Source organism: Mustela erminea, chromosome 10, assembly GCF_009829155.1.
Source record: "Mustela erminea isolate mMusErm1 chromosome 10, mMusErm1.Pri, whole genome shotgun sequence".
NCBI classification, from domain to species: domain Eukaryota; kingdom Metazoa; phylum Chordata; class Mammalia; order Carnivora; family Mustelidae; genus Mustela; species Mustela erminea.
The window spans coordinates 10,800,522-10,944,700 of record NC_045623.1 but is presented as its reverse complement, the minus strand read 5'-3'; positions in this window follow the sequence as shown (position 1 = coordinate 10,944,700).

The window sequence follows — 144,179 nt, the reverse complement described above, 5'->3', positions numbered from 1 at the left end:
AGCTTAATACATGCCAGATACCCATTTTAATTTTCATATTATTATATAAATACTATTGTGACCCACATTTTAGTTGAGGAAACTGGGGCACAGAGAGGTTAAGAAACTTGCCCAAACAATGAATGACAGAGTCAAGATTTGCACACGAATCAGAAAATGATGAATATAATATGTAATGGGACAAAAACATATTCATGACGCCAATATTAAGTGCATGATATTTTCCAGGTATTATACTAGGCCCTGTGGCCAAGATGAGAAGGCTACAGCCCCAAGGAAGGACTCTACCATCTTGCTGGGGAGGTAAGTCACATAAATACGAAAAAGTAGGTCAGTGAATTCGAGACAAATATTCAAGAGTATGTATGATATGGTCTTTTTCTTACTCAGAACCTACCATAGAATAGCTGTTTAATAGTCATTGGCTGAATGAGTAAATGAATAAATAGAATTTCAGAGCCTCTAATTTTAGTTTTTTTTTAAGATTTTATTTATTTATTTGACAGAGAGAGATCACAAGCAGGCAGACAGGCAGGAAGAGACAGAGAGGGAAGCAGGTTCCCTGCTGAGCAGAGAGCCCAACACGGGGCTCAATCCCAGGACCCTGAGACCACGACCTGAGCTGAAGGCAGAGGCTTCACCCACTGAGTCACCCAGGTGCCCCTCAGAGCCTCTAATTTTAATGGCAAGAAGATGAAAATCCAGAGAGGTTATCCAACTTACTAGAATCACACAGCTCTTCAGAGTGTGGAATGATACTGTCAGCCTCCACCTACTTCTTTCCCAGTGTATCACACCAGTTTCCACAGAGGGAAGACTAACTCAGGGACGGGGCAGGCTAAGCAAGTTTCTGCTTTGCCATGTCAGAGTTGGCACCCTGATTCATTCTGCACCACCAGGGCCTGAAACATCTCTCCTCAAGGCCACCCACAACTTCCATGTTGCTGCATCTTGAGGGCATTCTCCATCTCCATGTTACTTGACCTTTCAGCAGATTCAGTGCAGTTGACTACTTCCTCCTTCTTGAAATACTTTTTCCTTCAAGCTTCTGTGATGGCACAATGCTCTGTTTCTCTGTGACTTAATTGACCGCTTTGTCTGGTGTCCTTTGCTAAATTTTCCTTTTCTAGATGACATCTGAATGCTTGGGTTCTTCAGGGGTGAATCTCTTCTCTATCAATCTGCTCTCTTGACATAATCCCACCAAGTCATGTTGTTCAACTGCCATATGATGCAGATGACATGCAAATTTATATCTCCATTCCCAGTCTTCCCCTCAGTTCTAGGTTCTTATATCCAATGTTTACTTGACATTTCCATATGGACATCTACTATACACCTCAAACTCAGATCTAGTCCCCCCCCACCACCACCAACCTTTCCCCCATTTTGGTAAATGGCATTGGAAACCTGATGCATTAGTTGGTCAGATGATAATCTAGGACTCATTCTGAGTGCTTCTTTAGAATGGTCACATCCATTCTACCAGTAAGTCCTATTTTCTGCCTTAAAAATATATTCCCAAATATATCCACTTCTTTCATTTCTGTAGCTCTCATCCTCATTCTTGCTTGAACAACTTCAAATAACTCTTAACTGGCTACCTGCTTCTATTCTTATCGCTGTTCGAATTCATTCCCCACATAACAACAGGAGTGATCATTTTACAATGTAAATCAGATCTTGTCCCACTTCATTTAGAATGAGATCCAACTCCTTACTTGGAAACTCTGGCATCTACCAACCTCTCTGACTTCTCACACTCCTTCTTCCTCAGTTCCTGTCCCTAGTCACCCTGAGCTCCTTCTTGCTGCAATGCCTTTCCACAAACTCTTCTTCCTTCCAGAACATTCTTCCAGTGGTGTGCTAGAAATGCTTTCCCCTTCTTCCAGGCTGGTTGGAGCCAACCTTTCCTCCCAACTCTGAATTCAGTGACATCATGTTGACATCTGGAAATTGGCTAGGTGTATATACACCTAAATAAAACTATACAAGTTGGGGCATTTTAAAAATCTTTTTTTCTCTTTTGAGAGCCAGTTAATCAGAACATCACTACCCTCCCCCCAGCTCCAGGATTTAACTCAAATGCGACTTTTTCAGTGAAGTTTTCCCTGACCACTCTATATCTAAATAATATTCTCTTCCACCTCCTACTCAAATCTACCAAATTATCCTGCCAACTTCTTTCAGAACACTTAAGTTATCAAAATTGCCCATATTTGTTTGCTTATTGTCTTTTCCACTAAAATATAAGCTTTGTGAAAGTGGGGGAGAATGTCTATTTTGTTCTCTGCTATATATTCAGCACTTGGAACAGTGTCTAGCACATAGTCATTGCTCAATAAATGCTTGTTGAATTTTGAACAAGAAACTCCTGTCTTGCTTCCACAATTATCCTCATACTGATTCTGGCCTTTTCCCTCTAGATTCACCTTCAGCTGCTCCCTTCAAACTCCTTACTCAACCCTTAACGGTTCCCTCTGAGAAGATGATGTCATTGCCTATGCCATAGAAAATAGAGAGCTCATCAACTTGCTGCTCCTTACCTGCCAACCTCTATTCATGCCATCTTTTCTTCTTTTCCCACCCTAGGAAATGGTCTCAACATTTATTACCCACTTGATGTGCAAAAACAGGTACCATACTTCCTTTGTCATCAAGGATAGGGACAGACTGCTGAGGAACAGAGGTCCCTCTTTTTTTTCCTTTTGAGCCCCCTTCTACCTCCCATCTGTTCTTGGGTACTGTTCTTGCTTAGTTTGCCTCTTTTTCTTCTGTAATTCCAGATTTTTCTTCTCTCAAATGGCTCACTTCTCCCCAACCTGTAACCATGTCAAGTCAAGCCTATTCTACAAAACAAGCAAAGAAATCCCTTGATTTCATTCCTTGTCTAGGCTTTGTCCTCTCTCCTTCTTTCCATATTTTTCAGCGTTTGTGAGAACCACCAATACATGCTGTCTCCACTTGCTCACCTCCTTGCCTTTCCTCTGGTCACTAAAATCTGGCTTCCTCTGGTACATTTGGAGAGAGGGTTTTCCCCAAAAGAGGTCACTGATGCGCCTTTTGGATTGCTGATGAACACTTTCTTCTCAAAACTCTCCTTTGGTTTATATGACAAAATATCTCCTTAGTTTCTCTTCTACCTCTCTGATCATCTTTTATACAACTCATGGAGCATATGATGTAGGAATTATTATTGCATCCTTATCTTACAGACAAGGAAAATAAAGTCCATTATGTTATTACTTGTCAAAGAGAGTGGAAGAACTTGTATTCAGGTGGCTTGACTTTAGAGCCCCAGGGTCTTGATGGAAAACTGGTGCCATATTGCTTCCTTTTCTTCCTCACTCCATACCCTCTCCGCCTAAGCAACCCCGCGCATCTGGCCTTGGCTTTGATTTCACTTATTGTCCGGATTACTCAAGAATCTATTTTGTCTTGCATTCCTAACCTGTACATAAAATTTACTAATGTAGAAATCTATTGCACTGACCCACAGATACCTCATCCCATCATGTCCTCCAAACTGCTTCTATTATATTCTATTATGCCACTCTTCACTTAGTCAATAATTTAACCCCTATCTATTGGGTACTCGTCATCTGCCAGGCTCCACATGTAAGTACCAGGGATCAATGCTGAATAAAAAGAGGGAGTCCCTGCCATTAAAGAACCTACAATCTAATTGGGGCAAGAATACATATAAATAAGTGATTGTAACGAAGCATATTAATTGCTGTAACATGAATGAGCATAGTTTAGTTTGCTATTGAAGCTCTTAAGAGGGGCATCTAATACGCTCTTGGTTGGGTTATTAAATTGTAGGCCAGGAGAGTGCTGTTCAGACATAGGAGTTTGAATAAGGCATTTGACATTTCCTCATTGTATCTTTTTGAACAGGACAGAAATTAGGCCAGGGATTGCTGGCTGAAGAACCATTAACTAGGTGTTGTTGATTAACTAATGATATAAAATTGGGGAGGAAGAGGAGTCTTTAATTCCATATTAAGAAGTTCCATACTGAGCCTATCCCAAGCAATATTTTCATCAATGGTTTAAAATGTAGACAAAGGATATTTTTGTCAACTTTTCAGGGGAAAGCAAGCTTGAAGAGAGAACTATTATGTATGTTGACGGAACTGGCAAAAAACCAAACCAAACCAAACCAAATAAAACAAACAAACAAAAAACACTTCTGGAACAATGAATAGGAAGAATGAAACAAGATAGGACTTGAAAGCAAAGTCCTACATTTTAGTCCTAATGGTTAAATAAACAAGTACTAGACAGAATAGATGACTTAAGAAAATATAAAACTTTGAAGGCTAAGTTAATTATAAGACAAGAATGCAAGTTTGTTGCCAAAGTTGGCAAGTCACTAGTAAGACCAATTTAGAGGAAGGAAGAGAAAGGGGAAGGTGTGGGATCTTCCGTCAGACCATACTAGTCAGGCCACGTGAGGAGTTTTAAGAACTGCACGAAAGAGAAAAGTTGACAAACTGATGTGTGCTGACAAGCCATTATCACGTAAGTGAGGAACCGCTGAAAGAAATTAGAAATTTCCATTTGGAAAAGACATAAGGGAAAATGTAAGAGCTGCCTTTGAAAGACATCCTTGGGCTTGTTCTATGTGGGTCTAAGGGGCACTACAAATAGGGGGAAGTTACCTGAAGGAAAATCTTGACTCAATAAAAGGAAGAATTTTCTAGTACTTGGAAATGGGTGACAATGAAATGGGCTACCTTTTTGAAGTGCAGTCTTCTTGCTGAAAGTTACAAGGGGAGGCTACAGAATGGTGGGTGCCTGCTTTATTTGGGTTTTACTTGATAATACTTAAATGTCCTTCTAATGCCTCATATCTTTGATTCTTTGGGAAAGACCTGAGATGAAGACAGAGAGAGTCACAAGCAACACAGAGTGCAACCAGCAGAGAAAAGACTTTGTGTACATGTACCTTGGAAGATGTCTGTTCTTTTGCCCAACCATCTGTGCATACAATTAGCATTCACTATTAGCAGTCTTATCTTAAATGCAAAGCATATGGATAAAATGTGCACAAATACATTTCTGCCCAAGCAGTCAATCAATAAAATAAACGACAGTGGACTAGAATGCCTAAATATATATTTATATGTTTAAATAAGAGACCAGTCCAATTTCAGCTCAAGAGCACTTTTATAACCTACTGTGAAAGATGGGGTGATTTAAAAAAAAAAAAAAAAACTGTTTGGTCTTTGTGAAGAGAAAAGGGAAATTAAATATACAGAGCACTATTTAAACAACATCAAGGCTATGATTCAAGAAAACAAAAGGCAGGAAATTCAAAGTTGAGGTGTGATGTGTTATGCTTCATTCCAGCTGCTGTGTCCATTCATAGTGGCAGCTGAAAAGAAAACTGGAACACTATGTAGGCACAGTTTTAAAATATATTTACTTAAGGGAAAACATGGCAAAGATCTTTCATCTTATTTATGGAGAAGGGATTAAACACTGACTCATCAGAGTGTCTTAAAAACGTTTTACAAGTTCAGAAAATATTTGCTAATTCCCGTTTTACTTCCCATATGTAAATCAGCTATGTCATTCAGAGGCAGATTTTCTGAAATTGATTGAGTTAAGTAACCCTGTTAGGTTTCTCTTTGATTTTTTCAAAGGTCATGTCAAAATAAAGTATTTGTATCTAGGGGTGCCTGGGTGACTCAGTGGGTTAAAGACTCTTGCCTTCGGTTCAGGTCATGATCCCAGAGTCTTGGGATCGAGCCCCACCTCAGGCTCTCTGCTCAGCCTCTCTTTGCCTGCCTCTCTGCCTACTTGTGATCTCTGTCTGTCAAATAAATAAATAAAAAATTAAAAAAAAAAGTATTTGTATCTAGTCCTGTTGAAAGTGGCCACGCAGGTGGAACAGAAATCATAAGAGAAAAACAAGGGTGCACGAAACAGTGATGCTATCTCTTCTTTTTGGCCCTGATCATAAGAGAAGGAAGCACCCATGGCGTGGGCACATTGCCCTGCTGTCCAAGGGATAATGGTGTCTCCAGTATAGGAGTGACATCAGCTGCTCCTTCAGCTCAAGGTCTTGCTGCTACTGATGTGACCTCATCTCCCCATTCTGCTTAACCAAGAGATGGGAGGGCGTGTTTCTAGAAGTGGTAGTCAGAAATGACAGGGAAGAACAGAATATGATGGGTTTGAAAAGGAAACAAATTGAGAGTCCTGAAACACAGAAACAAAGCCTAAAGCAAAGACCAAAAGGATCCCAATAGCCCAGAAGGATACATACACTGAGTTGTCCAGGCAACAGAAATGGATTTTACCTCAGTCTACTCAGAGCCTTCGTGTGACTCCTCCAGCCTCCTTAGCATGGTGTTCAAGGCCCCTCATGATCCGTCCCAACCTGCCTGCATTCTGCCAGTCCTATCCTGTACAGTCTTCACACTGGAGCCCTCACACTTCTGACTTTGCTTCTGTTGCCAGTTCAGCTGGGGGTGTCCTTCTACTGTTTCCCATCCAGTTCTGACAGTTCGTCCTCGGGCTCGGCTCAGTTGTCCCAAAGCTTCTTCTCTGCCTGCTCTCCATAAAGCAGGCAGCACACTGTTTGCCATCACTGGATTCTCTACTGTCCTCGCATGCTAAATTTTAGGCTGCTGGAGAATAAGAAGCTCATCATTCCATCCATCCGTTCATTTATTTATTCTTACCCCATTGCATTTGTTTTCTTATCTTTAATAGTCAGCAGAGTGTGTGGTGCATAGAAGTGCACCATACACTTTAGATGAGTGAATGAATGCTACTGGTAATAAAACTGAATTTCTTATCTTTTAGTAGCCTCTAGTTACAAGTATAACATTGATACTATGTTAGGTGGTTTTGTTTTAAGTCATTAAATCCAGTTCTTCAAAATAACACTTTCTGGGTTTTGTTTACTTTTTAAAGTATCATTTTGTCCCTTGAAATGTGAACATGTCCTTAAAAAATAAGCATTTGGGGGGACTTGGGACTGCTTAGTAATATTGCAGTGCCATGGGGAAGGATTCTGAGGGCAGCACCAGGCCACAGACTCAGTGGTATAACACCCAGGGGCCCACTTCAAGGGAGGACTTGCTACTGAGCCACACGACATGGTCAGGAGGCAGCCTGGAGCGGGCAGCACCAAGGGCTGCCTCAGCTGCAAAGTCCCCTTGTTCAAGGTCACACTCTTCCTGAGGCAGCCCTGAGCCAGTGGGTGAGTGAGACAGGATTATGAAAGCATGACCACTGGAGCCCGGTGGGGCCATTCTGGGGGCAGTACTCACTCCAGAGCTCTCCAGTCAGTTGGCCAAGACACCTATGGTCTAAACAGTTGTGCGGCTGATCCCTTGACCCAGTCCTGCTTTTTCTCCTTCCTTTCATAGGAGGCACAGATTTTGCACCCCTCATTCTGTCATCAGCAGCTGCTTCCACAGAACACAGCCTGCAACACACAGGAAGACCTGATGTGTCTTTTCCTAGTTGGCCAGGGTAAAGCTTATTCAGGGAATCTCGGTTTAGGCTGAAATGCTCTAACCAGTGTGCCCGAGCCTCACAACCACACAAGCTTGTATTGCAAAGGGTCAGACTGGAATAAAAAATATCCATATTGTATCCTTGTGCAACACAATCACATAGAAATAAGTGTTAAAACACCATCTGTGCAGGTTGTGGGGTAAGGCCATCATTTAGAGCACAGACTTGGGGATCAGCCAGACCTCCTGACCAGGGAGTGACTCTAGACATGTAACTTGAGGTCTCTGGTTCAGTTCCCTCATCCATAACAAGGTGAAGCAAGAACACTCACCTCAAATGGTTATTTTGAATGGGATAAGGCACTGAAAAGGGCTAAATCCATGCTTGTCACAATGTAAGAATTCCAGGAAGGGTCCCTACAGCTCTTCTGTGGCTGCCCGTGCAACCACTACCTGCTCTGTCCCTCGGATCACAAGGATTCTGATTCCTGAAGTCACTTGGTGGAGCGAATTATACACTGTCACATAATAGAATGTTTTATCATCCCAGAAAGTTCACTTGTACATCTTGGCAATCAATCCCTTTTAGTCCCTGGCAACACTGACCTCATTTCTGTCCCTCTTATAACGGAAACCTAGAATTCATATAGAAGACTCCATCATCTGTAGTCTTTTGTGTTAGGTTTCCATCTTCAACAAAATCATTTTGAGATTCTTCCCCACCATTGCAGGTACCAGCAGCGTGTTTCTTTCTGGTGCTGAGCAGTATTTTATTGTATGGATATACCATAATCTGTTTATTCCCTCATCAGATGATACATTTAGCCTGTTTCTATTGTTCTTTTTTTTTTTGTGGCAATTATGATAAAGCTGTCATGAATATTTGCTTATAAGTCTTTATGGAACATGTTTTCATTTCTCTTGAAAAGACATGTAGGAGTGGAAATGCTGGGTTGTATGTGTCAGGAACTGTCAGCGGTTCTCAAAGGGCTGTACCATTTTCTAGACCTAGCCACAGTTTATGCGTGCTCCAGATGCGGCACAATATGGCAGCTTGGTGTTGTCAGGTATGTTTCTCGTTTGGTTTTGTTTAAAGAAATCATTAGCCATTTTGATGAGTACACAGCAGCAACTCATTTGGGTTTTAATTAAAATTTCCCTGATGACTAGTGATTTGGGGAATCTTTTTATGAGCTTTCATCTGCCATTTGTATAATCTTCTCTGGTGAGTTGACTGTGAAATCTTTTGCCCAAATTTTATTGGGCTGTTTTTCTTTGAATGAGTTGTCAGAGTTCTTTATATATTCTGGACACAAATTGTTTATTAGCTATATGGTTTGCTGATATTTTCTCTAAAGCTGTGGCTTGTTTTTCATTTTCTTAACAGTTTCTTTGAAGAACACAACTTCTTTCTTTTATTATGGTGATTTCCAATTTATTGTTATTTTTTGTGTGGCCTGGTCTTTATTCAAAAAATCTTTGCCTTTTCCATGGTCATAAAGATTTTCTCCTATATTTTCTTAGAGATAATTCTATAGTTTAAGCTCTTATGTTTTAGCAGATGATCCATTTAAAGTTCATTTCTTTTCTTTCTTTTTTTTTTTATTAACATACAATATATTATTTGTTTCGGGACACAGGTCTGTGATTCATCAGTCTTACACAATTCACAGCACTCACCTTAGCACATACCCTCCCCCCAATGTCCATCACCTAGCCACTCTATCCCTCCCCCTCAACTCCCCAGCAACCCTGTTTGTTTTGGGAGATTAAGAGTCTCTTAGGGCGCTTGGGTGGCTCAGTGGGTTGAAGCCTCTGCCTTCGGCTCGGGTCATGGTCCTGGGGTCCTGGGATCGAGCCCCACGTCAGGCTCTCTGCTCTGGGGAGAGACTACTTCCTCCTCTCCCTCCCTGCCTGCCTCTCTGACTACTTGTGATCTCTATCTGTCAAATAAATAAATAAAATCTTTAAAAAAAAAAAAAAGAGCCTCTTATGGTTTGTCTCCCTCCCAGGTCCCATCTTGTTTCATTTTTCCCTTCCCTACCCCCCACAACCTCCTGCCCTGCCTCTCAAATTCCTCATATCAGAGAGATCATATGATAATTGCGTTTCTCTGACTTATTTTACATAGCATAATATCCTCTAGTTCCATCAATGTCACTGCAAATGGCAAGTTTCAGGGGTTTTGATGGCTGCATAGTATTCCATTGTGTATATACAACACATCTCCTTTACACACTCATCTGTTGATGGACATCTGGGCTCCTTCCATAGTTTGGCTATTGTGGACATTGCTGTTATAAACATTGGGGTGCAGGTGCCCCTTTGGATCACTACATTTGTATCTTTAGGGTAAATACCCCATAGTACGATTGCTGGGTCATAGGGTAGGTCTATTTTCAACTTTTTGAGGAAACTCCGTACTGTTTTCCCGAGTAGCTGCAACAACTTACCTACCTACCAACAGTGTAAAAAATTCCCCTTTCTCTGCATCCTCGCCAAACCTGTCATTTCCTGACTTGTTAATTTTTGCCATTCTGACTGATGTGAGATAGTATCTCACTGCAGTTTTGATTTGTATTTCCCTGATGTCGTGAGATGTTGAGTACTTTTTCACGTGTCTGTTGGTTATTTGGATGTCTTCTTTGCAGAAATGTCTGTTCATGTCTTCTGCCCATTTCTTGATTGGATTATTTGTTCTTTGGGTGTTGAGTTTGATAAGTTCATTATAGACTTTGGATACTAGCCCTTTATCTGTTTTGTCATTTGCAAATATCTTCTCCCATTCTGTCAGTCGTCTTTCGGTTTTGTTGACTGTTTTCTTTGCTGTGCAAAAGCTTTTGATCTTGATAAAGTCCCAATAGTTCCTTTTTGCCCTTGCTTCCCTTATCTTTGGTGCTGTTTCTGGGAAGAAGTTGTTGCTGCTGAGGTCAAAGAGGTTGCTGCCTGTGTCTCCTCAAGGATTTTGATGGATTCCTTTCTCACGTTGAGGTCCTTCATCCATTTGAGTATACTTTTGTGTGTGGTGTAAGGAAGTGGTCCAGTTTCATTCTTCTGCATATAGCTGTCCAATTTTCCCAACACCATTTGTTGAAGAGATTATCTTTGTTCCATTGGAAATTTTTTCTTGCTTTGTCAAAGATTAACTGACCATAGAGTTGAGGGACCATTTCTGAGCTCTCTATTCTGTTCCATTGATCTTTGTGTCTCTTTTTGTGCCAGTACCATACTATCTTGATGATGACAGCTTTGTAATAGAGCTTGAAGTCTGCAATTGTGATGCTGCCAACTTTGGTTTTCTTTTTCAACATTCCTCTGGCTATTCAGGGTCTTTACTGGTTCCATATAAATTTTAGGATGATTCATTCCATTTCGTTGAAAAGATTGATGGTGTTTTGGTAGGAGTTGCATTAAATGTGTAGATTAGTGTAGGCAGCATAGACATTTTAACAATATTTGTTCTTCCAATCCATGAGTATGGAAAGTTTTTCCATTTCTTTGTGTCTTCCTCAATCTCTTTCATGAGTACTCTATAGTTTTCTGAGTACAGATTCTTTGTCTCCTTGGTTAGATTTATGCCTAGGTATCTTATGGTTTTGGGTGCAATTGTAAATGATTGACTCCTTAGTTTCTCTTTCTTCTTTCTTGTTCATGTATAAAACTGCAACTGATTTCTTTGCTTTGATTTTATATCCTGACACTCTACTGCATTCCTGTATGAGTTCTAGTGGTTTTGGAATAGAGTCTTTTGGGTTTTCCACATATAGTATCATATCATCTGCGAAGAGTGATAATTTGACTTCTTCTTTGCCGATTTGGATGCCTTTAATTTCCTTTTGTTGTCTGATTGCTGAGGCTAGGACCTCTAGTACTATGTTGAATAGCAGTGGTGATAGTGGCAGCCTTGCCATGTTCCTGACCTTAAGGGAAAAGCTCTCAGTTTTTCCCCATTGAGAATGACATTCACTGTGGGTTTTTCATAGATGGCTTTGATGATATTGAGGTATGTTTCCTCTATCCCTACATGGTAAAGAGTTTTTTTTTTTTTTCATGGTGACGAGTTTTGATTAAGAAAGGATGCTATACTTTGTCAGATGTTTTTTCTGCATCTATTGAGAGTATTATATGGTTCTTGTTCTTTCTTTTATCAATATATTGTATTGCATTGATTGATTTGCAGATGTTGAACCAACCTTGCAGCCCAGGAATAAATCCCACTTGGTCATGGTGAATAATCCTCTTAATGTACTGTTGGATCCTATTGGCTAGTATTTGGGTGAGAATTTTTGCATCCATGTTCATCAGGGATAATGGTCTGTAATTCTCCTTTTTGATGGCGTCTTTGGTTTTGGGATCAAGGTAATGCTGGCTTCAAAAAATGAGTTTGGAAGTTTTCCTTCCATTTCTGCTTTTTGGAACAGTTTCAGGGGAATAGGTAATAATTCTTCTTTAAATATTTGGTAGAATTCCCCTGGGAAGCCATCTGGCCCTGGGCTCTTGTTTATTGGAGACTTTTGATAACTGCTTTATTTTTTTTTTAATTTTTATTCATTTATTCATAGACAGAGATCCCGAGTAGGCAAAGAGGCAGGCAGAGAGAAAGAGGGGGAAGCAGGCTCCTCACTGAGCAGAGAGCCTGATATAGGGCTCGATCCCAGGACCCTAAGACCATGACCCAAGCCGAAGGCAGTGGCCTTAACCCACTGAGCCACCCAGGTGCCTCTTGATGACTGCTTTAATCTCCTTACTGGTTATGGGTCTATTCAGGTTTTCTATTTTCCTGGTTCAGTTTTGGTAGTTTATATGTCTCTAGGAATGCATCCATTTCTTCCAGATTGTTAAATTTGCTGGTATATGGTTTCTCATAATATGTTCTTAAAACTGTTTGTATTTCTTTGGTGTTGACTGTAATCTCTCATTCATGATTCATTCATGATTTTATTAATCTGGGTCCTTTCTCTTCTCTTTTTCTTAAGTCTGGCCAGGGGTTTATCAATCCTATTAATTCTTTTAAAGAAGCAGCTCCTACTTTCATTGCCCTGTTCTACTGTTCTTTTGGTTTCTATTTCATTGATTTATGCTTTGATCTTCATTATTTATCTTCTCCTGCTGGGTTTAGGCTTTCTTTGCTGTTCTTTCTCCAGCTCCTTTAGGTGTAGGGTTAGGTTGTGTACGACCTTTCTTGTTTCTTGAGAAAGGCTTGTATTGCTATATATTTTTCCTCTCAGGAACACCTTTGCTGTGTCCCAAAGATTTTGAACAGTTGTGTTTTCATTTTCATTTGTTTCCATGGATTTTTTCAATTCTTCTTTAATTTCCTGGTTGACCCATTAATTCTTTAATAGGATGCTCTTTAGTCTCCATGTATTTGAATTCTTTCCAACTTTCCTCTTGTGGTTGAGTTCTAGTTTTAAAGCATTGTGGTCTGAAAATAAGCAGGGAATGATCCCAATCTTTTGGTACTGGTTAAGACCTGATTTGTGACCCACAATGTGATCTATTCTGGAGAACCTATTCTGTTCCATGTGCGCTGGGGAAGAACGTGTATTCTGTTGCTTTGGGATGGAATATTCTGTGATGTCCATCTGGTCCAGTGTATCATTTAAAACCTTTATTTCCTTGTCAATCTTTTGCTTAGATGATCTGTCCATTTCAAAGAGGGGGGGTCTTAAATTCCCCTACTACTATTGTATTATTGTTGATGTGTTTCTTTGATTTTGTTATTAATTGGTTTATATAGTTGGCTGCTCCCATGTTAGGGGCATAAATATTTAAAATTGTTAGATCTTCTTGTCGGACAGACCCTTTAAGTATGATATAGTGTTCTTCCTCATTTCTTATTACAGTCTTTGGTTTGAAATCTAATTTGTCTGATATAAGGATTTTTCACCCCAGCTTTCTTTTTTCTTGTTTAGTGCTCTGAATATATCATGCTTTCTAGCCTTCTAGGTCTCTGTGGATAGGTCTGTTGCCAATCTCATATTTCTACCATTGTAGGTTACAGACCTCTTGTCCCGAACTGCTTTTGAGGATTTTCTCTTTGACTTTGAGACTTGTAAGTTTTACTATTAGATGACAGAGTGTTGACCTATATTTATTGATTTTGAGGGGGATTTTCCATGCCTTTTGGATTTTGATGCTTGTTCCCTTCCCCAAATTAGGGAACTTCTCTGGTATAATTTACTCCAATATACCTTGCCCCCTCTCTTTTCCTGTTTCTCCTGGGATCCCAATTATTCTAATATTGTTTCATCTTATGGTATCACTTATCTCTCGAATTCTCCCCTCATGATCCAGTACTTGTTTATTTCTATTTTTCTCAGCTTTTTTATTCTCCATCATTTGGTCTCCTATATCAGTAATTCTCTCTTCTGCTTCATTTATTCTAGCAATTAGAGACTCCATTTTTTATTGAACATCATTAACAGCTTTTTTAAATTTCAACTTGGTTAAATTTTAGTCATTTTATTTTTTTAAAGATTTTATTTATTTATTTGACAGAGAGAGAGATCTCAAGTAGGCAGAGAGGCAGGCAGAGGGGGAAGGGGAAGCAGGCTCCTTGCTGAGCAGAGAGCCCAATGTGGGGCTGCATTCCAGGACCCTGAGAACATAACCTGAGCCAAAGGCAGGGGCTTAACCCACTGAACTACTCAGGTGCCCCAGTTATTTTGTTTCTCCAGAAAGAGATTTTATTTCTCCAGAAAGGAATTCTCTGGTATCTTCTATGCTTTTTTCGAGCCCAGCTAGCATCTTTATAATTGTCATTCTGAGTTCTAGTTCTGACATCTTACTACTGTTGGTATTGATTAGGTCCCTAGCCATTGGTACTGCCTTTTTTTTTATGTGAGTTTTTCCACCTTGTCATTTTGTCCAGAGAAGAATAGATGGATGAGATAACAAAATGCCAAAATGGTAAAAACAACCCCAGAAGAATATACACTAACCAAATCAGAAGAGACCCAAAACTGGGGAGAGAAGAAAGGAAGAAAAAAAAGTTTGTATATATATATATATATATATATATATATATATATATATATATAATAGTTATATATAATATAATAATATAATATATAAATATATAAATATATTTATGTTTAAATTTTATGTATTATAAATATATATTCTATTTATATATTTATTTATATGATTATATATAATATATAATATATAATTATATATATACATACATATATATAATTAGACTAGTGAATAGAACAGAGCCACACACTTGATTTTGGGTGTATTTTGGTCTGTTTGAGGAAACTGTCTCCCAAAATTTTAAAGAAAGAAAAACTTACATATATACAAAAATAAGAGTAAACATGATGGAACATGACTGTAAAGATGAAAATTAAAAAATATTTTTTAAAAGATTTTATTTACTATTTGACAGACAGAGATCACAAGTAGAAAGAGAGGCAGGCAGAGAGAGGGGAGGGGAAGCACGCTCCCTACTGAGCAGAGAGCCTGATGCAGGACTCAATCCCAGGACCCTGAGACCATGACCTGGGCCGAAGGCAGATGCTTCAACCCACTGAGCCACCCAGGTGCCCCTAAAAAAGATTAAAAAAAAAAAAAAAAAAGAATTGCTAAGATAAGAAGTTGGTTGAAAAAAGAAAAAAAAAAAAGGAGAGAATGTGGTCAGGCTGGAGATTAGAACAAAGCCATATACTAGATTTAGGGTATATTTTTTTGTTAGAAGAAAGTGTATCCCAAAATTTTAAAGAAAGAAAAACATATGTAAACAAAAAATAAGGTTAAATACAATGAAGGATAGAATATGACTATAAAAATGAAAATTTAAAAAGATTTTTAAAAAGGTATTGATAAAATAAAACAGTTAAAATAGGAAAGAGGAAAAAATCAAGAAAAAAATAATTAAATTTTTAAGAATTTAACTTTAAAAGACTGAAGAATCATGGGGGGAAAGTCATGAATTCTATGGGCTGTATTCCCCTAACACTGATGTTTTGCAGTTCTCATTGATCAGTAAACTTTGTCTTGGCTGGATGTTCTTGCTGATCTTCTGCAGGAGGGGCCTGTTGTGGTGATTCTCAAAAGTCTTTGCCTGAGGTGGAATTGAATTGCCCTTGCCAAGGGCTGGGCTAAGTAATCTGCTCAGGTTTGCTCTTGGGAGCTTTAGTTCCCTGAATGCTTTCCATAGAGCTCTGGAGTATGGGTATGAAGATGGCAGCCTCCCAATCTCTGGCCCTGTAGGAGTGGAGAGTTTGGGGCCACACTCCTCAGTGCACCCTGGGAGAAAAGCAATCAATCCCTCCTGTCTCCCTGGCCTCTGGTCACATTCCCTGTTGACCTGGCTTGTGACCAGGTGTTTCTATCGCTGGCGCCTGGCCCCATTTGGAGTCTCCAGATCCGGCACATTCCTGCAGTGCACTTCTGTTGTGCAGTGGGAGGAAGGTGAGTCTCCCCGATCTGCCACTTGTGGGCTCCCTGTTCAGAGAGCAGTGGCCCATCTGTGCCATGGATTAGGGTTTAAGGTAACCCAGAGCTGAGAGCCCCTACCTTGGCTCCGTTCTGCAGCCAGCTTCCCTGCTCCGATACCTGGGAGCTCTGCCACACTTAGACACTCCTGGTCTTTCTGTTACCCCGTGGATGCTAAGACGACATTGTCCCTAAGATGACACTGTCCCTGCAAGGGCTCCACCCCCAGCTTAGCCTCTGGAGTGATGTCCTTCAGTGGAGCAGACTTCTAAAACTTCTGATTTTGTGCTCTGGTGCTCCACCATTTGCGGGAGCCAGCCCCTCCTCCCAACTAGGATTCACTTTTCCTCATGTCCTACCTTCCAGATGGTGGTCACTCTTCTGTTCCTAGAATTGCTGTTCTACTTCTCTTCAATCTCCTATTGAGTATGTAGGTATTCAGAATGGTTTGATAACTATCTAGCTGAACTCCTGGGATGAGGAATTCAGGTCTCCTACTTCTCCACCATCTTGCTCCTCCTCTAAAGTTATTTCTTATATAGTGGAAAGTTCTTTTTCTTTTCCACAAGGATAGCTGATCTTTTTTCCCAGCACCATTTATTGAAGAGCCTATGGATTTCTTTTCTTTTTTTTTTTTTTTTTAAAGATTTTATTGATTTATTTGACAGATCACAAGTAGGCAGAGAGGCAGGCAGGGGGTTGGGGGAAGCAGGCTCCCTGCTGAGCAGAGAACCCAATGCAGGGCTCGATCCCAGGATCCTGGGGTCATGACCTGAGCCGAAGACAGAAGCTTTAACCCACTGAGCCACCCAGGCACCCAAGAGTCTATGGATTTCTTTTGCTATCGAATTACCTTGGTACTATTCCTAATCCATTGACCTAATAGGTATTAGACCAGTGGTTCTCAACTGAGAACCATTTTGTCCACCCAGGGGACATTGGCAACATCTGGGACATTTTTGTTTGTCACAAGTATAGGAGGATACTGGCATTTAGTGGGTAGAGACCAGGGATGATGTTACACATTCTGCAATGCCTAGGTAAGGCCTCCATAAAGAATTATGCTGCCTAAAATGTCAGCAGTGCAGATGTTAAGAAATCCTGTGTTGGGCTATTTCTGGATTCTGTTCTCTTTTAATGCTCAGGAGTTGGAAGACTTTTACACAAAAGACCAAAGAATAAATATTTTAGGTTTGTGTCGTAACCTGTCAGCTTTGCTGTTATTGTGCAAAAGTGACCATAGACATTACATAAATGAATAGGTGGCAGTATTCTAATAATGTTTTATTTATAAAAACAGGAAATTAGTCTGTGGCCTAAGTTTTGCCAAATACTCGTGCCTTATTGCCTTATGCCAATATCATATTGTGTTATTTGCTGATTTATTTATAGTAAATCTGATAGTCAGGTAGTATAAGCCTTATTCTTTTTTTTTTTCTTTCCAAAATTGTTTTGACTATTCTAGACGCTTTGACTTTCCATGTAAATTTTAAAAACAAATATTAAACTCTACAAAAATATGCTGGGATTTTGGCTGGCGTTAACTTAAATTTTTAGGACTTTTGAGAAGTGTTATGGACTGAACTGTGTTCTCCTCAAATTCGTATGTTAAAGCTCTAATCCCTAGTGCCTCAGAATGTGATTGTATTTGGAGATGAGAACTTTAATGGAGTGACCAAGTTAAAATGAGGCTGTTTGGGGTCCTAGGCCAATATGCCTTATGTCCCTGTAAGAAGGGGAGCAGATCCCAGGGATACATGTACACAGAGAAAAGATCATGTGAGGACACAGAAGGCAGCTCTCTGCAAGTCAAGGAGAGAGGCCTCAGGAGACCCCAAACCTGCCAACACCTTGACCTTGGACTTCCAGCCTCCAGAACTGTGATAAGATGAATTTCTATTGATTAAACCATCTAGTCTGTGGCATTTTGTTATAGCAGCCTTAGCAAGCTAACACAAGGAGAATTAGACTTTTTTTTTTTTTTAAGATTTTATTTATTTATTTGACAGAGAGAGATCACAAGTAGGCAGGGGGTGGGGGGAAGAAGGCTCCCCTCTGAGCAGAGAGTCTGATGTGGGGCTCGATCCCAGGATCCTGAGATCATGACCTGAGCTGAAGGCAGAGGCTTAACCCATGGAGTCACCCAGGGGCCCCAAGAATTAGACTTCTTATCAATATCATCTTTTAATCCATAAACTCCATATCTAGTGTCACTTAAGAATTCCTAATCTTTTTCAACAATGTTTATAATTTTCACTGGACAAGTCTAACACCTATTTTATTAAATTTATCCTGAAGTACTCAATGCTTTAGATACTATCTTTAAAGATTTTAATTTCTAATTATTGTTTCTAATATATAGAAACACCATTGATTTTAGTATATTGACCTTGTGTCCTGCAATTTTGCTAAATTTACTTATTACTTCTGGTATTATTAGTTCTTTTCTGTAGATTTCTTAGAATTTTCTATTTAGATATTCATGTTGCTTGTGTGCAGATAAAGACCACTTCACTTTTTTTTGTTACTTGGATGCCTTTTTTCCTTTCCTGATTGGAGTAACTAGGATCTTAGGTAAACTGATGAACAGAAGTACAATTGACCCTTAAACAACAGGGGTTTGACCTGCATTGATTCATTTATATGTGACTTTTTTTTTTTTTCTTTCCAAAACTTTGTTGATTCCATTTGGTTCACAGTTTGGGAGAGAGTGCCAGGGTAGTTAAAAAGTTACTTGGTGGCTGTAGGGAGAGACTCAGAAGTCCTGACACTGGGGGATGCCAGGGGGGCTGGGCTCTAGAAACTCCTAGATGTGGTTGAGGGTGAGGCTTTTGAAGAGATACTCACCAGACCCAGCTGGGAGAAGGTGGGGGAGGGGAAGAGGGAGGGCAGCCTCCAGAGGTTAATCTGGTGTTTGCTACCTTCTTGATGAGTTTCCCCTCCTTATTCAGGAAGTGGCTCTTCAGAAATTCACTGAGTCTGCATCAGTAGAGCCTGGAGGGGGGGGGGTGGATCGCAGATCTAGAAGGCCCCGGATCAGGTCTTCTCCAATACCCTGGTGGCTTCCATGGCTTCAGGATCCACATCACTCATCCTGGGATGGCTTCTGCACATCCTGAGAGAGGGCACACCCCGGAATCACCTTGTTTGTCACGGTGGAAATAGCAGCCTAGATGGGGGTAGGTACAGGAGGCTGACAGATGCATGTTGACTAGGAGAATTAGAGGGGACTTTCTTTAGGGGGGCATAATTCTGAAGAATCTGGGAGCTTATGGTCATTGGGCAATAAGGAGCTAAAGTCCCAGAGCATCCAGATGCAAAGAATGTCTGAGAAGATGGTTCTGAAGATTGCAACTAGAAAAGAGGTTGGAGGGTGGTTGGAGACTGGAAGAAGGGGTGTTCCTGAGTGTGTTCCATCCAAACACTGTTGAAGCAAGGCACAGTTCCCGAGGACTGCCCCCCACTCCGCACATGCCTAAAGTGGAGCGTTAATAGTATAGCAGTGTAAGTCTGTCTATTTTCTCTTCCTTATGACTTTTTTAAGATTTTTAATTTCTGTATTTGGGGTGGGGGTCATGTGCACAGACCTTCATTAGTGGGAGGGGGGGTTGTACAGAGGAGGAAGTAGACTCCCCACAGAGCAGGGAGCGGGATGCTAGGCCAGATCCCAGGAACCCGGGATTATGACCCAAACCCAATGCAAATGCTTACCTAACTGAGCCACCCTGATCCTTCTGACTTTCTAAGTAACATTTTCTTTAGCATACTTGATTGTAAGAATATAGTATAGGGGCACCTGGGTGGCTCAGTGGGTTAGGGCCTCTGCCTTCGGCTCGGGTCATGATCCCAGGGACCTGGGATTGAGCCCCACATCGGGCTCTCTGCTCAGCCGGGAGTCTGCTTCCCTCTCTCTCTCTGCCTGCCTCTCTGTCTGCTTGTGATCTCCGTCTGTCAAATAAAAAAATAATAATAATTTAAAAAAAAGAATACAGTATAAAATACATATACAAAATATGTGTTAATCAACTAATTATGTTATTGGTAAGGCTTCTAGTCAACAATAGACTCTAATAGTTAAGTTTCGGGGGAGGCAAAAATTAAATGTGAATTTTCAACTATGGAGAGTGTGGGTTGGCATTCCTAACCCTAGAATTGTTCAGGGGTCAACTGTAGTCAGAGCAACTGTCAGTCCTTTCTCTTGATCTTGGTAGGAAAATATTCCATTTTTCACTGGTTAGCCTTTGATCAGATTAAGAAAGTTCCCTTCTATTCCCACTCTCCTAGAAGGTTTCTTTTTTTTTTTCTAATAATGAATAGGTGTGGAATATTATCAAAAAATTTTTTCTACATCTATTGAGCTGATTGTTTGGTTTTTCTATTGTTATTTTCTATTGTTTGTATTTCTGTTGTTTTTTTCTATTGTTAGTATGATGAACTACATTAATAATATCCAAATCCTAAATCAAACTGGCATTCCTGGGATAAAACTCACTTGGTTTATTAGTCATTTTATGTATCGCTGCATTGGGTTTTCTAAAATTTTGTTAAGAATCTTTAAATCTATGTTCAAAAGAGATACTGATCTATAGTTCTATTCTCTTATAATGTCTTTATCCCCTTTGGTATAGGATGATAATAGCCTCATAAAGTAAGAAGTCCTTTTTCTATTTTCTAGAAACATTTCTATAGAATTGGTTTTATTCTTCTTTCTTAAATGTTTGGCATACCTTACCAGGAAACTATCTGGGCCTGGAGTTTTCTTTGGGGAAAGACTTTTATCCATAAATATTTCTTTAATAGATAATGGGCAATTCAAATTATCTACTTCCTCTTGAGTAAGACTTGGTAGGGATTTTTTTCTTTCAAGAAATTTATACATTTCAATTTAAGCTATCAAATTTATTAGCATAGTGTTATTTATAATATTGTTATTATTTCTTTTAATGTCTTTAGGATCTACAATGATGTTTTTCTTTCATTCTTGATATTAGTAATTTGTGTCTCCTCTTTCTATTTCCTGATCAATCTGACTAAAGTGACCAACTGTTGGAATTTACCCAGGACTGAGTAGTTCCTGAAATGTGCAACCTTCAGGATTAGCACTGGGAAAGTTCCAGACAAACCAGGATAGTTGGTGAGCCTAAATGGACTACAGGCTTATCAATTATTTCTTAAAATTTTATTTTTTTATTTGACAGACAGAAATCACAAGTAGGCAGAGAGGCAGGCAGTGAGAGGGAGAGGAGGAAGCAGGCTCCCCGCTGAGCAGAGAGCCTGATGCGGGGCTTGATCCCAGGACCCCAAGATCATGACCTGAGCCAAAGGCAGGGGCTTAACCCACTGAGCCACCCAGGCGCCCCATGCTTATCAATTTTATTGATGTGTTCAAAGGACCAGCTTTGGTTTTATAGCTTTTTCTCTATTATTTGTCCATTTTTAATTACATTGGTTTTAAAACTTAACTTTATTATTTCTTCCCTTCAGCTTACTTCAAGTTTAGTTTGCTTTTTTCCTTCCTTCTTGCAGTGGAAGTTTAGGTAATTGATTTAAGAATTATTCCTTCATATCATTTAATGCCATAAATTTCCCTCTAACATTATTTCAGCAGCATCCCCCTAATTTTGATGTGTTGTGTTTTCATTTTCATTCAGCTCAAAATATTTTCTAATTTCCCTTGTGATTTCTTTTTTTGGCTCCTGCTGTATTTTTTTTTTTTAAGATATTTATTTATTTATTTATTTCACAGACAGAGATCACAAGTAGGCAGAGAGGCAGGCAGAGAGAGAGGAGGAAGCAGGCTCCCTGCTGAGCAGACAGCCTGATGCAGGGCTCAATCCTAGGACCCTGGGATCATGACCTGTGCCGAAGGCAGAGGCTTTAACCCAGTAAGCCACCCAGGTGCCTCTCATGCTATATTTTTAACTATGTGGTTTAATTTACCAGTATTTGGGTATTTCCCAGCTAATTTTCTATTAATTTATGGTTTGATTCTGCTGGAATGAAAGAATACACTTTTTATCATTTCAATCTTCTTGAAGTTATTGAGACCTATTTTAGGGCCCAGAATATGATCTAGGTGAATGTTCTATATGCACTTGAAAATAATGTTTATTTTGCTGTGGTTGGGTACTATGGTCTATAGTGGCAACTGAGTTGGCTGGTTGGCAGTATTTTTCGAGTCCTTATGTCTTCACTGGCTCTTGTGTCTACATATTCTGTTTCCAACTGTAATCATTGATGTATATTTCTACTTGCAGTTTTGTCAGGTTTCACTTCATGTTTTTTTTATAACTCCATTATTAGTTGTACCTATATTTAGTATGTGTGTCTTCTTTTCTGGATTAGTTCTTTTCAATAGAAACTGTACATGCCTAAGGTATACAACATGATGATTTGATATATGTATATATAAGAAAATGATTGCTACAGTTAGGATGTTTCTTGATATACTAATCCCTTTATCATTAGGAAATACTCCTCTTTATACCTGATGTTCTTTCCTTTTCTGAATCAAATTTTTGATATTATATCCAAATCAGTTTTCTTTTGTTTGATGTTTGCATAGTATAACTTTTCCTATCCTTTTGCTTTTAATGTATCAATGTCTTTATATGTAAAGTGAGTATTTTGTCAATAGTGGGCCTTTGAACAATACAGGGGTTGGGGATGCTGACCCCTCCACCCTGTCCAGCCATCAAAAATCCATGTTTACCTTTTGACTTCCCAAAAACCTAACTACCAATAGTCTATTGTTGACTGGAAGCCTTACCAATATCATAGATAGTCCATTAACATATATTTGTATGTTATATGTATCCGATGCTGTTTTCTTACAATTAAGTAAGTCAGAGAAAAGAAAATATTATTTTAAAAATCATGAGGAAGAGAAAATACAGTTACAGTGCTGTTCTGTATTCACTGAAAAAAAAAATCCATGTATAAGTGGACTCTGGCAGTTCAAACCTGTGTTGTTCAAATTAACTGTAGTTGGATTTTGCTTTTGTTTCAATCAAATCTGACAACCTATGCATTTTAATTGGAGTGCTTAGGCCATTAAGTATTAACTTAATCATTGATATAGAGGTGTTTAAGTCTACCATCTTGCTATTCAGTTTCTGTTTTTTCCTGCTAGTCCTTTAATCTTTTTTGCTGGTTTTTTAAAAAATTTAATAAAGTATTTTTATTTGTTCAAGTTTATTTCCATTATTGACTTATTCACTATACTTCTTGTTTCATTATTTTTGTGGTTGTTCCAGGGCTTATAATACATATCTGTAACCTATCACAATCTAACTTCAAAAAGTATTGTCTCTCTTCACATATATTTTAAAATCTTAGATCATGCACTTCCCTTCCTCCTCTTTCCTTTATACTATCATTGTTATATATCTTGTTTCTCCATGTGTTATAGCTACCACAATAAATGATTAATTTTGTTTTAAGTGATCTTATCTTTTGAGCAGATTTCTAAAATTAGAAAATGTACTGCATATTCTGGTGATCTTTATTCCTTGGTCCAAATTCAAATATCTTTATTATTATTTTCTTTTATCTGAAGAAATTTAAAAAACTTGATTGTGATACATATCTTCTGGCATTGAAATTTCTGAGTTTTTAAAAATTTTTTTTTAATCTTTATTTTTGAAGGATATTTTTGCTGGTTGTAGAATTCTAGATTGAATTATTCTTTAATATTTTAAGGATGTCATTCCATTGTTTTCTATTCTATTTGCTTTAATGAGAAGTCTATTTACTTGAAATATCATTCACATATTTGTTTTTTAGTGTATAATTGTCTTTGTGCCCCCCAGCTTCTTTCAGCATTTTCTCTTTATCATTGGTTCTCACCAATTTGCTTATTAGGTGACATAGTGTGATTTATTTTTGTTTCCTCTGCCTGGAATTTGTTGAGCTTCTTGAATCTATGGACTTATACCTTTCATCAAGTTGGGAAAAATGTTGGCTACAATTTATTCAAATATTCTTTCTATTAACTCATTTTCTTTTTCTGGGACTCCATTTATACTTATGTTAGACAATTTAATATCTACTGGTCACTGAGACTCTGCTTATTTTTTCCCCATCTTTTGTTCTTTGCACTTTTTTAATAGTTTCTATTGCAACATCTTCAAGTTCAGTGATGTTTTCTTCTAGAGTATCTCATCTTCTTCCAATGTCAACTCATACATTTTTCATTTTAGTTATTATATTTTTGCTTCTAAGTTCACTTAGGTCTTTTTTTGATATCTTTATTTTCTCATCATGGTGATGCCTTCCTTTAGATTCTTGAGCAGAAGGATTATATTATCTTGCTTGGGTCTGCCATAAAAAAAATACTTCAGATTGCATGGTTTAAACAACAGAAATTTATAAACAGAAACAAACAGAAAATTTTCACAGTTCTGGAGGCTAGGAAATCTAAGATTAAATTTATCTGTCAAGTTGGTTCCTGGTCAGAACTCCTTTTCTGGCTTGCAGAGAGCCACTTTCTCACTGTGTCCTCACAAAGGTGAGGGAGAGAGAGACAAAGACAGAGAGACAGGTTAGAGGAAGAGAGAGAGAGAGAAGTTAAACAAATTCACAGCTTCACATAAGTGTTATCTTATAAGGTACTTTCTTTCCCCTGTAGTGTCTCTTCTTATAAAATACTAATCCTATTGTATTAGAACACTACCCTTATGACCTCATTTAATCTTAATTACCTCCCTGTAGACTCTATTTTCAAATAAATCACATTGAGGGTTAGGGCTTTAACATATGAATATTTGGAGGTGACACAATTTAGTTCACAGCAAGCAGGATATTTGTAATATGTGATGTCTTGATATAATGTTTTGATATTCATTCCTGCTAATTTCATCAACACTGTATTTTCTTGTTCTCTTAATTTTGTTTTTGTTTTTGTATGTTAGCAGTATTACACTGAATGCCACATGCTGTGAATTTTATCTTGAGTGCTCTATTTTGTTGTATCACTTTAAAGAGTATCAAACTGTTATTGGTGGGCAGTTAGGTATCACACATTAGTTAGTATGATCTTCTTGTAGGTTTAATTTTTCTTATTTTTTAAAAGAGCTTATTTATTTGACAGAGAAGAGAGAAAGCAAAAGAAGGGGGAGTGGCAGAGGGAGAAGCAGGCCTTCTGCTGAGTGGGGAGCCTGATGAGGGGCTCAATCACAGGACCTTGTGATCATGACCTGAGCTGAAGGCAGACGCTTAACTGACTGAGCCACATAGGTGCCCCATTTCTTGTAGTTTAAAACAAAAACAAAAACAAAACAAAACAAACAAACAAAAAAACCCCACCAAAACTCTTTCAAACAGACTAAAGTTGTCATCATTCTAGGACTAATTCGGCCCTAATTCTAAGGTTTGGCCTTTTGGGATCTGTAGTTTATGTCCCTGTATTATACACCAAGATTTCTCTATTTTGTCCAAAAAGAATTTAAACAGTTCCTGGCTCTGTGCAAGCTCTTGAAATTGTTTGTCTTATAACTCCCTGTGATTGTCTTTTTCTCTGATGTTACTCCTGTTTTGCCTCATTAGATTTCCTCTACATGTGTACAGATGGGTATCTGGTCCCTCTGCAGATTTCTGGAGCTCTTTTTTGTTGTCACTCCCTTCTCTTAGATATTCTACCCTTGAAATTCTAGCTGCCTCTGTTTCCTGGAGCTCTGATGTTTGTCTTTTCAACAAAGCAAAATTGGTGGACTCTTTTTTGGTTACCTGTACCTATGCCACCACATCTTGGAGTTACCCTGGACAGAAAGCTTAGGCATTGGTAGACCTTACTTCATTTGTTTCCTTTTTATCAGCACTCCTATGCTGCCTACTGTCCAATGTCTGAAAACAGTTGTTTTCTGTATTTTTTTTAGTTTTTCAATTATCCTCAAACTTATGCCACATGTTTAGGGTTTTGTTTGTTTCTGTTTTTTTTTTTTTTTTTACCACAGCACCCACTTCCAGGACCAAATTATATATCACTTAATGTCTGATCAAAGAAACAAAACCACTATGAGTGATATGGAATATCTGATGTATTATAGGATTTTGACCTTATGTAAATTGACATAGCTAAAGAAGTTCGCACTTTTCATTTTTGCAAGTCACTTACAACTACTAAATAATAAGCCCGAGAATGACTTCAGTGTTTGGTGGCCTGTGCCTAGGACGGCCAGTTATCTCTCTGCTTTTATGTGAGCATTCTGCTCAGCTTATCTGTGCAAAATCTCCTGGTGCCCTTAGCAGCACCTTGCTAAGCAGAGAGTCTTTCTCATTGTTGCCTCAGTGACCTTGTTGGGTGTCAACTCCAAATTTGCTCACCTCTTTCAGTTGGTGGCCATTGGCTGGCTCCTGGCTCCAGCTTTGCCTCTGCCTGCAAAACTGGTCTTGATGTTTCAAAGGGACCATTGTTTTCTAGCTGGATTCTTATCCCAAGCTTAGACATCAGCCCCTCTACCAGTCTAACTTCCCAAGGCCAACCCAGGATTAGGTTCTCGGAACTCACACCAGAGGGGGTGCTGGAGAGGAAAAGCTATGTTTTGGGGACTCAGTACTAATGAGGGGAGAAAGTAACTTTCTGATTGGAATCCTAAGGAAAAACCAATTATTCCCACCTACTTTGCAATAAGAAATGGTCAACATGATTCTTCTTTATAATACTTTTAAACATTCTGATGTTGATAGCAGCTCAGAGATGTTCTTGTTTGACAGTTTAATCTCCATGGCTAAGACTGCAGTAGCACTGATATATTGTTTATTCAGCATTTTCTGTTAGTTTAATAATAGAAAGGAACACTTTGTATACACTGGCTCATTTAATCTTTATAATAACCCCAGGAGGTAGGAAAGAGCCCCATTTCGCAAACAACGCAAGGCAAACAGATGTTAAATAACTTGCTGAAGACCACATAGATAATAAGTATGGAAACTAGTGTTTGAGCATAGATCTATTCAGGGTCTGTTTTCTTAACCACTAATCCAGGCTGTCTAATACATGCAGACTAAGAACCGAAATATGAGGGCTGGTTCTAATTTCCCGAGAAGATGATGACATGTGTTTAAGCCCCTGACTGTGACCTACCAAGTGGGTAAAGACCCTCCTGACCTAGAGTACCATGTGCCACTGAGGTTTAGAACCACACCTGACATCAGAATTACATCACCCCCATCTAATCCAGACAAACAACATTAAATATGTGACAAGTTCTCTGTTACTTTAGACTGATTTTTTTTTTTCTATGAGTTCAAATGAGTAGAATGTTACTATAAAACAGAACTTTTGAAATCTATGTTATAAATGGTTAGAGGAGTGGAAAGGTTGGTTCATTTATTCATGGGATGGACTTTATACTTTCTCTAGTGAGCTCCCAAAAGACCCTTGAGGCTTAATTCAGAGAGGATCCCATAAGCTTTAAGATCCTCTTATCTTTTGGAGTTCTAGGGGAGGCATATTCCAGATGCCACAAAGAGGGACCTATTTCCATTGGAAGTCACAACTTTATTAACTGTAGTTGGTAACTATAGTTAGTAATGTCTTCTAATCTGAAACCATAGCTTAACTTTTTATCACTTCTTAGAGGCAATTTGTTTATGATTGTTTAGTCATTCCCTAGATTAGTGTTGGGTTTTTAGTTCCTGGCTAATATTGCACTGGAGATATTAATCAATGTAATTAAATAACAGAAAGCAACGAGAGACATAATAATTAGATTATGTACCTGGAAAACCTAAAAGAATCAATAGAAAAGTTATTAAAATAACAATTTCATAATGTAGCAAATTATAAAATTTACATAAAATCAATAATCTCTCCCTATATATGTAAATAAAAACCAATTAGAAGCTTAATGGAAGAGGAGACCCCATTTGTGACATCAAATAACAAAAAGAAATACTTACACATAAAATTAAGAAGAAATGTCCAGAACCTGTAAGAGAAAAGCTGTAAAACTCTCCTGGATGATATAGAAATAGATCTGAAGAAATGGGAGATATGGAAGAAATCTCATTCTTGGATAAAAAGGCTCAGAATTATAAAAATGTCAGTTCTAAGTTAATTTATATATGTAATGCAATCCCAAGAAAATGCCATTAGGTTATTTCTAGACCAAACCAATGTGGTTATAAAGTTCAGTTAAAAGAACAAATAAGCATGAATAGATAGGATAAGCCTGAGAAAGAAGAGTATTGAGTTGTGCTTGCCATGCTGGACACTAAAACACACTATATAGCTTTATAATTCAAATGGATTTGTGCTAAGGAATGAATTGACAAACCAAGAGATCAAGAAAAATGTCAAAAAATAGATCCAACAGCATATGGATGTTTAACATATGATAAAGGCAGCATCTCAAATCAGCAGAGAGATGATCAACTTTTTAAAAAGTAGTATTAGGATAATCAGATAATCATATAAAAAAATAAAATTGGATACATCCCTAACACTGTGCATCAGGATAAATTCCAAACAGATCATACAAATAGAAATACCAAAAGAAAAAATAATAGTTGAACTTCTCTATAATCTGAAACTAGTGAAACTTTAAATATGTTAGGGGAAAAGATTGATACATGTGATTACATAATTTTTAAAAGTCTAAATGGAAAAATACATCATAAGTAAAATGAAAGACAAGATAAAACTAGGAAAATACTTGTAACTTAAAGCACAGACTAATGGCTAATACTCATAATCTATTTAAAAATCTATAGAAATAAAGAAGTAAAAAGCCAAACCTATGGGGAAAAAATGGGCTAGAGATATAAACTGTTGACCAAAAAAGGTGGAAATAGCTCTTACATGTTATGAAAAATGCCTAACCCTACCCATGATAAGCAAAATGAAAAAGAAACCACACTGGGATATCATTTCTCATCTATCAGATTGGCAGAATTTCAAGTTTGAGAACAAAGTCTTTTGCACATCTGTGGGGAAATAGGCATCCTCAAAACTTGGTGGTGGAGATACAAAAGGTTGAACCCTATGGAGGGGCATGTGACAAGATCGAGCAAAATTGTTTATGCATTTGCACGTTATCTGTGCAATTTACTTCTAGGAATCTTTCCAAAGATACACTTGTAAAACATGAAAATATATATGCGCAAAGCAATTTATTGGAGCATTATGAGGGATAGCAAAAGACGGAAACAATCTAAATATCCATCACAAGGGGACTGGTTAAATAAACTATGCTGTGTCTGTAAATAGAGTCCTGTGCATCTGTATAAAGGAATGTATCCTCCAGCGATGTGGTCTCCAGGATATACTGATAGTGCATATAATGTTCCACTTTTTCCAGGAATGGTGGAGGATATACATACACACCTGCACACATGTATACATATACATAGATGTTTATATTTTAAAATTGGGAGAAGTCATACAATTTTTAAGTTTTGGTTGTTGGGAGGAAAGAAATAAGGAAGGGGGAGAGAAGATAGATTTTGTTGAATTTATTTTCCCATATAAACTTGACTTTGAAACCATGTAAATATTTTATAATTATAAGCCAATTTGATAAGCCAAAATTATAATTTGTAAGCCAAATTTAAGATTGTAATTATAAGCCAAAATTAAGATTTCAGAGGCAATCTCTAAAAACAGAAGTAAAACGAAGCAAATAAATCTAATGACGCATCTAGTTGATTGCAAGCGACTTTAAAGCACAGTAATTTGACTGTAGGTCCTCAAGGGTATATAATCGAAGGCAAACAACAACAACAAAACCTAAAAAATGTCCTAACCTATTTTCACTAATCTATTATGGTAGTCTTATTATTGTTATTTTAAGACTGTATATTGTGGAATAAAGAAAATTAATAATAATGTGGAGTCACTCTAACTGGTGTAATGTGGAGTCACTGGAAACAAGATTTTTGGTGTGGGAGAAAGGAAACACAGAAATAAGAGCCATGAGGGTAGGTGAAAGCCTGTAGTCCTGAATTTGAACTGGAAATTTCTCTATAAAGCCGTGATGTTTCTAGCTCACCAAAAAGACCTAGCAGCACAAGCAGTACAATACACTGAGCACCCCTAGGGCCTAAATTACTTCTTATAAACCCTATTTTCAACTAAAAGGAAGCAGGGCTTCTTGGAGAAATTGCTGATTCCAGGTCGGGGGCAGGAGATACATAAGCTGAGTGTAAACATCTTGTCATACCGAAATTAAAAATTGCTACCAGAAACTACGGGGGTCATGCCAAAGGGCTTGGAAGCTAATTACATAGTCTGTCTTTGGGTAAAGAGTGTGAACGTCAATAAGGCTAAAACCCAACAATAATAGAATGAAATGCATTGAATATGTTGAAATCCATGGGTTCAGAAGAATATTTTTAATTTTTTCCTTTATCACATCTGAAAATTATTAGAGAGCCACTGAAAAATTGAGAACTAAAGAAATCAAGTATTTATTCTTGATTTAAAAACAAACAAAACCCCATAGCTTAGAGCAAATAAATAGGTCAGAGAAAGTTTGCCTTCTTCAGGTATTACCTTTAGGACTTGAATTTCACTAGTTCATAAAACCTAATGAAATAATGGGTCTAAGCAACACCACCAGTGGCTACTAACATCATAAAAAGGAGACACGCAGGCATTTTGTCCCTCTTGATGGAAATATACAATACTTCTTCTGAGACAGTTTTGGGAAGAAAAAAAAATCAAATCTGAATCTCATTAAGCCTCTAGATCTAACAAACAATTCAAAGGATATACAGGGGCCAATAAACCATGTTGAAGAACATCATGAAGGTGCAGTCAGCAAAATCCCAGAGATGACAAGCTAAATAATGTGGTTTCTACAAGACCAACACAAAAGCTCAATTAAAAACAAAAAAAAGTGGAGGAGTCAAGATGGCGGAGAAGTAGCAGGCTGAGACTACTTCAGCTAGCCGGAGATCAGCTACATAGCTTATCTAAAGATTGCAAGCACCTGAAAATCCATCGGCAGATGGAAGAGAAGAAGAACAGCAATTCTGGAAACAGAAAAACAACCACTTTCTGAAAGGTAGGACCGGCGGAGAAGTGAATCCAAAGCGATGGGAAGATAGACCCCGGGGGGAGGGGCCGGCTCCCGGCAAGCGGCGGAGCAACGGCGCACAAAATCAGGACTTTTAAAAGTCTGTTCCGCTGAGGGACATCGCTCCAGAGGCTAAACCGGGGCGAAGCCCACGTGGGGTCAGCGTGGCCTCAGGTCCCGCAGGGTCACAGAAGGATCGGGGGTGTCTGAGTGTCGCAGAGCTTGCGGGTATTGGAACAGGAAAGCCGGCTACAGAGACAGAGCCGACAGTAAGCTCACAGCTCGGTGTTACCTTGAACCGGTCGCAGGCTCGATGAGCTCGGAGCCCGGCCGGAGGTCAGGCAGACGGGAATAACTGGGCACTGTTCTCTGAGGGCGCACTGAGGAGTGGGGCCCTGGGCTCTCGGCTCCTCCTGGCCGGAGACCAGGAGGCCGCCATTTGTATTCCCCGTCCTCCGGAACTCTACGGAAAGCGCTCAGGGAACAAAAGCTCCTGAAAGCAAACCCGAGCGGATTACTCACCCCGGCCCCTGATAAGGGCGGTGCAATTCCGCCTGGGGCAAAGACACTTGAGAATCACTACAACAGGCCCCTCCCCCAGAAGATCAACAAGAAATCCAGCCGAGACCAAGTTCACCTACCGAGGAGTGCGGTTTCAATACCAAGGAGAGCAGCAGAATTCCAGAGGAGGAGAAAGCAAAGCACGGAACTCATGGCTTTTTCCCTGTGATTTTTTTTAGTCTTGCAGTTAATTTAAATTTTTTCTTTTTCATTTTTTGTTTTTTTTTCTTGCCTTCTGGTTAAATTTTTTTTAAACTTTTACCTTTTTCTTTTTTAACGTTTTTTAACTAGTTTATCTAATATATATATTTTTTCTTTTTTGTATTTTTCTTATTTGTTTTCTTTTTTTTAATTCTTTTCATTTCTTTTTTTTTCTTTTTTCTTTTTTTTTTTTCTTTCTTCCTTTTTGAACCTCTTTTTATCCCCTTTCTCCCCCCTCACGATTTGGGATCTCTTCTAATTTGGTTAAAGCATATTTTCCTGGGGTTGTTGCCACCCTTTTAGTATTTTACTTGCTCCTTCATATACTCTTATCTGGACAAAATGACAAGATGGAAAAATTCAACACAAAAAAAAGAACAAGAGGCAGTACCGAAGTCTAGGGACCTAATCAATACAGACATTGGTAATATGTCAGATCTAGAGTTCAGAATGACAATTCTCAAGGTTCTAGCCGGGCTCGAAAAAGGCATGGAAGATATTAGAGAAACCCTCTCGAGAGATATAAAAGCCCTTTCTGGAGAAATAAAAGAACTAAAATCTAACCAAGTTGAAATAAAAAAAGCTATTAATGAGGTGCAATCAAAAATGGAGGCTCTCACTGCTAGGATAAATGAGGCAGAAGAAAGAATTAGTGATATAGAAGATCAAATGACAGAGAATAAAGAAGCTGAGCAAAAGAGGGACAAACAGCTACTGGACCACATGGGGAGAATTCGAGAGATAAGTGACACCATAAGATGAAACAACATTAGAATAATTGGGATTCCAGAAGAAGAAGAAAGAGAGAGGGGAGCAGAAGGTATACTGGAGAGAATTATTGGGGAGAATTTCCCCAATATGGCAAAGGGAACGAGCATCAAAATTCAGGAGGTTCAGAGAACACCCCTCAAAATCAATAAGAATAGGCCCATACCCCGTCACCTAATAGTAAAATTTACAAGTCTCAGTGACAAAGAGAAAATCCTGAAAGCAGCCCGGGAAAAGAAGTCTGTAACATACAATGGTAAAAATATTAGATTGGCAGCTGACTTATCCACAGAGACCTGGCAGGCCAGAAAGAGCTGGCATGATATTTTCAGAGCACTAAACAAGAAAAACATGCAGCCAAGAATACTATATCCAGCTAGGCTATCATTGAAAATAGAAGGAGAGATTAAAAGCTTCCAGGACAAACAAAAACTGAAAGAATTTGCAAACACCAAACCACCTCTACAGGAAATATTGAAAGGGGTCCTCTAAGCAAAGAGAGAGCCTACAAGTGGTAGATCAGAAAGGAACAGAGACCATATACAGTAACAGTCACCTTACAGGCAATACAATGGCACTAAATTCATATCTCTCAATAGTTACCCTGAATGTTAATGGGCTAAATGCCCCAATCAAAAGACACAGGGTATCAGAATGGATAAAAAAACAAAACCCATCTATATGTTGCCTCCAAGAAACTCATTTTAAGCCCGAAAACACCTCCAGATTTAAAGTGAGGGGGTGGAAAAGAATTTACCATGCTAATGGACATCAGAAGAAAGCAGGAGTGGCAATCCTTATATCAGATCAATTAGATTTTAAGCCAAAGACTATAATAAGAGATGAGGAAGGACACTATATCATACTCAAAGGGTCTGTCCAACAAGAAGATTTAACAATTTTAAATATCTATGCCCCCAACGTGGGAGCAGCCAACTATATAAACCAATTAATAACAAAATCAAAGAAACACATCAACAATAATACAATAATAGTAGGGGACTTTAAAACACTCCCCTCACTGAAATGGACAGATCATCCAAGCAAAAGATCAGCAAGGAAATAAAGGCCTTAAACGACACACTGGACCAGATGGACATCACAGATATATTCAGAACATTGCATCCCAAAGCAACAGAATACACATTCTTCTCTAGTGCACATGGAACATTCTCCAGAATAGATCACATCCTCGGTCCTAAATCAGGACTCAACCGGTATCAAAAGATTGGAATCATTCCCTGCATATTTTCAGACCACAATGCTCTAAAGCTAGAACTCAACCACAAAAGGAAGTTTGGAAAGAACCCAAATACATGGAGACTAAACAGCATCCTTCTAAAGAATGAATGGGTCAACCGGGAAATTAAAGAAGAATTGAAAAAAATCATGGAAACAAATGATAATGAAAATACAACGGTTCAAAATCTGTGGGACACAACAAAGGCAGTCCTGAGAGGAAAATATATAGCGGTACAAGCCTTTCTCAAGAAACAAGAAAGGTCTCAGGTACACAACCTAACCCTACACCTAAAGGAGCTGGAGAAAGAACAAGAAAGAAACCCTAAGCCCAGCAGGAGAAGAGAAATCATAAAGATCAGAGCAGAAATCAATGAAATAGAAACCAAAAAAACAATAGAACAAATCAACGAAACTAGGAGCTGGTTCTTTGAAAGAATTAATAAAATTGATAAACCCCTGGCCCGACTTATCCAAAAGAGAAGAGAAAGGACCCAAATAAATAAAATCATGAATGAAAGAGGAGAGATCACAACTAACACCAAAGAAATACAAACTATTATAAGAACATACTATGAGCAACTCTACGCCAATAAATTTGACAATCTGGAAGAAATGGATGCATTCCTAGAAACATATAAACTACCACAACTGAACCAGGAAGAAATAGAAAGCCTGAACAGACCCATAACCAGTAAGGAGATTGAAACAGTCATTAAAAATCTCCAAACAAACAAAAGCCCAGGGCCAGACGGCTTCCCCGGGGAATTCTACCAAACATTTAAAGAAGAACTAATTCCTATTCTCCTGAAACTGTTCCAAAAAATAGAAATGGAAGGAAAACTCCCAAACTCATTTTATGAGGCCAGCATCACCTTGATCCCCAAACCAGACAAGGATCCCATCAAAAAAGAGAGCTATAGACCAATATCCTTGATGAACACAGATGCGAAAATACTCAACAAAATACTAGCCAATAGGATTCAACAGTACATTAAAAGGATTATTCACCATGACCAAGTGGGATTTATTCCAGGGCTGCAAGGTTGGTTCAACATCCGCAAATCAGTCAATGTGATACAAAACATCAATAAGAGAAAGAACAAGAACCATATGATACTCTCAATAGATGCTGAAAAAGCATTTGACAAAGTACAGCATCCCTTCCTGATCAAAACTCTTCAAAGTGTAGGGATAGAGGGCACATACCTCAATATCATCAAAGCCATCTATGAAAAACCCACCGCAAATATCATTCTCAATGGAGAAAAACTGAAAGCTTTTCCGCTAAGGTCAGGAACACGGCAGGGATGTCCATTATCACCACTGCTATTCAACATAGTACTAGAGGTCCTAGCCTCAGCAATCAGACAACAAAAGGAAATTAAAGGCATCCAAATCGGCAAAGAAGAAGTCAAATTATCACTCTTCGCAGATGATATGATACTATATGTGGAAAACCCAAAAGACTCCACTCCAAAACTGCTAGAACTTATACAGGAATTCAGTAAAGTGTCAGGATATAAAATCAATGCACAGAAATCAGTTGCATTTCTCTACACCAACAGCAAGACAGAAGAAAGATAAATTAAGGAGTCAATCATTTACAATTGCACCCAAAACCATAAGATACCTAGGAATAAACCTAACCAAAGAGGCACAGAATCTATACTCAGAAAACTATAAAGTACTCATGAAAGAAATTGAGGAAGACACAAAGAAATGGGAAAATGTTCCATGCTCCTGGATTGGAAGAATAAATATTGTGAAAATGTCTGTGCTACCTAAAGCAATCTACACATTTAATGCAATTCCTATCAAAGTACCATCCATCTTTTTCAAAGAAATGGAACAAATAATTCTAAAATGTATATGGAACCAGAAAAGACCTCGAATAGCCAAAGGGATATTGAAAAAGAAAGCCAACGTTGGTGGCATCACAATTCTGGACTTCAAGCTCTATTACAAAGCTGTCATCATCAAGACAGCATGGTACTGGCACAAAAACAGACACATATATCAATGGAACAGAATAGAGAGCCCAGAAATAGACCCTCAACTCTACAGTCAACTAATCTTCGACAAAGCAGGAAAGAATGTCCAATGGCAAAAAGACAGCCTCTTCAATAAATGGTGCTGGGAAAATTGGACAGCCACATGCAGAAAAATGAAATTGGACCATTTCCTTACACCACACACAAAAATAGACTCAAAATGGATGAAGGACCTCAATGTGCGAAAGGAATCCATCAAAATCCTTGAGGAGAACACAGGCAGCAACCTCTTCGACCTCAGCCGCAGCAACATCTTCCTAGGAACAACGCCAAAGGCAAGGGAAGCAAGGGCAAAAATGAACTATTGGGATTTCATCAAGATCAAAAGCTTTTGCACAGCAAAAGAAACAGTTAACAAAATCAAAAGACAACTGACAGAATGGGAGAAGATATTTGCAAACGACATATCAGATAAAGGACTAGTGTCCAGAATCTATAAAGAACTTAGCAAACTCAACACCCAAAGAACAAATAATCCAATCAAGAAATGGGCAGAGGACATGAACAGACATTTCTGCAAAGAAGACATCCAGATGGCCAACAGACACATGAAAAAGTGCTCCATATCACTCGGCATCAGGGAAATCCAAATCAAAACCACAATGAGATATCACCTCACACCAGTCAGAATGGCTAAAATAAACAAGTCAGGAAATGACAGATGCTGGCGAGGATGCGGAGAAAGGGGAACCCTCCTACACTGTTGGTGGGAATGCAAGCTGGTGCAGCCACTCTGGAAAACAGCATGGAGGTTCCTCAAAATGTTGAAAATAGAACTGCCCTATGACCCAGCAATTGCACTATTGGGTATTTACCCTAAAGATACAAACGTAGTGATCCAAAGGGGCACGTGCACCCGAATGTTTATAGCAGCAATGTCCACAATAGCCAAACTATGGAAAGAACCTAGATGTCCATCAACAGATGAATGGATCAAGAAGATGTGGTATATATACACAATGGAATACTATGCAGCCATCAAAAGAAATGAAATCTTGCCATTTGCGACAACATGGATGGAACTAGAGGGTATCATGCTTAGCGAAATAAGTCAAGCAGAGAAAGACAACTATCATATGATCTCCCTGATATGAGGAAGTGGTGATGCAACATGGGGGCTTAAGTGGGTAGGAGAAGAATAAATGAAACAAGATGGGATTGGGAGGGAGACAAACCATAAGTGACTCTTAATCTCACAAAACAAACTGAGGGTTGCTGGGGGGAGGGGGTTTGGGAGAAAGGGGTGGGATTATGGACATTGGGGAGGGTATGTGCTTTGGTGAGTGCTGTGAAGTGTGTAAACCTGGTGATTCACAGACCTGTACCCCTGGGGATAAAAATATATGTTTATAAAAAATAAAAAATTATAAAAAAACTCATATTTTAAAAAAAAAGAAATACAATACAAAAAAGAATACCAAAAAAAAAAAAAAATAAAAAAAAAAATAAAAAAAAAAAGAATACCAAAAAAAATAGAAATACAACCTATAGATTAAAGGAAATTTAAGAGATACCTTTGCCAGTCACAAGGTTTGGACTTTATTCAGACTGCAAATGAAACCTCACACTTTTCAAAAATATATAAAAATAAAAACAAAACTTATAGGACAGTCAAAGATATTTCATAATATTAAGGAATTTTTGCCTTTCCCTGTGTGATGATAGCATTGCAATTATGACTGAAAAGGAATCCTTGTCTTTTGGAGATACATACTGAACTATAAGGTGAAATTTCTAAAAATGTAATAAAATGGAGTGTAAGGTAAAATTTTTTTATAGGCAAAAAGTATCCTTGAAAAATCCCTTAAATTGTTCATAAAGTCCAGAAGAGTCTACTCTCTTTAAACAAATCTAACAATTTCCCCTTACTGTTGGAACAAGCAAGTGTTTCTTTGTGCCAAATGAAATAAATGGCACATATTAGGAGTCAAGTTGTACAAAAAATGTATGTCATTAAATTCTAAAGCCATAAGCAGGGCTGAGAACACATAGTTGAATTTATAAAAGTAAAGGTCAGTGTTAAACGAAGTATCATATCATGGGACACGGCAGTACACATTCCAAAGGGAAAGCACTGATGGCTGGAGGCAGGGGAGCAGTAAGTAGAAGGGAGTGGGAGTGGTTCAGGCCCTTGAACTAGGGGGACTGAGAGGAGAGAATAGTAAGTGTAAGGGATGGGAACAGTTGGCAGAGAGTAAAAACAGGTCTTAGCTCAGGCCATCCTGATGGGTAGAAGGCATTCATTCATTCAATCCTTGCTCTTTTTTTTTTTTTTTAATTGTCCTTCCTGCTAATTTTATCATCACTGTATTTTCTTGTTCTGCAAGGGGAAGACTAGCATAAGGCTGATCTGTGCTATGGAACCAGAGCTGCCTTATTCCTTCATTCAGCAAACATTTGCTGAGTTCCTGCTACATGTCAGACACTGGGTGAGATCCTGGGAATACAAAGGAAGACAGTCGCTGCCTTCAGCTTGAATACCTCCAGCTGCCCCTGTAAGTCATAACAGCAGATAGCAGAATGGGTCTTACTGTGGGCTCGGTACTATTGTTAGTGCTTAGATGCATTTAAGGAGTTTGGTAGTAAGAGCCTCTGGATATGGATCAAGTAGATCAGGTTGGAAAAGCTCAGGGTTCAGATTGGAAGACAAACCCGGTAGGGCCCAACAGAAAGGGGTGGGAAAGTTGTCACCTCCCGAATCCTGGTCTTTCCAAGGACATTTGTATCCAACTTCTGATTGACACAAGTTGGCTCTGGTTCCTTTAGTGTTACCATGGATACAAGGAAGTTATGGTGATCTGTAATCTCTGTGAGCCTGCCTCACAGGTGGATGAATGGCTGTTGGAAGAGGTACTTCCAATGGCTTTGGGGTTGTGTTTAGAACAAGCTTCCTTTCTATCCTTCTATCTCCTATTTTCTCTTTTTGGGTTCCCACCTGACACTGTTCTTACTGTCCACTGATGTTGATATAGGTTGGGGTTGTGGCATTGCTCAGGGCTTAGGACTGGCCAAGGATACTTAATGCTTGTCCTACCTTGGTGGCAACCCAATGATGCTGATGTCTGGGGATCTTGAGGGGAACCTTTTCTGATATTCTTTCTCCCTTTCTCCTCTGTACCAAAAGCCTAGCCAGCCTTCGAATCTATCTATTTCATGACAGTCATCTATCCATCATTTACCCACCCATCCATCCACTCATTCATTCAACAAATATTCACTGAGTACCCACTATGTGGTAGACACTGGGGATGCAACAATGAACAGCTGGCCACAGTCCCTGCCCTTGTGGAGCTTAACCACTCCAGCTATGGGGATCTTCCTTTCCCTGACCTGTTATAGTTCTCTTTGGGGAGTTAGTTTTCCACTACCTCCATGACTTGTTTTTCCAATACAATTATAAGCATAACAAAACCAGAGTTATGTCTGATATCTGTGACAGGGCAGGCCCAGTATGCTACCCAGAGAGTGTTCAGTTCATTCTTTTCAGTGAATCTGTGCAAATGTTCTGCCCAGGTAGGAATAGACTGTTCCTTTGGTGACTATACTAGGGCTTTGAGACACTGACTCATCCCATCCCCAGCAGGTCTGCACTGGTCCATGGGGTGGGGATGAGAAATGGGTTGCTTTCCACCACAGTCAGATCTAAGAATGGAGACTTCCATGTTACAATAAAACTGAAAATAAGAAGATGGTGAGAAGTATCTCTGAATGTCCTTGTTGAGGCGCCGTGACTATAGCTGTGTTCTCCAAAGGCCATGGTGGGGAGGTGACATCCTGTCACACCACGGGATACCTGCTGCAATCTGATTGGTTCTGGACCAGAAACTCTTCATATGACTAAAGCTGAGGCCGGAGAAGAACAGGGTGTCTTAGTCTTGATTATCAAAACCATCAATTCATCCACCTTATAACTCTTCAGAATCTCAGGTATTGGGTACCATTCTCACCGGTGAATTTTTGTTTCTTTTCCTAGACTGTGACTAGGGCTGACCTTTAGCAAACTCTAAGTTAAGAAACAAAACAAAGCAAAACAAAAACAACACAAAGACAACTTGGGGTACCCCCCAGACTTTATCTTATTCACTCTTCCTCCCCTCTTTCTACTTTAGCAGAACTGTTCTCCTGTTTTCACCCATGGTGCCACCAGTCTCAAGAGAGAATCTGATAAATTTATTCATACCAAGGTGTAAAAGACATCTATGGGGATAGTTATACTTTAAACAGGATCAAACCTTATGATAAAGAAATGGGAGTACTATCAGTGGAAGTTTAGGTATCATCACTAGAAGGTAGAGGTATGAGAAACATTTAGGAATGAACATAAAGTGCCTTTGAAATCATATGAATTGTCAATGGCTCAATACTCCGATTCTTGCATTCCCTCCTTGCCTTTGTTATCAGGCAGCTCATCTTAAGCTCATTTTTTTTTTAAAGTCAACTTTTTAACTTTCACTATTGTGGAGACACGGGCTATAAATGAAGGTCATGATTTCAGATATTTCATCTCCCCAAACGCTTCTGTTTATGGGGCTTGGTCACATGGGTCTTTTATGGAGTTGGCTAAAACTGTGGAAGTTGTCAAATTTCAAAGCAGACTTTCTTTTGCTGACTTAAAAGATGAACACATGTCATAAAACCAGTGACTGTCCTATTATCTAGTGAATTTAGGGTCACTAGGCTATGTGGATAATTCAAGCCAGAAATGTTGTCACAGTGATTGATTATCATTGGCGGCTAGGATAATCCTGAGTTCATGAGGGGAGTGGTCAGTTCTATGGGGATTAGAAATCAGGAAATACTTCTTGTTGTAAAGTCTTGATCCTGAACAAAGGTCACTTTTTCCATGAAGTCTTTCCTGATTTCCAGTCCCTATGGAATTGACCACTCCCCTCATTTGGAAGTTCCACATGTCCTGAACACCACCTCTTCTACTAGTCCGTGAGGCTTCAGGCAGAGACTAGGCCACTCACACTTATATTCCCAGTGCTTATAAAGTGTCTGGTACAAATGGATACAATAAAATATCTTTGAATGAATGAATAAATTCAGCCTTACTTCATTTGGGTGGGTGAACACATTCTTTGTGCACCAAAGATAAATCACAGAAACTTTGAATAAGATAACAGTTGAATCTTCCCTAGTCTTACCCACTTAACTTACTGGATTACAGACACATACAGAAGAAGGTTAAGGGCAGGGATAAGGATGCTTTATCAATTTCAGCTTCCCAGATTACAGCTCAGATAAGTCATCAAGTGTGTTTTGACGTCCATGGTTTGCCCAAGAGTTGGCCAGAGCTCCAGGAACCTGTGGGGAATACTCCAGATGTGGTTATTTTAGTGACTATTTCCTAAGATAGATAATTCAAGTTTAAAGTCGAACTGTTCCATGCTATGATTATGAAGAAACCTGGAACAATACTTGATTCTATTCAAAATAACTGAACTCATTAGCACTGAGATAGTTCCAGTCAGGCAAGGATATTTAAACGTCTCCTCTTGCCAAACACAACACCCAACACGAACCCTGAGCCAATCTGCTAAGACACTGAAAACAAACACAAGTAGGCAGACAGACAAACAGTGATGTACACTGTGTGTAGTATAGGTGGTTTTGAATAGCTTAAGCATTCTGCATCCCAGCCAAATGGTAAAACATTACAGGATGTTTTTGCCTCTTGTTAGTAGAAGTGTCCTCTCAGAGCATGGGATCTGGTCCTTCACTATGAAGCTAAGCTCATGTCCACTGCAAGCTATTCCTTCCTTACCATGAGACTTCAGCCTTATTATAGTCACCTCCTCCTGGGCATCTAGAAGTTGCTTCGGCCCCCATTCATGGGATATGCCTCTCTGTCAGCCTCTCCCTCACCCTCATTTGTAGTTGGATGATCTGGTGATGCTAGCTGAGGCAATGCCAGCCACTCTTCTCCTCTTGAATATATTGTTGGCAGCAGAGAAGAAGAAACTCCATTCTGGGCCAGATTGGCAGTAGCTTCAAAGTAGGACAAGAGCCACCATTGACTGGATTCCACTCTGTGCCAGGCACTTTGTATTCCCATTTTATTTAGTCATTTGAACAATCTTGTAATTATCATTAGCTCTATTCTGCGGATGAGGAAACAGGTTCAGAGGCATTGAATAGCCCACCAGCCCACTCAGTTGGTACGAGGCTAGCCTCTGACGATTCTGCTTATCCTGCTGCACCATATGGTCACCTCTCTCTGAGGTCACCCTCCCCGAGGACAGCTCCCTTAAGATTTGGCTCCATTGTACCCTCGGGACAATTGAGCTGAAGAGAGATGAGTCCTGGGCCACCCCTGGGATGAGAGGAGGCTTAGCTCCAAAGCTCAGAGATCTAGAGAGTGACTTCATTCCTCATCTTCATTCTCTTGTGTGATGGGACTTGGCTGAATGTGATGAAAACAAGATGGTAAGGATCACCTTATAAAGTGCCCAGCCCTCAGTCTGCAGTTTTAAGCAGCGGTGGCCTCCCTCTCATTCAGAAACTCCTTTTGAAGCAATTCTATAGAATTTAAAATTTTATTTACCTAACATAATTTGTTGTATTTATTTTTCTTTACAACCACATATGCGTCATGGTGCTAGGGAAGTGTTTTGTCCTAATGGCCATTCTTGGCCCTCAGGTCTTTTCTGAGCAGCTATTTAGTAACTGAAGGGAAAGCACTTAAAAATTTGTCTGTTGACAGCGGCAGGGTGTTACAAAACTTAATCTCATGTTTATCCTAGTATAAACCCTTAATCTCATGTTTATTTGAACAACACAGGAAGAAGCATGCTGGCCACTTGGACCAGGCAGCAAAATAATGACTTAGGCAATAAACCACTTCCAAATTCTTATTTCTGCCTTTTATTAGAACTTTCTGTCTTAATTATCCATATACTTTTTGCTGATATTTGGTATTATGGGTGGGGTTTTAGGTCAATTTTTTTTTAATTGAAGTATTATTAACATACAGTATTATATGAGTTTTAGGTATAAAATATAGTGATTCAAAAATTCTATACATTATGCAGGCTCATCATGATAAGTGTACTCCTTATTTTTTTAAAACAGATTTTATTTATTTATTTGACAGAGAGAGAGAGCATACAAGCAGGGGAGTAGCAGGCAGAGGGAGAAGCACAGAGCCCAGTGGGACTCAATCCCAGGTCCCTGGGATCATGACCTGAGCCAAAGGCAGACACTTAACTGACTGAGCCACCCAGGCATCCAAATAATTATACTCTTTAATCACCATCACCTATTTCACCCATCCCTCTCCCCTCTCCCCTCTGGGAACCATCTGTTTGTTCTCTGTATTTAAGACTCTGGTTTTTTATTTGTGTTTTTTAAATTTATTCAGTTGTTTTTAAAATTCCACATATCAGTGAAATCATATGGTATTTATCTTTCTCTGAGACTTATTTCACTTGGCATAATATTCTTTAGCTCCATCCATGTTGTGGCAAATGGCAAGATTTCATGCCTTTTTGTGACTAATATTCCAGTGTGTACATGTGTATGTATTTGCCACATCTTCTTTATCCATTCACTGATGGAAAGTCACTTGGTTTGCTTCCATATCTTGGCTATTGTAAATCATGCTGCTATAAACATAAGAGTGCCTGTTTCTTTTCAAATTGGTGTCCACATTCTTTTCAGGTAAATACCCAATAGTGGAATTATTGGATCATATGATAATTCTATTTTTAATTTTTTAAAGGAAACTCCTACTACTTTCCATAATTTCTAGAAGAAAACAATGTCTTTGTAATCAGTCATTTGTAATTGCTTTGACGTCAGCTATTTTTCAGGGTATGTCTCTTCTTTCAAGGAAACAAAGGCAAAAAATAAATGATTGGGACTACACCAAAATAAAAAGGGTTTGCACAGTGAAGGAAACTATTAACAAAATAGAAAGGCAACCTAATAAATGGGAGAAGGTATTTGCAAATGATATATCTGATAAGGGGTTAATATCCAAAATATGTAAAGAACTGAAACAGTTCAACACCAAACAAACAAACAAACAAACCCCAAATAATCCAGCTATTTCAATATTCTTAATGGGTTTTTATTTCAATATCCTTAACATATTCCCACTAGGAAACTATTTTTACTATTCACTGTAATTGGACTGTTAGTTTCCTGTGCAAGAAAATAAACATTTTTCCCATAGTTGAAAAAAAAAAAAAAAAAGACAAACTCATTTTCTTAAAAGGAAACCTTAATGGACAAACTCATTTTGTGCTCTTGAATTGTGGTTACTTTTTCTGGTTCATTTTTAAAAAAAAAAACAAAACTCATTACCAAAGGCCTCTAGAACGTGTTCATGTTACAAAATACAGTTAACTTAGTTATAGTTTATTTATAGTATTTTGTATCCTGCTATATTAAATTATATGTTTAAATATAGTAAAATTATACAAACAATAGTTAAATGAGTTACAGAAACAAGAATATAAAATCCTTATGAAAGACAAAGAAGCTAGAGAAGCCATGTCTGAGAATCCCCAAACTCTGGAGCCTAACCTGTAGGTCAAGAAGTAGAAGCAGAATGAACTGATAGGAAAGCTCTAGAGACATCCTTTTTCCCTTCCTGAAGAAGCCAGTGAGAGTAGGGGAGAGGAGGGCATTCAGTGCCTTGAGGTGCTATGCTAGGACTAGGGACCATCTGCTCTCAGGGGCCGAGATGCCACTCCATAAATATTTGTTGATTTCCTTGAGAGGAATGAGATCCACCAGTACTTGGCTTTAGAATACCAGACTTCAGGGCGCCTGGGTGGCTCAGTGGGTTAAGCCTCTGCCTTCAGCTCAGGTCATGATCTCAGGGTTCTGGGATCAAGTCCAGCATCGGGCTCTCTGCTTGGCGGGGAGCCTGCTTCCCCCTCTCTTTCTGCCGATCTCTCTGCCTACTTGTGATCTCTCTCTCTCCCTCTCTCTCTCTGTCAAATAAATAAAATCTTAAAAAAAAAAAAATACCAGACTTCATGCCTTGAGCAATACTTTGAATTGCCCTTGGATGCAACAAAGGAAATGCAGCCCTTGGCAGGCAAGCTAATGTGATGGGGACAGTTGGTAATTAGACTATTCTGAAATAGTTCTTGTTACACAGAGCATGTATTTTGACGCAAACAGTGCATCACTCTTCCCTTTAAACTCTGTCCACTTCCTCTGCAGACCAAATCACAGCATGACCTTTGCCGACCTCAGTCTGAAGTTCCCTTTTCCTTGGCTTGGCTGTGCTCTGCTGTGTGGCCGTTCTCTGTAATACTACGGTATTGATGTTGGCTCCTAGAATAATCACTCTTGAACTATGACACAGGCTATTGTAACTAAAGGATTATTTGAAACAACCCTTTTCTGAAAGGAGCCCAGTTGGAGAGGATAGTTTTCCTGGGTTAGAACTCAGTATCTTAAAAGGAGACTATAGATGATATATTTAATCCTGGGAATAGTGTAGATGATTAAGGCTCATTCCTAGAGTCAGGCATGGCATGTCTGAGTGAGTGTTCCCCCCAGTCCATCTCCCATACTCTACACACGCCACACAAGCAAGTATGCGTATACACTTAAAATGCAGTCAAAGTTTTTCACCCTTTGCCAAAAGTACTTGCCTCTCTTCCCTCACGTCTGTATCTACTCAGAAAATACCTACTAGTCTTTCTAGATTCAAGCTCCAGAACTGCTTGCTCTATAAATGTTCCTTGGTCTTCTCTAGCCCCCTATGCTGGACCAGACTCACACTGCTGGCAGAGCTGATGACATACATTTCTTCTCAAGTCCTTATTCAGTGATTTCACTTTAGTATCTTGAAGTCAACCATGCTGGGAGTATTTATACCAAGGAAATTGGCAAATGCTCCAAATAAGTGTCTTTTTCCCCCCTGAAGGGCAAGTTTTTACACATTTACCAAAACCCCACTGCATATAATCCAGATGGTTCCCTCACAGAGAGCAAAGAACACTCAATGGTAGTAGAACAAGGATACACACACACACACACACACACACACACACACAGGTCTTTTCTACTCATCCTAGTCTGCTCTGTCTATAGTCAACCTTGGGGTTCTTAAGTAAGAGGGCAGCACCTTTTGTCTGGCAACATTGGAGGCAGCAAATGCTTCTTAGAAAAGATGCCCCTGGGACCAGAAAAGACCAGCTGATAGTGAGGAAAGTTAAAATGTTGGGTGTGGGGCAGTGGCCAGGAGGTGGGGTGGGGTAGGCAGCTGGAAGCCCTACCCAGCCAGGACAGAAATACCCCAAATCTGATCTGCTGAACCTCACTGTAGCTAAGAGCCCCAAGCCACAAAGTTGAGGTAGTCTTATAAGACGGAGGGGCTCCAGTCTGTGTGTTGTTATTAGCTTTGCTTTCTTAGCTAAAGGGAGAATTGGGACCACGATCGAGTGTGTGTGTTTGGGAAGGAGGGGCAGGAAGCCGTCAAAGAGGTGCCAGCAAAACCTTCTGGGAGCTAAGCCATAATTAAGTGATAGGACCCATGTCAAATTTCAACAAGTGAAGCTCAGGAGAATTATCCGGATATGTTTATATCCCACATGAAAACACAGGACTAATCCCTCAACAGGGAGTTGATAACAGATACCAGGAACTTATCCTTTACTACTGAAATTCTCTCACTAATGAGTTTAAAGCCACACTAATTCCACTTGAAAGGTGATGAAAGTTAGGACTTTTATGAAGTTTACTTGATTTAGGACACACAAAATATTGCCAAGTGAGCTCTGACAAGACTTCTCTGCAGCCTTCAGGTAAAAACAAAACAAAAACAAAAACAAGAACAATTTCACATATAGTGGAAGATGATCATTAGAAATGCTACATCTCTACCCAACTCAGCATTAGGGTGGGACAGTGATATGAGGTTGGTATTTCTAATAAAAACGAAATTGTATGAGCAATCTGTGGTCCTTAGTAGTATTTATTTTCAAAGCTCAAAGAGTTGTTTATATATTTTTCTTTACTCTGTGTTCTTAAAGCCAATTAGTCATGAAGTGGTGTCTCCCCACTGTCTTGTTTTGTGGTATGTTTACCTTCAGTCTGATAGTCGGAGTGCTGGCTCTGGGGAGGAGGTCAGGGGGCAATCTGCTTCCCAGAACTAGCTTTAAAAATGCTTTTCTTTCTCCTTGGTTTGTGGTTATCATTAGTGGGGCCACAGGCAGGGGTATGTTTTACAGAAATGCATGCTTTTCTACCCAAGCTGGTGCTACCTAAGAAATACCCCTTCCAGCCTTGAAAGAGAGGTCCAAGACACTAAGTGTTCTTGAGTGGGACTCTCACAAGAGAGGGTAAGGCATAGTGGCAGTCCTTAAGAAAGCAGAACAAGAGAATTTCAGCAGGTCTTTTGGGTGCCCCTGGGCCTCCCCTACTTGTCCCACCACGAGCATGGTCCTTCAGAAACTGCTTACCAGGTTGACAGCCAGCTCAGTTTGGAACCAGATATTCCCAGAGGTATAGGCTCTCCATGTGTCTAGGGCCATGTGTCTTTATTAGCTCTAAGACATTCTTTCTATGATCAGCCTACAGCCACAAAGGGATATTATTAAAAACACAAAAGAGAAATAGATAAAAAAAAAAACTTATTATGCCAATTAAAATACCAAGAAGAAACCATTCTCAGACTCAGAATTCCCTGGACACATATAGCCCCAAAGGAACTCCAGAAAGCTCTATCCAGGCTAAAAAGGAACATCTTGTAGTAATCCCAGAACATGGCACTACTTTAGAGCTGAGACACTTCCCGGCTAAAGAAAGGCTTTGCGCTGGGTTATTTGGCATTTCTAACTCTTATATATTGGTAGCTATATAATTGTTTATAAGTATTCATAATACTAACCCAAGTTATTATAATAATAACCCAAATTGAACCCAAGTTACCATTTAGTAAGTTCTTATTTGGACTACAAACCATTAGGTACTTAATATAGTTTATTTTGTCTTTATAAGAACTCTGTAATACCAGCATTAATATTCCCATTTTAAAGATGAAGAAATTAAAGTTTTAAAAATTGAGAATAATTTATTTACTTTATGAATATATAGTATATATAGAAATATATTATATATATATATATATAGTATATATAGAAATATATAGAATATATTTACTTTATGCCAGGTACAGTGCTAAAGGCTTTACACAAATAATTTTATTTATCCTTATTGATTTCATACTTACCAAATGCCAAGTACTGTTGCAAAGTTCTTTGGACATATTAACTCAATCCCATAGCCCAGTGGGGTAGCTGCTCTCATTATGTCCATTTTCTAGATGGGGAAGCTGAAACAGAGAAGTCAAGGGCTTTCCCACAGTAAGTGGCAGAACTTCACATTGAATAAGCAGTCTGGCTTCTCAGTCCATGTACCTTGGATAGCCACTTGGCTATGCTGGCTTTCCTCACAGCTACCCTTTTGGCCATCTGGAATTGTTAAATCTGTTTTTAGACAAGAGCACTTGACCAAGGATCCCTCGCCCAGAAGAACAAACCTTTGAAGCCAAGTCTCTGGGATCCCAAGGCCTTATTTAAGTAGCCTGCTATTGATCTGTACTGCTTTTCCCCATGAGGCCTTACAAGGTTCAGATTTTTCAGCCTCTTCCATTGAATTCTAACGCTTTGGAGGTATAAAAAGCTTTACTTACTATGTGTTCTCCAGAATGAACAACTCTGTTTCTAGTGTATGGTCAGTAGATGTTCTTGGCTAATTCCAGACATTAATAAGATGCCACTTAGGAGGGGACAGATGTGCATATTGACATGGGTCAGGTGACCACTAAGATGTTTCTTTTGGGTCTTACCCAAATTTAACATTATAGAAATCTTTGCAAATAGGACTTGTATAAATGCAATGAGCATTTGCCAGATGCTACTCATATTTGTGATTTGATTTTATTATTATATTTTATGCATTGCCAACCAGTTGGAAGACAGCGTTTGAACATTATTTTCGGAGTAGCCATATATATTATATATAATATATATATACTTGGAATTTGTTCCTAAAAATTTGTAAAAAAAGTTCATGAGAGATGCTTAACACAGGTAAAATGCTGGTTTTATCTAAGGACTTGTTTAAATATAACTAGTTTTTGTAGAGCAAAGAATATTTTCTGACATAAAGATGAGCTCAGGGAGATCATTTGCACAAGACTCCCAAAGACCCCACCTCCTGGTGCTCATGTCCTTGTGTAACCCCCTCCCCTTGAGTAGGTTGGGCCTACTGACTCACTTCTACAGAACGGAGTACAGTAGAAGTGTTAGTGTGTCACTTGCAAGAGTAGTTTATAGAAAGACTGTGGCTGCCATCTTGAGTGTTCTCCCTCTCTGTCAGTGACTCTTCTGGGGAAGCCAGCTGCCATCTGGTGTATAAATTTCTTGCCATGTTGTCCTCTCTACTGCCACACGAGTGAGCCTGGAGTTGCTGGCAGCCCCCTGCCAGAGCCTTGATCGCCCCAAGAGACCGTGGGTCAGAAGCACCCAGCTGAACCCACCCAGGTTCTTGACTCAGAGCTTGTGAGATAATCAGTGTTGTTTTAAGTAACTGGATCTTGGTGGTACTTTGTTTAGCAGCCATGGAGAATCAGTAAAGCAAAGCAAAATAAAAATATAAAATAAAATAAAATAGCCCAGTCTTTGGAGTCAAGCAGAACTTGATTATAGCTTAACTGGCCTAAAGCAACTGCACAAGAAGAGACAATGACAGTGAATGACTTAGCCTCCCTGAGCCTCCATCTCCTCCACTCTGAAAGCGTGGTAACTGTGATTACCTAGCAGCATTGTTAGTATTCAATTGAACAGCATGTATTAAGTGACTAGAGAAAGGCCTAAGGTATATCGGATGTTAATCTAATATTTCATTTCCTTTTCTTCTCCCACAATCTTCCCTTTCAACCCTTTATTCCTTTTTTTTTTTTTTTTTGGCTCATTAAGGGGTATTTAAAATAATAACATGGAAAATTTGAGGGCAGTGGTGTTTGAAGAGACCAGATATAACAGAATTTCAAATACAGAGGAGCTATCACTTAATCTAGAGAAGGGCAAAAGAAAGGAAGAGAAGTCACCCTTAAAGATCCATTTCTTGCCAAGAGGTTTGTTTTTCTGTTTCATTACAGAGAGTGGATTTAAAAATGTATAGGTGTTTAGTTACCTCTCTTCCCAAAAGGGAGTATTCCCAGAATGATGAGGGAAAGATGGTCTTAATTTGCTCTCATTTTTTGCATAGTGTAATATACACAGGGTCTTCCACCAACAGTTTCTGAAGCTAACTAATTTTATTTTTTTTCCAAGGAAGACTAAAACCAAAGAAAAGAGCCAAAGCAGATTCAGCAGTCATTGGCTGTTCTTGGAGTATGCAGAGCCCCATCTCAGAGCAGGATCTAATATTTGAAATGAAACAAAAGTATGTATGAAATCCAAGAATTGGGGGGCTCGGTACAGTGTCCTTACTTTACAGATAAGGAAACCAGTGAAGTCTCTGAAGCGTGAGAAGGTAGTTGCCGAATGGGGGTACCTGGGGGTCATGGCACTTGGATTCTTTCTCCCTGCGGATGTGAAGCTGGTTTGCCTAGCTCAGGAAGGACTTCTTGGAAGAGACTGGTTTTGGTGATTAAGAAATTGACGTGAAGAGGCAAGATGAGGAACACCCGAGGGCAGTGGGACCCAAGTGAGACTATTCTGGGGTCATTTGTTGCCAATTTACAAATGGAAGGCAGGTTTAAAAAATGAAGAAAAAAGGCCAAGAGCATAAAAATTGTAACTACATGTGGACAATGGTAAGAAATCCAACCGGCAGAAACCCTTCATGAGGAAAATCAGAGGAAAGGAAGGGTATTTTTCAGGATCAAGAGAAAAAAGGTAGTTGGTCAGTGAGGAGGAGGGAGGTACAGGGCGTAGAGGCAGAGGAACACAGAGTAGGAGAGGAGAGGGGAGGTGGGGAGAAGGGAGGTTTACAAGGCAGCTAACATTTACTAGGCGCTCACCACATGCCAGGCATTCTTCTAGGGCACAGTTTGCATTTTTATTTACTTACTTACACAGGCCTTTGAGGCTGACAGGAGGCTGCATAGTTTCAGGTTCCAAGAACTGGGGATGATCCTGGTCTGAGAATCAGAGAAGCAGTGTGATGTTAATTAAAGAAGGAAAGTGTTGAGCTCGGGAACAGCGTGGTTTCAAACCCCAGCTCTTGTACTTCTACCCAGATCTATTCCTTAGTTACCTGAAGGCAAATAGCTTCAGTGTCACCACATTCAGTGATCAGTCCTAAATTCATGTTTCTTGAAAGCTTGTTCACAGCATGCCACATGCTGACGAGAACTGGAAACGGGATAAGGAGAATTACTTGCCAGGGCCCGTCTGTCACCCACTTGCCATGTGACCTTCAACCTAGACATCAGTATCTCTGCAGTTAAAAGAGAGGAAGAAGTTACCCTTGAGAGTCTTTCTCGTCAAAAAAATTAAACCAGTCAATGTCTTTTATCTTTTTTTCTCAAGAGCTGAGCCTTTTATTCAGCTGTTTCTGAACCAGCAACAATAAATATAAATTTATGCTATAATTTGTAGCACATAAAGTCTGCTTTTGATTATAAAATCTGGATTTAGAATAAGAAGTCAGGACAGTCAGTAGTGATGGGAACAGAATGTGGTGATGCGGGGGAAATAAAACCAAAGCCTCATACTCCACTCCTCTGTGAAGCCGACAGATAGAGTCTGGTTTGCTTGAACCAAACACCGGCACAGGGCAATGCCAGAATGGTATCGAGGGAGGAAGATGTAAATATCAAAAGAATCAACTGAGGAACTAAAGGGAGTGAGTCTGAGTCAGAAAAAAAAAAAAAAAAAAAAAAAAAGAGGGACATGATTCCTTATTACAGGACTTTATAAGAAATACCAACTTTATAAACTATATGCCCTTAAAACTTGATAAAACTAAAACAGAAATTAAATAAATACATTGTCGCAAAAACCCAAAAACATACAGATTTCGTGGGTGAAAGAGTTGGACCTTTGGTGGGTGTTGGGGCAGAAATGAGATGAGTCTAATGTTAGTGGATATGGGGGAAGACTGTACAACCAGGGAAGCATGGTGAGAGAGTTAGTCTTTATTCTGGAATCTGTAGAAAACCCCAGAAATAAATTAAGCAAAGATGTGACATGATCAGGTTTGCATTTTGAAAATAAAAATCTGGCTCTCCCATAAGACTAGAAACTCCATGAAAAGAGGAGCCAAGACAGTTTCTGTAACCCTAGCATCTAAAAGTAGGGCCTAATACACAATGGCGCTCAATAAATGATTGATGAATGAAGACATTGATGAATGAGTGAAATCCCATTCCTTCCCATGTCTCAGTTTCCTCATCTGTGTAATGAGGAGGATTAAACTGCTTCTTACCTCATCTGCTTGCTTGCTTGCTTTCTTTCTTTCTTTTTTATTCTGCCTTCTTTCTTACGTACTCCCAGGAATGCTGGCAAAACAATTCATATAATAAGGGTCAAATATCTTGAGCTTTTTATGAAGCACCACTCTAAAAGAGTGGTAGCAAAAATATTCTGGTGAATCAAGGAGTGGCACTTCTGTAAATTAAATTAAATTAAATTAGGGGCACCTGGGTGGCTCATTCAGTTAAACATCTGCCTTTGGCTCAGGTCATGATTCTGGGATCGGATGGAGCCCAGCATCCTGCTTCTTGCTCAGCAGGGAGCCTGCTTCTTCCTTTCCCTCTGCCTGCCACTCTGACTACTTGTGCTTTCTCTCTGTCAAATAAATAAATAAAATTGTTTAAAAATTAAATTAAATCAATATAAATATCTGCTTTAGTTTTTGGTAGTAGAATTATCCTAAATGAGATAGGGAGGGACCGAGTCTACTTCAGAATGGGAAAGTCTTTGAAAATTTGATATTTGAAATTGTATTTTCATTTGCATTTAAGATATTTAAACTGAAGTGAATATTTTCTTCTGGGGAGCACACTATAAATGCAGCCCCATCAATATGTTAGATGGTGTGTGTGTGTGTGTGTTGCATTTATAATGTTAGTGTAGTTTGTAGAAAAATTTATGGGAGCAGCAGGAGTTTGTCACAAGCAATAAAATCTTTCATGTGGATTCTTTCCCACTCTTTCCAGTGGGATTTCTCAGGATTTTTTCCACAACTCAGTTTTAGACTCAAGAGAGTCCCTGTTGCTGTTTTTTCCCCAGCTGCTCCTGTCTTCCCCCGCTTTGCCATAGGGGATGAAAGGCAGGCCACTCCTGAAGTGCTATTTGCTGATTGAATGAGGATGTTTGGCATCAGTGGTCTTTTGCAGCATGGTAGGTCAAGAAGAACTAGGGGAAGCATTCCCATCCCAAATGATTCCTGACTCTGTCTGTGTTCAGGTGATTACAGAATAGAAAAGTTCATGGAAATATTAAAGTTCCTCTGGGAGGTTACTACTGACAGGACCAGACTCATATTTGGAGGCCAAGGGAGAACCATGAGATATAATGGGAAGTGTGTCAGAGGCCTCCCTCGCCCCTCCATCTCTCACTGCCAGAGCTGGATCCTTTTAGCCTAAAGTTTATACTCTGCCTCTGTGGTGCCCAAATATTCTCATTTGCTTTGACATTGCCAGACACTAAAGGGCTGAACAGTGAACTCACTGCAAAAGCTTAGCCTTTCCCTCAGTCTCACTGTACATCTGTCCCTTTCTCTGGCCTCACTCATTCTGTCTTACAAAGAGGAGAAAAATTTCTCATGTGTTAACTTAAAAAATAAATTCTATCAGTCTTTTATCTAATTTGTACACAAACAAAAGAAGTAGAAGACTTGTACACTGGAAACTACAAAACATCATAGAAAGAAATTAAAGACCTAAGTGAATGGAAAATGTCCCACCTTCACGGGTCAGGAGATTTAATCTTGTTAAGATGGCAGTACTCCTCTAACTGATTAACAGATTCAGTACAATCTTTATTAAAATCCTAGCTGCCTTTTATAAAAGAAATTAACAAGCTGATCCTAAAATTTATATGGAAATCAAGGGACCTAAAAAAGCCAAAATAATCTTTAAAAAGAACCAAGTTCAACCACTCACGCGTCTTGATCTAAAAACTTTCTGGAGAGCTACAAAAATCAAGGCTATGATGCAGGATATGGATAGACGTATTAGACCAATGAAATAGAGTTGGCAGTCCAGAAGTAAACTTTTAAATTTATGGTCAGTTGATTTTCAACAAGGGTGCTGAAACAACTCAGGAAGGAAAGAATGATCTTCAACAAATGGTGCTGAGATAACTACATTTTCACATGGAATGAATGAAGTTGAACTCCTGCCTTAAACCATATAAAAAATTAACTCAAAATGTAAGGATAAAACTATAAAAGAAAATATAGGTGTAATTCTTTTTTTATATAATTTTTTTAAATTTTTAATAAACATATAATGTATTATTAGCCCCAGGGGTACAGGTCTGTGACTCACCGGGTTTACACACTTCACAGCACTCACCATAGCACATACCTTCCCTAATGTCCATAACCCAACCACCCTCTCCCTACCCCCCACCCCCGGCCACCCTCAGTTTGTGTTGTGACATTAAGAGTCTCTTAGGGTTTGTCTCCCTCCTGAGCCCATCTTGTTTCATTAATTCTTTTCCTACCCCCCAAACCCCCCACATTGCCTCTCCACTTCCTCATATCAGAGAGATCATATGATAGTTGTCTTTCTCCAATTGATTTATTTCACTAAGCATAATAATATAGGTGTAATTCTTTGTGATTTGGATTATATGGTAGTTTCTTAGGACATCCAATGCATGCATATGTATGTATATATATACACATATATATGTATTGTATGTATACATATATATATACACACATATATATATGTATGTATTGGATTTCATAAAAATTAAAACCTTTTGTACTTCAAAGGATGCCATCAGGAAAGTAAAAGACAGTCTAGAGAATGGGAGAAAATATTTGCAAATCATATATCTGATAAGGGATTTGTATCCAGCATCTATAAATGAACCTCACAATTAAATAATAAAAGGTAAATTCTCCAATGAAAAAATTGAATTTGAAAGGAAATTTCTCCAAGAGATATACAAATGGCCAAGAAGCTCATGAAAAGATGCCCAACAGCATTAGTCATTAGGGAAATGCAAATCAAGATCGCAATGAGATACCACTTCATATTGACCAGGATAGCTACAATAAGAAAGACAGACAATAACAATTATTGACTGGTATGTGGAGAAAGCACAACTCTCATATATGCTAGTAGGAATCCATTCCAGCAATTCCAACTTTTGGGTAAATAGCTAGGGGAACTGAAAACATGTCAATACAAAGATTCGTAAGCAAATGTTCATAGCAGTGTTATTCCTAATAGCCAAAATGTGGAAATAACCCAAATGTCTGTCAGTTGATGAATGGATGAACAAAATGCTGTGTCCATACAATGGATATACAAAGTGGTATAACCATACACTGGATTATTTGGCAATAAAAAGGAATGAAGTGTTGATACGTGCTACAGTATGCATGGACCTTGAAGACATTATACTAAGTGAAAAAAAAGTCAGACACAAAAGTCTACATATTGCATGATTTCATTTATATGAAATGTCTGGAATAGACAAATACGTAGAGACAGAAAATAGATTAATGTTTGCCGGGGACTGGAGAGGAGAAAATGGGGAATGACTGCTAACAGGTATGGAGTTTCTTTTTGGAGTGATAAAGCATTCTAGAATTGAATAGTGATGGTTGTAAAATCTTGCAAATACTGAATTGTACACATTAAAATTTTATGGCGTATAAATCTATCTCAAAACAAATTTGTAAAGAAATAACTGTTATAAAGAATCCATAATAACAGCTGATATTTATTAAGACCTTACTATGTCTGAGGCTCAGACTGATGTTGGCTAAAACTCTGTAGAGTAAAATTTGTTACTGGGGAAAACTAACGGAAAAATCAAATCTGTCAGACAAAATTTACATCTGTAAATCTGACACAAGGAAGAAGCCAACAACAAAAAAAAAATGGCAGAAGTTATATCATCAGAAAAATGAGCAAATCAAATCTTTATGAAATATTTTGATAGAAAATACTAAATTCTAATAAAAATACTTTAGCTAATATAAAAAGGATGTTGGAAAATTTTGGAATGACTTAACAGTTCTTAATAGGGAATTGTCTTAACATTTGAGTTTACAAAGGAAAATGCCTTCCTTATAAAAATTGGTTAATATCTCCATTTTACCCACCCTCATCTTTAAATGTTCTCAGGTGTCCTGTATACATCAGCCAGGCAGTTGATCTTCGACAAAAATCTGTCACCTCATGCTGCCGTAAAGGCATTCATTGACGCACCCATGCCACAAATGTTTGGCGAGTCCCTACTATGTCTCAGGCATCATGTCAACAAACAAATGGCTACATGATAAATATAAAATGATTAAGACCTAGTCTTTGCACTTAGGGAACGCATGGTAAAGGTCAGGGTGGCGATAGCACAGGGTATCATGGGTCTACCAGGAAGAGGCACCTGGCATTGCCTGGTATAAAAAAAATCTAATTAAGAGAACAAAGTTAAGAGTATTTCAGATACTTCCCAGATAGAACTGTTTTAAGTTCTGAGATGCTAGGATTTTTTTTTAGGTAAGCCTTTTATTCTGAGATCATTTTAGATGAATATGCAATTGTAAGAAATAATAGAGAGCGAGGCTGTGTACCATTTACTCTGTGTCTTAGTCTGCATGGACTGCCATAAGAAAATACCACAGCCTGAGGACCTTAAACAACAGACCTTTATTTCTCACAGTTCTGGAGGCTGGAAGTCCAAGATAAAGGTGTCAGCAGATGTGGTTTCTCCTGAAGCCCCCTCCTTGGCATGCAGGGGGATGCCTTCTGTGTCCTTACAAGACCCTTCGTCTGTACAGGCTCATTGCTGGTGTCTCTCCCTCTTCTTCTAAGGACACCGGGCTGGTTTAGGGCCCTACCCTGTTGAACCCATTTAACCTTTATAACTTTTTTTCAAGGCCCTATCTCCAAATACAGTCATCTTGGGTTCAGGGCTTCAACATGAACTTTAGGGGATGCAATGCAGTCTCTAACACTCAGTTTTCTCCAATAATAACATCTGAGAAAACTAGTATGATATCATGGTCAGGATATTGACATTGAGACAGTGAAGATTCAGAACATCCTTTGCCACAAGGGTCCTTCATGCTGCCTCACTTCTCCCCCCCATCCCCCTCCTCTACCCCTGAAAACACTTAGATTCGATTCTCTGTTTCTGTAATTTTGACCTTTCAAGAATGTCATACCAGTGGAATCCCATGACATAACCTTTGGGTTTTGGCTTCGTTTGGTCAGCGTAGTTCTCCGGAGATTCCACCAGGTTGTCGTGGATGTCAGTCACCCGTTCCTTCTTGTTGCCTGCTGCTAGTCCCTGAACAGATGTGGCACATTCTGCTTAACCACTAGCATGTCGGAAGATATCTGGCTTGTGTCCAGTGTTTGCCTATTATAAATAAAGTCTCTGTGAAGATGTGTATACAGGTTTTGTGTGAAAATAAGCTTTCATTTCTCCAGAGTAAATGCCTCAAGGGCAATGGTAGTAGCCTCATGTTTAGTTTTTTAAGAAACTGCCAAATGGTTTTCCAGAGTGATTGTGCCATTTCACATATTTGCCAACAACATGTAAATGATCCAATTTCTCCACATCCTTAACATCATTTGATGTTGTCACTGGGTTTTGTATTAGTCATTCTGAGAGGTGTATAGTGATAGCTCATTGTATTGTGGTTTTCATTTGCATTTCCCTAATGACCAATGACATTGAACAATTTCATTTATGCGTATTTGCTCTCTGGATGCCTTCTTCAGCAAAATATCTGTCCATGTCTTTTATCCATTTCCCAAGTGGATTGTTTGGGTTTTTTTACAGCTGAGTTTTCGGGTTTTTTTCTTTTAATATATTCTAGATCGTAGCCTCTTGTCAGATATGTGGTTTGCCAAATATTTCCTCCCAGTCCTTGGTTTGTCTCTTTATCCTCTTACTGAAGTATTTTGAAAAGGCAGTGTTTTTAAGTTCAATGAAATCCAACTTATCAATTTTCCCTTTTATGGATCATGTTTTAGTGTCAAGTCTAAGAACTTGGGCTATCCCCAGATCCCGAAGATTTTTCTCCTTTTTCCCCCACTAAAAGTTTCCTAGATTTGTATTTTAAGTTTAAGTCCATGGTCCAATTTGAGTTTATTTTTGTGTAGATCAGGGCTCATTATCTTGCCCTCAGATGACCACATGTTCTAACATTGTTTGTCTTATCAAAAATGAGCTTGGCATATTTATGTGGGTCTACTTTTGGCTTCCCTGCTGTTCCACTGACCTATGTGTGCACCCCTCCAGCACCACAGTCTTCACTACTCCAGTTGTATAGTCAGTGGTGAAATTGGGTGGATTGCACACATTTACTCTTCTTTTCAAAAATTGTTTCAGCTATCTCAGTTCCTTTGCATTTGCATCTGAATTTTTGAATAATTTTTTGTGTATCTACAAAAAGTCCGGCAGACTATTTAATATGAATTGCATTAAACCTGTTTGTCAGTCTGGGGAGGTCTGACTTCTTTACTAAGCGAGTCTTTTAGTTTATGAACAGGGAAGGTCTCTCCATTTATTTTGATCTTCTTTGAGTTCTTTCATTAGCATTTTGCAGTTCTCAGCGTACAAGTCCTGGTCATTACATCTAAATCTTTCATTTTTGTGTGTGGTTGTAAATGGTATGGTGTTTTAAATTTCAGTATCCACGTGTTCATTTCTAGTATATAGAAATACAGTTAGCTTTTGTACATTTGTCTTATAGCCTGTGATCTTGTTGAACACATGTACTGCTTGTAGGAGGTTTTTTTTGTTGTTGTTGTTGATTAAAATCCTAAGGAATCAACAAACATGTCATCTGCAAATAGAGTTCCTTCCTTCCTCCCTTTCTTCCTTCCTTCCTCGCAGATCTGTATACCCTTTTTTTCCCTTTCTTGCCCATTGTAGTAGCTAGAACTTCTAGCAATATACTGTACAAAAGTGTCAGAGAAGACAACCTTGCCTTGTTCCTAATCTTAAGGGGAAAGCATTCCCTCTTTCACCACTAAGAATAATGTTAACTCTAGGTGCCTGTGTGGCTCCATTGGTTAAGCAACTGCCTTCAGCTCAAGTCATAATCCTGGAGTCCCTGGATTGAGTCCCACATCAGGCTCCCAGCTCCATGGGGAGTCTGCTTTTCCCTCTGACTTTTTCTGCTCTTGTGTTCTCTCTCTCTCTCTCTCTCAAATAAATAAATAAAATCTTTTTAAAAAAGAGTAATGTTAACTCTATTTTTTGTAAATACTCATTTTCAAGATGAGGAATTTCTCCTCTATTCCTAGTTCTTTCATCATGAATGGGTATTGAATATTGTCAAATTTATTTTCTTTAGTAATTAAAGTGATCATGTGATTTTTCTTTAGCCTGTTAATAAGGTGGATTATGTTGATTGATTTTCAAATAATTAACCAGACTTCCATTTATAGAGCAAATCCTACTTGGCTAAAATTAACAACCCAGCAGTCAACAGATACTGGTGAGGATGCAAAGAAAGGGAAACCTTCTTATGGTGTTGGTAGGAATGCAAACTGGTGCAGCCACTCTGGAAAACAGTATGGAGGTTCCTTGGAAAGTTAAAAATAGAGCTACCCTCTAGGCCAGCAATTGCTCTAGTAGGTATTTATCCAAATGATACAAACATAGTCATTTGAGGGTGCACATGCACTCCAGTGTTTATAGCAGCAATGTCTACAATAGCCAAAGTATGGAAAGAACCCAGATGTTCATCAGCAGATGAATGCATAAAGAAGATGTGATGCATATACATACAATGGAATATTAGTCAACCATCAAAAATAATGAAATCTTGCTATTTGCAATGATGTGGATGGAACTAGAGGGTATTACACTAAGCAAAATAAATCAGTCAGAGAAAGACAAACACCACATGATTTCACTCATGGGTGGAATTTAAGAAACAAAACAGATGAACATAGGGTAAAGGAAGGAAAAATAAGTGAAAAGTGAAAGGGAGGCAAACCATAAGAGATGCTGAACTCCAGAGAACGAACTGAGGGAGGTACTTGGGGGGAGGGGGTAGAGAGAATTGGGTGATGGGCATTAAGGAGGGCACGTGATGGAATGAGCACTGGGTGTTATATGCAACTGATGACTCACTAAATTCTATCTCTGAAATTAGTATTAATAAAAAGGAAAAACCCCACTTAGTCATGGATATAATTTTTTCTATATATTGCTTAATTCTCTTTGCTAATATTTGCCTCTAAATTTACGAGGTATATTATTCTGCTGTTTTCTTCTTCTGTACTGTCAATATTTGGTTTTAGTATTATGGTACTACTAGTTTTATAAAATGAATTGGGAAGTATTCCCTCCTCTTCTATTGTTCTATAAGATATTTTGTAGAGTTGGTATTAATTCTTTTTTAAACATTTGGCAGAATTCTCCAGTGAAACCATCTAGGTCTGGAGATTTTTTTTTGCGAGGGGGGGTAAGATTTTAAATTATGAATTTGTTTTCTCTAATAGTTAACTCTTTCATATTAGTTTGAAGTTTTGTAGTTTGTACTGTTTGTGGAATTTGTCCATTTCATCTAAGTTATCAAATTTATATCTTTAGATGTAAATATATATAATATTGAAAGCATTATGTATATTATAAATATTATGTATAATATAAATATAATAATATTATATTGTTCCTTTATTATAATTTTCATATATCAGGATCTACAGTTGTATTTCATGTTTTATTCCTTTTAAAAAAATTTTTTTTATATTTTATTCCAGATAAAATTTGTGTTTTCTGTTATTTTTTGTCTGTCCCACTAGAGGTTTGCCAATTTTATTGATATTTGCAAAGAACGAGCTCCTTTTTACATTGATTTTCTCTATTGTTTTTCTCTTTCTTATTTCACTGATTTCTATTCCTACCTTTATTATTTCTTTTCTTCACTTTCTTTGGGTTTATTTTGCTCTTTTCTTTTCTAGATTCCTCATGTGGATATCTGGATTCTTTGAGGCATTTCTGCTTTTTTAACATAACCAGTGGGGAATGGAAGTCCCAGGTCCCTGCTGGGCCTGCTCTGGCACCTCACCTCTCAGACAGCAGGTGGGATGAGGTGAGGGCACCACAGCACAGAAATAAGGTAGAAGTCCAGGCTCATGACTTGACCTTGACTAGTGTTGGTAAAGTTGGAGACCACAGTTTTTTTCCTTTGGTGTTTGATTAGAGTATAATAGTTTTTGTCTAAAAGCTGCTTTTGGTAGGCTGTTCTTTACCCAGTACTTTGTCTAGAGAGAGGATGCACTTGTTGGGGCTTTTTATGTCTGACCACAGGCATTTCTATGTTGCTGGTTTCTCCAGTACCCAGTCTAGGTGTGAGGCAAAAAGAAAATCCATATTCATCTCTGTATCACTCTTTGCATCTCGAGGTTCCTAGCCAACTTGCATTTTCTCTCTACCTTTCCCACTCTCCTCTTCTTTCTCCTTCTTTATATAAAATGTCCAGGGTTTTTAGTTGGATCTAGTAAGGAAATAGGGAAGAACTATCTCTGCTTCCTAGAAGTGAAAGTCTGACTCCAAAGTGTTCATGTGACCCATTGATTGAAGAGGTTGGGGTTGAAAGTTGAATTCCCCCCACCCACCACCACCCTTCAGCTCCACTCTGCAATCCAGGCTAAAACAAAACTTCCATTTCTCATCCACTTCGGGGGGTTCTTTTTCTTTCTACCCCATTGGGCTTGGCCCAACCTGCATAGGGAAGAACTTTGCTTTCTCCTTTGTTTTGCTCTCCCTCTCTCTGGCTCTTTGTCTGTTGCTTGTTTTCCCTCCACAGTTGGGGTCAAGGGAAGGGAAATGAAAGGACAGGGCAAAGTGTTATGTTATGGCTGGAGCTGCTGTGATTAGTCAGGCAGGCGTCCAAATGTGGCTTTCTCCCTCTGTAGTGGGTTCTCCTGAGCCCCGGCTCTCGGGGGTGGAGATTGCTCTGTCAGGGTATACAAGCTCAGGGTGACAGGCATTGTCCCTTAGCAGCTGCTGCCCAGGGTCGTCTGTGTAGGGTGGGGTTCTCTCATGACGGTTCAAGCCCAGCTGTCTTCCACAGCATCTGCTGAAAGGGTAGCCTGTCTGAGATGTGGTCTTCTTTTGACTTTCATAAACAGCTCTGGCCGACCTCTTTCCTTTAGGGTTCTCCCCAGGAGACTCAGGCAGATTCCAAGGGACATGGTCATGTCCTTCCCTGGAGCTCTTCCACCCCTTCCTGCTGTGTTCTCCCAGCAGCACTGGGCAGCAGACTCTCCTCACCCGGCTTGGAAAGAAAACGAGAAAAAGTTTTCCTCTGACTCTCATTAAGAGGCAGGGTTGGGGGGGAAATTGGGGGAACACACAGGACACTCAGATAAGCTGCTTTAAAGAAATCTTGAGCCCCCAGCATCCTTGATCAGCCTCTAGCCTTCTCCTATATATAGGCTGGAAGGGGGCAGTGGGCCACCTCTTAGCAAATCCTACATGGCTGGTCTAGCAGCTTCTTTAGAAAGTGGAGTTACTTGTCACATTGGGGTCCTCAGGAGAAGCTGTGGAAATAGAAGTCTCACTGAATATTCCATCAGAAGAAGAATGAAACATCATAGTCTAACCATGCCCTGAGCAGTGGTTGTGAGACATGGGCTTATCTCCCAACTCCTTTTCATCTTCATGTACACCTTGAGTTTTGAGCTGATCTGCAGCCCACTCAGTGGCTAAGATGTGGCCTTGCTGTAACACAACCACCTGTGCCACGTGATAGTGTATTTTTAGCACAGGCTGAATGCCATTAGAGCAAGCCGGACCTCAAGGGGTGCAGCGTGTCACAGGACAGCTGGGAAGTGGTAGCAGCAGAGAGAGAGACTGGCTAGACCAGTCTGAGGCTCAAGAAACCTTTCCGTGATAGATCTGTGGTCCTATGCAGGTTACTTCAGCCCTGCTGGTGTCTCGTAACACATTCCATGACATCAGCCCCAAGATAAAGTTTGAAGGATTGGGGTAACACCCTGTGTCTGATTCTGGTAGTCCACTGTTCTGGTTATTAGAGTCCTCATACCTGATGTGCACGAATCACCAGTCTTCAAGAAATTCTAATAAATAAAATGCATGGAGCCCTGAGAATTTAGGGAGCTCAGAGGGTGACTTAGGATCTTGTAGGGCCCAAGGATCGTTATCATGAGTATCACGTGCACTTGGACTGATTGCTACCAGGAATGTCAGTTAATTAAGTGTCCAGTTAAGAGAATCAGCTTTCAAAAAATGCTCAGGGCCCCGAGAGGCAAGCTAGTTTGCCTAATTTCAAGCAGTGGGGATAGCAGATGCCACATGGGATTTTGGACTCTCATCTCTTTGCTCTTCCCTCTAGCTGAGGGAATACTGGGAGAAGGACCTCCAAGGGCAAGCTCATCACTGATATGAAGGGGTCAGACATCAACAGGAGAGCATGGCGTTGCCATTCACCTCCTCTACAAAGAAGCAAATTCTATCCAGAGAGCAGATGAAAGCAGAGACCCTCCCTCCCTCTCAACGGCCACCAAAAAATATTAGGCCAACGGAAGAATATGTCCAAGCCCTCAGACAATTATTTTGTTCAACTGGAAAATAAATTCCTCTGGTCAATCACTGTTTAGTACATGACATCTGAAAGGAGGTATCTCACGCTGCCTGCTGAGAGGGCAATCCATCTGCAAGTCTCTCGGGGGAAAGCAGAGCGGAGCTGATTTATGGCATCACCACAGGCATTACCGCAAGTATTGGGACCAAATGGAGGAAACGCCACAGATCAGCCCCGAGGCCAGCCTTCCAGCCTGTGAACAAATCCTGCGGGTTGGGAATGCTTCTGCGAACCCATTGTGCACGGACCGCCTGCCCATGCAGAAACCTCTAACGACACTTTCCTGTGAGAGACCTGGGCTCTGGGGAGGCCGGCTTCCTGCTGCGTCACCGTGATGTGACCACTAGGGTGGGAACCGGGCCCAGGAAAACTTCCTCTAGGACTGGGGCGACCCTTGTACAGAATACTGGCTCAGAGAGGAGTGCTTTTCCCTGAGATATTGGGGCCTCTATCACTCTGTCCAGAGGGGCCCCTCTGGCCACTGCCCTGCCAGGATCTGCCTTACTACACCCTTGAGACTCTGGGGCCAAAAACCAACTAATAGCAGGGCCTCTTTCTGTCCCAAGCCAAAGGGACCAGATTTAGAAAGTTTGATGACTCAGGTACATGGGAATTCAAGGGTCTCTCATGCTATCAACACAGCAAGCAAATTCTAAAAAGTGAATACAATGTCAATTAGAACACAAAAATGTCAATGCAACAGTCTCTTGAGCAGCAGAATTATGTTGATTTTTTTCCTTTTTTTGTTTTATTGGATTTTCCAAGTTGTATATTACTTTTACACCGGAAACAAGCTTTATTAAAGAAAAATGATCAGAATAACTACTAATTGATTCAATTTAATGTTGCTCTCCAAAGGACTCATAAATACTGCTAGTAAGTAAAAGCTTGTAACTTAAAGTGAAAGAGTTTGATCCTGGGACTTTTATTTCTCTGGGCCCCCAGATATTGCCTGTCACCAAGACCTCAGTTGTCACCATGTCACAAAATCCCCACATTTTCTAACAAATGAATCACTTTTGCTTAGCTCCCTTAGTCACACAAGAATTAAGACAGCTCACTAAGTATAAATCCACTTCACAGACTTGTGAGAAAATGTCCACCTATTCAGAAGGAATGATGACATGAAGATAATGGCCATTGAGCATTTTACTGGGCGCCAGCAAGGTATTTCACCTCAGTCTTTAATCCTTACAGCAAGGATTAATGGGGGGGGGAGTGCATTCTAGGGTAGAAGTAACTCAAACTGCTGGGCTTGGATCCCAGTTGGAGCATTTGTGAACTCTGATACTTGGGTGGTTACTTAAGCTCTTTCTTCTTCATCTCTGGAATGGTGACAGTACAATAAGAATGCCATGTACAATAATTATTATCCTTGTTTTACAGAGCATGGCAGGGATGGGAATGCAGTGAATTGCAGATAATATGGCTCCTGCCCTGGTGGAATTTATCTGAATGACAAATAGATAGGACTCCAACTTATTAGTGCCTATATCCTCAAGTTTCCAAACCAAGCCATAAGCGAATGTTCTCATTTTTCCTAGCTACTGGGATTGGGAGCTTTGAGGCACAGGGCTTGGAGGAGGAAATCTGACACACTACTATGAGTGTATATGCCTCATACCCTTGAGACCCCATAGGCTGTGTCAACTCAGGCTTCCAGGAGCCATCAGTACCTACACTAAAGTGATTAAAGTTATCAGAAAAGACCACTGCCTAACGGGGACACCCTTCCAAGGAAATTCAAATGCCAGTGTAGATTTTTGGTGGAGGAGAGTTGCAGTGCCCACATCTATTGCTTTTAGTGTGGTCTTATATGGTTAAAACCAGAAAAATCAAGTCTCCCAACATAAAGCCTCAGGAGTAAGGATAAGGAAGAGGGGAAGGAACAGGACTGCACTTGGAACATTTCCCACATTAAGTTATTTCAGGATCTGTGTTGCTAGGTGTCCACATCAAATATCTTCACCAGGGAAGGAAGGAAGCTGAACATATTTTGCTCAAGACTTTCTTTCAACTATTTGTCAAAGTTAGTGCCTTAGAGAAAAGAACAAAGGCAGAGACAGTCCCACTTGGATTTTATATCCAGAAGCCCCCCAAAACAAAGATACTTGGGCAACCTTGATCTATAACATTGTTCTTTCATCTGTTCTTTCACCTAAGGCATTTTCTCTAGGCCACTAAGATGTTTGAGTCATTCTTTCGCAGACAGTAAGGAGAATTCTGGATTGGATGGGTCCTGTGAACAATGTAAAGGGCTCTATCTCTAAGTCTTTTCTCACTTTCTGTGCTCTTCCTAGGTAATGTCATCACTGCATTGGTGTTACTGATCACATATAACAATGTCTTGAAAAATACGGAAAAACTGTATGATATACTTCAAGTTCTCCCTTATGCCCCAGACCCATCAGATCAATTAGGAATTCTTTTAGTTGCAAGTAACAACAACAAAAAAATTCAATTTACAGTGGTGTGGCACAGTCTACTAGCTATCCACAAAGTCCATCCTTCCATAGAGGCTGGAATATGGTTTCCTGGTTACTCTATATTTCCCAGTGCCCCTTGCAGCTAGATGTGACCAGTGGAATATGAGTAGAAGTGAAATATGCCATTTAGGGACCTGACCTGCAAATCTCCCTTTTCCCCCTTCTGCCTGATTCTATCTATGCTCAGAGCAACCTTAGAAGCCACATGTTGAAAATAGAAGAGACACCATTAGTTTGTGTCTCTGAGCTTTCCACCACCAACAACCTGCAACATACAGCCTTAAGCAACCAAAACCAAGAAGGAGATGTCTAGCGTGTCTGAGCCATTACTTCTGGGGTCTACTCATTACCTTACTATATCCTACCCTAAATAAAACAAACGCCTTAAACTAACAGAACATTTTTATCTTACTTAACACAGAGATAATAAGTCTTAAGTCTTACTTAAGTCTTACTTACTATCTCTGAATTAAGTCTTACTTAATTCAGAGATAGTAGTACTTACTATCTCTGAATTAAGTCTTACTTAATTCAGAGATAGTAGCTGCTAGCATTTAATCAGATGCTCGAAGGTGCCGTCAAGGACCGAGGGGTCATAAAGGACCCTTGATGGGTCAATCCTCAGTGTATTGGCTTTGTTCTCAGACTCTTATCTCGTGGTCACAAAGATGGCTCTTGCAAAGGTATATGTGGGCTATGAGGGTTATGCTCACTTTCAGACAGGAAGAAGGGAAAATGAGCAAAAGGTTATTTTCCCCACTGTGTGTCTTTTTATGCATCAAGGGAAGCCCCCTCATTATGCTTCATTAGCTAGAATAAATGAGTCACTTGCCCACAGCTGACTAAGTGACCAAGGGGAAAGAGATTAGCACAACTGGTTTGGATCAATCATACTTCATCCTTAAGGGTTAGGCCTATGCCCTTCTACTACCAAAGGATCTCTGCCTCTAAGTCAATAAATTGAGGCTCTAGAAGGAGGGGGTAGGATGTAGGGGATGGTTGTTATGCAAGCAAAGATCTGTGTCTGTTACACTTGTGTGTCAAACTGTTTGCTGAACATTTCCACGTATTTGGCACAATAGGAATCATCTTTAACACCTTTCTTCCTCTCACATCCAGATCCAATTTTATCTTCTAAATATCCCCTCACTGCTGCCCTTTTTCTCTGTTCCTACTCTCTATTCTCTGCTACAGCTGTCTCTAGCCTGCCCTTCCACTGTTTCCTGCACAGCCACTGGAGGGATCTTACAGAATCTCAAATTCGACCTCAACACTCCATTGCTTAAATTACCCAACAGCCACCCCCTTGCTACAGAATAAACTCCTTTGTGAAAACTAAAGCCCTTTGTGGGGTGACTTCTGCCTTTTGTCCGTCCACTAACCAGCAATACCACATTATTGTAAGTCCGACTATACACACACCCCCTTTAGGCCTCTTCTCTTGGCCCAGCATACTTTCTCTACCTTTTCATCTGTCCAACCCTCAAACTTAAGTCAGTCTCTAAAATCCCTCTTTCCCTGCCACCTCCCAGTACTGACTTAGGCTCTCTTCTTGCTGTTAGGACTGTACCCTGCGACCTTGCCATGCTCCACCAGTGCATATGTTCTAAGTCCTTCCAGTTTCTTGTCTATGTGTCTGTTCCTCCAGCTACCCTGCGACCTGCCAGAGGACAAGGACTGGATCTTATCCACACACTGCCTCGCCTAGCAATTGGCACAGAGAAACCACTTTTGCAAATAGATGGAATAAAATCCTAAAATTGGCACAATGCAAGTGGCTTGAAATGAATCTTTTAAAAGCCTTTTTTACACTTGGGACCGCCATATAATTTCATTGGTATTTTTCTTCAGGCCTGGCAAATGAATGTCTGTCTTCATAGTGTACACGCTCAGAAGATTAATTTTTTGTTAAATAGGATCTCCAGATACCCACAGTGAATTACCGACAGAATACTAACGTGAAAATGTGTTCCTAGGATGAATGAGCAAGGCGGCAGCATCTGGGAATAATTATAATTGCTTAATAATGGTAATAATAGCAGCCAGTTGTTGGGCACTTAAATCGTGACAGCGCTTTGCATCTATTTTTAAATTTAATTCTTACTATAACCTCATGAATTAGGGGCTCTTACTAGCCTCATTCCATGGATTAGAAAACCAAGGCCTGAGAGAGTAAGAGTTTGCTTAGGTTCACACAGCCAGGAAAAACCAGAGCCAAGATGGAAACCCAGTTTTGCTGACTCCAAAGCATGCACTTTAAACTAATCTCCTGACCTCCCTTTACCCTAATCAATCATAAAATCATGACAGAGTCTCTAGTATGTGAAAAGAGAACTAGAGAGAGGTTTTCTAGAAAGACTGAAGTTCAGCCTGAGGTGAGATTTATTCCCCATAATAAGAAACCCAAGCTTGATTGAATGGTGGTCAGCAAACACACAGACGGTTCACTCTGTGGCTCAGCTGTTTGCATCTGAGAGTTTCCCTGCCTGGGATTGCAGTGACGCCTTGAGAGAAGTGGGAATGCTTTTATTAGCTCCGTGCTTCTGATCCCCGAATGTGCACACCAATTACCTGAGGTGCGATCTTGCTGAAATGCAGGCTGAGGACCACAGCAGTAGGTCAGCATCAGGCATGCTCGCTGCTGGTGAGCATGAGTTACTCAGTCACTCCTGCACATCCTCACCCCTCTGAGGCACCAGGCCCACAGCCCACCCTGCCTTACCAAGCTGGCAATCCTCACCCTTCAATGGCCACCCTACGTGCAACCCAAGCAGTTCCCAGTATCCAGTGTGTGAGGGGAGAAAGGACACTGCCTCACAGGTGAGGCTTCCTCTCATTCAACCCTCCCTCCCTCCCTCTAGAAAACAAACACCAATTTAAAAAGAAGTTAACTATCCATTTAAATGATTTGTCACAGCCAATCTGTGAAGTGAATAACCCCTCAGAATTGATTACCCATCAACCTCTAACATTGCTTCACACCTTCACGACCCAAGAGAGTCTCCTGAAATAGAGGGCCGTGAGGTGTTTTCAGAAGCTGAAAAGCCCCTGAGCACAGTGTCGGATCCTCGCCCCTGCCTCAGGTTGGGCCACACCTGCCAGATGCAGCTGGCCTGTGGCCTGCTCTGAAGTACCCATCCGATCACAGGACGCCTCAGGTCCCAGGGGCCGTTAGGTAGCTACTGCGGCTCCCTCCCCACGTGCGCCCTTCTCCAAATGGAGCCAAGGAAATATGTCCTCAATGACTTATCCGTGACTGACACCATTTTTTCCCTCAGCAGGGCTCTTCTTGTTACGTGGTTCCTGCAATAGCCTCTCCTCCCACACATTTTTTTCCCCTGTCAGAAAAGTTTCTATTTTCTTCCTTAAAATCTTTTTCCTTGTCTTTTTTTTTTTTTTTTTTTTTTTTTTTTTTTGTCACTCTTACTTTCCAGCCCTCCTTTAATGAGGTCAAAGACTGGGCCATCTGGCCATGGAAACCTATAGTTTTTGGTTTAATCTGAGGCCATGGAATTCAAACATCCAGAAATCACAGGCTTTTTTGGGTTAGGGGAAGGTAAATGCTGAGTAAGCTGCAGCAAAGGAACGGAGGAGGGAAAGATGCGTCGACTGACTGTTGACTGTGTACTAGTCACAGTGCTGGCTGCTTTCATGGACCCACCACTTGGGTTCCTCACAGCATCTCTGCAGAGCGAGCAGGTCGGGGCTGTTACCCCTTTTCACAGGCAGAGAAACTGAGGCTGGAAGAGATCAAGAGACTGCCCAGACTTACACAGCTGCTAAGGAGCAGTATCGGAATTCAAACCCAGTTATTCCCCAAGCCAGTGCCCAGGTTCTGTGTCCACTGTACTGTGCTGCATTCTCAACCCTGACACTGCTTAATTATGAAGCTTCAACCTTCCCTCTTTCACTGAGAAGGAAGTACAGCGGCCTTAGGGACTTGCCATGGTGGGGGCCGGCTGGCTGCCTCCATTGTTTCACCCACAAGAACATCATATTTTTCACGTTAGGTGTGTGGGTATGTCCGTGAGGGTCTCTCAGCCTTTTGATGACACCAGCATGACCTGCCCTAAGCCTCTGTGTTGTCTCCTCTTTCGCAAAATAGAGGCAACAATGGTATCTACCTCCTAGGAATCAATTATAAATATTTGGCACAGCCTGTGACTCATGGTCAACACTTCATCATTATTGCCTGGAAGTATTGTGTCTGCTGCTGCTGTGTTATCATCTGTATAATCGGTGCTCAAGACAAAAGTCAGCACCAGTGTGCTCCATTCACGTACCCAACAAACAGCCGCTGAGTACCTGACTGTGCCAGGCTCTGTTCCGTGGGCAAGAGGCACAGCAGTGACAGAGAGGAGGTCTCAACCATACTGGAGCTTACCTCCTGGTCATGGGAAAGAATCAACACATAAAACACAGGACAGTTTCTGGCGGTGAAAAGCACTGAAAGAACTAAAACAAGAAAATGGGATGCAGTGTCTGGGGCTTGGGGTGGAGAGGGCTGCTTTGGCCTGGGGGTCAGGAAAAACATTTTGAAAAATATATTTGAGCCAAGCCCTGCATAATGAGAAGGAGCCAGTCAAGCGAAGAGGGAAGGCACTTGAGGCAGAGGGAATAGCCATTGCAAGGTCCAGAGATGCGAATGAGCTCGGCATGTCAACTATGCCTGCCTGATTCCAGAGACTTTCTTCCACGGAGTAGGAAGAAGTAGTATTTATAGCTGTTACAAGTACAGACAGATGCTGGAGCCAGGACGGACTGGGTTCATATTCAGACTGCGACCTTGGGAAAGTCACCCAACCTCACTACATCCCAATTTCCTGATTTTCAAATCAGGGAAAATAATAGTGAATATGGAATTAGTTAGAGGCGAAGATAATTGTCAGTTCTTGTTACATCATGAGCAGTCAGTGGGGGAAAGCTCTTGGTATTCTTATTATGAATCCTTCAGTAATATATACACGGCTCCTGGAAATAGTAGTCAGCAGGCGTCAGCTGTTGCTGGTGGTCTCTAGCCTGTACTGGGGTCTCACTAATGTGTGTACTGAGTGAGTTGGTCCCTTCGGTGCCCTTCCATCTGGATCAAGTACAGAGGCAAGACTTGGCATATCATTTCACCATTTCATTAAAATGCACTGATATAATCTCCATGGTCAGGTTGACTTGTGTTTATCATCACATCTACCTTACTGACTGGAAATCATGCTTTAAAAAAATAGAAGAAAGGAAAAACAGAATTTAAAAAATCAGGACATTTATCAGAAACTGATCACCCATTTGCCAAATGATTTAACTACTGTTTCCTCAGCAGTGACTTGCAAAGCCTAGTACGTAATTTCTCTACATCCTTCATCATTTCCTGAAGACACTTATTCCCTTTAGGAGGTGAGATCCTGTGGAGAAAGGGTGAGTTCAGATTCAGCCACCATGAAGCTTGGGTTGGTTTCAACTCTTTCCCATCAATGTTTTCCTGGCTTCTGTGTTATTACCTATGGGTTCTGGGCCTTGGAGACGCCGTCATTCATGGCTGACGTGGCTTTGTTCTCATGCCATCGGAGAATGCAATATCCCACCCCGCCTCCTTCAGCTGTCAACAACGGGGTTTTGTGAGCCCAAACCAAGAGAGCCCCTGTTAGGGCCCGTGGTGGGGCAAGTCTGTTGTAGCAGGAGCTCCTGGTGGTGTTTCTCTGCTGGGGGGACCTTCCCCAGGGGTGAAGCCACCAGACTGGGCCACCGGTGCTCCTTGGGCAGCCTCCCATTCCAATTGCGTGGCCCTTCATAGAAAAACTGATTTTACAGATTCTCTATTTAGGACATCAAGATAGGTTGCCATGGAAAAATGACATCTTCCAATTAAAAACAGAGAGGTCACAAGTTTCCCAGAACAACTAGGGCACAGATCCTAAAAGGAAAGAAATGAAACATTAAAAAAAAAAAAAAGAAAAAGAAAGAAAAAAAAAAAAAAAAAAGGCAAACAAACCTCCAGAACTGCGTCAGCCTGTAACTTTCCAAACCTGAATGAAATGCCTTGTGTGAACAGAGCACGCTGAGTGGATAATGTAAATTCACCCCAGTGGCTGTCGGTTTTGGCTGGCAAGGGCTTAGCCAAGCAGCAGTTCAAGGATAACCAGAGAATATTGACCTGGGACAATTATCCAGGGTTTAAACCGTGGACAGGTACATTTGCCTTCCTAGTTCTAGAGGGAAGAAAGAGAAGGATAGAAGCCAAGGATGAGGAATCTGGAGGCTCTTCGTTGCAGACACTCTTACCCCTCTCTGCCAATTTCCCTTATTTGTAGTGAATTTTGCGCATGTATTGAGAACAGCATGTGCAACATGTGTCCTGCAAATCTCTTCCCACACTGGACTATAGATGTCTCCAGGACAGGCATGGTGTTGGATTTCTTACCTCTGTATTTCTAGTGCCTCACATACTGTTGAGCCCATAGAACACATACATACAGTAAGTCCTGGTTGACTGAAATGTTGATGATGGTGGTGATGATAGCTGCTAGTTCCTGAGTGTACTGGGCATTAGGACATTATTAACCTTCTTGTACAGTAAAGAAACTACATCTCAAGGAGACACTGCAACCCACATAAATCCATGCAGCTAGTAAGTGATAGTGAGAGACTCGACACAGTCTGATTCCAAAGCTGAGGAATAAGTGAATCCTCATGGGGCAGGTTTTCTCTCACTCAGAGGTTGATGAACTAACATGTGGTTTGAGGGGCCCTTTGCCCTGGCTACTCTCCCTCTCGCTGACCGCTTATTGGCACTCTCAAGGCTCCAGTAATTCCTGAACTAGAGGAAGCGTGAAAAGAAATAAAAATCTGCACTTCAGTCTGGCTGCTTGACCAAGGCTGGTGTGAAACGTGGGTGAGGATGTGGGGTTCCTGGTTCCTTTCTCTCCCCTCCTTCTGCCAGTCCCCTGTTAGTTGTCCCCATGTGGGGAGTGTGATCACACTCCTGGGGTGCTGAGCGGCCACAGAGGGGGAATCACCGGTGCCCAGTGATAAGGGGGAGGTAGGCGTTGTGAGTGTGGACTGGATTTAGAATGGAATCCCATCTACAAGTTCTTAACAACAAGTTGAATGGAGCGGTTCTCATTTAGACGAAACCTCCTTGTTGCACAAACCCACGGGCACCATGTGCTTAGAATATTATGTGGTTAGCAGCCCCGAGAGCTCTGTAAGACTGTTCTTGGTGTCATCTTTCAACGTTCAAGTATATTTTATATAATACGTTATAGGCAGCTATAAAGGGGCTTTTCCACACATTGCTTCATTAGTACTCTGTGAGGTAGGTACTACTGTTAACCCTCCGTAGAGATGAGAGGACTATGTTTTGAGGAATGAGTCACTTTCACTCTATCAGCCCTATTCAAAATATCCACAGACATGAAGTAGCGACATAAACCAGAAGCTTGTTAGAAATGCGAATGGTGGGGCCCCATCGCAGACCTACTGAATCAGAGTGGTTGGGCCCAGGAACCTGAGTTTCAACAGCTCTCCAAGTGGTTGTCAGGCATGATGGAGTTTTAGCAGCACCACCCTAGGACACAGCATAAGTGACATTCTCTCCCACCGTGCTGGACGTACCAGAAAAGGTATAGAAGAAGCCAAACCTTTAGTACAAGCCCCCAGAGAACTTATTTGTTGAGAGAGCATGAACTAGGCATTTCACTTATGTAAGTTTCAGCTGTTGTATAAAATAGGCACATTACCTACCTTCTTGGGAAGTGGTGAAATCAAGTACAGAATATTTGTGAAAGAAACTTATAAACTGTTAAACACCAAACACTATAAACGTTTTGTTGTTTACTGCTATTATAACCACAGTAATTATATTATTATTATTATTATTATTATTATTATATTTTATGCATCAAGAAACCAGGAACGAGTGGGTAAACTGAAATTTAAAATATATAAGAATTCCCAGTAGGTTTCCATTACATAATCCTAGTCTGTAAATATAAAATTATTTTCATGGAAAAGGAAACAAAGGCACATCGAGGGAACCAAACTGAGGAACAATGACAGCCACCATCGCAGTAATTACTCGTGGAGGAAGAGGTGCCGCTCTGTCTACTCGTAGGGATGGGGCTTGACTGACTGGAGGGAAGACGGGGGTCAGACTCAGCCTACCTGCAGCTGGGTCCGGGCTTCACCACTTATGGGTTATTTCCTCTCAGACACTTCAGTCACTTCACCTCCAAGAGCCTTGTTCCTCTCATGTAAACTTGGAATTATAATAATAACTACATTTGAATAATAATGATTTCTTGAATGGGAGGCTAAGAGAAGAAGTTGTCTGTGAAAATGCTCTGCAAACAGAGTGTTAATTGTGCTGACTGCTGTGTTGTTTACACTAAGAGAGACTAAATGCTGCTGAGGAGACAAAACTGTGGCTACTAGAGGCACCACTGAGGCCGGGTAGGAGGAAGGCCAGGAATGGAGGAAGACAAGAACAAAGGAGGGGGGATAAAAGGCTTTTTAATTCCCTAGACACTGGGCAGCACAGGAGGACAGCTCTGTCGGTTGTGGGGAGGATGAGGAGGTCCAGAGCCTGAGTGGGCCACACAGCTACCCTGGGGCAGAGGCTCAGACTGTGAGCAATGGGCATGCCAGTCCGGGGCAGCCAGATCTCAGGGCTTGTCACAGGCCTGGCCCAACTGTTCGGGACTCACACTCACCGTGGCCTCAGATGTAGACTTTTTTTTTTTTTTTTTTAAAGATTTTATTTATTTGACAGAGATCACAAGTAGGCAGAGAGGCAGCAGAGAAGGGGTATGGGGAACAGACTCCCTGCTGAGCAGAGAGCCCGATGCGGGGCTCGATCCCAGGACCCTGGGATCATGACCTGAGCCGAAGGCAGAGGCCTTAACCCACTGAGCCACCCAGGCGCCCCTCAGATGTAGACTTTTGAAGCCATTTCCAAATGAACTGGTTCCGTCACAGAGATACTGACTGAATGAGGTGTTATTCATGCAGCTGGAAATAGGTGTCTCATCGTCAGGCTGTGCCTATCAGTGGTGTGCTAAGAAGTCATCTCTTATAAATCTCTTGCTCACACTGCTGATATTCTGATTATATTTTTAATAAAAATATTGATTTATTAATTATAAAATATATCTGATATTCCGTAATTTTTATGAATGCTTGGGCCTGTTTTCATTTTTCACTCTATCAGGAGCCTCTGAGAGGTCCCAGTCAAGGTCAGCGGATCTAGAAATCCAGTACCTGTGTGGGACATAGCTGGAAACGCTGACACAGACACATAGATAGGCTTGTTACCTGAATCTTCCTATGATAACTCTGTATAATACTCTAAAATCTACATGAATTTCATATACATTCTCGTTGTTTTGCAACCACCTTGTAAGTGAAGCAGATAATTTTATCCTCATTGCTCTTATTTATCTACTGCCATGTCCCCACGCCAACTAGGATAAAATAAGAACTAAATTTACTTCGTTCATGAACCTTCCACCTGCTCTGGGAAGGGACAGCTCATCCCTGATCCACTCAGCATGGGCTGCCGTAGCTCCAAGTTTGGGAACTAGAATCACCTGGAGCCTTACTCACTTGTCAGTATGTCTGGAGCTCAGGCCAGGAATATCCAGACTGAGAGTGGGGACGACAGGGGCTCTGCCCTGTGTCTATCTTAGGTGGTCAGTCACTGATTGTAGTAGAAGATATGGAGCATCCAAGAGAGGCTGCTTATACAAGAGACACTCAGTAAATGACAAATGCTTCTTTTGGAATGCACCTCCCTAGAGAAAAAACCTTGTAAAGCTATCGCTACACTTGGTGGAAAGTCAAGGAAAAGGCTTTTAGTATGGTCAGATATCTGAGGGTCTGAGTCGTATTAGGTTGTAGGGGATGTTACCAAAATAGCTCCTTCGTTTTCTGTTTTTGAATAAGGACCCTTCTCATGGTTTTACTGCAGGAAATGGGAATGGATAGGGACACTGAGCTGGTCACCTCAGATGCCCTAGCAAGAACGTCTAACTCCCAAAACACATCTTTGGAGAAATGGGCCCTGTGTCTGTGTACTTTTTTGTTTCTTAATTAGCTTGCTTTCCCACTCTAAGGTTTTTAACCTCACTGTCGGCCACACACCCACGTGAGCCCAGAGTTGACTGCTAGGAATGAGGTGGCAAAAAGTCAAGGGGTTTGGTAAAGAGCATAAAATGAGAAAGCTGCTCTCAGAGGTCTTATCTCCCCTCTGCTTTCAAAGCCGGTCACACTTTAATTGGGTTTATATATCTCAAAGGCGATACAGTTGTACTAAAGTCTAACAGACAGAGCTATAACGTAAAAGTCCACAAAGGATGCTTGTCTCCCTCAGATTTTTAAGTGCTGTGACTAATCAGGATGAGGGCTGGGTGCATGCAAGTTCTTTTAGGACGCTGATCTACACTTCTGCGAATGCGGAAAATGCCATTCATCTTCCCTTAATGAGAAGGGATCCTCTTTGAAGTTTAGAACTCCAACTCTCAGACCAGAGCATAGTCTATTGATCCGTAACTGTGCTGATCCTTAACTGAATTCCTTGTGGATCTCCTGGTAAAAGTGGCTCCAGTATATTTTCTCTGAGAAAGAAACAGTCAGAGGCTTGTATAGGAGTATGAACTACGCTGCCTTTCTTCTTCTAAGTCTTCTTTCAAATACATGGCGCTTAGGCTCTTGGTCATTTTCTTGGCCCTGGGGGCATGGTGATGATGGTGATGATGGTGACAGTGAAGATGATAATGAGAGTTAACTCTTCCACAGCACTCACTATGTGTCAGACACTGTTTTGTACATGTTACCTCAGTTAATCTTCTCAATAACACCATGAGGGAGGTACTATTATCCCAGGTTTGCAGAAAATTGGAGCCCAGAGGAATTTGCCTACGGGGGACACGGCTAAGACGCGGTGGAGTGAAAATTCAAGGCAAAGCAGTTTGGCTGCAGAATCTATGCTCACCAAGGACAGAGGTCTGGCGAACTGTTGCCTTTAAAGTGTGGAAACAAAAAAAGTGTTTGCAGAGCTCCAAGGGGGCGGTGCGTCAGGTAGCATTAACCTTCCCGGCGGAAGTGTGGGTGGCCACTGGACCCCGCTGGCCAAGCAGAGTGCTTTATCTAGGGGCTTCCCTCAGTGCTCAGAGTGGGGTACGTGATCAACCGGGACCAATCAGAATTCATAAAATCGCACGGCTTTTGGGAGGAAAGATCTCTCTCAAGGGTGATCAAGAGTGCTAGGAACCCTGTAAAGTCTTGAGCTGCCAAGGGCCGGCTTCATCGTCATGAGGGGCAATCCTTCCTGAGAATAAAGTCAATATGGACTCCAGGGGACGCGTGAATTGGGGTGGAACTCATGGCATTATTTGATCCAGCTGGACGGCAGTGGCAGCTCCGCCCTCTGCTCCCTCACCCTCCAGTTACCTGCACCCATACCTACCCACTTTTGCTTAAGCCAGTCTGAGCGGGGTGTCTGTCACTCTGCAATAAAGGTGTTCAGGGATTTTTACCAAAAACATTTAACGGAGTTGTAGTGAGCAGGGCAGAGCTAGGACCAACAGGCATAAGTTATATGGAAGCAGATTTGTGTAAGTCTATATTCAGTGACTAAAATGTCATTAAGTGTTTAGAAACAAGCTAAAACCAAATTTGTTGAATAAAAAGCTAAAAAAACGTTTCTAGGTCTGACCAAACTGTGGGGGTCACTGGCCTATTGCATCCACATACATGGTCAGATCCTGGAGTTCTCCAGGATTATTTCCAAGTGACTTTCATGGCAGCAAATAGTGCCCTTCTGGCCTGGCTGCTACTCCACTGGGCATCCTGTCTAAAGCAATGAAGGCTTCAAGACCAACCTCAAGGTCAGAGGTAGGGAGAAGGCTGATACCTTCTCCCTTCTGGGTGGTTCTCTGTGGCCTGTGCTGCTTCCCCAAGGCCCACAGAGTTTTAAGTTCGACAGCTTGTTTGGTTTCCATTTGCAGCTCCTCCGTTCTAAATAGAATTCAGATGTTAATCGTAATGGAGAATGGACTGGGAGATAAATCTAAGTGACAGATATTGAATTATTTTCTCAAATGCCCCCCAATGCCAAGATCAATGCTTTTTTTGTTAAGTCATGTTCATTATGACTCTTTGTCTCTGCCTTTGGTTTGAGTTGTCCCAAGAGACTTCCAGAGCCTCTACAAATGGACTTCTGATGGTCAGCTTTGTGGTTGCAGAACATGCCCAGACTTGCCTGATCTCACATGTATTGCACATTTAATTAAATATAATAAGGTTGAGAAACAGGGATGTAGCATAAAGTATCTGGAAGACTGTGAGATCGAGAGGCCCCTAGAGGACCCAGCAGGGACCAGCAGTGAACTACCACCAAGAGAAGGAAAGAGGGAGAGTAGAGGGGATAAGAAACAAAAGAATTCTTTACAATATAGGAGTGCATTCTGTCTTCTCCCCCCTTGTCTGCAAGCATCAGAGCAGGTGTCTACCACCCTCTTGTTACTTTCATAGTGGGCTTGGCAAGCATCAGTGACTGCTTCGTAGAGGATATATTTGTTGAAGCTAAAAATAACTCTCATACAAATATGAAGTAAACACATGTCAATGATTTTTTAACTCATTAAAGGGAAAACCAGTAAGATGCAACAGGAGAATTAAAGGAACATTCAAAAAGTGCACACATAGGGGTGCCTGGATGGCTCAGTTGGTTAAGCCACTGACCCTTGGTTCTGCTCAGGTGAGGATCTCAGGGTCATGTGATTCAGCCCCCAAGTCAGATTCCAGGCTCAGCAGGGAGACTGCTTGGATTTTCTCCTTTTCCCTCTCCCTCCCACCTGCCCTTTCCCCTGGGCTCATGTGTATGGTTCAGGCAGGTGCTCCCTCTCTCTCTCTCTTTCTCAAATGAATAAATAAATAAAACCTTCTTTTTTTTAAAGTGCAAACATATATTGACCACGAAGACTGTGAAATGCATTTATAAATAAATTCAGAATTGGTCCGTATCTACAGGGCAATAACCAAGTAAAGTTCATCTCCAGGAGACATACTTAGAAATTCTCTGGGGACACCTGGGTGGCTCAGTAAGTTAAGCAGCTGCCTTCGGCTCAGGTCGTGATCCCAGGGTCCTGGGATCGAGCCCCACATCCGGCTCTCTGCTCAGTGGAGAGCCTGCTTCTCCCTTCTCCCTCTGCCTGCCACTCTGCCTAATTGTGCTCTCTCTGTATCTCTGTCAAATAAATAAATAAAATCTTTTAAAAAAATGAAATTCTCTGGACAACAATTATTTGCATTATTATCAGTACTCTACAACTTACAGAGTTTTCAAAGAAACTCAAAAACAATGAAAGGTGGGGATAACCTGGAAAAATGACTCAGACAGGACAGACTGTCATCCTTTTTACCCATTTCACAGACTTTCACAATTCTTCCCGCCATGGCCAGTTGGTTGGGGCCCCCCCAGCAGACAAGAAGCAAGGAAATCAAGTTTAAGAGCCATTCTAGTGAAGGGGAGCCACCATGTAAGTCAGACCAAGTGAGAGCTGGAAAGGAACCTCTATGCCTCCCAGATTAAATGGATAAATCACTGTCCCAGGAAATTCTGGGAGATCTCCATAGAAGCCAATTAGGAAGGAATTAAGTTTCAGTAGCTGTAGGAAAGATGAATGAATGAATTTTGTACAGTGAATCACCCAGTAGCATTCTAAGGTGGTAGAAAGGATCAGGTAGATCTGGGGTTTCCAAACTGTGTTTGGCAGAGCCTTAGGTCTCCATGCTGGGGCTATGAGGTCATGATGGGACAAGGAGATGGCCAAAGAAAGGGGATCAGGAACCCTCATTCCTTTTACTAATGAGACCCACATTCATCTATTTTATATTTGAAGAATGCATTAGATTTCGTTTGCATAAAGGACTAAAAAATAAGTTAAAAACTGAAATTTATGTGAAAAGTGAAAGAGTTGATACTCTTTGAATACAGATTTTATTTCAGGAGATTGCATGTTACATTATATTTTGTTTACTATGAATAATACGAAACAAACAAGAACTGGTTGCCCAATTGTCCCTATCTGCTGGGAGGCTAAAAGGATGCTAAGCTCAGGGCTAGAACCTTTTTTGTCACACAGTAAAGCTCCTCTAACTCTTCCTTAAAGTCTCTTTCTTAAAGACCAACAAAAAGCAGTTCTTAACAAGGCTAACACCCTGTCCTACAAATTATAAAAAAATTGTCTTAAAAACTTACAATCAACTACCTTTCCTATTGGCCCTTGTTCATCCTCACCACACCCCAACTGGAAAGCTAAATCCTCTCACCTTGGGTGGCATTAACTTCTAAAATTTTACCAGAATAAATTCCGATCTCAGAGATAATGGAATCTTATTGGCTTTTCTCATGACTTTCCAGGTCCGACTCCTCAGTAAGGAAACCTGTTTATAGAGAGAAAAGAGATAAATTTATAAGTCCCACACTAAAGACAAAAACAGAAAAACAAGCTTTGCACATCAACAACTTCATTTTGTATCTTCAGCCCAGAAATTTGCTGCCCCCCCCAACCAAACATCTGGATGTTTTGGTCCTTGTATGTCGTACTTCCTGCCCCCAGATGGCCTTGACGATCTGTCGCATCTGGAAAGGTCGGTCTTGGATCCCTCTTTGTTGAGTTAATGCCTATTCGTCCTTTAGACCTTAGCGGAACAGTATTCCCTGACTTTGATTGGGCCAAAATCCCTTTACTACATGCTGTCATAAAACCAAGTACTTCAGCTCAGTACATGTTACAATTATAATTTTACATTGATTTTTATAATTATTTGATAATTCTTCCCTTCTCCCTGAACTGTAAGTTTAACAAAGGCAGAGAACATAAAATTTTACCCACTTTGATACCCCAGCACTCAACATAGCAGGGGCTCAATACATACTTGTTGAATGAATCTATGAATGACCATAAGAATAGAAAATAAGAATTAGAACTGTGTGGTTGACAAGTCCCTCACCTCCTTTAGGCTTTCAGTCAAAGAGTTTTCTTAGGTCTTCCTCGGTGATCTTAACTGAAAATTGCATCCGTCCTAATACCTAATCTCTGCCACCTCAGCTAAGGCAGGTGTGTGCAGGCACATGCACACGCATGTACGAGCTTGTGCACACACAAACACACACACACATACACACACACACTCCCTAACCTCTTAAATTTTCTTATTTGCAGCTTATCCCTATTTAACATAGCCCAGAGTTCATTTTCATACTGTTCACCCCCCTGAACCACCAAGATCAAAAGTTCCATGAAAACAACAATTTTTATTTTTATCTGTGTTACTCGATGTGGCCCGGCTCCTAGTGCAGTACATGGCTGATGGTGGGTGCCCAATAAATATTGGTTGAACAAATAAATAACTCTTTAAAGTTCTATGAGGAAAGCAAGACAGAATATTTTAAATCTGAATTGTGCTAGGAATTGTACTAGGAAACGTAGTCCGGGCAACTACGGTAATCTCCCTGGTCTCCCCAACACCGCCTCTGCCCCCTTCACACTGTTCAGTACACAGTAACACCAATAACCTTATTTCAGAATAAATCAGGATAATTACTCTGCTGTCCAAACCCTCCAGAGACTTCTTATCACACTTGCAACGAAATCCTTAGGGCTTACCTGCAAAGCCAGTGGGACCAGCCCCTGGCCCCTCCTTCCCTTCCCTGCTCTGCCCACCCCAAGACCTCCTTGCTGCCCCCCTCAGTACCCCTCAGTTGTTCCCACCTCAGAAAAAAGAAATCTCTCCTAGAGGTTTACATCCCTTGGTCTCTCTGTGTCTCATCACTTCCTCTGGAAGCTTTCCTTAACACCGTCTAAAACAGCCGCATCCGCGCCCCCAACATCTGCTGTGATAGAAATTATACAATTGTTAATCATCTCTCTCTCACCATTAGAATGTAAGTTCCATGAGGAAATGATTCTTTCTTTAGTGTCTAATCCCTAATACCTAGAGTAACGCCTAGGCACTCAGTAAATCTGTGATAATGGAATAAACGATGGTCTCGCCCATATAGCCTCCATATCTATCTTACCAAATGGTAGACGGAGCAGGAAGATTCAGGTTCAGTCTGTTGTGTCAAGTACATCAGGGAGCCCTGCTCTCTACACTGATTAACTCCCCATGTTTGTAGCGTGAGTTTGCATGCAAGAAAGCCAGGAGGCCTTGGATGGGAAGGCTCTGCGATGGGTTCACAGAACATATATGGGCAGACAGGGCAATGGACAGGATGAATGGTGCAGGTAGGAATGAAGGAATCATCTTCACAAGAGACTCTAACCTACAGCATAGCAGAGATGTAGATTCTCCTCATGTCTGCAAAGAACAGAGCATAGCTTCAGCACCCTGAGGGCAAAGGGACCAGAGCTACCAGGTGACTGGAGGAACAGTGCAGAGGTGGCCCAGGGATGGGATGTGACATTCTCAAAGGCAACAATGAGGCATCTATCAAGGGGCTTTTGGGCAGTGGGCACACACAAGGTGACTGAGAGGAAGAACTCTTGTTCCTCAAATGACATTTGATGAACCCTCCAACCCATAACTAACTGAGGAGGCTTTGGTATAAGAACAGAGTAGTATGACAATGGGGGAAACAAGTCAGCAAATTAAGGTAAAAGTGGGTAAAAAGAACCCATTTTTACCCACATGACGGGTGAGGTATAGGGACATTCTGGTTATGTAGGTGTACCCCAGGGAATTGCACTATAGTTAGGGTATGTTCTCTGAATTATGAAAACTGACAAGCAGATCAAACATTTTGTCCATAACAAAGGCTCAGAATTTGTTGCCAATTCATTTCCTATGGCGTCAAGAATTATTGTTCATTTGGAATTATATATCAAGATCTTTAAAATGTTTTGTGCTCTCCGACCCAGAAATTCCACTATAGGCCTCTACCTTAAGGAGATAATCTGAAACACAGGGATAAAGAAAAGCTGTATGCACAAAGATGTTTATAAGCATCATTTATGATAGTGAAAGTTTTCCAGACTCATAAGGGAATAGTCAAATTCTTTATTACATAAAAATAGTGGAGACATAATGCATGAATTCCTACAGCTTGATAATGAGAAAAACCTTTGTAATTAAAAATTGATGGAAGGAAATACTGATAAATTCAAGAACATCAAAAGGAAAAACATTTTTATTTATTTATTTATTTATTTTTGGCATGGCAAAACAACCCCTGTACTTTTTGGAAGAAGGAAGGGACCAACAGCTCAATAGAGAGAGAGAGACCAAAGAAATAGACAAGACTCATAAAGGGAAATAAGTTTTATAGTGTAACTTTAAAATGTTAAAGTTGCTCAAGCATGTTCATAATTTGAGAAGTGCAAACTAATAGCACAGCAGGATACCATCTCTCCCCTATCAGATTGGCAAAAATCTAAAAGTTTGGTAACATGTTCTGATGACAAGGCTATGAGGAACCAAGTTCCCCTTCATTGCTCTTGAGAATGCGATGGCATCGCCCTTATGGAGGGAAGTTGGCAACATCACGGGTGCACGACCCTTGTACTTGGCGGTCCTAGTTCTCAGAATCTATCCCAAAGATACAGTAACACAAAAACAAACACGAAATAACATATGGACAAAGTCGTTACTGGTGGCCTTACTCAGAATTAAAAGATTAGAATCAAACTGAATCTCCGTTACCCAGGGAATGATTAAATAAATGATGGTAAACCCACCAATGGAGAGCATGCAGCTGTGAAAATGATGAGGAAGAATTCTAGTAGTTTCATGGAGTGATCTTCAGGACAGCCTATTAAGTGAAAGCAGCAAGATGCAGAAAAATACAAACAATACGCTATTGTTTGGGTAAAGAGAGATGAGGGTATAAATACAAACATATTTTTGAATGTATGCATACATATTTGGTTATATTTGTAAGAGAGACCATGGAAGCATAATTTTATAAAACCATTTATTATAGGATGAGAGAGGATGTGGTGAAGGGGCAGGAAAGAGCAAGAGTCACCTGCGTGTACTCGGACATTCACTCACTTACTGTACGTTTGCTATATAAGTATAGTGTGATTTTTTTCAAGGACAAAATTTAAAAATAAATAAATAAATAAGGGCACCTTGGCGGCTCAGTCAGTTAAGCAACTGTTTCAGCTCAGGTCATGATCTCAGGGTCCTGGGATCCAGCTTGTAAGACTTCCTCCTGACTGGGGAGTCTGCTTCTCTCTCCCCCTCTCTCTCTGTCCTTCCCCTTTCCTCCTCCTGCTCATGCCCTCTCTCAAATAAATAAATACAATCTTTAAGTAAATAAATAAAAATAAATAAGCCTAATGACAACAGAAAACTTCAGTCAGTTCTAAATCTTTATTTTTTTTAAAGAAAACCTTTTTTTTAAAAGATTTTATTTATTTACTTGACAGACAGAGATCACAAGTAGGCAGAGAGGCAGGCAGAGAGAGAGAGAGGAAGAAGCAGGCTCCCCGCTAAGCAGAGACCCTAATGCAGGGCTCTATCCCAGGACCTTGGGATCATGACCTGAGCCGAAGGCAGATGCTTTAACTCACTGAGCCACCCAAGAGCCCCCTAAATTTTTATTTTAATTACACCTTGTTAGAAGTGGTATTAGCATTATTTTGAAGCTATTTTTTATTTTCTAAGATAGTTTTATAGTGTAAGATATATATTGTAAAATAGTGCAAATAATGTAGAAGTGTGAAATCGAATCCATTAGGCCTCTACTCCTGAAACAAATATTGTACTGTTTGTTAACTAACTAGAACTTAAATAAAAATTTTAAAAAAAAGAAAGAGAAAAAATTTTTTTAAATAATTTAAGACTAAAAAAAAAATATTAGGTAATATCTAGTACTAAATGTCCGAAGTTAAATTTGAATTATAAATATTAGTATTAAACTTAGACATTTAAAGATAACACAGATGCATGTCACACTTTTTTTCTTTTTTAGGAATCTGAAGCTCTATCAAGGTGCCCGGGTGACTCAGTTGGTAAAGCATGTGACTCAATCTCAGGGTTGTGAGTTCAAGCTCCATATTGGGCGTGGAGCCTATTTTTAAAAAATAATAAATAAAAAAATAAAAATAAACCTCTCTTTTTGCTCTGTCCACCGGAAAACCCTGGACACAACACCAGCCCTATGGTAATGAACATCCTCAGTGCCTAGATTTGGTTTCTAAATACCATTCTCCATTCAAAGGAATTGGAGCTGCTAAGAGAAATGGCTGATTCCAGGAGGGGGCCAGAGAATGTATAATACAAGCTTGACATACCTTGTCATGCCTGAAAGCAATAAAGTTATGAAAGGTTATGGTATATTATCCAGAGGATACAGAAGCCAGTTGGAAGAGAATCTCATGAGCCAAAGTTGGGGCAATCTGTGTGCCAAAAAGAATAGATTAAAACACACTATTAAAAAAAAAATCAGTGCATTAAAAATATTACAAAAAATGAGAAAGTCTTACATTCAGTTCTGAGGAAAACACCTATGTTTGTCACCATTTGAGGTATCCATTAGACTGGCTTTTTACCCTGACTACTGATAATTAAATGGGTAGAATTAAACATTTATCTTCCTTTCCTGTAGGAACTCTGTTTTAGGTTGTACCAGATTGTATTTTTCGAAGGTGGGCACAGCATCTCCCATCCCACACACTCATCTCCAAAGTGACTGTTTCACTTCCCCAGCAAGAGGTAGGGTTGTGGGGCACCTGGGTGGCTCAGTGGGTTAAAGCCTCTGCCTTCGGCTCGGGTCATGATCCCAGGGTCCTGGGATCGAGCCCCGAATCAGGCTCTCCGGTCAGCAGGAAGCCTGCTTCTCTTCTCTTTTTTCTTAAAAAAGAAAAAAAAAAAGAGGTAGGGTTGTGTCCTCTCCCTGTGAACCTGGGCAGGCTTGTCTCCACTTTGACTAATGGAATAGGATGAAAGTGATGCTTTACAGCTTCCAAGGATACGTCACAAAAGGCAGTTGGGCTTCTGCCATGGCTGCTAGGACATTCATTCAGGAGTCCTGAGACTCTCAGTAAAACAGTTCAGATTCCCTGAGGCCACCATGCTGTGAGGAAGCCCAATGTATGAACTCTGGTGTGAGCTCAGTGTTCAAGTTATTCTGGCCCCAAAGAAACTTATGAGTGAAGGCACTTCCAAATCATTGGTGCATCCAGCAGCTGAGTCATCCCAGCCTTCTGGTCTCCCCAGTTGAGGCCTAGACATCACAGAACAGAGACATGGATCCCCACTGGGCCCTGTCTGAATTCCTTTACCCACAGGATCCACAAACATAATAAAGTTCTTGTTTTACACCACTGTCTGGGGCGGTTTGCTACATACGGTTATTAACCGGAATGCAGGCTCACTAAATAGCTCTAGTTAATAAGAGGAAGCTCTTCTTTACAGAATCCCCATTAATAAATTAGGGAGAAATAGAATCTCAACAGAATTCCAGTGAATAAGTATACAGGAAGTGGTAGAACTGGAAACTGACATTTTACAACTTCTAGTGAAATATTTGATTTAGGTGATATTTATCAATGGATGCTTAAATCATTAGGGTAAAGATTGAAAGAGAACTGGATATTTGTAGGATACTGAAATATCACCCCCCTGATTACTTGCTGAATTAAAGGGGGTGAAGATGTATAGCTTTAAAATGGACAGATCAGGCTGTCACCACTTAAGCTCACTGATCAGTTAAATTTATCATCACTTTTGGGGTATCTGGGTGGCTCAGCCAGTTAAGCATCTGCCTTCAGGTCAGGTTATGATCCCAGGGTTCTGGGATCGAATCCCATGTCTGGCTCCTTGTTCAGTGGGGAGCCTGCTTCTCCCTCTGCCTGCAGCTCCCCCTGTTTGTGTTCTCTCTCTCCTGTTAAATAAATAAAATCTGTAAAAAAATTTTATCATCACTTTGGTGGAACAATTTTACATTATGTACCTGTTGATACAATATGAATTATATCATATTCACATTCACATAATCACATTGTATCATAATCACTCACATTATTCACAAAAATATTTTTACAATATGAATTGTATCATATTCATATGATACAATTCATATTGTAAAAGTATTTTTGTGAATATCATATCACATTCATATGATACAATTCATATTGTAAAAAATATTTTTTTTTACCAATGAATATGATTAAGACCCAACTTTTAATTTAAATGCAAGGATTAAGAGAATGCTTAATGAAATTTCCAGGAAGCAATGCAGGAGGTAGAAAATTCTAATTGAAAACTGACCCAACTTCCTCACCAAGTCAATAGAAAGAAGAAGATTGGGACCAGGTGGAGGAGTCTAGGCTAATAGGGACTCAAGCCATAACCAAAAAATGCAATGCATTGGCAGGCCTTGTTGGAATTTAGGTTTGAGCAAACAGTAAAAAGACATTGTCAGAACTATTGGGAATTTTAATATTGACCAGATATTAGAAGATGTTAAAGAAAAAATGCTCATTTACTTAGGAGTGAGTGCTGATACGGACATTTTTTAAAACCCTTATTGTTGAGAGCTGCAAATCGAAGTACTTAGCAATGAAACATCATTATTTATGTATTTTTTAGAAACCTGATAATTATTTAAAAAAAAACATAAGCAACCTAAATGTGCAAATATCAGAAAATGTCTAGCTCAGTTATGGTTCATTTTCTGGGTAGATTAGGTTGTTATTTACAATTATTATGGAGATTATGAAAATAAAGAGTTTGTGATTTATATTAAGTATGAGGATACAACTTATGGTTTCATAGTGACTTCAATTGTACTGGGATATATGTGTCTGCGTGAGTGTATGGTAACATCTTAAAAACTGAATCAGTTCTACATCATTTCACATTTCCTTGTTGATTAGTCTCAGGGATGTGTTGTCAGAAGAAATGGAGACCTATGCCACCATGTGTCAGGCACTGTACCAGATACTTTGAGGGGACAGATACTTCTCAAGTACGACATTCAGCATCACCTTGAAGGAGCTTCTGGTCATTAACGAGGACCCCAGAGATCTCTTATACATACTTTATGATATGAAAAGACATTATTCTTGCTCATTATGCATTTAATTTTTTTTTTAAACCAAGGAGAAAGACCACCAAGGTTTAGAAGAGCACGATGTTGAGATTCTAGTTTCCGTGAAAGTTGGCGGTGTCCAGCTCTTGTTTCCCTGCTCTGAGGACCTTAGTAATGACAATGTTGGGCAGAGGCTTAGACCTGGAAGAATGAGAAGAAGGCAATCCGGTGAGCTCGCTTATCCCCCCATCACCCGGCTCTGGGTTGGTGAATATTGCCGCATTTCTCCTCATGACCCTTCTCATCTCTGCACCTTTCCTGGGAGTGGGCATACAATACTGTCCCATTTGGTCCTGCCAGTCCTGTGATAAAGCTTCTGCACCAGTCATCACCTACGTGGAAGCAGACATGCATCCTAACAGCTCATGGTATTGGTTATTTAAGGTAGATCTGGATCCTGACAGCAGTTAAAGCCTGAAACCAGAGTTGATATCCAGGCCAGTAAGCTTCTAGGTAGCCAGTAGGTAAGGCATTTACTTGTAAGAAACGTTTTCTCAGAGCTCCCAAATTCATACTACGTTGGTGGTTGCCTCCTTTTCTTTCAGGTAAGGTTGCTTGTCCTGGCTAAGAGAAATACCAAAAACTGAAAAAGATACCTTTAGAAAATGATTGACATTGTTGATAAAATGGTGTGGGGAACCACAAAGGTAAATTTTCCTAGAACTTAAGCATTCCTGCAACAGGCAGTGACTTTTATTGAGTGCCTATCGTGGGCCAAGAGCTGTCGCAGGCCCTGGAGACCGCATCATCTGCTGCCGAGGAGAGCAACCTCCAATACAATGAGGGTAATGATAGCCATAGGTACAAGGTGTTATGGGAACACAAAGCAAAAAGCAACTAACTCTGCCTAGGTATGTCTGCAAAGCTTCACACAGAAAATGACATCTGCCTTGGCTGACTACGGACAGACAGTTCATTTAACTTTTCTGGACCTTGATTCCTCATCTTTAAAATAGAAACAACAATACTTGTGTTACCGCATAGTTGTGAGAGTCAAATAAGCTTTCACGTGTTGAAAAGTGTTTGGAACAATGCCTGAAACCAAGAAATTATTCAAGAAATATCAGCTAGCAGGAAGAGGAGGGGCAGATCCGAGGAAGAAGAGGAGGGAGAAAATTTGCCGCCAAGGGAGTGAGAGGATCCTCATCAGAAGGAAGAGCAGAAGGAACAGAAGAAGCAGACTACAGGGTGGAGGGAGCCTATGGCATGCCAGCGCAGAGAGCAACTTGGAGCAGCCAGGCACGTGGGGTTTGAAGAGGGGATGTGAGTCTGGGGCCAAAGGAAGAGGAACCTTCCTTGTAGGGTTGGTTCTATGGACATTGGCACTGCCTTGTCTGTTGGTTGCTTAGGATTCATGCCATGTTATTTGTTAAAACCTTGAGTATCACCCCGGCCTTCTTCATATTAATTATAAAGCAGAGCAGGGAGTGAGTGGAAATTGATGTTAAAGAGCGAATAGTGACACAATCAACTTTTGCCTTTCTTCTTTTTAACATTATTTTTCATATGGACCACCTGGGTGACCCAGGTAGTTAAGCGTCCAACTCTTGGTTTCAGCTCAGGACATGATCTTGGGGTGTTGAGCTCGAGTTCGGTGTCAGGTTTTGTGCGCAGTGTAAAGTCTGTTTGTCCTTTTCCCTCTCTCTACTCCTTCCCCTACTCTCTCACTTTTACATAAATAAGTGGAATCTTTAAAAAAAAATTATTTTAGTTGTTTCACAGTGTTACATTAGTTTCAGGTGTACAGCTAAGTGACATGACACCTTTATATATCATGCTCTGTTCACCACAAGTGTAGCCATCACCTGTCCTGTTACATGGCTCTTACAGTATCACTAACTGTATTCCTATGCTGTGCTTTTTATTCCCCGGACATTCATTCCATAACTAGAAGTCTGCATCTCTCACTCCCTTTCACCCATTTTTCCCACCCTGCTGCCCTCTCACCTCTGGAAACCATCTATATTTTTAGTTCTGATTCTACTTTTTGTTTATTCATTTTTTTTCTTTAGATTCCACTTACGAGTGGAATTGTATGGTATTTGTCTTTCTCAGTATGAATTATTTTTTAAAAATTTTTAATTAACATAAAATGCATTTTTAGCCCCAGGGGTACAGGTCTGTGAATCGCCAGTTTTACACACTTCATAGCACATACCTTCCCCAATGTCCATAACCCCACCACCCTCTCCCTACCCCACCCCCCCCCACCCCCGGCAACCCTCAAACCTAGTTTGTTTTGTGAGATTAAGAGTCTCTTATGGTTTGTCTCCCTCCTGATCCCATCTTGTTTCATTTATTCTTTTCCGACCCCCCAAATCCCCCACGTTGCTTCTCAACTTCCTCATATCAGGAAGATCGTATGATAATTGTTTCTTCTCAGTCTGACTTATTTCACTTAGCATAATACCCTTTAGGTCCATCTACATTGTCTCAAATGGCATGATCTCTTCTTTTTTCATGGCTGCATTATATTCTATGTATTAAACAGACCACATTTTCCTTATTCATTCATCTGTTGTTGGACACTTAGGTTGCTTCCATATTTTGGTTATTGTAAACAATGCCACAATAATGAACATAGGGGCACATATATCTTTTCAAATGAATGTTTTCATTTTCTTTGGGTGTATACCCCATAGTGGAATGATTGGATCAAATTGTATTTCTGTTTTTAATATTTGTGGAACTACCATACTGTTTTCCATGGTGGGATTCACCAGTTTGCGTTCCCACCAACCGCACATGAAAGTTCCGTTTTCTCTACATCCTTGCCAATCTTTGTTGTTCTCTGTCATTTTAAGTTTGGCCATTATGATATATGATGAGAATGCATAAGAATTATGTGCGTGGTGGCATGGGGGAGAAATAGTTGGCTTCAGCTACTTGTGCATTGCCTCTAGTTGCAGGAGTATTTGGTTTGGTTTGGTTTTTTTTCTCCCCTGTTACACTAAGAGCTACTGAAGGGCAAGGATATATTTTTTTTTAATTGCCAACACCTATATTATTACTTGCTACAGAGTAGATGCTCAGTAATTGCTTATTGAACAAATTAATAACACAAGGAATGAGATGGAATGTTGAAACCCTGAACTAAGGCAGTGGGGGTGCAGAGGGAGCCAAGAGGACAGATGTGGAAGGTACTTCTGCAGTCAAAGGACTTGGTGACCAATCTAGGAGAGGAAAATGAGGGTAATAAAGCAGCAGTAATGTTCCTAGGGCTCTAAGTTAGGCAGCAGAGTGATTAGTGGAAGCATTCAAGAAGACAGATTTGAAGGTCAGATATAAACCCTTTATAAAGATATAAAACTGGAGTACAAAGCAGCAAGAAGATTGCAAATGGTCTCCCTACTATCTGTCTGTCATGTCCTTCGTGGTCACACAGTGTTGCCTGGACACAAGGCTATTCTACTGAAGTCTCTATTTCTCGGATTGTCTTACAACTGCATATGCCTCTGTGGCAAGGTTCTACAAAACAGAGCATGAGAAAAGGCCACTCACACAACTTCCAGGCTGGATCACTGTGAAGTGCGGGCCAGCCTCTCTGTCCCCTTCCTGGTTGTACTGCCTGGAGTGGCGCAGATCTGACAGCTAGAGCTGCAACTGGGTGTCTGGACCACACATTCTGAGGACGGTGGAGAAAGAAGACAGAAAGATCTTTAGCCCCTGACACTGTGAACCACCATATTAGCCCTAGCTAACAGAGAAAAAAATAAACCTCTGCCTTGACTGAGTCACTAGCATCTCGGCCTTTGTTATGGTAACCAAACCAACATGCCACTATTTCTGCCCCCCACCCCAAGCCCAAACAAATCTCCACACCAGTGATGCTGCGTCAAACCCCACAACTGAAAATTTATTCCTTTGGATTAAGCATTGTTCTCCGTCTTCATTTTGAGGAAGAGAAACAAGATCAATTCTCCATTCACATTCAAAGATGTGACTGAAACTTACTTTCTTCAGGGAAATGGGATCCAGAGAGGGAACCTTTGACTTTCCATAAGGGAGCAACTTTTTCTTTGGACAATGAAAGATAAGGATAAAAAGGTAAGTACCTCTGGAAATAGTAATCTACATTTTCTGAAATTTTACAGACCATACAGAGGCTAGAAGTGCCCTGGTCCTGTGATCTAATCCTGTCCAGGGTCTCTGCTGGTAGGAACAGAAGGCACAATGGGACTTCGAGACACAAGATCTCATTGTTGATTAGATCAGTGTGGGAAGACCTTGTGGAGGGGTGGGGTAGCTGCAAAGGGAGAGGCAAGCCTGCTCCAAATGGACATTTTTGGATAATGGAAGCAATAAATGTCATGGTATAATTTTTAAACTGGTGAGGAAGCCAAAAATTCTCTCCTTTTCTTTCTTTCTTTCTTTCTTCTTCTTTTTTTTTTTTTTCCTTTTTGCTTTAGCTATATTTGGGTGCCAATTATACACAGAAAAGCCAAAGTCAGTTTTTTAATGTCAGGCTGTAGATACATGTGATCTGGCAAAGGGCAATCCCTTTGCAATTTTGGAACTTGTCATCAGGATTAATGGACCTAGAGCAAAATGTCTGGAGCAATGTTTGGTCCTTCACAGATCCTGAAGCTCACATCCAGCAGGGCTGGGCAACCTCCCAGAGCTAGTCAGGCACATTCCCATGATTCCATATCTCTTGGCAGACTTCCAGGTCTACTGCTCCCTCTTCCCTCCCCAGTACTACGGAAAAGTTCAGTAAGTGCAGGTTACTCCCACGGGTCACCTGGCAGATACCCAACCCCTCTGTGGAAGAGGCTGGACCAGGGAGTAGAATATTCCCTGGAATTATTTACAGGTCTTCTCTTTGCAATCTGAGGGCGTGATAACACCAAATGCAGGGGTGACCACCTCTCCTGGGTCAATGCTAGCCCACTTTCTTCTCAGACCACTCACTTGCTAAGGGCCTTGGACTGACCTTGGTGTGACTGGTATCATCGAGACCAAAATAATCATCTGGAGGAAAGGTCAAAGCTCCCTCAAAGCCTTGTACAGATCCTTGTAGCTATGGGAATAGTGTTTATCTCCTCCACTAGAAGGCAAGAAGCCTGAATCATACCTAGCATTATCTTACTATGCCAGCCATCACAATGGAGTTCAAGTTCTAAAGAGATATTCAGCTCTGTATCTCCCTCCTTCCCTGCCTCAAGAACTAATGAGACTCCTCTCTTTTATAGTGACTTTTCAGTGATTCTCAACTTTGATTCATCTCTGAATTATTTGTGGGTCTTTTTAGAATAGACTTGCCTATGCTTCATGCCCAACATCAATGTCTACTATGCAGATATAGACAGGAACCTTAGCACACAGCCCGATATGCAGACTATCCCAGGGTCCCAATCCTGGGCTGGAAAAAGAGGAATAAAAATTGACTGGAAGCTGCTTCCTCCAGCAAAGCCCCCTGAAGTTAACTGCTGATCATGCCCCCACAGAGACTCCAGAACCACCTGGTCTTATCCTTTCCAAGGCCTGCTTTTCTTCAATTCTGTGAGCATCTAAGGTCTTCCCAGTAAATTTCTTGCTTGTGTAATGTTAGTGAAGGTACGTTTCATGTTTATAACCAAATGGCCCTGACTGCCATACCTGGACATCTGTGATTGCTAAAGAAACACTGGTCTGCAGAGTGAGCTCGGAAATTCTGGTCATTGGTTTGTCAGGCTGTGTGCTAATGTTCCACACCCATTTTCTCATTTAACCCTTGCGAAAATCTGACAAGTGAAGAAACTGAGGCCCACAGAGGTTTAGTACCTTACGACTGGTCATATGGCACTGAGCCAGCTGATAGTTGAACATGCCAGGCCCGAGTCGGTAAATGGTAATTCTGGGATTTGAACCTATTTACTTCTAAAGCCTCTCAACCTCTTTGGTAATTCTGCCTGCCGTTGGCAATGATACTCTACTTTCTTGGCTTCCCATGGCCCTTTGACTCTTTTTAATGTTTCATTTTCTACCTTTTGCTATACCTAGCATGTGTACACCTAGTAATCTGTATTATGAAACCACAAGTTCCTGGAGAACAGATTTTTATTAGGATATACTTTTATGTGCCTTAAATGGTACTCTTTGTTTTCTATACAACATACCTAAATTCCCCTACATTGTTGAATTAATGAATGAATAATGGTACTGGTTACTACACAGGGTGAATCAGGGAGTGACTGGCCACTGTTGAGTTCACACTGAAGGGGAAGCAGGAAATGCTGACATGGACTGACATAAACATGTGGCCATGAAAGCACTTCTTCCTTGGCAGACTCATCAATTAATGACTTTCCTAGGCCTTAGAAGTTCTCCTTCTTTGGGATCCCTAGTTCAATACCCAACCTGAGTTAACTTTCCCAGACATCTTCTTCTCCTCCCTGTTCCAGGTCTAACAGTTGAGGAGAGGCAGATGGGATGACTCAATCCCCACGAGCTTAGAGAATATCATAATTTCTCTTGATCACCCAAACATAGGACCTTGATGAATCAGGGCAATAAGCTGGAGAGAATGAAGCTAAGACTCAACCTTTAAGTTCTTCTAGGTTTTCTGAGTTTGCCCACATAAGGAGATGCTGCTACTAGTTCTTCTAGGATAGTAAATAGCATACTGAATAAACATTTTTAGTTTATTTCCAGTCTGTCCCTGAAGTGAACGAAAAGAGAATCCAGATATTGGTGTCTGACCATAGCTCTGGTTCAGAATTAAACCCATATATCCAGCGAGTGGTTCATCAAGTACTGAGCACCAACTTCGTACCTGGCACTGAGTAGGCTGCTGAGTTATTAAGAAGAATCACAGTCTGAAAGGAACTCATGGTCATCTCTGGGAGACCACCCTGAATACAGGGTATTTCAACATGGTGTTACGAAAGCCAAAGTGAGATGAGTACAGGCTACTGGGGAAAGGAGGGAAGGACGTGAACCTGGCCCCATTACCTTGAGCTGGACCACCTAGAGAGGGTGTTTTTGACAAGATAGGCCAGAACTCTCCTCATATAAAAGAGCTCCCTCTAGACGTTTACTTAAAACAACTCCATGAAAAGCCTTTTGCCTCAACTACCCCTCACCCAAAGGACTTGGCTTCCCCGTTGTTGGTATTGAGTTGTAAGCGACCACAGAATAGCATAGGTGAGTTAAGATGGGATGAAGCCAAGAAGTCAAGGGGTCAGTTGTATTTTAACCAACGATAACCAAACACCTACTTCGTGCCTGTGAGTGTGCGGAGAAATTCACCAAAGTACCTTATCAAATTCTAACCACAGACAGCATCCATGGAAGAGTTATTTTGATACCATTTCCCAGGTGAATAAGCTGAGGCTCCAAGAGGACCTAGGGACTTCCCCAGGATTTCACTAGAGTGGAGCCAGGATCCAAGGCCAGGTCTCTCTGACTCAACTACCCGTGGAATCACTACCTCGAGCTTCCCAAGCTCAGGCACATGGTATATATTTCATGATAAGAATATCACCCCAAGAAAGACTTCACAAATCCATTATAAAAACAAATCAAATTTTAGAGTTTTGTTGTAAATCTCCATCTGTCCCAACTGAATTCTTAAAGTTGCAGAAAAAAAAATATGAAGTTCAATTTGGGGACAATTGCCAACGTGAAGGATGGAGGCCGGAGGCCTGAACATGCTAGTGGAGTCTGGAGAAGTCCTTTCCTTGGTGCACTGAGCCCGCTGACAGTTGAACATACCAGGCCCAAGTCCACGGCCCCCTCTTTCAAGAAGCCTTCCTGGATCCCCTCCATGAGGGTAAATCTCTCCCTCCTGACCTATGCTTGTCTCTCCTGAGAATCTGCCAGCTTTATAAAACGAAGTTTTTCTCACTTCTCTTCATATCTCCCCCCTTAGCCAGGTGGGTGCTAAACACACAGTAAGTCCCCAAGAAATGCTCACGAGAGTATGGGCCGCTTCTCAATACAAATAATTGCATCACCCAACCCTTTAAACAGTTGCGGCTCAGATCATGATCCCAGGGTCCTGGGATGGAGCCCCGCATCAAGCCCCTCAATGAGCCCCGCATCAAGCCCCGCATCGGGCTCTCTGCTAGCGGGGAGCCTGCTTCCCCCACCTCCCTGCTTGCCTCTCTGCCTACTTGTGATCTCTCTCCGTCAAATAAATAAATAAAATCTTAAAAAAAAAAAACGAAGAAGAAGAAGAAGAAAAAGAACCCCTGATACACATGTCCCCAAAAAGTATTTTTCCATAAAACAATTTGCAACATACCTCTATACACACTGTTCCGAGAACTCAAAAAGACTTCTAGTTATAATTTGGGACACACATTATAATGGAGCACAAACTATGCTATTTTAAAGTTCGAAAATTGTGGTATCTCTCTGTCTCTCTCTCTCTCTCTCTCACACACACACACACACAGGATTTCAAAGGGCTTGTTTATTTCCTGAGTCTCACAAAAATGTCAGTCTGTAAAATAACCTGAAAAAAAAGCACCTATGGCAAATTCTTGCCAGACTTGGATCTTAGAAGTGCTGTCTCCCCTCAAAAGTCAGTTAGAAAGTCTGTGGTCCGTAATTAAATCAAAGTCGTTTGTTGTTACTGCCCTGCAGACTTTCTTCAAAGCTTTGAACCTCAGTGCATTAGCCTCGACAGCCAAACCATTTCAGCAGCCACTCGGCCTGTGTTTACTCCTGCTGCCCCCCAGGAGCTCCCTTTGGGGGCCTCCCAAGCTGCTTTGAGGACTCTTGTGTCACCTCCATTGTTCTAAGTGTGTCCAGATGGTCCCGGCGGACAGGCTGCGTTTCCGAGCCCCAGAGAGAAAGCCTGAGGCAGTTATGGGGAGGGTTGTACACTGCTCACTTGAAACACAATTTGCAACCTTTAGAATTTTACTGTGTCTTTTCACTGAAAATCCCAGGCGGTTGGTTAAAATAGATGCGGAGAGAAATCTACAGCCATTCTGGTAAGGCTCCACATTCCGTCTGTGACACTAGCGTCCGACCACACAGGACCGAACCTTCAACAAGGACAGGAACCACAACGGTCCTGTCCCTGGTGAACCCCCAGCGTCTAGACATGATGTGGAGACATAACCGGTACCCCATGAACGTCTGGAAAATGACTGAGTAGCTGAAAGGGGAATCTTGTCATAAGTCAGCCATGTGCCCCCCCTGCTGCAGACAGTGTTTACTGAGCCACTGCCTTTCTTTTCCCCACCAAACCGACCAACCAGATAGACGGGCTGTCCAGGTACCTGACACAGACTTTGAGCGCTGTCATTCAGGGCGGACACCCGTCCCAGCACACACAAGAGACCCAGTGTCAAATCTCTGAGTAACACCCATAGGAACAGAACCTGTTTTCTCTTCAGCAGTCGTGAGCAGAACTTTCTGTGATGATGCAAGTGTTCTACTAAAAGAGCCCCATGTAAGGGGGTGGCCGCCATCCTGGACAGCACAGCTCGAGATACTCTAGAGTAATGTGTCAGATTTCCCAAGAAGGAGCCCCGAGGTGATTGGTCAGTCCCTTGTGAACCACAGATATCCAGGTGATCAATCCTGTTTGGGTGAAGTCCCAGCTAAGAGGATTTCAGTTCCTCTCTGTACCCAGCCCGATGAGCTAAGGCAGGAGTGTCAGAGCCACAGCTTGACCTCTTGGAGCCTGGACATCCATGTTATCTGAGATTTATGGCTGTAGCAGGAGGTGGGGGTGATAATGAGTAGCCGCGCTCTGTGCAGTCACAGGCACTTCTCAGGTACACAGCCCTGGCGGGCTTCCCTGGTATTCTGGTATGATTGGTGCTCAGCTCACACTGCGCAGCACAGAGTGACCCCGGTGGGTGGCCAATCCCCAGGAAACCCCATAGACCTCACCGATCCTCACCTCGTGGTTCCTCTGTCCTGTTCTGCCCAGCAGCATCCTCCTGAATCGTAGAATTCTGCCCACATCACCTCCTTGGGAGCCTTGCATGCATCGCGTGGCTCCAGGGTTAAGTAGCTGGAGAGACCCACCCAGCAGGGGGCAGCTCCCGCTCTTGCTCACAGCCGCCATGCCGAACCCCGCTGCCTGGCCCACATGGTGGTCTGTGATCTCCTACCTCTTCCAAGTCCTCTCTTTAAAGAGGAGTCAACACTGGAAACCTTCATCGCTCACACATGAAGGCGACTCCAGGAACACAAAGCAAAGATCAGTAGAAGATCAGATGAGAGATATCAGAGTGGCACAGAGGCAGCCAGAAGGCTCTGGATTTCTCACACCAGGAGTTGTTCTGGTTGCAATCCAAGTTCAGGTCACAGTTAAGGGTCCTAGGCGGAGTGGAGGTGGGAAGGGCCTCGGGGGGCTTTCTGTGAACTCTGGGCAGTACCATGCTCCTCCTCCCAAGCGGGCCAGCGCTCTGGGGAGCAGGGGATTCCTGGCACCGCCCCCGCACACACACACTCACACTGGGCTACATTTAGGCTAATCTCTTGCCACCGGTGGCTGGTCTACGCAGAGCTACGTGCCCTACGCTACTGGCAACATAGGAGTTAACTTCCCCAGCCTTGTCTATGAGGTGTCTTCCAGATCGGCCTTGTTCATTCTCTGTGTGAAGGGAAGACACTTCCCAGGAGTGGGAGAGGCGGGGGCTTCAAGTGACCTAGATACTCTGGCTCTTTGTCAGGTCTTCACACAGCTTATAATGGTGTCACAGGTTTTATTCTCAGAGGCCAGACTTGGGTCCCAGGTAGGTGAAGGCACAGTCTTTGCTCCACTTTCTTGATTTCTGTTTCCACAAGCTATTCGTTAGCTTTTATATACGTCACAAACATTTGCTGAGGTCCTACTACGTGGAAGTCCCCACATCAAGCACCCTGAGGCATGCAGATGGCTGCCCTGTCCCCAGAAGCTCACAGATCGGGGGGAACCTGATACTGAGCCACTACAGGCGAGGCAGGCAGAGTAGCAAAGGAAATGTCCCAGAAATACTTTACTTTCCCTTATTTCAAAGCAAAACCCATCCTAAAAAGGAAGTTGTTTTATATAAAACACATTTAGACTCTTCTGGTAAACATTTTCACTGAAAGCCATGCCAAAGGAGGGGGCAACAGGTGCTCGGATGGTCCTGCTGGTTCTGTGTGGCTTTTAGCTTTGAGCACCCTACATGCCAAGGAGCAGAGTGCGATCGCAGGATGGGGGGTAGAACAGGAGTTCTGTAGCTGTCCCCCAGCCTTTCCAAGATGCCCTGGCCTCCTTACAGCCTCTCCCTGTGGCTTTCTGTCCTAGGCCAGCAGCTGGGACTCCTGGAACCTTGGCCCTCCAGGAGCAGAGCCCATGGTATATGGAAAGGAATCTCACCTGACCCCTCAAGGGGTCTCACTGTGCCTGCCCCTCATCCCCCCAAACTCAGTAGTGCCTGAAAGGCCAGGCCTATGGGCGCCTCCATCCCAGCTGTCTGGTCTCCAAACTCCAGGCTGATGCTGATACAACAAGACACGACCTACATCTGGATTCAGGCCATGTTGCTGGAAACGAGGATGGAGGCACTGGGATGGGCTGAGGTTCCAGGCAATGAACTTCAAACCAGGGACCAGGGCTCACAGAGCCTGTGGGCTGGGGCCTGGGTAAGTGCAAAGCAGAACTGGAGTTTCTGCCTTGAGGCAATAAAGAAACTGCCATCTTACCAATGTGGGACAGCTAGTTTTTGTAATCAGCTCTTCATTGTACTTAGTTGGTTTTAAGATGGCTTTTGTTTTATCAGGATCAGTGCTTCTCAGATTACATGTAGAGAAGGAACAGTGTCTTTTCTGCAGGGTCTACTCCAGATCAGTGTTGTTGTTGCTGTTGTTTTAATACAACAAAAATGAATCACTAGAAAACTGAAATTAGAAAAAAAATCACTAAAAAGAAGCCCAAAGAGATGCCACTTGGATGTCTCAACAATGCCAAATTTCTAAAGCATCTTCTGAAAACTTCTTTTTAACACCTGAACTTTCCTCACAGCCATGGGCTAACAAATATTTTGTAAAGGGACATGGGTCACAGCCCACACTGTCCCTTTCCCAGGGTACTTAGCCATTTGGAAGCTGGCTTTGGAAGATGATGCCTGCCATCCCCAGACGCTGCCCTGTCCACTGAAGCTTGTGTATCATCCTACCCTCCCAGTCAGACCTCTGCTGGAGGGCTCAGTCCCAAGGCACTGAAGCCCCACTGTCCATGCAAGAGAAACCTACAGTGGACTGACCACCTATCCTCTTGCAGTGAAGCCCAGGATGAAGGTGATATATGTGTCCCTTCATTTCATCCTCGTAATCCTCCAGGGAGGTGTCCCCATTTTTACAGATGAGAAACCTGAGCTTCAGAAAGATAAATAACATAAAGCTCACAGCCAATGAATGACAAGCTTGATCCTGGCTTGCCAGGGGAGGCTGGCTCTCCCACTGCACTGTGACACTTCTCTGAAATAGAGGGTTTCCACTGGAGTCAGCTGGGGTGGGGATCAAGAAAGGGCAATTGACCTTGGAAGACCCAAACAACTGTTGCCTTGAAATTGCTATAGGAAAGAGTAGAGCTTATCAGTAGGGAATCCCCAGGAAATCCACATCCTGCCAAATAAGAAAATTCAGCCCTATTTGACAGCCTCATACTATGCCCATCCTGCTTGATCTAGGATGGAAATGTTCTTTCCCAGAGGGACTATGGGGCTCAGTACCGTACCATAAAGTGCCACTACTTTCCCCCTATGACAGATGCCAGGACTCGATGGGATGGAGGCAGAGTTGTGTTGCTATGCCAATGACATTGGCTACCACAGGAATGCGACAACCTGCCTCCACCACATCTCTGCTCTTGACACCGTCCTCAAGAGGCTCTCAAATGATCAGTAGTGCTGTGAGGTCATGTCATAGCATGTCAAGACAGAAGTGATGCTACTGATTCTAGAGAGAGCATTTCATCCCTAACCATCCTGGGGGGTGGGGGGCGGTATCTCTGTACCTCTGGGTAAAAAATCACAAACCCAGCTCCTATTCATTCTGTAAAGCGAGCCATTCTGCTGTCCCCTGGACCTCTCCTCTCTCTGATGACCCATGTGGGTAGGAAGAGGGTAACACAGGAGATGGGGGAGGGGAGATTCAAGTCCCCACTCTTACCCCACTTACCAGCTGCTAGTTAGGACATATTACTTAACCTCTTAGGTCTTGGTTTCTTCTTATGCTATAAGGATGTTGGTCCCCTCCCCCCATACCCAGGACTAACATGATATTGGGACAGGATCCTCTCCTTTCCCTCTCATTATTTTTTACCTCTGACCCTCTCTGCCCACTCACTGCGGTCACTAGTTGCCTTCCAACCACTCCCCACCCTGCCATGTCATTAATCGAAGACTTTGGCTCGTGATTTACTGAATTCCTCCACCACAAGCTGCCCATGATCATCCTGGATGGAACACCATCCCCACGGAGAGTGACCCGGCCGGCACGCTGGCCGCTCAGCAACTCGAGTGCCCTCCTGCCACTGACCTTCCCCCTCACTCAGTCATCCACTTCCATGTCCTACCTTGGACTTTGTCATTATTCGGGACTGTTCTACTTCCAAGAAGACCACATCAAGCATCCCCCTCTCTACCAGCTCCTCAGCCTCCAGCTTTACGGCTCAACGATTCCCACCGAACTGCTCTTCCTTCTCACCTGTCCACAGTCCTCTGCTTTCTTCCGGTTCATCCAGCTTGTCCTGTATGGACTTCTCTCCTCTCTCCGGCTTATTATATCCCACAGTCTTTCATCCAATTATGTGTTTTTGCCAAGACCCTACATTCCTTTGTCCCTCATCCTTAATCAGCACATGTGGCAAAGCCCCAGCCCTGGATGAAGCCAGCCACTCACTTTCTCCACATTTGTACCCAACAGCCATGCACTGGGGTGGTGGTAGGGGAGTCAGGGGGCAGGGCAGTCTGGCTCCCTACAAAGCCACAATCCCCAGCCTTGAAGTGTCTTCTTAATGCCTCTCAGAAATCCTCTTGGTTTCCCTGGTTGACTCCTTTCCTCTTTCCATAATTGTTTCACACTGTTGGGGTCCGTTATCAAAGGAATGAGGCTGAGACAAAGTGAAAGTTATGCAACGCCTTATTCTATACCAAGCATTAGAAGTCAGACTGACTGGCCAGGGGAACAAGACTGAGACAAAGTGAAAGTTATGTAGAGCTTTATTCTATGCCAAGCATTAGAAGTCAAACTGACCGGCCAGGGCCACCTCCAAAGAGAGTGACCCCCTCCCGATCTCACAGGCTGGTTTTATAGGGCATAACCGCAGATCCAAGTACGTGGCTTCTATTGTTAAGGCGTTTACTCCCGGGATCGATACCCGGAACCATACAAGGAACTACTAGGGCCATTATTCCCAGAATGAAGTCCGTGGATGTAAACAACAATATGGCTACGTGGGCAATATGGAGTTGCTCTGGCTAAGGAGGCCCTAATAGTTAAACAGGTTTTAACATTAAATTGGCCCTAACACACACCTGCTCTATTTTCTTCATGCCTCCTGACCCCTTCCGATCCCCAAGTCTTTGCAGAAGTCCCTGCTTTCTGTTTGTCAGAGAAGAAAACAGCCACCAGACAGGGAGTCCCTCAGCTTCCATACCAAACCAATAAATTACCCACATAGCACACATACCGCCTCCCTTTCCTCTGTTTCAGGGCAGAGGCTGCAGCCCAAACTTATCTCAGGAGTCTTATTGAAGTGATGATCTCTTCCCCAGAGGGGAGTGTTTTCTATGCTTTCTATGCCTTTAAATATGTTCGACACCCTCCTGTTATAGGGAGGGAGATGGGAGAAGAGGGTGGAGAGACCGAAAGCGGCTCACGTGGTCCTCCTTCCCCGCCACCTAGGACCATCTTTCTTCTTTACAACCCAGCTTCTCCAGATAGCTCCTGTCCTATGCTGTCTTCTTCTCCTGACCTCCTCCCATCATTTCTCTGCTATCCCTAGATTCCTGCCCATCTGCTCCCCAGGAACAGTGGCTGGCAGCACCCACAGCTGCATGTACACAGTCTGCTTTTTAACTGGAGTCTTACCTGACTTTGCTCGTCATTGTCCTCCTGTGGCTTCAGGGACACCTAGTGGTTTTCTCTGGCCACTCCTTTTGGGTCTCCAGTGTAGACTTTTCCCCAATATTGGTCCGTTAAAACTTGGAGCCCTGCACCTTGCTCTGTACTTTCTCCTTGGCAAATTTCATTCACTCCCATGGCATTAATTACCTATGGCAAAGAGAGCATAGGTCTTTCACTAGACTCGTATAGCCGCCTGCTCTTGGCTGTTTCCCCTGGGATCTCTCACGGCTAGCGCCACATTCAACAGGTCTTCAAATTCACGATCTCCCCGAGCCTCCTCCCCTTCTGGAGTCTGGATTCTCTTCCACAGCACCCTCCCTTTTCCTCCCTGCCTATATCTAATTCACCACCAACACCATGGGAATTTTCTTTCCTGAATTTCTCTCGGTTTGATCCAGTCTTCCCATCCCCACTATGCCCACCCACCCTAGTTCAAGTTCCCATCATAACTCTCAAGGTCGACTGCCATGCTTCCTAACGCATCTGTGCTACACTATCCCAGACCCATCCCAGCTCCTTGCTAGTCCCCATGGCAGCCAGAGTGACCTTTGCGAAACACATCGAATTCTGTGAGGATATAATGCATAACCCATCGACAGCTGCCATCGCTTCTAGGGAAGACATAAAACTTCGCAGTGCCAAGTTCAAGAACCTTTATGGTTCAACACTCAACTCAGCAATGCAAGGAGTTCTGGATCTTACTGCCTAAATGTGCAACCTGACCCACTACTCCCTGTCAGTGTGACCCTGGGCAGGTTACCTTCTGACCCCCCCCCCCCCATATCCCAGTTCCCTCATCTGTAAAACGGGGTCATTATGGTACTCCCTCATGGGACTGCCATGAGAACTGATGTGTTGAGTGCTGGAATGGTGCCTGGCACACAGTTAGGACTCAGTGTCTGTTGCCCTCATCTCCGGCCTCCTCGGCCTCCAGCTCTCATCCCACCTGCTCTCATCACTCTGCTTTAGTCACGCAGACTCTCTTGCGCCCTCTTTCCCCCTCTCTCCACAGGCTGTTTGCAAGCACTGCTCCTTGCAGGGCGCTCTTCCTCCCCTGGCAGAGAGCACCACCCTGGAGGCACAGAATGTAGAATGCTAGAGGGTCTGAGCTGGAGAACACCTTAGGGGACATCCAGCAATCTGCCTTATTGTACATATTTAGAAACTCAGGCCCAGAGAGGGCAAGGGGCCAGTCCAGCATCACACAGCAAGTTCATGGCAGGGCCCAGTGTGGGATTCTTTATACAGTCACATTTGGCTAGTTCACTCATTTAAGTATTACTCCATACTTTGTCCTGGGCAAGAGGTGCACACACACACACACACACACACACACACACCAGTAACCGACACAAGGAGAACTGAGGTCAGTGGTCTCACAGAAGACGCATCTCTGCACTGTGCAGCCCATGGGAGAGAGCACTCAAGTCCAGGCTGAGTCAGGGCCTGCTTCTGGAGAAGGTGCTGATATTTAAAGTGGGTCCTGAAGAGTGAGCAGGGTGAAGCTGGGTGAGGCATGGCAGGCTGAATAATGAGCCCATCCTGAGATACAGGGAGCAGATGTGTGTCTGGGAGCTGCCTCGGATGGGTCAAAAGGCTACAGGAAAGGGAACAAGGCACAGAGATGGGGCCCACAGGGAGTTAGGGCCAAGCAGAAAGGTAAGGAAGAGTTGGAAGACCTGTGGTCCCCCAGAACATCTGCCAGAGCTCCCCAAGCCCTGACTACATTCCATTCCCTGTTACTAGTTCAGCTGAGGATGGACAGTCCCCCCTCCATGCCCCTGCTTCCAGATAGCCATGCTAGCTGCTTCCTCTCCTGCCAGGCTCTGGGGCTCTTGCCCATAAACAGTGGTAGACACTTGACGGGAGGCAGCACTGAGGCCCCTGAGTTTCTTCCATCAGGGAACAAGTCAAGAAGGTTCACCCATCCTACAGATGGGAAAACTGAGACATAGCCTGGGAGAAACTGGTCAGGGGCACGGTCAAGGTTATTACAGAGAATGCAGCTCCAAGGGCAAGGGTTGGGGGGTGCTCTGAGCTATAGTTTAGAAACCCAGGTTCTCTGCCTGTCTCAGCCCCGATCCTGTCTCTATGCAGTGCTGTTTCCTATCAGCCTCTCTCCAAGGAGGGACCTGGGCCAAAATGGGACAGGGGCAGCTGGTGTCACTGGGGACAGCATTCTCTCTCACGGCCCCAGTGGTTACTCTGCACCCACCCAGCTAGGTTCCGTGGATAAACTTATTACTGAGTGCCCTGGCATCTGCCCCAGGATAGTAAATCAGTACACAGGAAAATCATAACTTCCTCATACAAAGTGGACAAAAGGAGACGGGCTCTGGGGCCACAGGCTTTGGTGAATCCGAGAAAGACTGAGAGATTGAGAGAAAGAGAGCCTCATGCTGAGGGGAAGTGTGGGCTGGGGAAGCAGGGGACTCCAGCTAGTGGTCTGGGGCTCCTGCACCAGGGGTCTCCATGTAGACCCCCGTGCCTCAGTGACTCTGGCAGAGGGCACTAAGCTTTCAGATACGTACTGTCATCCAATCCTTCCGACCAGTGGGCAGGGATGACCCCCTTCAGAGAAGTCCTGTTGACTTGCCCCAAGTCACACAGACAACAGATAAGTAGTACGTAGTACGACCCAGAAGCCATATCCTTTGATTCCCGCCCAGAGCTCCCACTTAGGCGCCCCACACCAGGTACCGTGGGGGAACTCAGACGTGATGAATTCATGCCCCTTCCCTCAGGCTCACAGCTGAAGCATCCAGAAGGCTATAGGCCTAGCACGCCCCACCGGGGAAGAGCACAGGCTACCAGAGTCGGATTTTCTTGGTTTACATGCTGCTCCATGAGCAGACCTAACCAACTGCGGAACCGTGGACAAGTTACCTCTTGTCAAGAAACCTCTGAAGTCTCAGTTTACTCATTTTTAAAAATGGATGAGGCCAGTGCCTACTGTTCTGAAGATTTAGTCAGACAATGCACAGAAAGCCCTTTAGTACAGGGCAGGAAACACGGTAAGAACTCAGCTGTTGTTCCTACCATGGGGTGGATTATTGCGAAGATTTAAGATTTTAAAAGGCAGCAAAGAGGCAAAAGAAAGGCTTAAGGCAGCCCAAAGAGGGAGGAGAAAGGCTTAATATCCATTCTGTGCCAAGCCCTGTGGGAATAAGTCATTCATTAGGGAAGACACAGGTTGGGAGGGGCCTCCAGGAGAAAAGGGGTTTCAGTCTGGGGAATGCACACGAGACCAGAAGACCCAAGGAGAGGCAATCTGAATGACAGTAACAGTGGCTAAGCCTGTGAAATGCAGAGGATTTCACAGAACCTCTTCTTGTGTCTCATTCCAAACCATGCACCAACGACCCAACAGGCCCATTGTACAGACCAGGATATGAGGCTCCATGAGCCGTGGGTGGAGTTGGGCACATGCCTGGCCTATTGTTTCCAAAGCCTTTTTCCCCTGCTCCAAGTTTCTCAGACAGAAACTGCCTGGTTGGGAGGATAGGGATAGGGCGAGGGCAGCCTCACCCCCCACAGCAAGGTAGGGCAGGGTAAAACCATCCTCCCGTGTTCTCCCAGGGAGACAAGAGCCAGGTCTGGGAATCGGGCCGTGGTGGAAAAGGTGTCAGGCTTTTGCAACACAGTTGTATGTATTTACCAACCAGTATGTGCAAAACATCATACAAGGCGCTTTGGGAGCTCCATGTACATGACTCCCATTCTCGGGGTGCTTTCACTGCCATATATACCCTACCTTATTGAACTGTGAGCAGCTCATTGAACCGGCAGAGAGACCCTCCGAGGTAGGCAGTATGATTGAGCCTATCTTTATGGAGGGGCTCAGAAGAGGCTCAGAAAAGTTAAGTAGGTTTCTCAGAGTCACACAGGTAGTAAGGGAAGGCACCTGCCATAGGGCACGTCGCACAAGCACTCTGGCCTCTTGTCATCCAGCCCTGCCTCCCTAACATCAGGCCGGGCCTAGCTGGCTGCGAGAGCCCAGCAGGGAAAGGAGCAGGAGCCCAAGGAGAGGCAAGGCCGGGGTGCACTGCAAGTCTTCAGATTAGTTGCCTGGAGGAGGGGCACATGCTGGGCTTTGAAGGATCAAAGACCTGGGGAAAAAAGAAAGGGAGAAGCAAGATACTTGCTGAAAGGGTATTGGCAAAAGTAAAGTCCCAGAGCAGAAGGCTTTGTAAGCAGTTCGCCACAACACGAGTATGACAAGTCATTTCCATTATAATATTGCATAGACAGGCATGAAGACAGTGTTCGTGTTCTTGGACACGATGTGGGATAGTGAGCACTACAGTAAGCACACCGGGGTGTGAGAAGGAAGGATAGCAGAAGTAAAGAAGACTAGCAGCCGAGCAGAAAGAGGGACTCCCCACGTGGATTGGAAAAGCCTGCTACAAAGTTCAGGGGAGCTGGGGTCCTGCCCCTCCCCGCAGCTGCTAACAAAGGGTGTGTCCACATAGCCTCATGGGCTTCATGGAAACAGAATCAGACACAGCTGTTCCTTCACTTGGGAGTCGCCTTCATTGCTGAGAGCCTTGATTTCTGCATCTGTAGAATGGGGCTGAGGACGGCTGGTTGGCAGAGTTATTATGAGGGTTACCAGGTGCATGGAGAATGTCTGGCCCCTCCCAGGAACAGCCAGGTCCCTTTGATGCTGCTTCCCAAACGTGACGGGAAGGCCTCAGGACAAGAAGCGAAGGAGCCAGAAGTCTTTCTAAGGACGGGGTGAACAGAGAATCAAGATGCTGGTCTCCCCCAACAGCCAACCCACTGGCAGAGGTCCACTTCAGCCCCTGGCACCTGGGTGGGTACCTGCCCTCAGGTATCCTGGAGCCCCAGCAGGCCCTGGTGGGCGTCTGCTGCCACCTATAGGCCCCATGTGGCATTGCCTCCTCTGTCCAGCTCCGAGGGGCCTTCACCACCCCAGAGAGGTCACTGAGTGTTCCCTTGTCTGTCCCCAGGCCTTGGTGTCCCCTGAAGGCAGCAGCAGTCTTCTCCATCTGTGTCTCCAGCATCCAGCTCAGTGCAAGCAGAGAAGAGCTGGTCAACAGGCGATTATGGGAAGGAGGAAGGAAGGAAGGTAGGAAGCGAGGGAGGGACGGAGGGACGGAGGGACGAAGGAACAGCAGGCTTGGCAGTGACAGGAGGTCAGAGATAGCAAGAGGAACTGCTCTGGGGGCTCTTTAAATGCCAGTGCAGTCATCTCCAACGGGCTTGTAAGTTGTCCTTCTGAGGGCCTCCAGGAACAGAGTGATCCTTGGGTGCCTAGGCTGTGAGAGAAACAGGGGTTTCCTGGACTCTGCCATGAGGAGAGAGGCCTGACCTCCTCCGTTTTTTCTTCCTCACCCTGAGGCAGGATCTCCCTCAAGAACACAGTCTCCATTCAGCTAAGGCTGAGAGAGAAACTCATGACGGCAGCCAGGCTCAGAGCAGAGTGGAGGCTGCTGGCCAAGATTCTCTCCATGGCAACAGCACCTGCTCCGTGGTCCTCCCCCACCACCTGGACATGAGGACCTGGCTCAGCCTCTCACTTCCTCCCCATCCCCTTCCCCTCTCAGACCCAAGGCTGTCTTCCTGCAAGGTCTGCTCTTCCTCACAGTGTTTGATAAACTGAGGCATAATCTTCGACCACAGAAAATTCCCATTTTATAGCTGGAAAGCCTCAGGCGCAGAGGTTCAGACAAGAGCACAGGAACCACAGGCAGGGTCAGCTTGAGAACCCAGGCGTCCAGGATCGTGGCCTCAAGCCCAGGTGTCACTGGTAGGTGGGACAGGTGTGTGGCCTCCCGTGGGGGTTTTTGTGACCAACCAAGCATAGCTTGACCTCTGATACACCAATGGTTTCTCAAGAGTTTGGGCAGTTTCCTGTTTCATTTTTCAATGTTTTTGTTTTGCCCTTTTTTTTTTTTAATTTTTTATTTTTTATAAACATATATTTTTATCCCCAGGGGTACAGGTCTGTGAATCACCAGGTTTACACTCTTCACAGCACTCACCAAAGCACATACCCTCCCCAATGTCCATAATCCCACCCCCTTCTCCCAACCCCCCTCCCCCCAGCAACCCTCAGTTTGTTTTGTCCTTTAACTCACTGAGTCTCCCACTTCCCGGGAAATCACAAGACATGGCCAAGCGTCTTCTCCAGTCCCTGTTGGAAAACAGAAACCCAGAGAGCCTGTATGACTTGCCTAATCTTACCCTAAGGATCAAGGGTAGGAGGGTTCAAGCAGGAGCCCACCACCCAAGGCTTCCCCAAACCCTCAAGCAGCCTCCTTTCTTTTTATCTCCACAAACCCAGTACTATGGCAAGATCGGCACCAACACCTGTTCTAGACTGAAAGCTTGTGTCCTCTCAAATTCATATGATAAATCCTAATCCCAGTGTGTTGGGCCTAGGAGGTAGGGCCTTTGAGAGGTGACTAGGTCATGAGGGTGGAGGCCTCATAAAGTGCCCTTCGAACAGAGGCCCCAGAGAGCTCCCTCGCCCTCTTTCTGCCACTTGAGGGAGAAGTGGGGAGTCAGGCAATCTGCAGTCCAGGAGAGGGCCTTCATCAGAACTAACCAGGCTGTCATCCTGATCTTGGGCTTCTGGCCTCCAGAGCTGTGAGAAATAAATTTCTGTGGCTGATAAGCCACCTGGCTTATGGTATTATACCACAGCAACTGAAATGGACCAAGACAACTCCCTACCCCTGATATTCAAGTTGCCTCTGAAACAGGTTCAGCTAACCTCTGGGTACCCCAGCAGGTGCAGCTCTGTCTACACTGCTTGTGGAGAGACCCAGGCCCTCTGGGCCTCTGGCTGGACCCCAGCCCTGTCACTCTTGGGTGGTCCCACCTCTCGCCCAGCTAAACCCATCCTGCTGTTTGAATGGCTTCTTCTCTGCCTCTGCTCCCCTGGCCCTGAGAGGGGAAAAGAAGTTATCTCCAGAAGCCCTTGGCCCACCCAGAAGGCCATGTCCCAGTTCCCCCAAGGCTAAGCCAGAACTGAATTCTCAGACCCACCCAAAAACTATCACCCCATCCTTCTCCTCAGTCAGAACTTCACACTGACTACTCTGTGCCCAGAATCTTCTCTCCATTCTAGCGCTAGCCATTAAAATGAACCATTAGAGGCAAAATTCTCAGAAGTGTAGGCACAATAGGGGCTTAGGAAACACAGTCCCTAATTGATGAAAGCCTTTTCTCCAGTGCCTCACCCCAGGACCACCCATTTCCTGCCCCCGGGTACTCAGCCGCACCAGCCATACCCACAAAACAACGTGACTCTGAGACCCCTATCTGGCTCTTCACAGACCTGAGCCTCTGTCCCCTGCCAGAGCAACAACCACTGCGATCCTCCAGCTACGTGGAAGATGGGACAGAATCCACCACCCACTAGAGCTCAGAGAAGGGCAAAGGCTTCCTGAGCCAGGATGTGGGGACTGTCAGTAGGTCACCCCAGGTCATCTGCGGGGGTCACCTTAAGGGAGGTGGGCTGGAGCCCACTCTGGTACCTGGGGAGTGGAGGAACCCCGTGTTGTGCTAATGCTAGCTCACGCAGCAAGGAGGCCGAGCCCATGGTGGAGCAGAGCTGGTGGCTAGGAAGGACCTTGCAGCTTGCTTGTGTGTGGGTAAGTGACGTTGGGACCCTTCCCGTGAGGCCCATGGCTCCTCTCACACAGAGACAGCCAACTTCATTCATTCATCTGCTCACTCACTGATTCAATAGATATTGGGCATGTTTGTGCCAAGCACTGGGTTAGGCTCTGGGGGAAGACAGAGTCCCTGCCCTCTCCCAGCTTGCAGTCCAACAGGGAAGGCAAAATTGTTATGCTGTGCTGAGTGTCATGGGCACACAGCGGGGACAAGGCTGAAAACCAGAAGCTTTTCAGGTCTGGGCTGAGCTTCTGAGCAGTTCAGCCAACCCTGGGGGAACTGCCATCAGCTCTTGAGCACAATGTGCTCTGCCCCAAACTGCTGGGTTTAGAGAAATGGTACGAGCTGGAGACATGAGTTTTCCAGGAGACCACCACAAGTCCAGGGTACTGCGGATGGAGACAAAGGTCAGATTCCAGGGAAATCTTCAAAGTGCAGTGGGGAGGAGCCTCCGGTCCGGTGAGAGAAAGAGAGGCAATGAGAAAAGTCTCCACCAGTTGGGAGCTCTGTAGTCAAGGGCAGTCTTGGGAAGAAGGGCCCTTTTAAAGGAGGATGTTAGGGGAAGGCAGGCAGCAAGCAGCTAGAAGGGTAGATGCTGGTGTTGGGACGTGGAGGTTGCAAATGTGGGCCCTCTGGAGAAACTGGACAGGTGAGGGGAAGGTGGGGGTTGAAGGGGAGGAGACATCTGGAGAGGAGGAGAGAACCAGAGCCAGGAAGGGTGGGTGTTTTCAAATGCTAAGGGACGCCTGAGAATGCCTGAAGGTGGAGGAAAAACCCAAAGGAAAGGGAGAGACTGAGAACATGGAGAAAGAGAAGAAGGTTCCTGGCCTGAAGGCCCTGGGAGGGATGAGGATTCAGCAAACAGGGAGAAGAGGGGCCTTGTGGAGGGCAGAGAGTGCCTCTTCCTTTACTCGGGGCGGAAGAGGAGGGAATATCCGGTGGGTCCTGAGGTTACCAAGGGAGGGGCAGGCAGGAGAGACTTGTGCTAGCTCGCGCACGTGTGTGTTGAATTTGCAAGCATGCAATTACACCTGCACAAAGTAACGAGCACGCCTTCACACCGCACGCCCACGTGTGCATACACACAGGCCTCCTAGGGGGAACGCGGAAAGCCACATCACACGAGTGTGCGCACTCCTGAAATCAGGCTTAAGGTGGCCCCTGAGACATGGGAGGCATGTGGGGTGGAGAGGAGGAAGGCAAAGGGACCAGCTTGGGACTGGGCACTGGGAGCCCTGGCTCCAGTCCCCAGTTGCCCCGCTACGGCCTGCTTGATGTCAGGAAGTGACCTCACCTCTCCGTGACTCCCTTGCCTCTAGGCAAATGAGAGTGAATCATGCCTACCCTGCCCAACAACAGGCCTCTGAGGCTCACCGGGAACAGAAGCTTTCTTTCTGCTGGCTTTCCTCGGCAAGGAAGGAGCTGAGCCTCGTGTGGCACTGTCCCGCCAGGACTCCCAACCCCCTGCCCCAAAGCCACCTCAGCGGGCCCCGGATCAGCCCCACCCAACCACTCCCCAGAGTCACCTGCCACGCACCTGCCCAACCTGCAGCTACCCAAGGCCATGGGAGGGCGGGTGCACGTGCTTTGCCCAATTCTGCTCCCTGTCCTTATGCCTGTCCCTTTTCTGAGACGTCGCTGGGGATGCTTTATTGGGCTCAGTCAGACTATCCTGGAGGATAGTTGGGCTTGGGGAGGACCAAGAAAAGTGGAGAAGCTGTACGTTCTGCCTGCTTGGTGATGGGAGCTTCCCAGCCTGGCCATCTGTCCTGCCCGGAGGTCTGAGAGCCTCTAGGGTTTTCTTTAGGAGGCCCTGTGTGCTGGGGGACTTCAGCACTGTGGACCTTCAGCCCGCTGGGGCAGAGACAGCATCCCTCTCTGCGGGGCCCTCCCTTCCCTGCTCGGTCCCACCTCATAGGCACTGTACCTTTCTTCTTGATCTTTGGCTTGATCTCACCTGAGCATTCATAAGAGGGGAAGTTCCAAAAGGGGAAAGCTCTGGCCATTGGCACCCTTGATGCTAGGTGTATCTATAGGTTCCTGAGTCTCTCCTACACAGGGATCCCTCTTTCCTTCCCCAATCCTGAGTGCAGGCTGTCTGGGCAGGCCTAGACAGACTAAACCCCAAAAGGACAGGGGGATCCTTCCTTCCTTGTGGGGCCCCTTGTCTAGGACTATGTGCCAGAGGTTTTGCCTCATGTAAGTACAAATTCCTTATAGGAATTCACTGAGATGCTTTATGAATGCTCCCTTAACCCTTGAGGTTATATTTTCCATAAGATGCCCCAAAATATCCTTGCTCAGTACAAATGGAAATATGTGAAGCCAACATTATTCTGGTTATTTTCAGTTGTACTTTGATGGAAAAAATAAGTTATTCCTTACATTAGGTCTTAACCTACAGCTATTCTGATTACATTTCTGAGAAATGGGGTTTTGGGTTTTGTTTTTTGTTTTTTTTTTCCCATGGTCTCATCTCATGTTTCCTTCTCTTTATCCTTAGACTAATATGGCTGCTATATACATTTTAGGTTTCCAAGTTGTTTATAAGAACTAAAGCTTTTTCTAGGAAAAAACACAAAGGTCTTTATGATTTGGCCCCTGCATACTTTACGACCTCATCCCCATTCTCAGCTCCCCCACCCCAACTCGTCTCTCTATTTACATTCTGCAAGTCTCCTGTGCTCTCTTCCAGCTCCCCAGGGTGCGAGGCGGTATCATGTTTGAGAACCCAGAACCACAGTAGGAGGGACTCGGGTTTAAATCCTGATTCTAGGGCACCTGGGTGGCTCAGTGGGTTAAGCCGCTGCCTTCGGCTCAGGTCATGATCTCAGGATCCTGGGATCGAGTCCCATATCAGGCTCTCTGCTCAGCACGGAGCCTGCTTCCTCCTCTCTCTCTCTGCCTGCCTCTCTGCCTACTTGTGATCTCTCTCTGTTAAATAAATAAAATCTTTAAAAAAAAATTAAAAAAAATAAATCCTGATTCTGCCATATACTGGCCAGGTGACCTTGGGCAAGTTCATAAGCTTTTGGCTCCTCATCTGAAAAAAGACAGATATCAGCATACTCCTTCCTTCATCATAGTGTGGTATCACTTTGCACCCATGAGGATGGCTATGAGAAAAAAAGAAAAAAGAAGAAAGAAAACCCTGGAAAACAGCAAGGGTTGGCAAGGATGTGGAGAACCTGGAACTCCTGCGCATTGCTAGCGAGGATGTAAAATAATACAGCCTCTGCAGAGAACAGTACAGTGTGTCTTCAAAAAAATTAAAAATTGGTGTCCAGGTGTTTTCAGGTAATCCCCAAATTGCCATGTGATCCAGCAATTCCACATCTGGGTATAAGCAAAAAGAAAGCACAGATTTGAATAGATATTTGTACACTCATGTTCACAGCAACATTATTCCCAATATACCAAGTCACAGAAGCAACCCAAGCAACCATCTTTGGATAAAAGTGCAAATAAAATGTGGCATAGACACATAGTGGGATATTATTCACCTTAAAAAGGACAGAAATCCTAATACGAGCCAACATAGACCTTGAAGACCATCTACAGAGTGGAATAAGCTGGTTACCAAAGGGCAAATATTGCATGGTTACACCAATATGAGGTACCTAGTGTAGTCAAATTCACAGAGACAGGAAGTAGAAGGGGTTTCCCAGGGCTGGAGAGACTGGGTATGGGGAGTTAACTGTTTAAAATGGGTGCAGAGTTTTATTTTGGGAAAATGAGTAAGATCTGGAACTAGGTGTTAGGACCAGTTATACAACAATGTGTAGTTAATGCCTCAACTGAGCACTTCAAGTGGTGAAAACTATACAATTTGTTATATCTGTTTTACAACAATAAAAAATTTTAATTATAGTACCCATCTCAGAAAGTCACAATAAAGACATAAATGTACGGAACATATTTAGCATGATGTTAACCTAACAGGTGCTCACAAAATGTTAACTCTTGTGTCTTCTTTCTGGAAAGCTCTTGTACTACTATCAGAATAACTCTCACTCAAGTTCAAACATCCATGACTTTTAGAGCCTGTTTCAACTTATACTGACTGTGCCATTTTCTGCTGAGTTAGTGTGCACCTCTTTTCTCCAATACATGTGCATCACACAACACTAGCTTCTCTGTAGTTCATCCTTGATTTCTTTATCTACTTTCCCCTCTAGACTCAGAGCTCCTTGAGGACAGTGTGTGCTGTTCCTTTCTTTTCCTGGCACTTGTTTATCATTCCTATAAACAAGAATTGGGAAGAATTGATCATTTTTAAAGGGACAATTGCTGTCCATTCCTTTAAAAAAGAGGCTTTACTTAAGTATGAAGACTTCCGTTTTGAAATCAAATTATCTCATGAATTCATTTATGAACCACTAGTCACATTAAAAAAAAAAAAGAAGATTTACTTACCTATTTTATGGAGAAAGAAAAAGCGCATGGGTGGGAGGGGCAGAGGAAAAGCGAGAGAATCTCAAGCAGTCTCCATGCTGAGTGTGGAACCCCATGATCTCATGACCCTGAGATCATGACCTGAGCCGAAACCAAGAGTCAGACACTTTAATGACTAAGGCACCCAGGCCTCTAAACTACTAGATAAATTTTTAATACTTGAGGATTAATATTTTATCATGACCTGATGAAATACAGTCCTATAAATAAGTACCTTTCAAACTGACTGGAGGGGACTCACAAAGTTTGGGGCACATACAGATCTGTAAGTCAGTGACAGGATCTCCTGACCTGTGGGGTAAACTTGGACACTCATGTTGAAAATCACACCTCCAAAAGAAATGGCATTTTCAGAGAGGACTGATGGCTTTTAGAGCTTACGATTAAACCCTGAAGATGAGTCTGAATCAGAAGTATGATAAAGCACTTCTGGTTTATCTTAAGCGCGGGCATGCAGAGGAAGCCCACAACAATGCCAGAGTCTCTGGAAGGAAAAATGGTTGGAATCAGGCAATCCCAGAGCTGAAGGTCAGGGGTTAGGAGGTTTATCTCTCAAGCTGGGGTTTTCTGGGAGAAAGAAAGCAAAACCCTTGGACTCCTGGGAGCTTGGGGCTGAATAAATGTCCCCTGGGAATGAAAGTGGCCCCTCGGGAGATGGTCTTTGCCAGCAGAAAACGTCTACATGGGAAACCTTCTATGTGTGGGTATGGTTAGTTTGCTACAAACTGAACGGCTTAAACCCCAAAAAAGTCCTGTCTCAGAGTTCAGGAAGCTGAAAGTACAAGATCAAGGTATGGTCAGGGGCAGTAGCTTCTGGTGTGGGGAACGGGGGAAAATCTATTGCCGACCCCTCCCCCTCCCCTCTGAGGGTTTGCAGCCATCTTCACTATTCCTTGGCCGCTGCTGTGTTGCCAAGCTCACTGCCTTTGTCTTCACATGGCGTTTTCTCTGTGTCTTTACCCAATTTTCTCTTTTTACAAGGACACCAAGTCATATTGAATTTGAGGCCCATCAGAATGACTTCTCCTTACCTAATTACATCTGCAACAACTCTACTTTCAAATAAAGTCACATTCTAGGTACTAGGGGGTTAGGGCTTCAACACATGAATGTTAGGGGTATGCAATTAAACCCATAACAGTGTGCTGCTGCTTTAAGGAAAGAGAGTCCTCAGAGATGCTATATTAGAGGTCTCTTGGGCATTCACTCCCATCTCTTAGCAGCACCTGCTATCTCCTTTTTTTCCCCTTAAGATTATTTATTTATTTATTTGTCAGAGAGAGAGAGAGAGAGAGAGAGAGAGAGCACACACAAGCAGGCAGAACAGCAGGTAGAGGCAGAGAGAGAAGCAAGCACCCTGCCAAGCAAGGAGCCCAGTGTGGGACTTGATCTCAGGACCCTGGGATCATGACCCGAGCTGAAGGAAGTGGCTCAACTGACTGAGCCACCCAGACATCCCTGCTATCTACTTTTTAATGAGATATGACAAACCTTTACTTTCTCAAGAACAATCTGGCAAAGCTTTAAGCATATACAACATAAATATAAATAGTAGATCATAAATGTAGAGTAGAATCAGGCTTTGCCATCAAGACCCATCGGCCCCGATGGACTAGTTACCTCTCTCCCTGAGGGGCAGGCAGGGCGTGGACACCACAGTCAGGGCCAGAGCTCAGCAAATGTTTTCTGTGAAGAGCAACATAGTAAATATTTCAGGCTGTGTAGGTTATAATAATCTTTGTTACTATGACTCAACTCCATTATTGTAGCAACCATAAATAATTTGTAAATAAATAAAAACTTGCAATAGAACTGTACTTGCAAAATCAGAGAGCAGGCCAGATTTGGCCCATGAGCCTTACTGGTCAAGACCATTGTCATCCTCTACCATCCCCCCCCCCACACCCCATGAACCCTTTGCCTTTATGCTGCTATTGCTTTGTGTCATTCTCCATGTAATGTCATGCCCCTCCCCCTTCCCCCACCCCCAGCTTAACCCTCAGGGTTTTTCTTCTCCTTCATGCCCTGTTCAGGAAGAGTCTTCTGCAACCTGCAGTCTTCACTGCAAGCTGCCCTGCCTTTCAGTGCAGCCTCCCGCTTCCTTCTGTCCCTTCCCCACTCTGCAGGCTCATCCTCAGAAGACCTTTTATTCTCCATCCCAGTTCAACAGAACCTGACTCCAGCTGCCCCCCAGACCCTGTGCCAAAGGAAGAAATAGCACCAGCTTCGTGCAGGGTGATTCGGGACTGAGCTGGGCCATGCTCTGTCTACATAAGCCCTTGCGTGCAGTGGACGTGCAAAACACGTTCAGATCATCCATCTCAATTTATGAACCCCTCTGGCAGCCTTTGTTCCGCTCTCACATGAGGCTCTGCCAAGTTTATAAATACTTCTTCTGAATGACAATAAATTAGGTCTCCCCTAATCTTTCACTCTGTAGATAAAATCTCATTGAGGTCGCAATGGCACTAACACTCAACGGTAACTGTTTTCTTGCTCCATCTTAACACTCCAACCAAATGGATTTTGAGTCTTCCTATTCACGGTTCACAGCTGCTCAACTTAAGAGTTTTTGCCTATATGTGTCTTGAAAGTTGGAAGCCAACCCACTTGGATGCCTGCCTCTCACACTGCTCTTTTCTGTGAAGTCAGGACCACTGATAAAACCCAGACAGTTTACAGAGGGGCTTAAAGAAGGTCATTATTCTGGACACTTGGCTGCACCTTCTCTAACAAAAGATGATTTTACCAGATGGAACAGAAGCAGCTCTTCTTTCTCTCGTGGACAAGATTACCCTTTGTTTTGATGAGCCCTGAAGAACTTTTATACAAAGAAAGTATTAATACTATATCATCTCATATTTGCTTTTTCTGTTAATTCTCTCCTCTTTACTCTCTTCTGTAACCTGCCAATTGCTCAGTACAGTCCCAGGGACAAAAGGGACCATTTTTAAAGCTGTTTGCTTGTCATCACTGCTTGTCGCCAATGCATCTTTTCTTCTATAGCTACACAACTACACTGGGCTCATTCAATGGTTTTGTAAATTTTGAGAAAGTGGTTAGTCGGGGCTAGAATTATCTTAATTTTATTTTCTTGTCTGACTTGATAATTGACTGAGCAGTCATTGTTTTTAACATGGGGGAAAATGACCATGTAGTTAAGAGGCTGACAGTAAGATGTGCAGTGGGGGTGAATCACCTTTAAATTCTGTTTTTTTCCCCTCCTCACATTCAGATGTGTGTAGAGAGAAAAAACATGGAGATACAAAGGAGAAATAGGCAAGAGAAGGCAAGAAAGGATCCTGAGGAAAGACACAGGTGGCCAAGAGCGCCCTGTTGTAGGCAACCATCTTCTTGGTCCATTTTCTTTCTCTTTCTCTTTGGTCCCTCCTTTGCTTCTGTTTCCTCTCTCTCTCTCATTCTCTCCACTATCCCCCAGTTTCAAGCAAATTAGACAGTGAAATGGAATGGTTATGATTTCTTTTTCAAAGATTATTATAAGCACTGGAATAACATCGACTTGTGATCTTTATCTTGAGTTTTGTACCATTTAGTTAATAAAAAATAAGTATTTGAGATACTTATTTGAGAACAGGATCCATTTCTTGGATTCTTAGTCTATTGCTTCTGTGAACCTTAAGAGGTATAATTCTAAGTGGAAAATAAAAGGTCTTCATGGTCAGAATAGAAGAAAGCAATGATGACTTAGGTTATTTTGTTTCTTCCCCTTTTTTCTTCCCTCTCTCCCTTTTTCTGGTTACTCACACTCAGCTATGTCACTCTGGTGAACGACAAGCAAGACACTCACCTTGGGTTCCTCCTGGGTGAACTAATGACTCAACCCCTCCCCCTCTCCTGCCCATGGAAGAAGTCACCTGTGACATTCCCTGAAAGGGCTCAGGGCAGGGCTTCATTTACAGCAATCCAATAAAGATTGTCAATTGACTGAGAGGACAGCCTGGCCCTGAGCAAATGCACAGGAAAGAAGACACTGACCACGCCCACTGTCAGGCCACGCAATCCCACAGATCTGGATTCAAACCCTGCCTCCCAGCTGCTGAGCCTAATGATTGGAAGAGCTTGTGCTTCTTGCTTCATATGTCTGACTCTCAGTGTTTCCATTCATCAAGCACATAAAGCAGCCTCTTCGCACAGGCTTCCTACGTGCATCCATGAGGGAATACATATGTATAAAGCACTTAATATTGCACAGGGTAGGTGAGAAAGGGCAAAGAGACTGGAGGGAGGGGAGAGGAGGGTAAAGGGCAGCATCTAGGAGTTAATTTGGGAGCCGGGTGGAGGAAAGAATCCAAACCAGTGCCACATATATAAAGGCACCAGAGGGAAAGCTGGAATTCTGTGCTTGACAAGGGTTGTTTTCTGAACTTGCTGACTACACAGCGCCATCTAGGGGCCAACCATGCTCGGAGCAAATGATGGTCCTGGCAAGGTCCTCCCTCCCAACAGAATTCCAGGGTCCCTTTCTGCCCTTTCCCCTCAGACTGCCTCTCTCTGCCTCTCCCTTCTGTCCCACCCCATGTCCTTTCCCATTCCACCCTTGTTACTTTTCTTTCCTCTATCTCCTCTTCCTGGTACAGTGTTTTTCACAGTGGGGTCCTCAGGGCTTTGAAAAAAATGAGTAACCGTGGGAAGTCAGATAATGACAATTCCCAAATTTTTATCGTCCCTCCTCTTGTGCTCTATGCCGTTGACCCCTTTGGATGGCACTGGAAGCTCCTGACCGCCATGCTGTCCCTGAGGCTCTGATGAGAACCCATGGTGGTGGCATGGGCCGCAGACTCTTGGCACCCATCACTGCAGCCATAAGAGTAACAAAGAGAGGGACACTCATATGTCCCTTGGACCTGCTTTCTCCAGTGAGAATTCCACTATGACTCTTTTCTTGTTCTCTGAACAGAGCAAGGATTCTGCCCAAAGAGCTTGCAAGCTCAAGGCAGCAACAGAGCTTTCACTAACAATGAAAAAAAGAAAAAGAAAAGAAAAAAACCTTCAAAAAGTGAAAGACTATTTTGGCCAAGTCTGCATATTATAAGACTTGCCAATTTCTATTTCTCATTCTAGAAGTTCTGACTTAAAAACAATGCTGAATTTTTTTTTTCAAAATACATTTATAAAGAGATTTTGGATTCAGTTCAGCATTCTCTCCACACCTCCTTAAATCTCTCTCATTCTTCTTAAGAGCTAAGATTTGCTTTCAAATCCCAACAAGTTGCGCTGGAAATAGCACCAGGTTTGTTCAGTGTAAAGTATTTTTGAAAGCTCATTAGGAAATGGTAATATGATCATGAATTTCCCGAAACATTGTCAGAGTGCATCAGTGCCACAATCGTACCTGTTCCTATATTTCTCAGCTAATTACTTAATGCCAATTTAAGTTTGGAGCAGGGAAGAATATAGAATATGAACTAAGTGTGTTCCTTTTTATTTTTCTAGAACCAAATGTTATTAAGTGCATACTTCTGGGGGCACCTGGGTGGCTCAGCCGGTTAAGTGTCTGCCTTCGGCTCAGTTCTGATCCCAGGGTCGGAGATTGGGCCTCGCAGCCTGCTTCCCCCTTTCTGTCTGCCTGCTGCTCCCCCTGTTGGTGCTTGCTCTGTGTGTGTGTGTATGTGTCAAATAAATAAATAAAACGTTTTTTTAAAAAAGTGCACACTTCTCTGTTGTGGCCATTAGTAAACTAAATTTTGTTTGGATTTTACAAATTGTCTGGTTCATATAAGGAAGTTAGATTTAGCAAATACTTTTTAATTCCAACAGTTCCGATCAAGGCAAAAGTGTACTAGGAAATGATCATCTGTGTGTACTGAAGACTAAATAGAAATATAATGCATACCTTTCCTTCACATTTTTCTCTTGCTTGTGATCATCTTGTATATAGGTTACCCCTGCCTGTGATTTCTCTATCCAAAACACCCTCTCCTTCCAATGTCTGACTAGGAAACATCTAATCATTTTTTTCTAATCTCAGCCAACTACCACAACTAGGTAAAAACCACCTCTTAATTCTGTAAAGCAAACTTGTAGAGCTCCTCCTTGGTGTGCCCAGAGAACTTAAGTATACTTAGTTTCATTAAGGCAATAACCTTATTATATTATAGTTTGGGGGATTAGTGCCAGGCATCTCCCCAATGACAAGTTCCTTTGTTCCCAGTGCAGTAGTAGCTACCACTCTGCACCAGTCTCCTGAGACCTTTGCATGTATTATTAATTCATTTAACCTTTAGCATAGAGTTTCTCAAAAGGGTATCCATGGAACCCTAGCAAGGTTGCTACAGGTTTCATCTTATATCTTGGCCACCCATTTATAAGGTAATAGAATTTTACTCCAGCTGTGGCTGCTGCAGTGGCCCATGAATGTACTTCTACCCCTCTTGGCTGTAGTCCTGAAGCCCCTGGAAAGTACTGTTTCACAAAAACTCCCATGGATGAGAGCCTATATGGAGGTTCTGGTTTCTAGGGGGAAAGTTCTGGTACTCTTTTGCAGCAAAAAATAGAGAGATAGATTTGGACACATTGGAATGGACAAGAGAAAGAGTGTGACTTTATCTTTTTAATCTTTCCCCATGGTGGAACAGCTTAGGACCAAGAGAGACCCTGTATGCCTGTGATCTATCCTGCAAGGAAAAGGAGTGCACATGGACACCCAGTTTCCCCTGCTGTGCAGTGCATTGCTAGAGGGGTTCATTTCTCTCTCACCCCACCCAAGTATTGAATCATGAGCTACATGAATAGGAAGCAGAATGAGGCAGAGAAATCAAAAGGACTGCAAAAGGACTCCATCAACAGGCCCACCCCCAGCTGCTGGGAACATCCCACCTGCAATCTTTCCAGCCGGCCCACTGGCACCCCAGCTCTTGGCATGCCACACCCATCACCCAGTAACAGGCTCCCCATGTGTGCTCCCACCTGCAGTGCAAGCAGGCTTTGGAAGACATAGAGTGAGCACATACAGAAAGCTGGCCCAAATCTGCCAGCCAGGGAAAAACCACAAACTTGAGTTTCACTGTCACCTTTGGGAAGACAAAAGATGGACAGTTAGCCCTCAGCCTGGTGTGCTGCAGAACCTAGAGAAGGCATACAAGCCTAAGAATCAATGGGGAGCCAGGAGCATTGAGCAGGTATATGCACAGAAGTTCTGAGATAGCCTCAGAATCCCTAGCAGGGCTGAAGAAAGATATCTCTCTCCCAGAAGCAGTTAGTAAAGACTGGAGGAGGTGATGCTACTTCAGCTCTGGAGACAGCAGAGACAGCAAGGCAAAACTCCAAGGCACATGAGAAATCAAAGTAAAATGACACCACCAAAAGATCACAACAATCTTCCATTAACTGAACCTGTAGACATGGAAATCTACAATTTACCTGAAAAAGAATTCAAAATATATGCTTTAAGGAAATTCAACGAGCTACAAGGAAACACAGAAAGACAGTACATTGAATCAGGAAAACCATCTATAAACAAAATGAGAAAATTAAAACGAGACAGTAATAATAATTTTTAAAAGTACCACACAGAAATCCTGGAGCCAAAGAATACAATGAATGAAACAAACAAACAAAATCAGTAGAGCTTCACTAGCAAGAATGGGTCAAGCAGATGAAAGAATATGTGAGATAGAAGACAGGAACCTTGGAAATATTCAGTCAGAGTAGAATAAAGAAAACATAATGAAAAGGAATAAAGAAAGCTTATGAGATCTATGAAGCATCATCAAGAAAACCTATTTTACTATTCCAGGAGAAGGGGACAGAAATCTTCTTTAAAGGACTGGTTGAAAATTTCCCAAACCTGAAGAGATTTGGATGTTCAAGTTCATGAAATTCATAGGCCATCAAACAGAATCAACTTAAAGTGATTCCTCAAAGACACATTATATTAAAACCTCAAAAATCAAAAAAAGATTCTTAAAAGCAGCAAGAGAAAAAGAAAAAAAAAAGAAAGGAAGGAAGGAAGGAAGAAGGAAAGAAAGAAAGAAAGTTTGTAACTTTCAAAGGAACTCCCATTCGGCTATCAGTGGATTTCTCAGCAGAATCCTGGCAGTGCAGGAGATATGGGATGATACATTCAGAGTGCCAAAAGAAAAAATCTGGCAACCAAGAACACCTGACTTGGTAAAGCTGTGCTTCAGAAATGAAGGGCAAGAAAGGATTTCCAGACAAACAAAAGCTGAGAGAATCAACACTAGAACTGCCTTACGAGAAATACTGAAAGGATTTTATTTTTTCAAATTAAAATGAAAGGACATTAATTACTAACATGAAAACATATGAAAATATACAAGATGCTAGTAAAGTTAAATATATAGTCAAATTCAAAAAAATTCTAGAACATGATATAGAGGAATATTAACCATTTAATTTTGATACAAAAGTTAAGGACTAGAGTATTAAAAATAATTACAGCTACAATAATTGTTAACTAATGCACAATATAAAAGGAGGTAAATTGTGATATCACAAGCATAAAAAGGGAACGTGTAAAAGGGCAGTTTTTATACATGTGGTCAAAGTTCAGTTCATATCAGCATAAAATAGAGTGTTACATCTGTAAGATGTTTTATGTCAGCTTCATGGTAACCTCAAAGCAAAAACCACTGAAGAGTCACAAAAAATAAAAAGAAGGGAATCAAAGCATACTACTACAGGAAATCTTCAGTTCACACAGGAAGGCAGCATAAAGGAAGAAAGGAACAAGAGAACTATGAAACAGTCAGAAAATATTTAATAAAAGAGCATTAGTAAGGCCTCGGTATCAATAACTACACTAAATGTAAATTGAATTCTCACTCAAAAGGCACAGAATAGCTGGATGATTTAAAAGAACAAGACGCAATTATATGCTGTCTACCCAAGACTGACTTCAGCTTTAAAGACACACACAGACTCAAAGTGAGGGATGGAATAAGACATGCCATGCAAGTGGGTACCAAAAGAGAGCAGAGACAGCGATACTTGTATCAGACGAAATAGACTTTAAGACGAAAGCAGTAAAAAGAGATAAAGATGGTCATTATAAAATGATCAAGGAGACAATTTGTCAAGAACATGTAACAGTTATAAATATATATGCAACCAGTATCAGAGCACCTCAACTTATTAGGCAAGTACTAATCGATCCAAAGAGAGAAATAGACAATGATACAATAAGAGCATGGAAGGAAAAACTTTCCCTCCACCTCTCTTGGTTCCTTGGCTGGGCTCTGTATAAAAGGTAGATTAGCAAAAGAAAATCAAATTTTTTTAACATGTGTGTTATACATGTAACATGTGGGGGTAACCAGAGATGGTAACTCAAAGAGGTAGCTTAGAATTCAGGTTTATAGACTATCCTCAAAAAAGAACAAAAACGTTTAGAGAAATGACAGGACAAGGAAAGAGGTCTGTGCCTTTGCAAGGGCAGCAAACTGTGGGAAGAGAACTATCTGGGTATCTAATGGTATATAAAGGCTAGTTAGTAAAATTTGTTATGTAGATTCCTCTGGTGCCTTCTCTAACCTGATAAAGTGTCCTCAGTGAATAACTTTTGTTCTTCCTGGTAGAGAGGGGAGAAGGGACACCTTTGAAATTTCAGGTCCTGCTTTGAGGCAAATAGAGGAAGGGCGGAGAGCTTCTCTTGTCTCTACTTCTCAATCACCTTCAGCTCAAAATAATCCTTAGGACAAAGTGGCGTATTTTGGGATAACATATTCTGGTTTCTTTCACTGCCAAAAGCATAATTGCTTCTTTGAACACTGACAGAGAAGATGCCATCATCATCACTCAGAGAAGTAGAGGAGGCTCTAAGATGATCCCACTTTCACAGACAAGAGAATTGGTCTCCTGAGCACATGCAGACAATAATTAGCAAGTCAGAACTACTCGGGAGGAGTGTGAGCAAAGCTAGTCTTCCTGAAAAAACAGGAGGCAACGGAGCCAGAGAAATACTCATGGTCAGTGTTAATGTTATACCTTAACTAGTGGACCTGAATATGTGAATGATATGAGAAGGGTTGTAGCAATTCATATAGTTCAGACTCCGGGTGTCTCTTCAAGGCTGTGAAGCACACAGAGTTTCTTTTGTATAACGTACAGAATGCTGGACCACATCCTGGGACAGGTCATGTAAGTGTGGGCTGCTTTCCTGTAGCTCCTGCGTCATCTGCACTGACATGTTTCACCTACGTAAGTCTATTGTGTCTGCAGCCCCATGTCCGATGATTCGAAGGAAGCCCTGCAAACTTCCATCTTGTCTGAGGACCGTGTTCCCTGGTCAACACACTGCCAACCCAAGCGTCCTTGCCTGAGCCCTGCTCCTTGGTCTGTGCCACTCTCAGTCCTTGGGTCTGAGCCTGTCCGTCTCAGCTTCCTCTGTCCTATCTCATTTTCATCTCCTTGCTTCTGCTCTTTTGTTGGAGTAAGCAAGTAGGCCCAGAAAGCAATGTTTAAGAAGCAAAATTCTAAAAACAACCAAACAAACAAAACTCCAGCTGCTGCAGTTTAAAGCTCATTAATGCTTGAGGGGAAAATTGCTGAGTGTAAAATACATTTCGGTAACATTTTTGGAGGGGAATTTGGCAATATCTATCAACATTTAAAATTCAAACACCCTTTGATGTCACAATTCTACTTTGGGAATTTATTCTGTAGATAAACTTGCACAAATGGGTATGTGTGTGTACAAAGGCATATCATTGTACCAACTTACAAAAGATGTGGAAGGCAGTATGGGAAGAGCAGCAATTTAGTAACAATCTAAATGCCCATCAATAGGGTCCATTTAAATAAATTAAAACACATTCAAATATTAGATTACTATATAACCATAAAAATAAGGAGGTAAATCTATACTGATTTAGAAAGATAATGAAGATGTATTGAGACTTTTTAAAAAATCAAGTTACAGGAAATCATAGTATATTCCTTTTGAGTTTAAAAGAATTAGGGGTGTGTGTGTGTGTGTGTGTGTGTGTGTGTGTACCAACATTTTTTTAAGAACTCAAGAATTGTTAATAGTTGTTGTCCTGGGAATCAGACTGTAGAGTTGGGGATAATGGGATAGAGACTTATTTTTCAACTTTACTCATTTTACTATTAGAAAGTCTCCACCCCCATAGGCATAATTTACATGTATAATTTGAATATAAGTGTAAGCACAGAATGTATAATTAATTCTGCAAAGTTGTGTAAAGCATCTCCCATACCCTAACTCATTTGTGTCAGGCAGGGCGCTCAGCTCCTGACAGTCAAACCACTCTTGGATTTATTATGAGGCCCTAAATACAACTCTCAGAATTGTTGAGAGGGCTGCAGTATTGTATTCTAGACCAGACTTCCAGGAACGACACCTGAGCCACAGAACTTCATGAGGGAGCCACGGCCACCACCGTTCCAGGCCTAGTGTCAGGCGCCAGGCCTAGTCTCAGGGAACTCATTCCAAACCAAGCCTTGCTCCCAGTTGGTAACTGACCTCTGGGCTCTAAGTCACATGTCCATCCTCCAGCAGCAAAGCAGCTAAGAAATATAAGAAGTTAACAAAGATTCTTTCTTGGGGAGACAGAATTCACAATATGGGAAATACCAGAATGTGGAGAGGTTGTTTAAAAGATAGGGACCGGGCACCTGGGTGGATCAGTCAGTTAAGTGTCTGATTCTTGATGTCAGCTCAGGTCTTGATCTCAGGGTCATGGGTTCGAGCTCCACACTGGGCATTGGGCCCCATGATGGGCTTCATGTTGGGCATAGAGCCTTGTTGGAAAATAAATAAGAATTGGGGTGCCTGGGTGGCTCAGTGGGTTAAAGCCTCTGCCTTCGGCTCAGATCATGATCCCAGGGTCCTGGGATTGAGCCCCGAATCAGGCTCTCTGCTCGGCAGGGAACCTGCTTCCCTTCCTCTCTCTCTGTCTGCCCCTCTGCCTACTTGTGATCTCTGTCTGTCAAATAAATAAAATCTTTTAAAAAATAATAAATAAATAAATAAATAAAAGACAGGGACAGCTGTAGATGCCCTCTATCTACAACACCCTTCTATAGATTACCTCCACTGGGATCCTGCTCAATCAAACATATTTTATCAGAGAAAAACTAATTCTAAAATCGGGCTGTGTCAAATCGAAAATGAATGATAGCAGTGAACCGGACTATCCCTTAGTGGGTCATCTATCAATCAAGTGTGGGAAGCTTTTTCTGACAGAAATTACCAGATCCGAAAGACTGGCAAAATCCAAGTAAATCCCGGATTTAGGTGGTTTTCTCTGAATTCTAGATTAATAATGATAACTACCACTTAATTAGTGTTCATTATGTTTTAGATGCCATGCCAGGGTCTTTATACAGAAGAAGGGAAGAAAAATTGCCTTAAAAAATATTATTGTGTTGGGCGCCTGGGTGGCTCAGTGGGTTAAGCCGCTGCCTTCGGCTCAGGTCATGATCTCAGGGTCCTGGGATCAAGGCCCGCATCGGGCTCTCTGCTCAGCAGGGAGCCTGCTTCCCTCTCTCTCTCTCTGCCTGCCTCTCCATCTACTTGTGATTTCTCTCTGTCAAATAAATAAATAAAATCTTTAAAAAAAAAAATATTATTGTGGCCACCAACCTTACACCTTCTTGTAATATTCAGGACTTAGCCTGAGAAAGAGAACCAGCAAGGGATATACACTAAGAGGTTTATTACAAGAAATTGGCTTACACAGTTCTCGGGGCTGAACTAAAGGCGGGCCGTTGAGAAGGGCAGCCCGGAACTCTCTCGCAAGAGCCAAAGCTGCCATACATGGGCGGGATTTCGTCTTCAGACAGCTTCAGTTCTGCTCTTAAACCTTTCAACTGATTGAATCATAGCCTCCCAGATTAGCCCTCGGATTATCTCCCCTACAGTATCAGCTGATGATGGACTTTAATCACATCTACAAAATACCTTCACAAAGACTCCTACATGAGTGTTTGAATAACTGGGGATTATAGCCAACATAAACTCATAGCTACTGCCAACCATTTAGCAAAAGACGGGACATTTTATGTTGCAAAGATTGTTCATGGGCTTTTTCAGTTATTCAAAGTAGGGCATTTGGTGCTAAGCGAGAATGGGAGTCACTGGGAGAAGATTTGCATTTATTTAATTCATTCAATTCATTCATTCGTCCAGTAAGAAGTTATTGAATGCCTTACGGCACTGGTTTCTTTTTCTTTTCTTTTCTTTTTTTTTTTAAGATTATATTTATTTATTTGACAGAGAGAGAGAGATCACAAGTAGGCAGAGAGGCAGGCAGAGAGAGAGGAGGAAGCAGGCTCCCCGCCCAGCAGAGAGCCCGAGGCGGGGCTCGATCCCAGGACCCTGAGATCATGACCTGAGCCGAAGGCAGAGGTTTAACCCACTGAGCCACCCAGACACCCCACGGCACTGGTTTCTTCTCAGCGCTTGCCATCTATCAGAAAATAAAAGGGACCAACATTCCTGCCTCCTTGGAATTTATATTCTTCATAGAAAAGAATGTTGGAAATTTGGGGTTTTCTTTTGGCATTGGAAGAGATTGAAATTAGAGCCCTGATATCCAAGAAAAGAAAGGAGGAAGACAGATTTAGGGAGAGGATGGGCTCCAACACAGCAGCAGGTTGGGATCAAGAAAATGCTGAGCAGTAAGAAGACTTTTGTGCTGCTCACAGATGGCTGTTAAGAACAATGATCTTCAACTTCCGGCTCTGTTGTATTTCCTAGAGAAAGATTATCACCAAAACTTCTGTTCAAGTTAGTAACACTCTCTGCCTTGGATTAGTGAAGTTTAGTGATGCTTGTGCGTGGAGCAAATTAGCACAGAGTAAGGGTGGCAGCCGCCCTGAGAAAGAGACCTGGCAAGAGAATCAGTACCAATTATATATATATATATATAAAATTTATATTTGTATATGTATACATACACACACACACATACATACATATACATATATATGTATATGTATATATATGCCTGTGTGTATATTTATATATTTATATTTGTATATATTTAATATATGTTTATACATAAATATATTTATAAATTTGTGTGTTTGTTTCAAAGGAACGGCTTATGTGATTGTGGGAAGGTAACAGAACTGAGTGGGCTCCTTGGTGAGTCACAGCTACAAAGCACGCCAGGTGGAGCTGTCACACAAAGGAAGCTTTATTTGTAGCAAATAAGGAGATCACAGGGGAAAACTTCCAAAGCCATCACTCCTCAAGCCAGGGTGAATGGGTTCCTTTTATTTAGGATCAGGATTGAGAGAGGAAAACTAAAGGGACCCCATGAAAACCTGCTTTTTTCACTTCTTTTCTTGCTTCTGTTCTCGCTGGGACCTACGCCTCTGCCTTACACACATGACTTACGAACAGCTAAGATATGTTTTTCTTGTACAACCAAGCACTTAATGACCTCTTTGGAGCCTGTGAGTACAATAGGTAATGTCTAAGGAGTGACTGGACTTCTCAGGACCCCTGGTTCCAGAGCGTAAGTGACTTACAGAGGACACCTGAACACTCCTCTTCATTCCTGGATGCCTGAGAAGACATGTGCACCAGGCCACCGTCCTCAGTAAAAACCGCAGGCCCCAGGCAAAGATGAGACTCGCTCTTCATTTCCTTCTGAGTCTCCCAGACACTGTTACCTACAGTCTCCAAAAGTCTTCAGCATCTCGGCTCTCACTTCCTCTCAGCTTACATTGGATTTCTATCCTACACAAAGCCAAGACCCTCGTGGCTAGTCCTGCTGGGCCCTCTCTGGGTCCTTGGACCCAGCCAGCTTGCATCATAATGACTACTTAAAAGGGGGGCCTCGTCATTGTAGAGGCAGGTCTAAGGCCACGTAGATGCCTTAAGGAAACACGCGTAAACAAATGTTCTATGTTCTGCGAATGAGTCTTGTGCTCCTTGGTGGAGATTTGAGTATATAATGAGACAGTGACTGGCAGTCACTCGACCGGTCGCTCCATGGTCCATCTTCGTAGGGGTGAGTCAAGGTGGTCTGGGCCAGCAGAGCTCTTTGTCCAGCTGTTGTTGCCTCAAAGGGTACATTTGATACCCATCATCCCATGTTATGCCCCTCAGATCTTTTGCCTGAATTAAGACACAAGCTGGAAAGAGAAGCTTAAGGGGAAATGTGGGACGAAGATCAATGGGTATAAGCAGGTGAGCAGTAAAGGTCAGGTCTCGGGGGCCAGCTGGTGACCAGGGCCTGGCAAGTCCCAAACCTGTGGAGCATGCTGGCGAGCTGGGAGCTCTCAGGCAGGAGCTAAAGCTGCAGTTTTGAAGCAGAATTTTCTCTCCCTTAGGAAACCTCAGCTCTGCTCCACTGATTGGATCAGGCCCGACCATATTACCAAGTTAGCTTCCTTCCCATAAGACCCAGCTGACTGTGGAGGTTAGCCACATCGATAAACCAACACTGTACCAACACCTAGATCCATATTAGATTAAATACCTGAGCACCATAATCTGGTCAGGGAGACACGGAAAGCTAACCATGGCAGGCAGGGCCTCAAAGTGACCAGAAGATTCTGAGATGCCGGAAATCCTAGGAAAACTGAAAATGAAGCTGGGCTTTGGTGGGATGGAGCCTGAGGCAGTTTGTTAGTCTACTGAGGCATTTGGGGTGGGGGGGACCCAAGCACTTGGAAGTAAGCACCAGGATGACCACATGTCCTGTGGGTGTCACCCGGGAGCGCCACCTCGCAGCCCCACCCCAGCATGAGCTCATTCTCTGGGGGCATGGCAGTGACTCACAGTTTACTGTCCACTAGGATATTTTACAGCTCTGTAACGGTGGGTGTTAACTTGTTGAAAGCATTTCTTATCCAAATGCAACATGTGTTCTTTTCCCCACATGCGGGGTACCAGAATATACCACCTCAAAATATGCTTCTGATATATGGATTATTTTAAACTAAAAGCCATCAAGAACCAGCAGATGCAGGAAAAAACTAAAAAAAAAGAGGGCCGAAGTTTTCGTTCCATAAAGGAGACTTACAGTTATCAAGGCAATTTCAATTTTTAGAAAGGTGTCTCCCTGTCAGATCAGGAAGAAGTAGTAAGTGATGTTACTAAAACACCTTTATTTCCCGTCCTTGCCTCTTCTCCTTACCTGCCTCCCACTTCACCCACCCAACTGCCCAGAAACTCTAAACCCCTTTTCCTTTGTCTAACTCTAAATTAATAAATAAACCCGGGTTCTAACCACCCCTCTAACTTCTGCAGCTCTGAATGCTACAGATTTCTGTTCTTCTCTTGTTGATCTGTCTTTAGTCGATCTTATTTACAGACCCTCCACTATATAACCTAAATCGTGGAGAGGAAAAAAAGCTCTCCCCCCTTCTCTACACACGGAAATGAAATGTTAAGGATTTCCACCCAGAGAAAAGATTATTCCCGAAGCTTACGGTTTTGCTGTCCTGTGGATCATTAGCCAGTTTTGCCACTAATTTAGCAATCTCATCGAGTAGTCTTTCTGGCAGTGACTACAAATATTTCTGTTCTCTACGATACTCCTTTGAACGAGATTTACCATTCTGGCGCTCCCCTCGCCAGTGCATTAAGTTGGTGGTTGATCTGTGCACATTCTATATGTGGAGGAGGGGCGGGATACATTGAAGGCATTTGGGTGATACTTTATCTTACTTAATTTTCACAGAAACATAGAAGTTTTATAGTATTATTGCTATTTTAATAGATGAAAAAATTGAGACTCTCCAAGGTTAAAACCTTGCCCAGTACAATGTAATCATATGTGGCAGAGCTAGCTAGGGTCTCTCTTTGCTCCTCCTTATGCTGTGTTTTCCATAGCTAAAGGGCTTTGGATAGAGAACTCTAGAAGAGAACTCTAGAACTCTGCGTCAATCCCCTCTCTATGATTCTTGATAAGCAGCGACTCTTTTCCACCTCACAGGAGTGTAGAAGTGCACTTTTCTACAGTTTGTTTTCGTTTCTAGCTCATTCTCAGTATTCACACTCATTCCTCAAAATGTCAGACTTCAGATCTACAGTTTCCTAGGCGATGGATCTTCATCGGTTTGTGACCGTCACTCTCTAGGTGTGGTACCCTGAATTGCCCATCATAATACAGACTCATCGTGGTAATCACATTGATAAATGAAAAACAGAATTGTCAATCATCTTCCTTGTTATATAGAAAATAGTCCTCTGTTATTCAGCCCAAGATTGAGTTTACTTTCTTGGTAGTCTCCATAACGGATAGTGTATTGCATTCTGTCTTGTATGCAAACAAAAAACTAACAATCTTTCTAATTATTTGATTTTTTTTGTATTATTTATTTCACTACTTCTTGGTTTCTCCTGTGGGTTTTGATTTTATTTTGTTTTGTTTTGGCTGAAATGGAACAGAAATCTGTGGCCCAGATCTAAGAAATCCATGAGAGAAAGGGAGCAGCTCAAAGCAATTTCTGTATTTATTTTAATTTAAAGAAAATAGAGTATCTTCCTTTGCAAAGTAGCTAAACTCAGGCAGCCAGCTGCAGAAGTTCTAGAGCACAATAGATAATGGAAAAACAACAGAGATCAACATTTGACTGACATAGTCTAGGAAATACATCAATGCAGATAAGAGTCATTTGAAAGTTTTAAAGTAAATTTCTGAACCATCAAAATAAAATATTGCAATGGCACAAGACATAAAGCTGTATTTTTTCAAAAGAAACAAAACCGAATTTTGAAAAGAAGTCATTTGTGTTTGGTTTCACAAGGAGTTGAATTGCTTGGAGAGCTACTTGCTTTAACAGCTGGATGTTAATGATCGCATGAGGACATGTAAATGTGACACAACCATCTTTTTTACCAAGAACGGCACTAACCTCACCTGATACTGCTAAGCCTAGAGGATCGAGCTGAGTGCATTAGACCTCTTTAAGCTGCAGATGACAGATACCTATTCAGATGTGTGGGGCAGACAGAAGTTTCATGAACCCACAGGAAGGGCCCAAGGATGCCTATGATCTATCTCTCTCTCTCTCTCTCTCTCTCTCTCTCTTTCGGACTCTGGAGTCTCTCTCCTGCTGAGAATAGCTCCTTCTGCACTGTGGGTGGTTGGATCAACCCACAGGCTTGCATCTCTATCCCCAGAGACCTGAGACCCTCATACTAACCCCAGGAAGGGCTCTTATTGGCCCCTTGTAGGCTCCATTCATATCTCGTTCTGAGCCATGGGTTGTGGCCAGGAAAGGGGTCAAACGATTGACCTGACTCAGGTTACATCCTGACCTCTGAAACAATCACTCTGGCCAGTGGGGTGGGATGGAAATGAAAACAGCAAATTCTATTTAAACCACATGATTGTTCCTGGGAGTCAAGTGTGTCCAGGACAAGGTAGGAAGCTTGCTCTCTTGGGCATTCTGAACAACAGATATTCATTTAATCTGCAGGGACAGCTCATAGTTTGGAATTTCGGTTTTTTGTGCATTAAAAAACACCAATTTGTTTTTTCTTTAGAGTTAAAGCACTTCTATTTCAAATAATTATTCCATGTATTCTATGAGCCAGGTGTTAGCTCATAGAGCTTGGAGGTGTTAGCATATTGTCTTTAAGGACCTGCAGGAATAGAAAGGACTCGTTTCTGTTTATGAACATATCTACCTTTCACACCTCCAAGAGCTCTTGCTTCCTGGCAACCTCCAGTAAGCCTTTGATTAAATTCAAGGTGATTGGACTATTATATCCATTAATCTTACTCTGAGGGATTCATTTCCCCACCCTTCTCTCCATTCCTTTGATCATGGCTTTATTTATTCCCTCAACAAATACTTAATGAGTGCCTGTTATGTTCCAGTGGTCTAGATATAGAAAGACAGAGAGAAATAAAGCATGGTCCCTGCCCTCCAGGGCTACATCAAAGAGGGGATATTGGACAAGTAAACAGCCGGTTATAATATGGTTGGAAAGCACTGTGATCAGCCTGTTCTATTTTTCACTAGTCTCTAGGTCACAATGAACAAGCTGTCCCTTTGTCCCTCAAAATACTCAGTTCATGCTGCTTACTGATGTCTACATATTTTTAAAGCAGGGACTCACTTTCATTTACAAATAAAGAGAGGGATTAAAATGGGAGGCATGATGGGCAATGAGTTGACAGAGAAAAGAACAGGTAAGAGAGATCTAAGTAGAAAGTTTATGCCTTTATGAAACACCACGATATTCTGCTCCCCAGAAGTTAAGCAGTCAGTGCTCTTTTCTGTCTAGCAAGTAAGAACTTCAAGTTTGTGCCCCCACAGCTTCTGAATAAGGCAGGGACACTGGGCAGCAGGGGTCCTCCACCGAAACCATGATTTCGTGAGGTCTTTCCAGACGGTCCCTTCATGGAGCAGAAGTGAGTTTTGTTCATGAAGATAAATTATTGGAAGCAAGCTCTAACTGAATGTAGTTTGCCTGTGTAACATTACAGGCTTTATTAGCTAACATGAAATATTCCCCACAGACCTCCTAAGTGATAAAATATTCAGTTACATCTAGGCATGAACTCTGTAGTTGACACTTCAGAAGGAGAATAATTGTTCCAGAAAACCCTCGGTGCCTTTTTTCTGAAATTAGTGTGCTCCGGACCCAGGAGTATTCTCTTTTTTTCCCACTCTCTTCGCTGGTTGCATGAAGTGAGATGTGGAGTTCCCTGTGATACAACCAGTAACCAGGCACCATTTTAATGCGTTGTTAAACATCGTCTGTTTTTCTCCAGGTAATAGCAACCCATGAGCTCTCTTTTACTGTGGAAATGTGAAGTAGCATATTTCATGCACTTGTTTTTATGAGTCCTTTGGCTCTTGGAAGCTTTTCTTTGCTTGAGCTCAGCCCACAAACCAAAGTGAGTATTTGTTAATATTTCCCCAGACTGCTATTCAAGAAAAAGAACCACTTGATATTAATCACGATGGCAGAACTCCCTGACTGACAGCATCTGGTTCATTCTCGAGGCTACAGTGCCTGTGGCACACAGTTTACAAACTTTGTCAACCCAAGATGCTACCTGAGGAGCTTGTTAGCAACGTGCAGCCCAAACTCAAACTCCTCCAAAGACTCCATTTGAGTAGGTTTGGGGTAGGACTCCGACATTTGCAGTGTTAACAAAACTATTCCAGGACTCTAAAGGAGGTAGGGAAGAGTGCAGAACAAGATTCAGAAACCCTAAATATAGGTCTTTTTTTTTTTCTTTATCAGTGAAGGGGTCAGCTCCTGGGGTGAATTCACTCATTTGTTCATTCATTCATTCCTGTTATCAAGCACTTACTAGGTGCCTCCTAACTTGATTTTCCATCTCTGAAGACTTTTAATTTAAATTCCATTGGCAAGTTTCACTTTTCTGGGGAGAGCTGCCAAGGGCGAGGCTCCTAAGAGACAAAGTAAAGTTGGCCACGAGAGGAGGTCCTCCAGCTGCAGGCCAGGAGGTGGGAAGGATAATATCCAGGCAGTGGAAACCATCTGGTAGGGAAGCAAAGCGGGTGATGACCCTCACCTAAGGAACTTGGCTGTTTGTCTAAGCCTCTGGAGGGAGTGAACCCTGCCCCATAATGGGTTGAAGCAATTTTAAGCATTACAAGGGAATGGAGGCTTCAACATGTGTGACCAGGAAGCTGAATGAGACCATTGTTTCGAAAACCAGCGGACCTCCTTCTGTTTTCTTTACTATTGTGCTGGGACCAACAATTGAGCGTTTAACGTTTGTTATAACTCGAAGACTGTGGTGCATGTGAAATAAGGTCATGTCAATGTTCCACATGAAGGCAGCGCCCCACGTCTTCAGAGTGTTTCTGGGGAATGACAATCCCTCAGCGCAAGCATGGGCTCCGCTTTAGGGCTGGTCCTAAATCAAGAAGGCTCATTCCTGAGGACAGAGCTGAAAGCCTTGCGTTCAAATTTCATTACATTGGGCATTAGGATTTCAATATATGAATTTTAGAAGGTACAAACATTCAGAGCATAAAGTGACCGCACATTATTTAATGGACTGTGACCTGTCAGACTTGGGCTAAGTCACGTGTGCACGCGCGCGTGACCTACCTGTTTGGGAGGAAAGGCTGGATACGTGCGCACGCGCGAGACCTACATGTTTGCAGGGGAAGGCCCTATATGAGCGAGTGGGTACGCAGGATTCCCAGACCTGCAATCGGGTCACCACTCCGTGGTCAGTCACCCACCCATGGTAAGACAAGTGCCTTTTGGTTGGCTTGCCCCGGAAGTGTGGAAGTTTTAGGGTCCTGACCCTAGAAGTATACAGAGAAAAGTGATTTCAGCTGGGGTAAAGAGAGATACCAGACAACAAAAAGTCCAGGTAGGAGAAAGAAATCTCAGGGTTGCTCTAGTCCCATTCAACAGCAGAGCCTGTGTTGGCCTAGCCCTCCATGAGAGGGGGGAAGTCCACAAGGACAGGCCACCTGCGTGAGAAGGTGACACACACAATAGGCCTGGTCCTGGGCACCGCAGGCTGACACCCAGGTTCTGCCTTCCAAGAAGTTCTGGCTGTTAGTATCTATTCCAACCTTCCACCTTCACTTCTTCTGTTACCACCCCAAGCCTAAACATGGGTTCAGGAGATTCTCCTGCTTCCTGAGAGGCTCTCTGGCAGGCTTACTGGCCAGTTTTCCTAGCACTATGGACTTGCAAAGTGGGACTCACTTCCTGAGCACGTGACCTGTGCTGTCACACGGGGTCCTGTGCGTCAAAGGGCCCCTGCTTGGTTCAGTGCTTTGCAGTCACCATCTTGAAACTTAGTGATATTTGACAGCTGGCCTGGTGAGTGTGTTGCCGGTCATGCCTTCAGGGCCAGGAAGATGCTTCTGGCTCCGTGGGAGTCGCCGCACAGTGGCTCCTCATGGGTGGCCCCTGTAGGAGAGCAGCCTGTGAATCTCTTGCAGGTCTGTTATCATCACATGCCTCCTCCTTACTCTATACAAGAAAAGGACAGAGGGCGAGAAAGCTCTGTTGTCATTTATTACCCTTTCTGGTGGGTTCTAGAACAAAGCAGAAATGGTGAATGCTAGGAGTGAATGAACCTTGATTGGAGAGGTGACAAGAGTGACCGTCAGGCCTCGAGCACAGGGAGAAGTGCTGCTCAAAGGGCAGAGGCCAAACCCAGCTCCGGAGGAGGAGGAGGTCCTGCCATGACTGGCTCTATCAGCAGTGTCTGTCCCCTGGCCTAGATCTTGGGGAGGCCTCATTTGGTTCATCCTCACCTGGCTTGGCTTCAGTTTCAGGTGCTGCTGAGGACAGAGCCTCTCCCTGCTGCACCTGCATGCTGTATGCCGACACTGCACAGGCCACCTGGCCTTATCATCCCAGGAAGCAACAAGCTCATCAAAGGGGAGTGTGTTCTGGGTCTTTGCTGGTAACCAGTACTGGCTGCCAGTTATTGAGGATTTACTGTCTATCAGGCATTGGGACTTGCTCACATTTAAGCCTCAACAGAGTGCTATCAGGTAAGTTCTACTATTCTCCCTTTTCGTGGATGAGGGAATTGATGTTCAGGGGACCATGTAACTTTCCAAGGCTGACAAAACTCCTATTTGATTCTGAGTTTTTCTGACAAGGGAGAACAGGCTTTTTCTCATTATATTTTATTATGTCTCTAACATCTTTTCATCTCACTGGACTTTTGTGTCTAACATAAACCCCACAGCAGTCACAGGCACAACACACGTGTGTTGGGCCAGTGGCACAGGCAGGTAGACGATAGAAGAGGCCCATGGGTTATTATACTCCTGTAATCCTGAGGAATCAGGATAAGAGAGTCTCCAGTCTTTTCACAGGATGCGTTTACGTCCTGCTCCATGTCTTGCTCACACCTGGTCAGTGAGGACCATTGGTGGTGGAAGCCATGATGATGGCTGACACCTGAGCGCTCTTCACCAGCATTTCCCCAATTAATACTCACAAGAACCCTGAGAAGCAGACACTGCCATAATCTCCATTTTCCGATGATGAAATCTTAGAGAGGTTAAGTGCCAGGTTCATGCAACCAGACATAAAAGTCGGTTATTCATTCACTTAACAGACATTCTTCAAGCACCTGCCATGTGCCAGACCCCGTGCCAGGCACACTAGTGAACAGCAAGCAGCACAGAGCAGGCCCTCCCATGAGTCAGGAAGGTCAGAGAAGGCTTCTCTCAAGATATCCCAGGCATGATCAGGAGTTGATTGGTTGAGCAAATACAGGATACGGAGGAAATTTTCAGCCGAAGGACGTGTGCCAACGTCATGGTGAGATGTGGCACGGTCTAGTCAAGGAATTGAAAGAAGTTCAGTGAGGCCAAAGTGGACAGAAGGAGGGAGAAGAACCGAACGCCAAATGGCATTTTTAGTTCAGCCATTACCTCTGCAGTCAAGTCAGCAGGAGAGAGGAAGAGGAGAAAGGGCATGCCTCTTTCCCTTGAGGTCATTTCTTGGAAGACACATACCAAGCTCCTGATTACATCTCATTTACCAGAATTCAGTCAGTGACCATGCCTGAGAAGCTAAGAATTAGCACCTTTATTTTGGGCAGTGAAGGGCCAGCTTAAATTCAAGGGGTCAATTACCAAGAAGGAGGGAAGAATGGATGTCAGGGTCCATATAGCAGCCTCAACGACAACCACAAGTCCTGAGTCTGTGTGATACCAAACCACGTGCTAAATGACGAAAAGTCAAAAGTCAGTTTCCCTAGGTCTCAATTTTGTGCTTATTTTCATGTTCCATTTTTGTCCAGTTGTTAGCCTGTTTACTAAGTTCAAAAATCCACAACTTGAGTGTAAAATGGTATTGCCATTGTGGAAAAGAGCTTGACAGTCCCTTAGAAAGTTAAACATAGAATTACCCTACGGCCCTATAATTCCACTCCTAGGTATACACCCAAGAGAACTGAAAATACATATGTACACAAAAATGTATACATGAGTGTTTGTGACAGCAGCCAGAAAGTGCAGACAGCCCAAATGTCCACCAGTTAATGAATGGATAAAGGAAATATGGTATATCCATACAGTGAAATATCATCCAGCAATAAGAAGGAATGATGTACTGATATGTGCCAGAACACAGATGGACCCGGAAAAAATTACGCTAAATGAAAGAAGCTAGACACAATAGGCCAAGGAGATCCAAGGACTCTATGATTCCATTTATATGAAGTGTCCAGAATAGGCAAAGCCATAGAAAAAGAGAACAGACTAACAGTTTCCAGGGGATGAGGGCAGAGAGGAACAAGTAAGGGTCATATTTTTGGAGTGATGAATATGTTCTAGAATTAGATGAAGAATTAGATGGTTGCATGGTAGTGTGACTACAATAAAAACCACTGATTATACACTTCAAAAGGGTGAATTTCCTTCCTTCCTTCTTCCTTCCTTCCTTCCTTAATATGGCTTCCCCCCAGAGTGACTGATGACAGAGAGAGAGAGAAGTTGATTTGTCTTTTTAACTTAATCTCAAAAGGGACATCCAGTGCTTCTGTTGTATTCTACTGGTCACACAGACCAACCTGGCACAATGTGAGAGGGGACTACCCAGGTGTGAAGACCAGGAGGCAGAGGCATTGGAGCCATCTTGGGGGCTGGCTGCTCCGGGGCGATAGCAGTACTGGGCTGGACAGACCCAGAAATCGGAAGTGAGTGATGGTGATATCACTCAGCCAGAGAGGGGTTCTGCTTGCATGCCCAGTCAGAGCGACAGAACAGAGGACGAGCTGTGACTGCTGCTGAGGACGACGTGTCAGAGGGCAAAGGGCACCAGAACCCAGAAGGAGGCTTGTCTGAGTTCTTGGCCACTTACACCTTCCAGAAGCCTGGACAAGCCACTGTCCCTTCCCAGGCCTCTGCTTCCTCAATGCAGGAGGCGATTGCGGCCATGTTTTTCAGTTGGGCTCTCTATGCCCCCAGGGATCCAAGGGTGTGCTGCCAGGGGAAGTTCTGGGTTTATTAGCCCCCAGGTAAGGATCCATTTAAGGAAAAAAACAAAATAAAATACTAAGTGTGCTGCTGATTGAAGGTGATAAAAAGAATAAAGTGAGCTTGAAAACCACTATACTGTGCGAGGTTCAACCTCCCCTATGTCTTCAGTTTTGAATGTCGGGATCTCAGAATCAGCAAAGCCTGCGCTATGGGGTGGCTCTCAGTCGTGCCGATGGTATGCAAAGAATGTGCCGTTACGTCCCATCCCGCACTCAGCTAACCAGAGGGAAATTGCCCTTGTTATCAGATGCCACAATAACTGTCGTTCAATCATTTTCTTATTGCCTGGAAGGGGAATCATCATGAAGGAAGGCTGGTGTCAGCCATGTTGACACGGGGTCAGCAGATCTGGGTGGAAAGAGGAAGATCAGTCATCAGGACTTGAAGCCCGCGCAGACTGGCATGGGAAGGAGTGAGTGCAGAGAAGGCATGACTTCGAGAAAGGGCTGTGCCAGGAGTCGGGTCTTCTCTCCGAACCTGAGGTCACCTCAAGGATGGCCAGATCCAGCCAGGTGGTGGCTAACTTGAGACATGCATGGAGAAGGCAGTGCCCTTGTCCCAGACGGCTGAAATACAATAGGGGATGGTGGCACTAGAGGGAAAGAGAAGGGAAGACCCCGGAATGGGGCTAGCCTCCACGGACTCCCTCTACCACACAGGAATGCAGGCCGGGGTTGCCAGGCCTTCTCGGTTTTCAGGAGAACCCAGAAATCCAGGTTTTTATGTGACTAAAGTGTAAGACTTTCCCAATTTTTAAAATACCCTGCGGGCCAAAGGAAACTTGTCACTGGGCCAGACCAGATCCATTGGTCACCGGTTTGTGACCTTGAATTCCAAGTGAGTGACTGTATTGTAACCAAAACACCAGGAAAATTAAATAAAAAATTTCCATTCTCCCTCTGAGAATGTGGCCCTGCTGGAGTCACCTTAGTTGGTCAGCTGTTAAGTGCTTATTGTATGCTTGGCACAGAGAGGATTCTAGAATGTTCCCATTTTCTCCTCTCCTCTCTGAGCACAGAGCCCCTTTCTCCCTTGTTCCAGCTACTGGGTTTTCTATATATGAGAAAGTGGGAAGAAAGGAAATATAAGGGCCTTGGAAGGAAAGTTTGCCACGTGTCTTATTCCACAAGTGGAGGGTAATGTTATGCTCCTAAGCCATCCTCCGTACCTTCGGCACCTAGCCTAGAGCTCATTACTACTTTTTGAAAGACTCAATAACAATCCCAGCATATATCCATTGCTCACCCATTTGCGCCTAACCCAGTGGTGGTATGATCATGTTACCGTGCCATGCATTTTATTCCTTATATTGTTTCCATGATGCAGGAACTACTTGGAGGAAACTGAAGCCTATAGCGGCTAAGTAACTCGTTTGAGTTTGCAGAGCATGCAAGAGGTAGGGCTGGAATTTGAATGCAGATGTTAAAAAGGCCCACCGTTTTAACACTGTGCCGAATGAATGAACGAGTAAGTGAACAAGTGAAAGAATGAGCCAGTGACTGAGTGAGCTAAGGTCCTGTCTCTCCCTCCCCTCACACCCCCAGCCCTACCCTGCTCTCCAACTCAGGCGCTGGTTCTGAGGTGGGAAGACCTGAGTTACCATTGGGCAGATTTCCCCAAAGGAATCTTGGGCCATCACTCTCCTTTGTGGTTCGGGCTTCTCCTCTCTGTCGCGGCCCTCCCAAGGGCTGTCTGTGTTTAGACACGCACTTGCAGGGCTCCCTTCCTGTCCCACTGAGACACTCGGCACCATCTACCTATCAGACACGTGGGTGAAGTGGGGGGAAGCTTCAGGAAAGCGGTAGGTTTTTCGCATCAAGGAGGGTATTATTTACTGGCGCACTAGTTTGTTATTTTTTTTCTGTACCCTAGTGTGTAATCAGAGCTCATAATAGTGCTACTGTGTGGGAGGTCTACGTTTCCTCCCGATTAAGCATCCCCAGATGTTGTAGATCCTGACACTTCATGCCTCCCTGCCTGCTTCCATCCACCATCCAGCCTCACTCTTCTTTTTCTTGCTCCAGCCAGGAGCTCAGCACCACCCACCCTGCGGCAGGCTAATCAGTCAGCAGCCCCCAATGCGGCAACTCGATGTCTGCCTGAAAGTCTGTTTCCTCCTTGATGTGGTCGAGCGTCTAGTGCCTGCTCTGATTCAGAAATCCCTCTTTCGTGCAAACCTGATTCCCAACTGCAGATGGATTTCCTCGCTGCTTTCCAAAATCGCCAATAGTACTCCTCTGATGCAATCAGAGACGTTGCTGGTGTGGTATGTGCTGACCCGAGGGCCAGACGGGATCATCAAACATTAGTCCATATTGTAGCTAGTGAACTTGCCGTTTCAGTGTGGGGATGAAACCAGGAAGCACTGTGATTCTCCAGATAGGTCCAAATGCTTATTTTTGCAAAGTATCATACCAAAGGATCCTAGGGATAATCCAAATAGGGCTGCTCTCCCCACCCCCAATTCACCCAAGACCAGCTCTGTGGGTTTAATAGCTCAGTGTCCTGAAGGCTTTGGCCTTACTTATCCAGAAAAGGATATGCAGGGTCTTAGAATAATCTATGATTTTGGAATCTGCAGAATTGGGGTCACATCGTCACATGCTAGTTCTGGGGTCTAAAGAAAAAAAAAAATCAATGAATTTTCTTCATTTTCCTCACCTACAAAATGGGAACAGTAAGAATAAAAATTGCCTCACAAAATTATTTTAAGAAATAAATTATCATGTGTGGATTTCCTTGGGACAGAGTAGTAGGCTTTCATTAATTGCCATTTACAACATTTGGGAACTTGCACAAATTTCTTAATGCCCTTCAGTTCAGTTTCCTTATCTATACAATTAGTATTCATAAGAAAACCCTTAGGTTCCCTGTGACAATTAAGTGAGATAATCTACATAAATCAATTAGCAAATACCTTGCACATGGTGAATGTTTAATAAACATTTGCTATTATTACCGTCTTTATTTTTTCCTTTTTTTTTTATTATTACCATCTTTAAATTAGGAAAACAATTGTTTCTAAGGTACTTGAAAATACTTTTTTTTTAAATGTAGATGGAATATTCTTCCTGAAGTGATTTTTATTCATTGTGATGCTTTTTATTAATTATCTTCACTATTACCTTCATTAATTTGCAGAGTTAAAAGTTAATGTATAGCTAGAGAAAGTTCAGTCCATCTCCTGGCATCATTATCAATACTTCCCAGGAAAGAGAGGAGCTGAATTAATGAGATGATCCCATCCTGTTGGAGGTCCCAGAGTCAGATGGCTGGGGATGTTCTCTTTCATTCCAGGAACTAGGGGAGGAGGTGGGACTATTGACTCTGGCTTATGCTTAATGCAGTTTCCGGAGTCAGAAGCTGGATGACCAAGATATACATTTACCATCACCCCAGAGACCCACCAACTGCTCCTCGGCACATTTCAGAGATAGCTCTTTCTTTCACTGGGAGGAAAGGGCATGGGGTGCAAAAGTATTTAAATATTTGTGAAAGCAACTCTATGGACCCTTCAGAACATTTAAGTAAAGCAGAGTTTAGAGACTAACCACGAATAATTTCTTAGAATATCCAGGTAAGGAAGAGCCACCATGAGCAAAAAAAAAAAAAAAAGGGAAAACTGATTATAGAATTTTGGAAGCCTCCCTTGGTTACTGAGAGCTGATGAAAGAATATCACAAACTTAGTTGACAAACCACTAATTGGTTCGAGTTCTTCTATTAATATCATTTTACCTGGATGAGCATTTACATTTGGACCCCATCCAGCTGTTGGCTGCTACCAGATGGTTTCTAGATGCATGCTAAGACACATCTGAAGAGTAACATCTGGAAATCTTTGAATCACATTCTTCTTGCTAAAATATCCCTGGAGGACCAGGGGCTTTGCAAAGAGAAAAATCCAAACTTTCAATGGATATTGCCAAGGATGTGATATAGTAAAGTTTTTCAGTCTTGATTAAAACTCTCAGAACAAAACGGAAATTGACTTAAAAT